The following is a 105,431-nucleotide window of genomic DNA, read 5'->3' as shown; positions in this document are numbered from 1 at the left end:
GGAGGGGCTGAGGGCCTGGACTCCTGGGTCTGAGGGAGGAGGGGCTGAGGGCCTGGACTCCTGGGTCTGAGGGAGGAGGAGGGGCTGAGGGCCTGGACTCCTGGGTCTGAGGGAGGAGGAGGGGCTGAGGGCCTGGGCTCCTGGGTCTGAGGGAGGAGGGGCTGAGGGTCTGGACCCCTGGGTCTGAGGGAGGAGGAACTGGAGGCCTGGACTCCTGGGTCTGAGGGAAGAGGGGCTGGGGATCTGGACTCCTGGGTCTGAGGGAGGAGGGGCTGAGGGCCTGGGCTCCTGGGTCTGAGGGAGGAGGGGCTGAGGGTCTGGACCCCTGGGTCTGAGGGAGGAGGAACTGGAGGCCTGGACTCCTGGGTCTGAGGGAGGAGGGCTGAGTTCTTGGGTCAGGGTATCTGCCTGACCACAGCTAGTTCCAGGAGTCATCGCACGATGTCGCTCTGCTCCCAGTGGGGGCAGAAGGGGCGGGCCTGGGGGCGGGGCCTTACGACCCCCAAAGTGGGGGCGGGTCTTGCTCCTGGGCAGGCCTCTGCTGGCATGGGCCCTAAGTGCCGGGCACTGACCACAGCCGGCACTGGAGGGTCAGGCAGGCCTTGAAGGAGGTGAGGTCTGAAGGGCTGAGCCCAGGTCTGGAGGCGGGCAGAGCACCCTGGCCTGAGGTGGGTGGCACCTGAGGGTGACTGTGCCAGGTGGCCTGCGTCCTTGGTCCCTCAGGGGTGCCCAGGCTGCACCTGGAGGCTGTGGCATGGTTGAGGGTGAGGGAAGCAGAATCTGGGGGTCCCCAATTGTGTGAGTTGTATAAGGTTCTGGGAGAGGGGTGGGCTGGGGCCTGGACCCCTGAGTCGGGCAGAGAAGAGGCTGGGGGTCCGGTCTGAGGTGGCGGCTGGGCTGGGAAAGTGGGACCCCAGGCGTGTCCAGAGCTTGGGGACTGATCCCAAGTGCTCGGCCCCAGGCAGGACCCAGGCGTCCCAGGCCCTCTGCGCAGCCCCATGCAGGACCCAGGCGTCCCCAGCCCTCTGCGCAGTGCCGCCCTCCCAGCCCTGGGCCCAGAGCACCTGTTCGTTCTCAGGAGACAGAGGCTACTCATCCACCCCCAGGGCCCAAGTCTGTTTGCTTTGGAAACAAGATGGGGGGAGTCTCAGTTATCTGGTTCATCTTTCAACCTCAGGGTGGCGGGGCAGGGATGTGGGGGCAGGGACATCTGTGAACTGGGGCTTGAACTCACCTCACAGCACAGACTGGTCTCCCCGCCTCTCACCAAGAGGGAGACTGAGTCACAATGAGAAGGGCAATGAGTCCCCAGACCCTCCTCCTCAGACCTGGGAGTCCAGGTCCCCAGCTCCACCTCTCTCAGACCCAGGAGTCCAGACCCCAGCCCCTCCTCCCTCAGACCCAGGACTCCAGATCCCCAGTCTCGTCCTCCCTCAGACCCAGGACTCCAGATCCCCAGTCTCCTCCTCCCTCAGACCCAGGACTCCAGATCCCCAGTCTCCTCCTCCCTTGGGTCTGGGACCTGAGCCTGGGTGCCCCTCTCTGTCCTTGCAGAGATGCCTGGCAAACAGTCCGAGGAAGGGCCGGCGGAGGTGGGGGCTTCAGAGGACGGCGAGGAGGAGGGCCTGGGCGGCCTGACCGTGGAGGAACTGCAGCAGGGCCAGGAGGCTGCTCTGGCTCTGGAGGACATGATGACGCTCAGTGCTCAGACCCTGGTCCGGGCCGAGGTGGACGAGCTCTACGAGGAGGTGCGTCCCCTGGGCCAGGGTCGCTACGGCCGAGTTCTTCTGGTCACCCATCGTCAGAAAGGTACTGGGCGGTGGGGCACGAGGTGGCAGCGTTCAGCGGGGGCGGGGCACAGGCCTGGGATAGCCCAGGCTGGGGGGCTGGTAGACCAGAATCCAGTCTTAGGTCCGCCCTCCGAAGCTTTGTGTCATTTTTGTTTCTTTGGTTGGTGGTTAGTTTTTTGAGACAGAGTCTCACTATCGGTTCAGGTGAGCCTCCTGCCTCAGCCTCCCAGCTAGCTAGGACGATAGGTGTGCACTACCACACCCAGCTAAAGTTTTGTGTGTGTGTATTTTTCTTTTTTAGTAGAGATAGGGTTTTGCTATATTGGCCAGGGTGGTCTCATACTCCTGGCCTCCAGTGGTCTGCCTGCCTCGGCCTCCCATATTGCAATTATGATTATAGGCATGAGCCACTGTGCCCTGCCAAAAGCTGTGTGTTTTGAGGAACTTTCTTGACCTCTCTGAGCCTCAGCTTCCTCCTTTGAGAAATGTGGGTAACGATTTCTTGGAAGAATGGTTGATCCTCTAAGTGTATGTGGATTGCTCTGGTTGCTGGGGACAATGCTGGTAAGACAGAGCTCCCGGCTCACGAGCCTCATGTGGCGGCTGTCGTGGTCACTGAGGGATGATGCACAGTGACGCTGTGTGCTAAGCACTTAACAAGGCCGGCACACAGTGGGTGTGCAGGACAGCTCCTTACTCACCAGACCTTTCTGCCAAGCACATACACAGCCTGTGTCCTTCCATGAAACAGAAAACACGGAGGAGAGCTGAGGTCAGTGGGTTCAGGGTGCACCTTCTGAGCCCAGCCCTGTGCTGGGGGGTCAGGTGGGCAAGGACCCATGACTGAATCACAGCCAGTTCCTGCCTTCAAGAATCTCCGAGCGCCAATGCAGAAAGAGCATGCATTCATCTGCTGGGGCTGCCGGAACAAAGGCGGGCGCTTCCGAAACAGAACTTTTTCCTTTTTCCTTTTTTTTTTTTTTTTTTGAGACAGCCTTGCTCTGTCACCCAGGCTGGAGTGCAGTGGCACCAACTCGGCTCACCGCAACCTCCACCTCTCGGGTTCAAGCAATTCTCCTGCCTCAGCCTCCTGAGTAGCTGGGATTACAGGCGCAGCTAATGTTCGTATATTTAGTAGAGATGAGGTTTCACCAGGTTGACCAGGCTGGTCTCAAACTCCTGACCTCAAGTGATCCCCCTGCCTCAACCTCTCAAAGTCCTGGGATTACAGGCATGAGTCACCGCGCCTGACTCTGTTGTCTAGGCTGGAGTGCAGTGGTGCAATCATAGCTCACTGTAGCTTTGACCTCCTGTGCTCCTCCCACCTCAGCCCCACAAGTAGCTGAGACTACAGGTGCATGCCATCATGTCCAGTTAATTTTTTTATTTTTTTTAAAGGTAGGGTCTCACTGTGTTGCCCAGGCTGGTCTCAAACCGGCCCCAAGTGGTCCTCCTGCCTTGGCCTCCCAAAGTGCTGGGATTACAGGCATGAGCCACTGTGCCTGGCCAACAGCAGAGCTCTATTTCCTCACAGCCCTGGAGGCTGGAAGCCTGAGATCAAGGTGTCAGCAGGGTCAATTCTCCTGAGGCCTCTGTGGCTTGCACTTGACTGTCTTCTCCCTGTGTCCTCACGTGGTCATCCCTCTGTGCGTGTCTGTGTCCTGATGTCCTCTTCTCATAAGGACACTAGTCACACTGGATGAGGCCCACTCACTCTAGTGACCTCATTTTACCTCTTTAAACACCCTATTCTCCAAACACAGGCACATTCAGCAGGATGGGGGGTCAGGACTCTAACATACGAGTTTCGGGGGAACATGACTCAGTCATAACACAGTCACACAGCAGTGCGCCACACGCAGAGATGCAGCCCTGGGTGCTCACAGAGCTGGAGGCATGAGCAGTCACAGAGCGGGGGCGTTGTCAATGAGGCCCCCTCCACAGGCATGTCCCGAACATGCACCTCGAGGCCTCCAGCATGCCTGTCCCGGGGCTTCGTGACGCTGGGGCCCTGAGCGTGTCACTGTCGTTGGGCTCAGGGCACGTGGGGAGCACAGATGGGTGGGGATCACTGACACCAGTGGCGTGGCCTTTGCAGCAGTGATTGGGAGTACTGTGAACACACAGAAGAGGACCCACTGCATTTGGCTGGGGAGTGTGTTTAATAAGGAGGGCTTTTTTTTTTTTTTTTTTGAGACAGAGTCACCCAGGCTGGAGCGAGTGCAGTGATGCAATCTTGACTCACTGCAGCCTCCATCTCCTGGGTTCAAGTGATTCTCTTGCCTCAGCCTTCTGAGTAGCTGGGACTACAGGTGCCTGCCACTACGCCCAGCTAGTTTTTTGTATTTTTTAGCAGAGATGGGTTTCACTGCGTTAGGATGGTCTCGATCTTCCGACTTCCTGATCCCCCTGCCTCAGCCTCCCAAAGTGCTGGGATTACAGGCGTGAGCCACCACACCTGGCGGATAAAGAGGGATTTCAGCCCAGTCACACATAGCCTCGTGATGGGCAGGGCTGCAGCCTGGCAGCTCATGGCTCAGAAATCAAAGAAATGGAAGTGGGCGTGGTGGCTTACACCCGTAACCTCAGCACTTTGAGGACTGCTCCAGCCTAGGAGTTTGAGACCAGCCTGGGCAACACAGCAAGACTGTCTGCACAAGTTTTTTTTAAATTAGCCAATTAGCAGGAATTTCTGATGTCAGAAAAAGCAGTTAGCTGGGTGTGCAACTGGCCCAGTGCGGTGGCGCGTGCCTGTAGTCCCAGCTACTCAGGAGGCTGAGGCAGCAGAATTGCTTGAGCCTGGGAGGCGGAGGTTGCAGTAAGCCATGATTGTGCCACCGCACTCCAGCCTGGGTGACAGAAAGAGACCCTTTCTCAGAAGAAAGAGAGAGAGAGAGGGAGAGAGAGAAAGAAAAAGAAAGTGGGCATGATGGCTCCAATGCCAGTGCTTTGGGAGATGGGTGGATCATCTGAGGCCAGGAGTTCAGGACCAGCCTGACCAACACGGTAAAAGCCCATCTCTTCTAAAAATACAAAAATGAGCCAGGTTTGGTGGCAGGTGCCTGTAATCCCAGCTGCTCCAGAGGCCGAGGCAGGAGAATCAATTGAACCTGGGAGGTAGAGGTAGCAGTGAGCTAAAATCTTGACACTGCACTTCAGGCTGGGTGACAAGAGTGAAACTGCATCTTAAAAAAAAAAAAAAAGAAAAGACATCAGTTGTCTTCAGAGAGTTTAGCTTCTAGGAAGTCATTTCCACAGGTGACAAAATCCACAGTCCCTTAATTGGCTTTCCTACCCAGTGTGGGTCACGTTTTCCCAAATGTCTCAGAAATACTGTTTTGCCTCAATCACCAGTTTGCTGTCGTGAGAAGGCAACCCAGGTCACTAGAGAAACCTCATTGTATTCTTCCATCTCCAAGGTTAAGGGCTGGTAAGAAAGCAGGGTAGAAATTCACCAAGTACTGTTATTATTTATTTTATTTTTTTAAGAGATGCCACCACATCCAGCTAATTATTTTTTATTTTTTCAAAAATTCTGTCCCCCAGGCTGGAGTGCAGTGGCATGATCTCAGCTCACTGCAACCTCCGCCTCCTGACCTCGAGCAATCCACTGGCCTCAGCCTCCCAAAGTGCTGGGATTACAGGCCTGAGCCACAGTGCCCGGCTTTTTAAAACTTTTTTTAGAGATGGGGTCTCACTCTGTTACCTGGGCTGGTCTCAAACTCCTGTCCTCGTGGGATCCTCCCACCTCAGTCTTTGAAAGCACTGGGATCTCAGGCCCAAGACACCAGCCGGGCCACAACATGCTGTAACTATTGGCACCACCAGTGATGCTTGGGTGGTCACGCTGTTAGGGCAGGCTCGGGAGGGAGGTGGGAATTGGAGAGGGTGGAGCTGGCCTACGGGAAAGAGTCCAAGCCGAGGGACCATCAAGGAGGACCACAGGGGAAGAGGGCAGCTGGCCCAGGTGGCCCTTGGCTCCCGCACACCTCCCACACTTTCCCTGCTGCCCCAGGCACACCCCTGGCACTGAAGCAGCTCCCCAAAGCCCGCACGTCCCTCCGTGGCTTCCTGTATGAGTTCTGTGTGGGCCTCTCGCTGGGCGTGCACTCGGCAATCGTGACAGCCTACGGCATTGGCATCGAGTCGGCAGAGTCCTACAGCTTCCTGACGGAGCCCGTCCTGCACGGGGACCTCATGGCCTTCATCCAGCCCAAGGTGCGTGGGCAGACCCCAAGCATGCCTCCCAGGAACGGCTGCAGGAAACACAGACCGGGGCCCCCCTGGCCTCTCCTACCCACCTGGCCTCCCCTAGCCCCCCACTCCCGCCTCCCCCACCCACCCCTAGGAGGCCCTCGTGGGCCCACAGGACTCGTGGAGTTGTCAGGCCTCTTTGTTGGCAGACACCACAGAATCCACACGACACACTACGGAGACTCACCAGGCATCAGGTCACACTGGACCCCAATCAAGTCACAGGCCCTATGGGGTCACCCCAGGCCCCGCTTAACCCACCAGCCCTACAAGTCTCATGGGGATCACACTAGGCCCCAATAAACTCACAGGACTCACAGGTCACCTTAGGCCCCACTAAACCCACAGGCTCCATGGGGTCACCCTAGGCCCCCTAAACCCACAGGCCTCACACATACTTGGCCTCACGGGGCCAACAGTTCACAACCTTCCTTACCGCCCACCTTAGTGTCCGGGCCTGCTTCCCAGGCGGAGGACGGGCCCTGTGGTCTGGGTTGCCTCCATTGGCCTCCAGGCACTGGGCCCGCCCCTCTCCCAGCAGATGGGAATCCTGCAGCCCAGTCAGATGCATCCCGTGTCCTGGGGCACTGGTCCCGCCCCTCTCCGCAGGTGGGCCTCAGTCTCAGGTGCCTCCTGTCCTGGGGCACCGGCCCCGCCCCTCTCCCCGCAGGTGGGCCTCAGTCTCAGGTGCCTCCTGTCCTGGGGCACCGGCCCCGCCCCTCTCCCCGCAGGTGGGCCTCAGTCTCAGGTGCCTCCTGTCCTGGGGCACCGGCCCCGCCCCTCTCCCCGCAGGTGGGCCTCAGTCTCAGGTGCCTCCTGTCCTGGGACACCGGCCCCGCCCCTCTCCCCGCAGGTGGGCCTCAGTCTCAGGTGCCTCCTGTCCTGGGGCACCGGCCCCGCCCCTCTCCCCGCAGGTGGGCCTCCCGCAGCCCGCAGTGCACCGCTGCGCCGCCCAGCTGGCCTCCGCCCTGGAGTACATCCACGCGCGCGGCCTGGTGTACCGGGACCTGAAGCCGGAGAACGTGCTGGTGTGCGACCCCGACTGCCGGCGCTTCAAGCTGACCGACTTCGGTCACACCAGGCCTCGCGGGACGCTGCTGCGCCTGACCGGGCCGCCCATCCCCTACACGGCCCCCGAGCTCTGCGCGCCCCCGCCCCTCCCCGAGGGCCTGCCCATTCAGCCGGCTCTGGACGCCTGGGCGCTGGGGGTCCTGGTCTTCTGCCTCCTCACCGGCTACTTCCCCTGGGACCAGCCCCTGGCCGAGGCCGACCCCTTCTACGAGGACTTCCTCATCTGGCAGGCCTCGGGCCAGCCGCAGGACCGTCCTCAGCCCTGGTTCGGCCTGGCCCCCGCGGCCGACGCGCTTCTATGGGGGCTGCTGGACCCTCACCCCCGAAGGAGGAGCGCCGTGAGCACCATCAGGGAGCACCTGGGGCGCCCCTGGAGGCAGCGGGAGGGCGAGGCTGAAGAAGTGGGAGAGGTGGAAGAGGAGGCCGGGCAGTGAGCGGGCCTGGGGCTGGCAGAGAGGGAAGCCGCCCCGCCCGCGGCCTCCAGGCTGTCACTTGGCGGCTCTTGGTTTCTCCTCTGTGTTTTCATCCCTGTGGCTTGGGATTCCCCTCCGCGTCCTCCTATCTCCTCTCTGCAGGCTGCTTCCCTGCCTTGGTCCACGGGGGCCTCAGACATCTGTGCGCTCCTCCGTCCCTGCCGCCACCTTCCCCGGGGGGGCCTCAGACCTCCGTGCGCCCCTCCGTCCCTGCCGCCACCTTCCCCGGGGGGGCCTCAGACCTCCGTGCGCCCCTCCGTCCCTGCCGCCACCTTCCCCGGGGGGGGGGGGGCCTCAGACCTCCGTGCGCCCCTCCGTCCCTGCCGCCACCTTCCCCGGGGGGGCCTCAGACCTCCGTGCGCCCCTCCGTCCCTGCCTCCACCTTCCCAGGGCCTCTGCACTTGGTGTTTGCTCGGGACTCATCCCCTCACGCCCTGCACTTTTATTTTTTTTGAGACAGGGTCTTGCTCTCCCAGGCTGGACTGCAGTGACTTGATCTCAGCTCACTGCAGCCTCGAAATCCACAGCTCCAGCAATCCTCCTGCCTCAGCCTCCTGAGTAGCCGGGATTACAGGCATGCGCCAACACGCTCGGCTAATTTTTTAAACTTTTTTATTTTATTTTATTTTATTTTTGAGACGGAGTTTCGCTCTTGTTACCCAGGCTGGAGTTCAATGGCGCGATCTCGGCTCACTGCAACCTCTGCCCCCTGGGTTCAGGCAATCCTTCTGCCTCAGCCTCTGGAGTAGCTGGGATTACAGGGCTGCACCACCATGCTCAGCTAATCAAAACATTTTTTTTAATAGAGATGGGGGTCTTGCTATGTTGCTCAGGCTAATCTCAAACTCCTGGCCTCAAGCAATTCTCCAGCCTCAGCATCCCACAGTGCTGGGATATCAGCTATGCACCAAATGCTTACTGTCTGCCCCCCCATCCCCCACGGTACTGTTCTCTAGGACGTGTGTCCTCTTCTCACTGCATGGCTTATTTTTTGTGGTTATTTTGTGAGCTCCTGCAGTCAGGGGTCTTTGCCCATCCCATTTGCTGACGGACCCATGTACTCAGCGATGGCCTGCAGCAGGTGTCAGGAAATGTCTATGAAATAAACGAGCCAGTGTGGTGTGGCAGGGCCTCCTCTCTGTCCCTGTCCTCCTGACGTCCTCTCCCTACTCTCCAGCCGGGTCTCCCTCCCACCTGGCACCACCCTCTGTGATGTGCTTGCCTTCTTTCGCCCCAGCGGCTCGGCAAATAAACTTCATCTGGCACTCCCATCCCAGTGCTGCTGCGAGTCTGTCCACTGGGGAATGAGAAGGGGGGTGCACATCAGAGGGCGTGCAGAGGTGAGAGCGTGGGGTGCAGACACAGAGAGCAGGGAGAGATGGAGAGAGACAGAGATACACATAGAGAAACATGCAGGAGAGAAAAAGGAGAGATGGAGATAGAGAAACAGACACAGGAAGAAACGGAGGATGAGAGAAAGAGACACAGAGAAGGAGAAACAGACGGAGGGGGAGAAAGACAGGGAGAGACAGAGGGGCAAGGATGACCTGCTGCTGCCTGAGCCTCCCGGCAGGGGGTCCTGAGGCAGAGCTGTGGGCAGGAGGGAGTGAGCCACTTGCTTCTAAGAATCCCTTCCTTTACCAAACCAGTTTGTGTGCTAACAATGGAATGAAAAATACCGTCCTCAAAGCTTCCATCAAGGAACTATACGCGTGTGTGCATCTGTTTGCAGGTGTGAATGTCATGTGTGAGCATGAGTGTGTGCATGAGTTTGTGCACATGTGTGTGTGAGCATGAGTGTGTGCACATGTGAGCATGAGTGTGTGCCAGTGAGTGCATGAGTGTGTGCATGTGTGTGAGTGCACACGCATGTAAAGGAGGGAGGATGGGGTGCAGAGGTGGAGAGAGACAAACGGGAGAGAAAACGGAGAGATGGAAATAGAGGAAGAGAGAAACCATGGGGGAGAGAGAAGGACAGGCAGAGATGTAGACAGTAGACAGAGGAAGGGAGAGAGAGACGGAAGGGTGAGGATGACGGAGCTGGTGCTGCCTGAGCCTCGCCACGTGTGGACGATAACACAGCTTTGTGCCTGTTGTGTGTCCACGAGCACGTGAGCTTGTGTGTGCTGACGTCCTTGTGTGTATGGGGTGAATGTGCCTCACTGTGTGTGGATGTCGGATCGGTGTGTGTGTGCACACGCCTGTCAATGTGTGGCCAGGCTGGGAAGGTCACGCGGGCACCACCTGAGCCTCCCTCCTTCGCACCTTCTTCCTCTCTCCCTGCCCCTGCCTGGCAGCTGCCCTGTTTGCAAACACTCCCTCTTCCTCTCCGTGCCCTCCTTGGCCTCAGGCCCAGAGCGAGGCTACAACTCAGGGCTGGATCGTGTGTCACACACTCCCTGGCCCCTGTACACCCCGCAGGGCCCCTGCTGAGGCCACCGAGGTGTTGCCCAGAGTGGGGCTGACAGCAGGTGTGCTCCTGTGGAGGGACCCCAAGGAGCCTTTGAATCCAGGTTTAAGCCGAAGCCTTGGAGCCTCTGACCTGGACGATCTGAGTGTGCTTCCTGGAGTAGGAATCGTTGGAGAGAAGAAGGGAGTGAACGGAGGTGGGTATATCAAGGCCTCTTGCCCCCCTTCATCTGTGAATCTCAAACAGCCAAGCTGTTAGGCCAAGAATGCGTCCCAAAAATCTGGAGGTGGCTGGGATGCCACGTGCTGGGTGGGAGGGAGTGGAGCCCGGGCAGGGGGCACAGTGGTGGGGGGGTGTTGATTGCTGGTGGCAGCTGAGGATTAACTGGAAGGTGATAATGACCCGGCCTGTCTTGGGCGGAACATATGGGAGGACAGAAAATTCCCAGGATGGGCCTGACCCTGACAGGCTGGCAGGGACGACACTAACTAAGTAATACTTAGTGCTAGTCAGAGTCTGGACCCCAATCAGGCAGCTCGAAGGCAACATCTGCTTCCCGACCTGTCTCCAAGGTGGTGAGGGGGTCCCTGGGCTCTGCCCATCTCATGTGCAGGGCAGCCAGGTTCCTGCTGCGCCCGCTGGGGGAGGGGCAAGGCCGGTAGTCGAACCCAGCTGGACTCCCGGCCTTGGTCCCTGCTGCTAGCCTGCATGGATGTCATGGTGTGGTCGGCGGGAGGAGGGGCTTGGGGGCATGGCGGTGTGGGTGAGTGTGTGGGTGTGGGTGGGGGTGTGTGTGCAGATGACTGAGTGTGTGAGCGTGAGAGTGAGCTGTCTGTGGGGGCGAACATAAATGTTTCAGATTGAGTTCGGGTGCAGATGTGTGAGGACGGGTGTGAGAGTGAGACCAGTGTGAGACCTGGACACTGCATTAGAGAGCAGGCGCATGTGCGACAGAATATAAAGGCACGGGCCAGGTGCGGTGGCTCGTGCTTTGAATCCCATGAGGAGGCTGAGGTGGGAAGAGCGCTTGAGGCGAGGAGTTTGAGACCAGCCTGGGAAACTAGTTTAGGGAAATTTGTACTATCTCCTTTTTCTTTTCTTTTCTTTTATCTTCTTTCTTCCTTCTCCTCCTCCTCCTCTTTCTTCTCTTTTTTTGAGACAGAATTTTGCTCTTGTCACCCAGGCTGGAGTGCAATGGTGCAATCTCAGCTCATCACAACCTCCGCCTCCTGGTTCAAGCAATTCTCCTGCCTCAACCTCCAAAGTAGCTGGGACTACAGGCACCTGCCACCACACTGGGCTAATTTTTGCATTTTTAGTAGAGACGGGGTTTCACCATGTTGGCCAGGCTAGTCTTGAACTCCCGAACTCAGGTGATCCACCTGCCTTGGCCTCCCAAAGTGCTATTATTACAGGCGTGAGCCACCACACCTGGCCTTAGTAATTTTTGCTTTCAAGTATTATTGTTTAAGAAATAAATTTTGTGGCTGGGCGCAGTGGCTCATGCCTGTAATCTCAACACCGGGAGGTGAGGCAGGCGGATCACTTGAGGACGGGAGTTTGAGACCAGCCTGACCAACATGGAGAAACTCCATCTCTACTAAAAATACAAGATTAGCCAGGTGTGGTGGCGCATGCCTATAATCCCAGCTACTCGGGAGGCTGAGGCAGGAGAATTGCTTGAACCCAGGAGGTGGAAGTTGCAGTGAGCCCAGATTGTGCCATTGCACTCCAGCCTGAGCAACAAGATTGAAACTCCATCTCAAAAAAAAAAAAAAAAAATACATTTTGTAAGGCTGTAGCTTCCATACATAGTGACTCCTTATTTGGAAACAGCTTCCATGTGAGGCTGATGCTGCAGGTCTGTGGGTCACATCTGAGGTGCAGGGAATGTGAGAACGTGGCTTTGGAGAACTGATCCAGCATCAGGCCAGACTCTTACTCCCAAACCACTTACCTGCTGCGTTCTTCCAGGCCTCCTATATCAACGCTCCTAGGAGGCCACATCCACTGCCCATGATAATAACGACAGGTAGGTCTTCCTTCATACCCTTGTCTGAGGAAGGAAGTCCTCTCTGCTCTAACTTTGCTCTCTGTGTGTGTATACGGTGAATGGCTGCTGAATTTCATCACATGTCTTTTTTTCTGTATCGATTGAGCTCGCAGGGCCTATGCAGCTACTGTTCTGGGCTGGTGGCAAGCTGGCAGGCAGAGGATCGAGCTCAGCTGTCCCGTGGGACGTGTCCGGAGCCAGGGCCAGCAGTGGGCGGGGGCTGACCACCCATTCTGGCCGTGGGCCCTGGGGCCAGATGTTTGGGCTTAGCTGCCTGGCCAAGAAGGGATAGAGTGACTGGGTAATTAAGCACTCCCTTCTACAGAGCTGGCAGAAGGCGGCAGGGAGCGGAAGGGCCTAGGGCCAGAGTGTCCGACAGCCCCCCTCCACCTCTGGCCTGCTGAGAGGAGCCCTAACCCCAGGCTGGGCCCCCTGCTACTTTTGGTGGGGGGATGGCCCAGAGCCAGGGCTCACCTGCCCCGACCTGGACAGAAAAGGAGCCATTTCCTTCCATATTGGGGTGCTGCCCCGTGACCCCCTGACTACCAAGGGCAGAAGCCCCCCCTCAGCCTCCCCAGGGAACCAGTCGGCAGTTATTTAGGTCTCAGGGCTTAATGAGATCTGGGGAACAGAATTCTCAGCATGCTCCTTCGCCCGCTGGCGGGAGCAGACCCCCAGACATTACCCGCCCCCACCAAAACAAGTAACTGGACCCTGCTGGCCTTTGCAGGACTGCGGGGGCGCCAGCCTCCATCACCTTCCATGACCTTTGAGCCGGCTCTGGAGTGGAGAGAGGAGGAGGAGGAAATGGTTTCCTGCTTGAGGCTGCAAGAGCCAGAATCAGAGTAGGGGGGTCTTCTAAGATGGCCCCCAGTTTACACACCAGCAAGCTGAGGCACAGAGATGGGAAGGAGCCCACCCAAGGTCGCTTGGAGTGGGGCTGTCATGGAAGCCCTAATCCAGAAACCTGGGCCGTGGTCAAAGCACAGAAATTCACATCACAGTATACTGGGTTTGAGTCCCTGGCTCTGCTGTGTGGCCTTAGGCAAGGGGCCTGCCCTCTCTGATCCTCAGAGTCCTTTCTGAAACGGAGATCAAAGCTCCTCCCTCAAAGGGCTATGGTGAGGACTGGATGTAGTTTAGGAAGGGCCCATGCGGTGTCGGCACAGAAAAGCACAGGCGGCGTGGTCGCACGCACGGTCGTTAATTGCGCACACCCTACGTGCCGCCCTGTCCTTATCTGCACTAACTCTTTGAATCCTCACAACCCCGTGTGGCAGGCACTACTGCTCTCCCCACTTTACAGGTGAAAAAAGCTGAGACTCAGAGGAGGGAGGGAAACTGCCAGACTTCCACAGCCGGGACTTGAACCCAGGTCAGTCTGACACAGCCGTGGAATATTTTATTTTTTCTTACTTTCCTTTTTTTTAAAATAAAGTTGGGGGGGGGGGTCTCACTATGTTTCTGGTCTGGAACTCCCAGGCTCAAGCCATCCTCCCATCTCGCCCTCCTAAAGTGCTGGGATTACAGACATGAGCCACTGTGCCCAGCTGGATTTTTTTTTTATTAAACAGAGCCTTGCTCTGTCACCCAGGCTAGAGTACAGTGGTGCAATCTCAGCTCACTGCAACCTCTGCCTCCTGGGTTCAAGCAATTCTGCCACCTCAGCCTCCCAAGTAGCTGAGATCACAAGCGCCTGCCACCACGACCGACTTATTTTTGTATTTTTAGTAAGATGGAGTTTCACCTCTCGGCCAGGCTGGTCTCGAACCCCTAACCTTGTGATCCACCTGCCTCGGCCTCCCAAAGTGCTGGGATTATAGGCATGAGCACCGCACCCGGACTGGAATATTTTCTTAAGAGCAAGGGCCCTGAGTGCCAAGCATGTCCCACCACCCGTTCCCTTAGTGACCTGGGGCACACGACCAAACCTCTCTGTGCCTCAGTGCCCAGACCTGCAGAATGGGGATAAACACAGTAATTGCTCTCACTTGACAGGTGCTTCTCAAGAGCCGTCATAAGCACTGTCTTGGTACTAACGTATTCAATCATTACAGCGACCCCATGAGGTAGGTGTACTATTACTATCCCTTGTTTATAGCTGGAGAAGCTCAGACCCAGAGGTTAAGTAACTGGCTCATGTTCAGTCCCAGCAAGGACTCAAACTCAGGAATCTGGGCTGCGAAGCTCAGCTCCTCATCTGCTGAGCTGTGGTAACAGTACCCTCCTCGCAGGCACCCGTTAAGACAAGATGACATCATCATCCATGCAAAGCCCTTAAAACAGAGCCTGACACACAGGAACTGCCCAGTAAACATGAGCCATGCTGATCATGACGCACTCTTTCATTCAAAAGGCATTTGTTACTGAGTGTGTACTCTGCATCAGCCTCTGTCCTAGAAACTGAGCTTACATCTACGAACAAGGCCCGGTTTCTGCTCACGTGAAGCTTCATCACTGTCACGACCATCATCACCATCATCAGTACCATGGTCATCTTTACCACCACAGTCACCAGCGTCATCGTCATTACCATCATTGCCTCATCGCCGTGACCCTCCTTCACGGTCATCACCATCGTGATCACCTTTAACACCGCCATTGCCATCATGATGACCACCACTACCACCATCACTGTCACCATCACCGTCAGTGTGACCATCACCACCATGGTCACCCTTAGCACCATCATCATCATTATCACCATCACTGCCACCAGCACCATCATTATGATCACTGCCTCTTCACCATGACCATCATCAGTATAACCACCATCACCACCACCACCACCATCAGTATAACCACCATCATCATCACCACCATCAGCAGCAGCATACCCACCATCACCACCACCACCATCAGCAGCAGCAGCAGCATACCCACCATCACCACCACCACCACCAGCAGCAGCAGCATACCCACCATCACCATCACCACCACCATCAGCAGCAGCATACCCACCATCACCACCACCACCACCAGCAGCAGCAGCATACCCACCATCACCATCACCACCACCATCAGTATAACCACCATCATCATCACCACCATCAGCAGCAGCAGCATACCCACCATCACCACCACCATCAGCAGCAGCATACCCACCATCACCACCACCACCACCAGCAGCAGCAGCATACCCACCATCACCACCACCACCACCACCAGCAGCAGCAGCATACCCACCATCACCATCACCACCATCAGCAGCAGCAGCAGCATACCCACCATCACCACCACCACCATCATCAAGATCATTGCCTCATCACCATGACCATCCCCTCATGATCATCACCATTATTTCCTCCTCTTCATCATCATCACTGTCACCACCACCACCACCGTCTTACCATTATCATCACCATGATGATCATCATCCTATCATCATCACCATCAGGATCATCACCATCATAATCATCACCATCGCCAACACCACCTTGCATGGCTCCTGGGCTATTCACATACCAAGATCCAGCTTGTGATTCTCTCTCTCTAGGATTCCCCAAAAACACCATTCACACCTTGTTTTTAATTAGATATTTTGGTTTTCTTTTTCTTTTTCTGTCAGGAGTGTCTTAAACCCCTCAAATCCTGGAGAGGGTCACACATCTCCCCTCAGAGGCCTTTCCTCTTCCTCTGGGGTAGTGGTGGTTGGTGCAGGCATGGTGGGGGGCCAGGTCACCAGTCTCTTTATGGCCTCACCCAGTTGCCCCAGACCCTGGGCAGCCTCTACCAGCTGGGTCAGCCCCCGCAGCAGGGCTTGGTGCTCCTGCCGGTCCTGTTCCACAACCTGGGTCAGCCTCTGCAGCTGACCACCCACGTCCCTCACGGCGGCCACCAGTTCCACCAGGGCAGGTGGCTCACAAGCCATGACCCTTACAGGTGGTGTTGGGGCCACACATGGACCATGGGGGCCCGGGCTCTGACCAGGGGTTGGCCCTAGGGTGAGGTGGTCTAAAGGAGGTTGATCCAAGGGGTGGGCTATGGGGGAGAAGTGGGTGTCAGGGGGCACAGTGAGGTCAGAGGCTGAGTGTGGGGCATGGGTAGGTGGAGAGGTTAGGCTGGGGCTCTGGCTTCTGGATGACTTGAAGTCCTCAGTAGACAGTGGGTCTATGCTTGTGGCTGTGGAGGACCTGGAGGAGCTGGACTCCAAGGTTGGAGAGGGCTCTACAGTGGGCATTTGGAATGTGGAGGGGTGAGGAGCAACTGCTGTGAAGGTCAACTCGGGATGCAGACTGGGCCTGACTGTTGGTGCTGGAGTGGGAGAGGAGAGTTCTGTCCCAACGGAGGTTGGAAGGGACTTAGTAGTGATGACAGGGGTTGAGGAGGGGTCAGGAGTGGTAGTGGGGTGAGGGGTTGTGGTGGGCTGCATGGTGGTGGTGGGGTGAGGGGTTGTGGTGGGCTGCATGGTGGTGGTGGGGTGAGGGGTTGTGGTGGGGTCAGGAGTCGTGGTGGGGTCAGGAGTCGTGGTGGAGTGAGTGGTGGTGGCGGGTTGAGGGGTTGTGGTGGGCTGCATGGTAGTGAAGGGTTGGGTTGTCGTGGGGTCAGGAATCATGGTGGAGTGAATGATGGTGGTGGGTTGAGGGGTTGTGGTGGGATGAGTGGTGGTGGGGAAGTGAGGGGTTATGGTAGGGTGAGAGGTCAAGGTAGGGTGAGGGGTCATGGTGGGGTCATGGGTCCCGGTGGGATCAGGGGTAATAGTGGAGTGAGGGCTTGGGGAGGGGTCTGGGGATCTGGAATATTCTGAGACTGTACTGGGGTATGGAGTTGTGTCCAAGTCTGAAGTTGTGTCCGATTCTGGGGTCCGCTCTGAGGTAGGGGAAAGGCTGGTCACCTCCAGTGGTGTAGAAGGGTCAGCGGTGAACTCTTTGAGCAAGGTGGGTGGGGGCGTGGGTGACAGCTCCGGGGTCAGCGGTGGAGCCACACTGGAGTCAGGGGTGGACAAAGCAAAGTCGGGGCTTGTCAAGCTAAGGTCGGGGTTGGTCCGGGAGGCCGGGTCTGAGGTGGGTGAAGTGTCCGCAGGGTCAGAGGTCGCCTCGGGCGTTAAGGCTGAGCGGGGAGTGAGCTCTACACTGGAGTCAGAGGTCAGCGCTGGGCCTGGGGGTCCCGGAGAGGCGGAGGGACCTGTGGACGGGGTGGGGGGCGCTGTCCTGATAGCAGTGGGCCGCGGCGGCCTGCGCTCCGGCCACGGTTTCCTTGGGGAACCTGGAGGAGGAGGAGAAGGGAAAACAGACAGGCGGTCTGAGGTCAGCCGGCTCCGCCCACCCCGCGCCTCTCCCCGCCCCTCGAGCAGCCGACCAATGGAAAGCCGCAGAGCCTCGAGACGTCAAGGGTCACCGGCAGATTTTACCCGGCCCTGCGGCCCCTCCTCCCGGCTTCCTCCGATGTCTCCAGGCGCCACCTGGCGTCCTCCTCTGCTGGAGGATGCTCGGATGCTCCGGACGAGGGAATGTGGAGGGGTACGCAGGTTGCAGGAGAGGGTGCAGGAGGGTGAGGTGAGGGAGGGATGCAGGGATGCTGGGACCCGGGAGGAAGCAGGAGTGCTCAGAAGTGTGCAGCGTACGGGAGGATTCGCAGACAGCGGGGTCTGGGGGATGTGGGGAGCCGGGGGAGGCAGGGAGACCCAACAGGGCTCCGAAGGGTAATTTTAGTAATCAAGATAAATATCTTTATGGAATTTTTTATTTTTTAAGTTAAAGTCTGGCCGTATCGCCCAGGCTGGAGTAGAGCGGTGGCAAGATCATACTTCACTGTGATCTTGAACTCCTGTGTTCAAGCGTTTTCATGCAATATTTTTAAACAATAAAAATTAATGCAAAAGATCCACAGCTAACCAAAGATAACATTTTAACCAAAGACGGGACCCAACAGGGCCGGGATTAGGGTGAGCCCAGTGAGGTGGATAGGATCCTGTCTTCAGCTCATCATGGGTGGTTTTTTCCATTAATTTTTATTTTTAAAAATACTGTATTATGATATTATGTATCTTGATTTTGCTGTTTTTGGCACCCCCTCAAGTTTTGGGCCTGAGTAGCAGGAGGAGCCTCATCCTCTTCTGGGACTGGCTTCTAAGTGAGTGCCAGTTGTATCCCCATTTTACAGATGGAGGAAATGAGAGCGAGAGGCCACATGACTTGCCCAAGGTCACACAGACACAGCTTGCAAGTTGCAGGGATAAGACTTGAACCCAAGTTGTTTGCACATAGAGTCTAGGCAGTTAAATACCACATCCTCGGTGAGGGAATGTGCTATGATCCACAGTGCCAATACAGTAGCCACTGGCCACATGTGGCTACTGTGCCCTTGAAATGCGGCCAGTGTGAATGAGGAACTGAATGTTTCATTTAGAAAGTGTTGATTCATTTAAATGTAAACAGTCCCCTGTGTTCACAGCTACCGTATTGAACCCCGCAGATCTGCATATTTCCACGGTTCCTGCAGGGTCTTTGAGGGCATTCCTTCCCCACACTGTCCTTTGTTTGCAGGACTGGAGAAGTGGTTAGATAAAGCGCTTGTGCTCAAAGCCGGCTGTCCCAGTCTAGACCGCAGCTGCCTGGCTTCCTAGCTGGGTGACTGGCAAATCACTTCACTGATCAGATCTCAGTTTCTTCCCCACCTGTAGATTATAGATGACCAACGTATCTCCCTTGCAGAGTTGTCAAAAGGACTCAGGGAGATCATGGTTGTGCAAAGCACTTAGCTTAATGACTAGCATGGAATAAGCACTCTCATAATTACTGATGTTGTCAGAGTCATTGATACCTGTGCCTCAATTTCACTCATTTGAGAAATGGGCAAAATTATAGGTCTACATCATGGAGCTCAGGTAAATTTCTTCCATCCTTCCTTCCTTTTGTTCTTTTTCCCTCCCTCCCTCCCTCCCTTCCTTCCTTCCTTCCTCTCTTTCTCTCTTTCTTTGAGACAGTCTCATGTAGATCTCTCTCTCTCTCCTTTTTTTTTTCTTTTTGAGACAGAGTCTCCGTCTGTTGCCAAGGCTGGAGTGCAGTGTTGTGATCTCGGCTCACTGCAACCTCTGCCTCCAGGTTCAAGCAATTCTCCTGCCTCAGTCTCCCGAGTAGCTGGGATTACAGGCGCCCAACATCACGCCCAGCTAATTTTATTATTATTAGTAGAGCAGCAGTAGGGACGGGGGTTTCACTATGTTGGCCAGGCTGGTCTCAGACTCCTGACCTGAAGTGATCTGCCTGCCTTCGCCTCCCAAAGTGCTGGGATTACAGGCCTGAGCCATCATGCCTGGCCAAGCTCATGTAGACATTATATATATATATTTATATATAGTCTCTCTCTATATATATATATATTGCTTAGAATAGTGCCTAACATGGTGTATTTTGTTTAATAAATGTTACATGTTTTTTGTTATTATCTCAAGACTCTCCACTTAGGTAGATATTATAGGTGCTCAGATACCTAGAATGGTAATGGTTGTTAATTTTTCAGACCCAAGGTGCAGATAACTGCATTCATCGTACCCCTCAGTGCCCTGTAACCAGCAGTCCCTGCAGTGTCCCTCTTGTCTGACTTTTATTTCGAGCCTCCTTATCCCCAGCCTCTATCCTCAGCACCCTCTCCTACAGGCCCCTCCGCTGCTGTGTTTGACACTCGGCCTTAAACACGTGTGTGTCCTTATAAAGCACAGCACGTTCCTTTCGTTTTTGTTTTATTTAGAGACAGGGTCTTGTTATGTCACCAGAGCTGGACTCAGACTCCTGGGCTCAAAGGATCCTCCCACCTTAGCTTCCTGAGTAGCTGGGATTACAGACACATGCCATCATGTCTGGCTTCCATATAGCGTGTCTTTTAACTGTGTCTATGTATTTTTGTGTTTATGCTTTTAACTTTTGCAGATGGCATTCAGCTGGAAATATTGTTCTCTTTCTGACTTTTTCCTTCAGTATTACGTTGTTAATACCTATCTATATTGCTGTGTATACGTCTACTCATGGTTTTAGCTGCCGCACAGAATTCCATTGTGTGGAATTCCTTTTTTTTTTTTTAGACAGGGTCTGGCTCTGTCACCCAGGCTGGAGTGCAGGGGGTGTGATTGCAATTCACTGCAACCTCCACCTCCTGGGCTAAAGCAATCCCCCACCTTTGCCTCTCCAACAGCTGGTGCTACAGGTGTGCGCCACCACACCCAGCTGATTTTTGTATTTTTTGGTAGAGACGGGGTTTCATCATGGTGCCCAGGCTGGTCTCAAACTCCTGGGCTCAAGTGATCTGCCCACCTTGGCTTCCCAAAATGCTGGGATTACAGCTCCCAAAGCGCACTCTGGGGGCCTGTCTGCCCAGTGGAAGAGGCTTCTGCTGGTGCTGTGGGGGCACCTTGGGCGATCATACCCACCTTTCTAATTCTCTTCCATGCTTGTTTGGATTTCTATTCTCTGGTTCCCAATGAGTGTGAGCGTTTCTAAACACACCCAGCCATTTGGGTTTCCTGTTCTGTGAATCGCCCGTTTGTATCTTTTCCTCTTTCTCATCGAGGGTTTCCTATAATTTTCCTATCTGTCACAGTGACTTATGCCACATAGGTTGGGGTTTCTCAACCTCAGGAATATTGTCATTTAGGGCTGGGTGGTTCGTTGTTATGGGAATGTGTCCTGTGCACTATGAAATATTTCACTCCATCCCTGGCCTCTACCAGTTAGGTGCCAATGGGCAGCCTCTCCACTTCTTGCCATGACAATCCCAAATATATTCAGATATTGCCAAATGCCCCTTGGGGGCAAAATTGGCCCTAGTTGATGACCACTGGTCTAGAGATAATAACCCCTTGGTTCTGTTTCTGTTTGACACAAGGTCTCACTCTGGCACCCAGGCTTGAATGCAATGGCACATCATAGCCTTGACCTCCCAGGCTCAAGGGATTTTCCTGCCTCAGCCTCCCAAGCAGCTGGGACAGCTAATGTTCAGATCTTGAGGGGGTTCACCATGTTGCCCAGGCTGGTCTCAAACTCCCAAGCGTAAGCAATCCTCCCCGCTTGGCCTCCCAAAGTGCTCTGATTACAGGCGTGAGCCACCATGCCCCGCCGATAACCCCTGGTTTTAGAATACATCTTTGCTGAGTCTTTCTGGAGTGAGAGTTGGGGCTCCACTGGGGAGTCTGGAATCTGTCTCTTTACCCCACGACACATACCGCCCCAGTCCCCTCACCCCAGCCACATGCCTCACCTGTGTCCCCATGAACCCTTGGAGTTGGAGGACTGCCTGGGCTCCTGGTGACGCCAGCTGCAATGGTGGGTCCTAGTTTGCCTAAAGTAGGGGTCCCTTCAGCCAGGCCCCTTCCTGAAGCTGTGTCCCACATCCAAGGAACCTTGTAACCATCGTTGCCACCTAGAGAGACATGGGGAAGAGGATTGAGTCTTCACCTTCCCTTTGAATGTGGCTCCCCTTCTCTCTCCTCCTGGGCCCAGCCCCAGTCCAGGCATCATCCCGCCTCAACTGCGCCATCACTTCAGCTCCTCCCTGACCTTGTGGAGACCTTCTTGGTTCAGCTCAGATGCTCTCCGCTACCAGTAACAGAAACTGTCACTAAACAAGCATGTAAAATAAGGGCATTTGGGCCAGGCGCCGTGGCTCAAGCCGGTAATCCTAGCACTTTGAGAGGCTGAGGCAGGCAGATCACTTGAGGTGAGGAGTTCAAGACCAGCCTGGCCAACATGCAGAAACCCCATCTCTACTAAAAATACAAAAAGTTAGCTGGGCATGGTGGCAGGTGCCTGTAATCCCAGCTACTCAGGAGAGTGGAACTGTATTTGGAGACAGGACCTTTACAAAGGTAAGTAAGGTAAAAAGAGGCCATTTGAGTAGGCCCTAATCCAGTCTGCCTGATTTATTTATTTGTTTAGAGACGGAGTCTCACTCTGCTGCCCAGGCTGGAGTGCAGTGGCGCGATCTCGGCTCACTGAAACCTCCACCGCCTGGCTTCAAGCGATTCTCCTGCCTCGGCCTCCCCAAGTGCTGGGATTACAGGTATGAGCCACCAATGCCTGTCCCTCCTATTTTAAATTGCAACCCGCAGCCTGCTCTGCCCCTCCCCTTGCTTTGTTCCTTAACGCCACCTCCCAGTAGTTAGTACACATTCTGTCACACAGGAGGCCTTTGACACATGAACGCTGGAGAGAGTGGGTCTCCAAACGCTATCATCCAGGAAGACTGAAGAAATGCTGCTTCATAAAAATCAAAACTCCGCAAGCCTCCCGTCCTATCTCCTCTGTCTCTCTAGACTTACACTGCCATCTCTCATCTGTTCGTTCATTCATTTAACAAATAATGTAAAAATTACCTACTGAGATTCAAGCGTTGTCCTAGACACTAGGGATTCCAGACAGATCCATAATAGACAAGATATTGGATCTGTCCGGAATCCCTAGTGTGTAGGACAAAGATGCACATGCCCCAGTCAGAAACTGTGAATATGTTACTTTACATGGCAAAAGGGACCTTGTGGATGTAATTAAGGGTCTAGACCTTGAAATGGGAAAATTATCCTGGATTAACCAAGTGGCCCCAATCTAAGTCCTTAAAATCAGAGAACTCGCTGGGCACCATGGCTCAAGCCTGTAATCCCAGCACTTTGGGCGACTGAGGTGGGTGGATCACCTGAGGTCAGGAGTTCAAGACCAGCCTGGCCAACATGGTGAAACCCCATCTCTACTAAAAATACAAAAATTAGCCAGGTGTGGTGGTGGGTGCCTGTAATACCAGCTACTCAGGAGGCTGAGGCATGTGAATCACTTGAACCTGGGTGGTGGAGGCTGCAGTGAGCCGAGATTGCACCACTGCACTCCAGCCTGGGTAACAGAGCGAGACTCGGTCTCAAAAATAAATAAATAAATAAATAAATAAATAAATAAAATCAGAGAACCTTTCAAGCCACAGTGAGAGAGAGAGAGAGAGATACAAAGGCAGAGGAAAGATCAGAGAGACGCAGTGTTGCTGGCTTTGATGATGGGGGTGGAGCCACAAGCCAAGGAATGCAGGTGGCCTCTAGAAGCTGGAAAGGGCAGGGGAATGGATATCCCCTAGAGCCTTCCAAAGGCTGACACCTTGATCTTAGCCCACTAATGGAGTCTGACTTCTGACCTACAAAAGTGCACGATGATAAGACTGCATTGTTTTAAACCACTAAATGTGTGGTGATGTGCTATGGCAGCGGTGGAAGCAGATACGGATCTTTCATAGAGCTGGAAGTCTAGCAGAGATTGACAACACCACTGAAAATTTCTGACAATGCAAATTTCCCTCAGCCTTTGCTCCTCTGAGAACTCCTTTTCTCCTTGTGTCTGCTGGTGAAATAATACCATCCCGTCTGTGAGGTTTCCTTGATTTCTCTGCTACAAATAATAGCTCCTTCCCTGGAATCCTGCAGCTGTTGTTCATTTTCAGCAAATAACTCTAACAAGCAATATTTTGCGGTTTTAAACGATTTCACACACATTTTCCTCATTGAGTTGGGGCCTGAGGTCACCCAACTAGTTCGAATCTGGGTTGGAACCACGGTTGACACCTGGCAGGAGAGTCGGACTCCAGACTCCTGCTTCTGTTTCAGCGTACACGGTTCCCAATCCGAGGAGCAAACGAGTGAAATCATTTAAAACAGATTGTAATCGTGGCTCCTAAGTTAAATTTCTCCGAGCCTAGCTTTTTCCCCTCTGGATCGTGGATGTAACCGCAGTTCCTATGGCCCACAGTTGGAGTCCTGCAGGGCCGGCAGAGTAGGCGAGCTCTCCTTGCGTCTTCCCAACAACCCTGGAGCCCCACTGTATTCTTCCAGAGAAGGAAACGGGTGGCCGGGCACGGTGGCTCATGCCTGTAATCCTAGGACTTTGGGAGGCCGAGGTGGGTGTACTAGGAGGTCAGGAGTTCAAGACCAGCCTGGTCAAGATGGTGAAACCCCATCTCTACTAAAAATACAAAAATTAGCCGGGCGTGGTGGCAGGACCCTGTATTCCCAGCTACTCAGGCTGAGGCAGGAGAGTCACTTGAACCCGGGAGGCAGAGGCGAGGCTCCGTCTCAATAAATGAATGAATGAAGAAAGAAATAAATGAAAGGAACGGGGACTGAAAAAGACCAAGTCGCTTTTCCAAGGTTACGTTGCTCCTGAAGCTAACGCATGCCTGCTGGGTCTCCCTCCCCTCCCCGCACGCACCTCCGAGTCTTCCCATTTTTTTTTTTCAATCCAATAGAACCTAAGTCTTCCCACTGATAAAGTTGCACACATGGCTGTCTTTTCATTTCCCCGGCATAATCTGTTATTCTGCGTGTATTTCCGCTCTTTGGCTGCCGCCCTGCCCTACGGGAGGGGTCCGGGGCTGGACTAGCGGTCTCCGCAGCCGCCGTGCCCGGCACCTGCCCGCCTCCACCACGAGGGGGCGCTATGGGCTAGGGAGGCGCTGCAACCCCGGCAGCCCTTGAACCAGGAGCATCACCTCGGGGAGCGCCCGTTTCCGCCTGTGGAAACGCAGTGATAGCTCTGATTGACAACGTGAGCCGACCACCACCACGTCACGGCCCCCCAGGGCCTGCTCCCCGCCTCCTTTTCCCCATATCAAGGCCCCCTTCTTGGGACCTGACGGCCCTGCGCCCAGCTATTGTTACCGCAGGCGATGAGCCGGAGGCCGATCAGGAATCGCAGCGCCACTGTGACGTCACGAGGTGCTAGGCAGATGAACGCCGGCCCCACCCCTCCAGTCCCGGGCCACCGCGCGTGCGCATGCGTGCCGAGCGCCAGGAGAAAAGGCGGGAAAGAGCGCGTGCGGCGAGACTCTCGGCGGGAGTGGGAGGGTTGGGCCTCTCAGGAGACTACAGGAGCGGGGCGACAGAGACAGAAAGCCGGGCAGGCCCAGACCGCAAGCAGGACGGGAGAGTGTAACGGAGGGAGGAGGCGCGGAAACAGCGACTGCGACGGGCACGGAGGGAGGACAGAAACGCTGCCCTGAGACCTGGAGAGAATGAGGGGGACAGAGAACGGAGCCCGCGGGAGACAGAAGCGGGGAGCCCTTCCTCAGACCGGGAGAGAATGAGGGGGACAGAGAACGGAGCCCGCGGGAGACAGAAGCGGGGAGCCCTTCCCTCAGACCGGCAGAGAATGAGGGGGACACAGAAGGGAGCCCGCGGGAGACAGAAGCGGGGAGCCCTTCCCTCAGACCCCCAGAGAATGAGGGGGACAGAGAAGGGAGCCCGCGGGAGACAGAAGCGGGGAGCCCTTCCCTCAGACCGGCAGAGAATGAGGGGGACACAGAAGGGAGCCCGCGGGAGACAGAAGCGGGGAGCCCTTCCCTCAGACCGGCAGAGAATGAGGGGGACACAGAAGGGAGCCCGCGGGAGACAGAAGCGGGGAGCCCTTCCCTCAGACCGGCAGAGAATGAGGGGGACACAGAAGGGAGCCCGCGGGAGACAGAAGCGGGGAGCCCTTCCCTCAGACCCCCAGAGAATGAGGGGGACAGAGAAGGGAGCCCGCGGGAGACAGAAGCGGGGAGCCCTTCCCTCAGACCGGCAGAGAATGAGGGGGACACAGAAGGGAGCCCGCGGGAGACAGAAGCGGGGAGCCCTTCCCTCAGACCCCCAGAGAATGAGGGGGACAGAGAAGGGAGCCCGCGGGAGACAGAAGCGGGGAGCCCTTCCCTCAGACCGGCAGAGAATGAGGGGGACACAGAAGGGAGCCCGCGGGAGACAGAAGCGGGGAGCCCTTCCCTCAGACCGGCAGAGAATGAGGGGGACACAGAAGGGAGCCCGCGGGAGACAGAAGCGGGGAGCCCTTCCCTCAGACCGGCAGAGAATGAGGGGGACACAGAAGGGAGCCCGCGGGAGACAGAAGCGGGGAGCCCTTCCCTCAGACCCCCAGAGAATGAGGGGGACAGAGAAGGGAGCCCGCGGGAGACAGAAGCGGGGAGCCCTTCCCTCAGACCCCCAGAGAATGAGGGGGACACAGAAGGGAGCCCGCGGGAGACAGAAGCGGGGAGCCCTTCCCTCAGACCCCCAGAGAATGAGGGGGACACAGAAGGGAGCCCGCGGGAGACAGAAGCGGGGAGCCCTTCCCTCAGACCGGCAGAGAATGAGGGGGACACAGAAGGGAGCCCGCGGGAGACAGAAGCGGGGAGCCCTTCCCTCAGACCCCCAGAGAATGAGGGGGACAGAGAAGGGAGCCCGCGGGAGACAGAAGCGGGGAGCCCTTCCCTCAGACCCCCAGAGAATGAGGGGGACACAGAAGGGAGCCCGCGGGAGACAGAAGCGGGGAGCCCTTCCCTCAGACCCCCAGAGAATGAGGGGGACAGAGAAGGGAGCCCGCGGGAGACAGAAGCGGGGAGCCCTTCCCTCAGACCCCCAGAGAATGAGGGGGACACAGAAGGGAGCCCGCGGGAGACAGAAGCGGGGAGCCCTTCCCTCAGACCGGGAGAGAATGAGGGGGACAGAGAAGGGAGCCCGCGGGAGACAGAAGCGGGGAGCCCTTCCCTCAGACCCCCAGAGAATGAGGGGGACACAGAAGGGAGCCCGCGGGAGACAGAAGCGGGGAGCCCTTCCCTCAGACCCCCAGAGAATGAGGGGGACACAGAAGGGAGCCCGCGGGAGACAGAAGCGGGGAGCCCTTCCCTCAGACCCCCAGAGAATGAGGGGGACACAGAAGGGAGCCCGCGGGAGACAGAAGCGGGGAGCCCTTCCCTCAGACCGGGAGAGAATGAGGGGGACAGAGAAGGGAGCCCGCGGGAGACAGAAGCGGGGAGCCCTTCCCTCAGACCCCCAGAGAATGAGGGGGACACAGAAGGGAGCCCGCGGGAGACAGAAGCGGGGAGCCCTTCCCTCAGACCGGGAGAGAATGAGGGGGACACAGAAGGGAGCCCGCGGGAGACAGAAGCGGGGAGCCCTTCCCTCAGACCGGGAGAGAATGAGGGGGACACAGAAGGGAGCCCGCGGGAGACAGAAGCGGGGAGCCCTTCCCTCAGACCGGGAGAGAATGAGGGGGACAGAGAAGGGAGCCCGCGGGAGACAGAAGCGGGGAGCCCTTCCCTCAGACCCCCAGAGAATGAGGGGGACACAGAAGGGAGCCCGCGGGAGACAGAAGCCGGGAGCCCTTCCCTCAGACCCCCAGAGAATGAGGGGGACACAGAAGGGAGCCCGCGGGAGACAGAAGCGGGGAGCCCTTCCCTCAGACCCCCAGAGAATGAGGGGGACACAGAAGGGAGCCCGCGGGAGACAGAAGCGGGGAGCCCTTCCCTCAGACCCCCAGAGAATGAGGGGGACACAGAAGGGAGCCCGCGGGAGACAGAAGCGGGGAGCCCTTCCCTCAGACCGGGAGAGAATGAGGGGGACACAGAAGGGAGCCCGCGGGAGACAGAAGCGGGGAGCCCTTCCCTCAGACCCCCAGAGAATGAGGGGGACACAGAAGGGAGCCCGCGGGAGACAGAAGCGGGGAGCCCTTCCCTCAGACCCCCAGAGAATGAGGGGGACACAGAAGGGAGCCCGCGGGAGACAGAAGCGGGGAGCCCTTCCCTCAGACCGGGAGAGAATGAGGGGGACACAGAAGGGAGCCCGCGGGAGACAGAAGCGGGGAGCCCTTCCCTCAGACCGGGAGAGAATGAGGGGGACAGAGAAGGGAGCCCGCGGGAGACAGAAGCGGGGAGCCCTTCCCTCAGACCCCCAGAGAATGAGGGGGACACAGAAGGGAGCCCGCGGGAGACAGAAGCCGGGAGCCCTTCCCTCAGACCCCCAGAGAATGAGGGGGACACAGAAGGGAGCCCGCGGGAGACAGAAGCGGGGAGCCCTTCCCTCAGACCCCCAGAGAATGAGGGGGACACAGAGGGAGCCCGCGGGAGACAGAAGCGGGGAGCCCTTCCCTCAGACCGGGAGAGAATGAGGGGGACAGAGAAGGGAGCCCGCGGGAGACAGAAGCGGGGAGCCCTTCCCTCAGACCGGGAGAGAATGAGGGGGACAGAGAAGGGAGCCCGCGGGAGACAGAAGCGGGGAGCCCTTCCCTCAGACCGGGAGAGAATGAGGGGGACACAGAAGGGAGGCCGCGGGAGACAGAAGCGGGGAGCCCTTCCCTCAGACCCCCAGAGAATGAGGGGGACACAGAAGGGAGCCCGCGGGAGACAGAAGCGGGGAGCCCTTCCCTCAGACCGGGAGAGAATGAGGGGGACACAGAAGGGAGCCCGCGGGAGACAGAAGCGGGGAGCCCTTCCCTCAGACCGGGAGAGAATGAGGGGGACACAGAAGGGAGCCCGCGGGAGACAGAAGCGGGGAGCCCTTCCCTCAGACCGGGAGAGAATGAGGGGGACAGAGAAGGGAGCCCGCGGGAGACAGAAGCGGGGAGCCCTTCCCTCAGACCGGGAGAGAATGAGGGGGACACAGAAGGGAGCCCGCGGGAGACAGAAGCGGGGAGCCCTTCCCTCAGACCGGGAGAGAATGAGGGGGACACAGAAGGGAGCCCGCGGGAGACAGAAGCGGGGAGCCCTTCCCTCAGACCCCCAGAGAATGAGGGGGACAGAGAAGGGAGCCCGCGGGAGACAGAAGCGGGGAGCCCTTCCCTCAGACCCCCAGAGAATGAGGGGGACAGAGAAGGGAGCCCGCGGGAGACAGAAGCGGGGAGCCCTTCCCTCAGACCGGGAGAGAATGAGGGGGACAGAGAAGGGAGCCCGCGGGAGACAGAAGCGGGGAGCCCTTCCCTCAGACCGGGAGAGAATGAGGGGGACACAGAAGGGAGCCCGCGGGAGACAGAAGCGGGGAGCCCTTCCCTCAGACCGGGAGAGAATGAGGGGGACACAGAAGGGAGGCCGCGGGAGACAGAAGCGGGGAGCCCTTCCCTCAGACCGGGAGAGAATGAGGGGGACACAGAAGGGAGCCCGCGGGAGACAGAAGCGGGGAGCCCTTCCCTCAGACCCCCAGAGAATGAGGGGGACACAGAAGGGAGCCCGCGGGAGACAGAAGCGGGGAGCCCTTCCCTCAGACCGGGAGAGAATGAGGGGGACACAGAAGGGAGCCCGCGGGAGACAGAAGCGGGGAGCCCTTCCCTCAGACCCCCAGAGAATGAGGGGGACAGAGAAGGGAGCCCGCGGGAGACAGAAGCGGGGAGCCCTTCCCTCAGACCGGGAGAGAATGAGGGGGACAGAGAAGGGAGCCCGCGGGAGACAGAAGCGGGGAGCCCTTCCCTCAGACCGGGAGAGAATGAGGGGGACACAGAAGGGAGCCCGCGGGAGACAGAAGCGGGGAGCCCTTCCCTCAGACCCCCAGAGAATGAGGGGGACACAGAAGGGAGCCCGCGGGAGACAGAAGCGGGGAGCCCTTCCCTCAGACCCCCAGAGAATGAGGGGGACACAGAAGGGAGCCCGCGGGAGACAGAAGCGGGGAGCCCTTCCCTCAGACCGGGAGAGAATGAGGGGGACACAGAAGGGAGCCCGCGGGAGACAGAAGCGGGGAGCCCTTCCCTCAGACCGGGAGAGAATGAGGGGGACACAGAAGGGAGCCCGCGGGAGACAGAAGCGGGGAGCCCTTCCCTCAGACCCCCAGAGAATGAGGGGGACAGAGAAGGGAGCCCGCGGGAGACAGAAGCGGGGAGCCCTTCCCTCAGACCCCCAGAGAATGAGGGGGACACAGAAGGGAGCCCGCGGGAGACAGAAGCGGGGAGCCCTTAGACCCCCAGAGAATGAGGGGGACACAGAAGGGAGCCCGCGGGAGACAGAAGCGGGGAGCCCTTCCCTCAGACCCCCAGAGAATGAGGGGGACACAGAAGGGAGCCCGCGGGAGACAGAAGCGGGGAGCCCTTAGACCCCCAGAGAATGAGGGGGACACAGAAGGGAGCCCGCGGGAGACAGAAGCGGGGAGCCCTTCCCTCAGACCCCCAGAGAATGAGGGGGACACAGAAGGGAGCCCGCGGGAGACAGAAGCGGGGAGCCCTTCCCTCAGACCCCCAGAGAATGAGGGGGACAGAGAAGGGAGCCCGCGGGAGACAGAAGCGGGGAGCCCTTCCCTCAGACCGGGAGAGAATGAGGGGGACAGAGAAGGGAGCCCGCGGGAGACAGAAGCGGGGAGCCCTTCCCTCAGACCGGGAGAGAATGAGGGGGACACAGAAGGGAGCCCGCGGGAGACAGAAGCGGGGAGCCCTTCCCTCAGACCCCCAGAGAATGAGGGGGACAGAGAAGGGAGCCCGCGGGAGACAGAAGCGGGGAGCCCTTCCCTCAGACCCCCAGAGAATGAGGGGGACACAGAAGGGAGCCCGCGGGAGACAGAAGCGGGGAGCCCTTAGACCCCCAGAGAATGAGGGGTACACAGAAGGGAGCCCGCGGGAGACAGAAGCGGGGAGCCCTTCCCTCAGACCCCCAGAGAATGAGGGGGACACAGAAGGGAGCCCGCGGGAGACAGAAGCGGGGAGCCCTTAGACCCCCAGAGAATGAGGGGGACACAGAAGGGAGCCCGCGGGAGACAGAAGCGGGGAGCCCTTCCCTCAGACCCCCAGAGAATGAGGGGGACACAGAAGGGAGCCCGCGGGAGACAGAAGCGGGGAGCCCTTCCCTCAGACCGGGAGAGAATGAGGGGGACAGAGAAGGGAGCCCGCGGGAGACAGAAGCGGGGAGCCCTTCCCTCAGACCTCCAGAGAATGAGGGGGACACAGAAGGGAGCCCGCGGGAGACAGAAGCGGGGAGCCCTTCCCTCAGACCGGGAGAGAATGAGGGGGACACAGAAGGGAGCCCGCGGGAGACAGAAGCGGGGAGCCCTTCCCTCAGACCGGGAGAGAATGAGGGGGACACAGAAGGGAGCCCGCGGGAGACAGAAGCGGGGAGCCCTTCCCTCAGACCGGGAGAGAATGAGGGGGACAGAGAAGGGAGCCCGCGGGAGACAGAAGCGGGGAGCCCTTCCCTCAGACCCCCAGAGAATGAGGGGGACACAGAAGGGAGCCCGCGGGAGACAGAAGCGGGGAGCCCTTAGACCCCCAGAGAATGAGGGGGACACAGAAGGGAGCCCGCGGGAGACAGAAGCGGGGAGCCCTTCCCTCAGACCCCCAGAGAATGAGGGGGACACAGAAGGGAGCCCGCGGGAGACAGAAGCGGGGAGCCCTTAGACCCCCAGAGAATGAGGGGGACACAGAAGGGAGCCCGCGGGAGACAGAAGCGGGGAGCCCTTCCCTCAGACCCCCAGAGAATGAGTGGGACACAGAAGGGAGCCCGCGGGAGACAGAAGCGGGGAGCCCTTCCCTCAGACCGGGAGAGAATGAGGGGGACAGAGAAGGGAGCCCGCGGGAGACAGAAGCGGGGAGCCCTTCCCTCAGACCGGGAGAGAATGAGGGGGACACAGAAGGGAGCCCGCGGGAGACAGAAGCGGGGAGCTTTTCCCTCAGACCGGGAGAGAATGAGGGGGACACAGAAGGGAGCCCGCGGGAGACAGAAGCGGGGAGCCCTTCCCTCAGACCGGGAGAGAATGAGGGGGACACAGAAGGGAGCCCGCGGGAGACAGAAGCGGGGAGCCCTTCCCTCAGTCCCCCAGAGAATGAGGGGGACACAGAAGGGAGCCCGCGGGAGACAGAAGCGGGGAGCCCTTCCCTCAGACCCCCAGAAAATGAGGGGGACAGAGAAGGGAGCCCGCGGGAGACAGAAGCGGGGAGCCCTTCCCTCAGACCCCCAGAGAGTGAGGGGGACAGAGAAGGGGGCCCGCGGGAGGCTGAGGGGGAAGCAGGGGAGAGGGAGACTCAGAAAACAATGGCAGGAGGCAAAGGAAAAGCTACCGCAGCCCTGGGCCTGAGGAGGGCACACAGGCAGTGAGAACTGGAGGCGATGAGAGCGTGAGGTGATCACAGAAGAACCCACTGGGGAAAATGGAGTGAGAAACAGGTGGTGAAGGTGAAAACTGGAAGTGATAGACAAGAGGAGGAAAGATACAGAAACAGGTTCTGCCCGGTGGCTCCTGCCTGCAATTCCAGCACTTTCCGAGGCCTCCTCGAGGATGGCTTGAGCCCGGGAGTTTGAGACCAGCCTGGGCAATATAGTGAGACCCCCATCTCAAGAAGAAAACACAAAACAATTAGCCAGGCGTGGTGGTGTGCATCTGTAATCCCAGCTATTCAGGAGGCTGAGGTGGGAGGATCACCTGAGCCTGAGGGTTAGAGGCTGCAGTGAGCTGAGATCACACTGCAGCACGTCAGCCTGGGTGACAGAGCAAGACCCGATCTCAAAGAAAGAGAGAAATTACCATGAGAAATGGAGTGAGAAACAGGTGGCAAAGGTGAGACCTGAAAGAAAAGAGAAAGACTGAGGAGGAAGCACAGATAAATTGATCAGGAAAAACTGGGTGAGAAACAAAGATGATGCAGGCGTGAGAATGACAATGAAAGAAGAGAACGGAAGGACAAGGGAGGAAAAATAAAGAGAAACTGACCACAAGAAATGGAGTGAGAAAAAGAGGTACTGAGGGTGAGAAATTTAAAAAGAAAGACCTAGGGAAAAAGACATGATGGGAATATGAAACTGACAACGGAAGAAAGAAAACGAGAAACACGGTGAGTGAGAGAGCAAGAGAAATGACCATGAAAAATAGCACGGCATAAAGATGAGCCTGAGAAATTGAAAATGGAAGGAAAAGAAAAGAGAGATTGGCACAGAGGAGAAAAGATAGAGAAACTGACCATGGAGAATGGAGTGAGGCCAGGCATGGTGGCTCATGCCTGTAAACCCAGCATAAGCCCAGCACTTTGGGAGAGCAGGACAGGAGGACTACCTGAGCTCAGGAGGTTGAGACCAGCCTGGGCAACACAGTGAGCCCATCTGTACAAAATATAAAAATGAGGGGGCATGGTGGTGCACATCTATAGTCCCAGCTTCTCAGGAAGCTGAGGCGGGAGGATCACTTGAGCTTGGGCAGTCGAGGCTGCAGTGAGCCGAGATCACACCACTGCACTGCATCCTGGGCAACACAGAAATGGAGATGATGAGGATAAATGGATAATGAAAGAAAAAGAGAGCAAACGTTTGTGAGAAACAGGAGCAGAGACGGATTCAGAGGGACCCTGAGAGAAGGGGGTACAAGGAAGACAGGCAAAGAAAGGGGCAGAAGGACGTGGTGGCAGCAACGTGGGGGCCAAATCGGGGCAAGGTCCCAGATGTGGAAGGAGCTGCAACAGTGAGACAGAGGCCACAGAGCAGAGGGGAGACAGCTGTGGCACTGGAAGCTGATTTTGCTGGCTGAAGGGAGGGGCTCAGGCCCAGGGATGGGCAGGAGACAGGGTAGGGAAAGAAGCTGCACTCAAGGAGTCCCCACCTCTGTCGGAGCCGCAGCAGACGCCGACCAGAGCGTGAGCTTCAAGAATGGGTAAGGTTTCCCTTGCTCTGGGGGAGCAGGGGTGGGGACGATGATGTGATGACAGAGTGGCCCTTGGTTGTGGGTTTGTTCGAGGGGCTCAGGCTCATGTATTGTGCGGTTTATGGGAGGACGATGGGCTCAGGATAGGCTGAGCCTGGCCTGATCTCTTAGATGTCTTCTGCTGTGAAGAAGTGTCACGGTTGAGCCCAAGGAGGTAATGCATTTAGGGTCTCAGGAGCCAAGGAAAACCTTTTCAGGGCTCCTGAGACCTCAGCCAGCTCATTTAGAAGGGTTTTTCTGGAAACCCTACGAGGAAGCGAATGGAGGTTTATGGAGGCCCCCCATGGCCACCCCGATCTTGTCCCTCACCTGTGTCTGGCAGGCGCCTTGTTGCTGGGAAGGGGGTCCCTGGGTGCCTGGTGGTGCCCCAGGGGAGAGTGTGTCCAGGTCCCCCCATTGTGGTGGTCCCCTTGGCCAGGTCCTCTGCTGAGGTGGGGTCCCAGGTCCAGGGGGGATAATCGTCATAGTCTGCGTAGCCTTTGGAGAAATTGGGGCAATGGTTGAGCCCATCCTCTGTTTCAGAGGTCCTTACTGCTGCCCCTCCCTCCCTTTTGGAATCTTCTGGAGCAACTCTGGAGTCTCCCCACCGCGACCCCGCATGCCCAGTTCTTTAGAATCTACCATGGCGCGGTCACCTGGCCCCACCCTGACCCATTCTCCTAACCACCCCCACAACCCCACCACCCTCACCATGCCCTGGTACCAGTACAGGTGAGTACAACGTCTTCCTCATGGTCACAGTTGTGCTTCCCCCATTCCCCCGAGGGGCAGTCACTCAATGATGCCTCACTTCCTTTACAGCCCATGTCATCCAACCAGATGGGCCCAGTTCCAGGGCCATAGTGGGTTTTGCCTACTCGGGGCCGGACCTTTCCACAGCCCAGTTCCCAGCAAGCCACAGTGGCATCTCGTAGGTCCCAGTTGTCATCACACACTGTTCCCCAGTGTCCGGCATGCCACACTTCCAGCCGGCCAGCACAGCGGTTGGGCCCATCGGCTAGACGAACCCGGAACAGGCCTGCATGGAAGACCCTCAGGTCAGGAGGGAGGGTCAGCCTCTCCCATTCTCTCCCCACACCCCTCATGGTCACTTACCTGATTCCCCAGTGATGCTAGCAGTGGGAGAGGGGGCCGGATCTTTGGATGACTCTGGAGACCCTTGTGGGATCTCAGCAGATGGCTCCAGGGAGGCCTGAGGGATTCTCTTGATGGTGGCCTCAGAGGTCATTTCTCGGGGGCTTTGAGTGGTCAGCATCACCATGGTCTTGCTGGTCTGTTCTCGGGGAGCCTGAGGGGTCAGCATGGCAGTGCTGTGAGAGGTCCGTCTGTGGGGGGCTTCTGTGGTCGGCCTTCTGGTAAACTCAAAGGTAGGTCTTCGGGAGGCCTCAGTGGTCAGGGCTGCAGTGGTCTGTGAGGTTAGGTCTGGGAGGCTTTGGGCCCTGGAATGTTTTGTGGTTGGCGTCACTGGGGGTTGAGTGGTTGGTCTCTTTGCATTTTTTGTCACCCACTTCTTAGTACTCTTAGGCATTTTCCCTGGGGCCTTTGTGGTTGTTTTCTCCAGAACACTGGCAGTCACACTTGCAGAGGGCTTGGTGCCCAGCTCTCCTGGGAGCCAGGCATTCTGATCTCTCCCCAGTCCAGGAATCCAGCTCCAACTGAAGGGGTCTGAGATGGAGTCCAGGCCTGGGGGCCCTGGAAGTGAGCGGGGAAGGAAGAAAAATGGAAACACCATGATGACAAGATCATCTACCCAGGCCCCTCCATCTCTGCAGTCACTCAGCAAGTTCCCATTCGTTCATTTACTTTGTGTAAATATTGTCACAAATACTTATTGAGCACCTCCTATGAGCCACACACTGTGTTAGACCCTGGGGAGGCTATCACCCCCTGCCTTCTTGGTACTTACAATCTGGACATGACTGACCCCCTCATCTCTTCACACCTGACCCCTCTTCTCCATCTCCTCAGCTTCTCCTCTAAGTCAGGGCCTCACTTCCTGTACCTTCTGATGTGTCTCCTACCTCACTGTCAATTCTCAACACCAGAGTAATTCCCAGATCCAACAGGCCACTCCTGAACTCAGAATTTCTGTGGCCAGGTGCAGTAGCTGATGCCTGTAATCCCAGCACTTTGGGAGGTCAAGGTGGGCAGATCACCTGAGGTTGGGAGTTCGAGACCAGCCTGACCAACATCGAGAAACGCCATCTCTACTAAAAATACAAAATTAGCCGGTGTGATAGTGTATGCCTGTAGTTCCAGCTACTCAGGAGGCTGAGGTAGGAGAATTGCTTGAACCCGGGAAGTGGAGGTTGCAGTGAGCCAAGATCTTGCCATTGCACTCCAGCCTGGGCAACAAGAGTGAAACGCCATCTCAAAAAATAAAAGAATCTTTCTGTGGTCCCCCCATAGCCATCAGGAAGAGAGGGACAGAGGGAAGAGCCTTAGCTTCCAGCAGAGGTGATGCCTCCATCCTTTGAGACACCACTGTCCATCTTCCATTTTTCTGATTAGCACATATATGCAGTTAAGGATTAACCTTGCCCAAAGAAAGGTTTACTCTTTCCCCGGCCCCTGGGAGATGACTTCTAAGCCTTTGGAACATCTTGCCTGATAAGATTGTTTCCCTGGGGGACTTGGGCAATGCCAGATCGCCTGTGCTAACAGCATGATGTATGGTCAGCCACATGTACATGGCTGAGCCCCCATAAACACTCTGGATGCCAAGGCTCGAGGGAACTTTCCTAGCTGGCAGTTCTTCATGTGTGTTGTCCCACTTCCTTGCTGGGATAATTCGGTGCTGTCTGCATAACTCCACTGGCACAGGACAGTCGGAAGCTTACACCTGGTATCTCCTGAGCTCTGCCCCAGGTGCCTCTTCCCTTGGCTGATTTTAATCTGTATCCTCTCACTGTGATAAATGATAACCCTGAGTGTAACAGATTCTTTGATTCTATGAGTTCTTCTAGCAAATTATTGAATCTGAGACTGGTGTTGGTGACCCCAAACTATAAGGAGTCATACAGGTTTGCAATGATTTGTTAGAGCATTTCTTTCTCTCCATGAGCTATGAGCTATTCAAAGAGCAAGACCATGTGCATTCCGTTCATGAACCCAGCATGAGGACCCAGTGCTGAGCTCAACATCTGGCATTTAATAATAGGCATTGCCTGAGTTTATGTTAACTGGCTCTCGCTTTGGCTTCTCTCCATCTCCCAGTGCCCTGCCTTCTTCCTTTCATCTTAGGAAGGCTAAATCTCCCTTCTTAGTGAGAGACTCCCTTCATTCCTGGAAGGAAGAGGAAGCAGTAGCTTCTCTGAGTGGGAATCCCACATCTGCCAGTTAGTTGCGGTGTGATCTTGAGCAAGTTACCTAACCTCTCTGTGCCTCAGCTTCAGTAAAATGGACATAACACACACCACCCTAGACTTATTATGTGATTTGAATGTGGCCATATGTGGAAAAACACCCAGCACAGGGCTGGGGCTTAGCAAGTGCCCAATGTTAGTGCTCATGTTAGTTACTGTTCCCCCTTCAGGAAGCCTCCTGGAGTCAAGAGATGGCTAGGGCCTCCTTACCAGTGCAGGTGACCCCAACATCCTCATTGTGAGCACAGTTGTGCTTTCCCCAGGGAGCAGCAGGGCAGTCGGACAGCGAAGCCTCGGTCCCCACACAGCCCACATCATCTAGCCAGATGGGGCCCGCACCCCAGCCAAAGTGGCCAGCAGCAGGGTCTGGCTGCCGAGGTCCACCGCAGCCCAGCTCCCGGCAGACCACAGCTGAGTCCCGCATGTCCCAGCTATCATCACACACGGTCCCCCAGCGCTGGTCATGCCACACCTCCAGTCGACCTGAGCACTTGCTGGGCCCAGCCACCAGGCGCAGCTGGGGGGACCCTGGGGTAGAAGAGATTCAAAGAATTACAGTCAGGGAAGCCGCCCAGCCTCCTGACTCTGCATCCACCTTTCCCTCCCTCTGTCTTCCTGTCCATGCATTCATCCATTCGTCCATCTAGGCCTTCCCTCCATTCATCCATCCTCCCTTCCAGGGAGCAAGTATTTAGTGAGGCCTTTCTTATGCCATTTTCTGCAATAGGCACAAGGGCTAAAGAGTCAGGCAGAGTTTGAGGGACCCTCAAAGAACTATACACGGAATTACCATATAATCTAGAAAGTCTACTGCTAGGGATATACCCAAAATAAACTGAGAACAGGTATTCAGACAGATACCGGTATGTGAATGTTCAGAGCAGCACCATTCACAGTGGTCAAATAGCAGTGGTTGTACAGCATTTTAAATGTATAAATGCCACTTGAGTTGTATACTTAAACTGGTTGACTTATGTTATATGAATTTCACCTCAATTAAAATAATAAGAGTCTTTTTCCATGCAACTGTTCACCACCCTTAATTTTCTCTCATTATTGGGTTAATAAGGGTTTTTCTTCTTTTCTAGATTTTATTTTCCTAACCACTAGACCACAGGGATAATCAGGTGTTTTGTTGTTGTTTACCAGTCAGGCACAGCCTCTGCTTTGAAAAGCTCTGTCTTTAGGGAAAGGACTATGCACACACTTCATTACAACTCAGTGAGCTAAAGGCAGAAACACAATGAAGGGAAGGTGAGAAAAATTCTGTCTGGGGAAGCCCGTGAAGCCTTCTCAGAGGAAGTCCTTCAAAAGACAGAGCAGCAGACCAGGCATGGTGGCTCACGCCTGTAATCTCAGCACTTCTGGAAGCCAAGGCGGGTGTATTGTTTGAGGTCAGGAATTGGAAACCAGCCTGGCCAACATGGAGAAACTCTTTCTCTACTAAAAATACAAAAATTAGCTGAGGGTGGTGGCACGTGTCTGTAATCCCAACTACTCAGGAGGCTGAGGCAGGAGAATCGCTTAAACCCAGGAGGCTGAGGTTGCAGTGAGCCGAGATCATACCACTACACTCAAGCCTGGCGACAGAATGTCAAAAAATAAAAAGGGAGCAGATGAGAATTCAGACAGAAGGAAAAAGGTGTGCTGGGCTAGACAGGAAGCAGTGACATGAGTTCAGGATTCCCTAAGCCTGTCTAGTTCCCACCGGCCCTCTCGGAGTTATCCACAGCAGGAATATCTCCGACCTGGATCCCTCAGGCCCTTGAGGGGCTGTCAAGGAGATGCTCAGAAGCCAGTATCAAGGGGCCTATTGCAATTGTTCAGTAACTATTTCTCCAGCAGCTACTGTAGACCTGGCCCCATGCAGCCCAGAGCCAACAGTCCTCTTAATCTTTGCCCAGCCCAAGGAGGATGACTCCCCCAAGGGGGAATATTTGAGCCTGGCCTAGATGATGCGTCTACAAACCCAGGCTGCCAGCAAACCTCTGGAACGTGAGTAAGAAGCCTGGGGTAGCTTCTCTCTCAGCTCTCACAAGGAACCAGCCCTGCCAACACCTTAATCTTGGATTTCCACTCTCCAGAATTGTGAGACAGTACATTTCTGCGGTTGACCAACGATGTTCCAGGTGTCAGGAGTCCTGTGAGACTAGCCTGGAAAATGAACTCCTCTTCAGAAAACAGTGCACATTCTGTGGGCGTAAACGCCTCACTCCGTTATATGCAGGCCGTGGTACAGCCACCTTCTCTGAGTCTGTGATACCAGAATCCCATCTATAATCATCTCTATGTTCTCGAGACAGGCAACTTTGACAGATCTAAAAGCAAGATGCCTTGAAATCTAAGACATGAGCAGAGACTGGACCCAGATACTGAGGAAATTTAAGAAATACCCAGAAGATACAGAGGAGACAAGTTACTGAGTTCCATCTAAAAGGAAAACTTTACTAATGCCTGTGTCATAATAGGAAAGATCTTTTTCATTTTGAACTAGCAAAACTCTGGTACACCAACAAACAAGTTAAAAAATGGGACGTGTGGCCAGGCATGGTGGCTCATGCCTCTAATCCCAACACTTTGGGAAGCTGAGGTGGGTGGATCACCTGAGGCCAGGAGTTAGAGACCAGCCTGGCCAACATGATGAAACCCTGTTTCTACTAAAAACACAAAAGATTAGCCGAGCGCAGTGGCAGATGCCTGTAATCCCAGCCACTTGGGAAACTGAGGCAGGAGACTTGCATGAACCCAGGTGACAGAGGTTGCAATGAGCTGAGATCACGCCACTGCACTCCAGCTTGGGCAACAAGAGTGAATCTCTGCCAAAAAAAAAAAAAAAAAAAAAAGGTGAGGGGGCGCATGTAAAATATTTTGAACCAGAAGTTTTAAAACATGAAGAATAAATAAACGTCTGCTGTCTAAGCCACGCAGTCTGTGGTACCTTGTTAGAGCTGCCCTAGCAAACTAACACAGGTTCTGTACCTAAGTAAATGGCCCAGCACCTGCCAGGCCCAGGACAAGGAACAGTGTGGTGTGTTTAGGAACAGCAGGTCATTGGATTTGGCTAAAACCTGGGGATGTGAAGATCATAAAGGACCCTGAATTCTCTGCCAAGAAAATGAGACTTTATCGTATCCATGGTGGGGAACCTCTGAAACACTCAGAGCACCAAAGCAAGGAAATGAAAGAGTCAACTCTGTCCTTCAGAATGCTTATTCCCAAATCAGCAAAGACTCCGAATGGACTGGGAGAAATTGAAAAGAAAGCCTCTTCTAGGGGAAGGCAGGTCAGTAGGGTGGAGGGGATAGAAGCTTTAATGAGGAGCAGCTAAGAGGGGCACAGAGAAAGATAGTCTGCCTCATCTTGGAGATGCTTCCTTAGAAGGCAGCTTTTGACATGCTCCTTCCCTTCTTGGGGGGTGGGAGGGTGGAAGAAGATTTCTCTCTCTTTTTTCTTTTTTTAAAGACAGAGTCTCACTCTGTCTCTAGGCTGGAGTGCAGTGGTACAATCACAACTCACTGCAGCCTCCACCTCCTGGCTCTAGTGATCCTCTTGCCTCAGCCTCCCAAAATGCTGAGATTACAGGCATGAACCACCATCCCCAGCCAGTGGAAGGTTTCTTGATCAGAAGGGCTGAGGCAGAAGGAAGGGAACAGACAGTAGCCCTTTTTTCAGTTGAAGGACACTTGAGCATGGAAAAGTGGTTAAGAATGCAGGCCCTGTGAAAGCAGTTTGGCAATTCCTCAACAAGTTACCATATGGCCCAGGTATACACCCAAAAGAACTGAAAGCAGAAACTCTAATGGATATTTGTACACCCAAGCTCATAACAGCATTATTAACTATAGCTGAAAGGTGGAAACAACCCAAGTGTCTGTCCATCAGCAGATGCATGGATAAACAAAATGCGGTATACACATACAGTGGGGTATTATTTAGCCTTAAAAAAGAAGAAAACTTTGACACATCCTACAACATGGATGAGCCTTGAAGACATTATCCCATGTAAAATAAGCTAGTCACAAAAGAGTATGATTCCCACTCATATGAGGTACCTAGAGGAGACACATTCATAAATTGAGAAAGAAGAATGGGGATTGTGGGATGCTGCAGAGAGGGAGGAATTCATGTTTAATAGGTATGAGGTTTCTGCTTGAGATGAAAACATAGGTACTGGAGATGGATAGTGGTGATAGTTGCATAGTAACGTGAATGTAATTAATGCCACTGAATTATGCTCTTAAGACTGATTAAGGCCAGGCATGGTGCCTCACACCTGTAATCCTAGCACTTTGGGAGGCCGAAGCAGGTGGATTACTTGAGGTCAGGAGTTCGAGACCAGTCTTGTCAACATGGCGAAATGCCATCTCTATTAAAAATATAAAAATTAGCTGGGTGTGGTGGTGAGCATTTGTAATCCCAGATGCTTGGGAGGCTGAGGCAGGAGAATCGCTTGAACCTGGAAGGCAGAGGTTGCAGTGAACTGAGATCGCACCCAGCCTGGGTGACGGAGCGAGACCCTCTTTAAAAAAAAAAAAAAAAAAAGACCGGTAAAAATGGTATTTTATGTATGTCATGTATGTTTTAACACAATCAAAAAAAAAAAAAAAAACCATTGTGAGCCTTGGAACAAGTTTTCTGCTTGAATCCTGGCTCTTCCATTTCTCAGCTGTGCTGCCTCATCAGTAACATGGAGACCTCAGTACCCACAGCACAGTGACTGTACACATCACCTGATTGACAGAGAACGGAACAGTATCAGTCTCCAGGAGCCAGTGCATGCTCTGTCAGTGTTAGTTGATATTATTATTCAAGAAAAGGGGTAAGGGCCTCTGGGAATAGTGATCATAGTGAAAACAAGTTGCTGCTTTTGTTCAGCTCTTTCCCATCTTGAGGAGACAGCTTTGTTCACGACTTTTTATTTTCTGTGTTTCTGATGCTTTGACATCTTGGGGCTTTCCTGATGCTGAGGGACTGCCTCTCCCAGGGTCAGCTAATTCCTAGAGCCAGTAAATGCCTTGAGCATACCTTCTGTGCACAAACTATGCTCTCCAGAGCGCACACACCAACTGCCCCTCCACTGGGCTCTCACACCTGGGCCACTACACACCTGTCCTCTGCCCCAGGGCCAAGCACCAGACAACTAAGGACAACCTTCTGACCATCACCTACTGAAATTATTCAAACTAGCCAATTCTAAGCCTGCTTCCCCTGTTTCACCTATTCCTTCCTGCAAAAAAACAATCAAGACTCCTGTACCTGGCTGGGCGTGGTGGCTTATGCCTGTAATCCCAGCACTCCAGGACGCTAAGACAGGAGGATCACTTGAAGCCAGGAGTTTGATACCAACCTGGACAATAGTGAGGCTCTGTCTCTACAAAAAAAAAAAAAAATTAGACAGGCACGGTGGCATGCAGCTGTAGTCTTAGTTACCCAGGAGGTGGAGGTGGGGGGATCACTTGAGCCCAGGAATTGGAGGCTGCAGTGAGCTATGATTGCACCACTGTACTCCAGCCTAAGCAAACAAGACCCTGCCTCTCAATAAATATACAAATATATAATAATAAAGTTTCCCATCCATGCTTCCCCTCACTCCCTCTACCTCCTGACTGGCCCTGGTGCTTCCCTATGTGGCCACGTTTGGCATGGGCCTCCTCTTGGGAACCATGAGTAACAATCTTTTTAGTGGCTGTCATCTCCTGATCTCTTGGCTTCACCATACCTGGGTAATAATAAGACCTATATTTTAAAACAATGGTCCTTTCAATACTCATGAAAGAGGCCAGGTGCAGTGGTTTATACCTCTAATCCCAGCACTTTGGGAGGCTGAAATGGGCAGATGCTTGGGCTCAGGAGTTCAAGACCAGCCTGGGCAACATGGAAAACCTTGTCTTTGCAAAAAGTACAAAAAATTAGTAGTCCCAGCTACTCGGGAAGCTGAGGGGGGAGGAAGGATCACTTGAGCCTGCAGGTTGAGGCTTGAGGCTTCAGTGAGCCGTGATCACACCACTGCACTCCAGGCTGAGTGAGGCAGGCAGAACCATTGATCACATTTGCTAAAGAACCAGAGACTCTGGAAAGCAAATGTTTGAGCAGGGCTGTTCCTTGAAGCTGGCCAGAGTACCCCATGACAGACCCCACAGCCACACCATGGAGCTCAGGAACAGAGCAGAGTCTCAGCCCACCATCTGTCTCTTATCCAGGACTGGCTCCAGAATTTGGGGGCCTCAGTAAATGATGAAAGGCAGGACCCCTGTTCAAAAATTATCACATGCTTCCAGATGTGACAGCAATGCATTAAACTCAGCTGTGTGTCCTGGGCGAGGCCCCTGTGCCCCTGTTCTCCACCTTTCTCTTTGCAAGAGCTCCCTCATGAAACAGTCTCAGACCTAGGGAAGGACACAGAAGGGAAGACTCTGTTTTCTTGGGGAGCATGGAGTGACTCACCGGCTTCTGGTCCAGGCTCCCAAGGGACAGTAGGGGAGGCTAGAGGAGGTGAAACGCCTGCTGTCCCTGCAGCCTGGCTTGTCATGGTGGACGGGGGCCTGGAGGCAGCCTCCCTGGGTATGGAGTCGTTCCTGGTCACAGTAGGGACCGTGGGAGGGACATAGCCCAGAGGCATGCCTGTGGAGAGGGGGGAAGGTGACTGCCACCCACACACCCCCTCCATCCCAGAGCTGGCACCCCCTCCTCCTGTGTCATCCTTCCTCAGTCCTCTCAGCTGCATGCAGAGATCTCTTCCTGCCCAACCTCCTCCCTAGACACAGCCCAAGCTTTCCACCTCCCTGGCCTGGGAAGCGGGTGTGTGAATGGGGAGCAAGAGAGAGCAGAGGGTATGGTAGCTTAGGAGTGACAGAGAAAGGGAGGAAACCTCATAGAGAGAAAAAGACTGGCTTCCGCTGGGGACGGAAGGCAGGGCCAGCCAGGGCTGCCACAGGGCTGAGGCTCACCCTTGGCTGTTTCTATTTTGGGCTGGACTGTTCTCAGCCATGGGGCCATCCTGTGCACTGCAGGGTGTTGGGCAACACCCCCGCCCCCAGCTGTGACCATCAAGAATGTTTCCAGATACTGTCCAATGTCCCCTTGGGGGCAAAGCCACCCCCAGCTGAGAACCACTGGCGCATGGTGAGGATTTAGAGGGTAATAAGATGGGGAGTGGAAAGTTCAGAGGGCAGGAAGGGCACATAGGGACCCCCCAACTTGCCCCTCCACTCCAAGCACCACCACGCCCACCTCCCGGTCCTCCACCACAGCCCCCTCACCATCACACACAGCCCCGGCGTCCTCTCGGTGGTGACAGTCATGCTGGCCCCAGGGCCGAGCTGGGCAGAATCGCAAGGCCGTCTCGTTTCCCCGACACCGGAGGTCATCCAGGATGATGGGTCCAGCCCCCTCCCCAAAGAAGGCACCCCCGGGGGCGGCCAGCGCCCCCCCACAGCCTAGCTCCCGGCAGGCCACAGCAGCGTCTCGCAGGTCCCAGGCGTCGTCACACACTGACCCCCAGCGCCCTCCGTGCCAGACCTCCAGGCGGCCAGCGCAACCGTGGGGGCCATCAGCCAAGCGCAGCCGAGGTGCCGGGCCTGAAGAGTGGGAAAGGGATCACAGAGCCAGAAAACGAGGATGGATGAGCCAGGACTAAGTCATGCTTGGGCCAGGCTGCAACCCCAAGATGACTCTGGGAAACAGATATTCCATCTTCACTATGCAAATGAGGAAAAGGCTCCAAGACAGGAAGTCTTTGGCCCAGAGTCCAACTCTGCTGCATCCCCCACATTCCTTGTCTCAGGGAAGGAGGTGGGGAGGGATGCTGGGAGCTCTGGCTCTGGTCCCCTGGATCCACCTCCCATGCCTGGCCCCCCAGGTCCTAGAGACCTGGATTTCCAAATCTCAGCATCACTGGCACTGGGCATCCTCCTTTATCATGGGGCTGTTCTGTGCAGCACCCTCTACCCACCACATGCCAGTAGCAATCCCTCCCCGAGCTGCGACAACCAAAAACATCTCCAGAAATTGGCTGATGTCCTTTGCGGAGGAAGGGGTTGAAAAAGCCCTCACTCCCTCCCCAGTTGAGAATCACTAGTCTAGATACTAACCTCTTGCTGGTCTTCAGGTGCATAGGATACATTTTATTTTTTTATTTTTGGGGAGAGGGGATCTCACTATGTCACCCAGGCTGGAGTGCAGTGATGCAATCTTGTCTCACTGCAACCTCAACCTCTTGGACCCAAGGGACGCTCCCCATCTCAGCCTCTCTCAAGTAGCTGGGACTACAGGCATGTGCCACCATGCCCAGCTATTTTTTTTTATTTTATATTTTTTAGAGAAAGGTCTCACTCACTCTGTTGCCCAGACTAGTCTTGAATTCCTGGCCTTGAGAAACCCTCCCAAAGCACTTGGGTTACAGGTGTGAGCCTGAAGCCATGCCTGGCTGTTAAGGTACATTTCTGTTGGGGTAAGGGTTGAATCACCACTGGAGGATTGTGGTGTCCCTCTCTCTGTCACTGTTCTAGAGATGAGAACAGAACTAAGGAGGAGCCTAACACACCTGTCTGCTTTTCCTCATCTGCAGACAGGGAAGGGGAGCGTCTCCCTCCTAGGGAGGCAATGAGAATTAAATGAGATGCTGGCGAAGCTCCCGGCTTCACCAGACGCCTCAGTGGTTCATTCGTTTCCTTTCTTGGCAACTTGACCTTCTCTCTAGGGCCTCAACTTCAATGAGCTCTGCTCTGAAGGCCCCATTTCTGCCCCACATCTCGTGCACTAGGCACACAAAGGTGCCATTCCCACCCCGCACAAGTTTTCTCTGCTCCTCACTCCCACTCTGACCTCTGTGTCCCAGTCTCCATCCCCACCACGTCCCTATGGCCGACTGTGCGGTCGCACAGGTGTGGGGGGCATGGGTTTCCACAGACCCAGAAGGGTCAGGAGTTGGGGCTGGGACTGACTAGGCACATGGATCTTGAGCCATTTTGTCACCTCTCTGAGCCTCAGTCCCAGATCTGTGAAGAGAGGGATGAGGATCCTCCCCGTCGAGGCTGTGTGAGGCTCAGAGCAGCCACAGGTGAAGTAGCACAGGGCCCAGCACACAGCAGGGACTCAGGTCAGCCTCTTTCTCTCCTCTCTTCCCCCTGGACATCCACCGAGGTCAGTGTTTCTTACCCCTCCTGGGCAGGCACCCAGCTTTGCCTGCAGCCCCTGTACTGTCCCCTCACCGGCACAGATGAAACGCCAGGTGGCTGCCCTCCGTCTGCCAGCCCCCTACAGTCAATGGACTGAGCAGTCCAGCAGGGCGGGCACTGGCCCTTTCTCCTGCGGTTTCCAGGCCCTGCCATGGTGGTGTGTAAATATTTGTGGAAGGAAAGAAAGGAAAGACAAAGGGAAAGAGAGGGAGGAAGGGAGGCAAGAAGGAGGGAGGGAGCCCCTGAGCTCTCACCCAACTCCTCCCCCACAGCCATCTGCTGGGTTCTATCCCAGGTCCAAGGTGGATGGGAGAAGGGAGGGACCCCCGGGAGACAGCTAGACCCCCATGCTGAGGGAGTGTGTATGAGGTGAGGTAGAGGCTCACCCATGGGTGCCTCCACCCTGCCTCAGTCTCCCTCCATGCCCCCCAAGTCACTGCCTACCAGCTCCCTTGAGGATGGGGGAGCAGAGGTTGGCCCACAGAGACAAGGGCTCTGGGAGAGGGTCCCCTGCCATGGGCAGCCAGTGGCAGAGGGCAGGAAGGGCTTCTTGCATTCCAGGACTTGGCTCAAGCCTGAGGCAGGTATTCTTAGCTCCATTACTCCTTCAGGGAAACTGAGGCTTACACAAATAGTCATTGGCCTGGGCCCTGGGACAGGGATGAGTGGTAGCCCAAGCCTCAAGCCTGCTCCGCCTGCTCCTGGCAAGGAGAACAGCAGGAGCTGAGGAAGGAGGGCTGGAGAGCATGGCGAGCAGAGAGCAAGCGAGCAGGAGCAGACCTGGAGCAGACCCTCTGCAGCTTCCTGGAGGGGAAAGAGGGAGCTGGGGCTGAGGCCCCAGCCCCAACATACCGGTGCAGACCAGCCCAGCATCCTCGCTGTGGTCACAGTTGCTTCGGCCCCAGGGGCTCCGGGGGCAGTCTCGGAGGGCCTGCTCTCCTCCTCCACACCCCACGTCATCCATCCATACTGGCCCTGTGCCAGGCCCAAATCTGGCACCACCAGGGGCAGCCAGCGCCCCCCCACAGCCCAGCTCCCGGCAGGCCACGGTGGCGTCTCGCAGGTCCCAGCCGTCATCACATACGGTGCCCCAGCGCCCACCATGCCAGACTTCCAGGCGGCCGGCACACCTGTGGGGGCCAGAGACCAGGCGCAGCCGCTCTGTGGGGTGAACAGGGAGGGGACAGGTGGCTGGTGAGAAATGATTCAAACACCCCTCCGTTGGTCTTCACCTGGGAAAACAGGCCTGAGATCTGCCCGCCAGCAGCCGTTAAGGGGAGAGTCCACAACCTCAGTGGGCCAGGACACCTCCCGACAGGGCAGGAAGAGGGGACACCAGGCCTGGCTTTTAAATCCCAGGAGGGACGAGGTAAACACTGGGATCCTTCCAGGACCTCAGCTAAGGAGAGGGCACCCGCAGGTCCTCAGTTCGTCTGGGCCCCAGGCCTCACCGCATCCAGGTTTGGGGTCGGGGGAGCCTTCAGGGAGCTCACCTTGGCGGGGGGCTCCAGTTGTCAGCAGAGGGGCCCGGGTGGACTTGGCCTGCTTGGGCCGGGGGCTTTTCTTCCGGGAGGCGTTCTGGGGGTTCCCAGCTGGGCGAGGGGCTGGGAGGGGAGACAGCCAGGAGTCAGGAACTTCGCTCCTTATGCTTCCTCCCACGTGGGGGCTGGGCCTCCCTCTCTGAGGGTCTGAAGTGACAGAGGACTCCCTGGGCTATGAAGGAGACAGGAGTGGGGGGACAGTCTGTCCCCTGGGAGTTCTTAGTGCAGCCGTCCCTGTCCCTTCAGAGGACATAGGAGGGTGCACTGGGCGGGGGCAGCACGGCAGTCCTCTGGGCTCACCGTGTGTCACCGGGGTCTCCTCTGTGCTGGGGCCCAGCTCCACAGACAGCCCTGGCCAGGGAGCCCCATCGAGGGGAGATGCTGAATCGTCCCTGGAGTTAGCCACGCGCTGACCTGTGGGTGGGAGACAGAAGTGGTGAGGAGAGTAGGGTCAGAGGTCAGTTGGTCCCTGGCAGAGGGAGTGAGACACCTGGCTCTGGAGGGGATGGGAGGCTGGGTGTCTCTGGACTGCTGCACACTCAGACTCGCTGAGGCTCAGGACTTGGGGTCCCTGGGTCATCTCCAAAGGAACTGCCCCTGAAGGAGCAGCCAGGGTGCCCTCACCTGCGCAGACGACGCCCGCGTCCTCCTCGTGGGAGCAGATGTGGGCCTTCCAGCCCCGGTGGTGGCAGAGGCCCAGCTGCCCCTCGTAGCCCCGGCAAGCCAGCTCGCTGAGCCACACGGGCCCTGCCCCCTCCCCAAAGAAGGCGCCCCCAGGGGCGGCCAATGCCCCTCCGCAGCCCAGCTGCCGGCAGGCCACGGCGGCGTCACGCAGGTCCCAGCCGTCGTCGCACACGGTGCCCCAGCGCCCTCCATGCCAGACCTCCAGGCGGCCAGCGCACCCATGGGGGCCGTCGGCCAGGCGTAGCCGATCTGAGGGGTGGAGGAATGGCTGTGGAGAGGAGGGGCATCCCTGGGGCCCTAGGGTCAGGGGGACTGTAGGGGCGGGGCGTGTCCTGCAGGTACTGTCGGTAGCTAGCAGCCCTACTCACTGACCCCTGGGCCAGAACCCCTGGATGCTCAGAGAGATTCACTCAGACACCTGGGGGATCCCAACGGGAGGCAGTGGTGAAGGTCATAGTGGAATTCAGGTGGGGGTGAAGCCAGGCCTAGATGGGCAGAAGGGGGAGGCCTGGCACTGGGAGGGGGGGCAGGTGGGAGGATTCTGGGGCACTTACCAACAGCCTGGATCCCCACCAGTGCCGCTGTAAGGGAGGGTGGAGAGTGGGGCAAAGTGAGGGGCAGGCCGGGGATGTTCCTTTCTCTAGCACAGGCCCCTCATCTTGAATACCCCAACACACACACACACACACACACACACACACTCTCTCTCTCTCTCTCTCTCTCTCTCTCTCTCTCTCTCTCTCTCTCTCTCTCTCTCTCTCTCTCTCTCTCTCTCTCTCTCTCTCTCTCTCTCCTGAACCAGGAACCCCATGGCTGGGAGGCAGGACTCTGGACAGAGGGCCTGGATGAGACTTGGGTCTCTCAGGCTGGTGGGTGGGGCTGCAGCTGCCTGGCCCCTGAATCAGGGCTAGGAACCATGGCTTTGGTGTTCCCACATGGTCTTAGCTAAAGGTCAGATGTCTGGGAGATCCCCTGCGGGGTCAGGGCTGGGGTAGGGCAGGGGGCAGATCCCTTGGGTTTCTGGGCTGGCAGAAGGCTGGACTGAGCAGGCAGGGAGCCTCAGAAGGGATGTCAGGGTACCCCAAGCACCAGGGACCAGTCCCGGAAGTTTGAGTCCTTAAACTGGATAAGCTAAGAGGTCAGAGCTGGGGGCCTAGGCCCTCTGAGTCCCCAAGGAGAAGGGATCACTCACCAAGGAGGCAGGCCAAGACCCTCATGTTTGCAGCCAGGACAGGGGATGGGGTGAAAGGGGAAGGAGAACGGGAGAGGAGAGGAGGAGGCAGCTGGGGAGAGGGGGAGGGAGGGAGCGCCTGCCGGAGGCGCCCAGGCCCGAGGAGGAGCAGGCAGGGCTGGACGCTTTGCCAGGAAGAAGAAAGAGGCTGCAGGGAGGCGGCAGGGGACAGGGCGGGCTAGAGGGGGCTGGCCGGCGGCTGAGGCATTGGGGGAGGGGGGTGGCGGGCGGGAGGGAGGGTGTCCAACTGCAGACACCCACACGGGAGAAGATGACGGCCAAGCAGGCTCCAGCCAGCGAAGCACTGCGCTGAGATGCTTAGGGGGTGGCCGGCTGCAGGAAGGCGAAGGGCAGGGATTGTGTGTCGGGGGCCAGTGTGAGCGGGAGAGGGCGCCCACCTGCTGCCTCCTCTCATCTGGTCAGGGAAATACGGTGAGACCACTGCTCGGGTTGGGGGCTGGGCAGACCTGGGACTCTTGGTGCTGCAGCAAGCTTTGCAGCCAGACACCAGGAGGGACTTCCCGGATGAGGAAGAGACTGAAAAACCCGACCCTCCAGTCCTGCCCCTCACTGGTGGATCTGAATGTGAAGCCCCCTGTCCCCAGCTGAGGGAGGAGAGGTTGAACTTCACTATCCCAGAGGGAGCTGGGGTAGGGAGATAAGCAGCCCAAGGTCAAGGCTTGTGAGGGGGAAGGGCTACACACACACACACACCCCACTCCCTTCACACCAGGCAGCTGTGAGGCGGAAAAAATTTGGTAATGGGGAGTGTGACTCAGAAGGGCTGGCAGGGCCCAGGGCTGCCCCTGAGCTCACAGTCTCCTGTTCTCCCAGTCCAGCACCGCCCCCCCAACAATTAATGTCAACTGGGGAAAGGAGGGGCCAGACCGAAGTGGGCGGGGATGTCCGGAGACAGTCTGGAAAAGGCATCAGAGATGAGACAGGCACACAGCGGTTTCAGGCTTTATTAGCAAATGGTGTAGAAAACCAGACGGGTCTGGAGGGAGAGCCAGAGCTGCCGTCTCAGCTCTACACCTTTCCAGAGAGGGGCCAGGCCTGGCAGCCCTGTGCACTTCCACCCCTAAGCAGTCCACCTGGTCCCCTCCAAGGACAGGCATCTAACCCACTCCGGGTCCAGGGAGGCGGAGTCACAAATCCTAACTCTGGGGCATATTCTGCTCGGCCTCCTCTCCCCCTCCCCAGATAGCTCTCCCAGGCCTGTGGCACAGACAGCACTGGCTTTGCAGACACATCGACCAAGGAGATTTCTCAGTGCAGACGGAGCTGAGGTAGGGGTTGGAGAGGCTGACCTCGAGACCAGGGAGGGAAAGGAGTCATTCCACTCTGAGAAGCTCAAACACTGCAGACTTCACACTGCCGGCTGGTGGGCGGAGGCCAGGCTCCTCCCCTCAGCAGGCCTCTGCTTCTGGGCCCTGGGTGGATGAGGACACACCGAGGGAGTGGATGTACAAGTACCTGCACACAGTAGGTGCTCATCAGGGGCTGGTGCCCCTCCCTCCTTCCCTGCCCTGGCTGGCGGTCTGTAGCTTCACAGGTCTTTGCTGAACTCCCTCACCAGTGTGTAGCCTAGGCAGCCCCAGCCGCCCTCAGCCTGGTAGCCACAGCCCTCCAGCATCCCCGCCACACCCCAGGTGGCCACAGCCACGGGGACCACGAGCCTAGCCCGGGTCTCCCCCATGCCCCCAGCCCAGGCCCTAGCCCGGGCCTCCGCAAAGGCCAGCAGCCTCCTGCCCACTCCCCGGCGGCGGTGCCAGCGAGAGACAGAGAGGCGGGTGACCCGGGCCCCGTCCCCTGCATTGGTGCCAGGGGCCAGGGCCAGGACCCCACATACATCGCCAGAGCCCCGCACTGCCACCCAGGGGCCCCCCAAGCCACCTGGGGGAGGCAGTGAGCCCCATCGGGCCCGCAGGCCCAGCTTCACAGCAGCCACAGCCAGGAACACCGGCAGGAGGAGGGCCAGGGCAAAGGAAGCCAGGACAAAGCGCAGGCCGCTGCTGGCTGCCGCCAGGAGGAGCAGGGCTGGTGGCCGTGTCAGGGCATGGAGGGCCACGCGGTTCTCAGTGTCCTTCACGCCGGCCTGTGGGCAGGAGGGGTGGCTCAGCCATCCGAAACACTAGGGCCTCCTGGACAGGAGAGGAGGGGTGGACCCTGCCCGGAGCGGGGTGGGGGCTCCCAAATGGGAGGGGAAGGCAGCATGGTGTGATGATCAGCAGTGTGGCACACTGGGTACGGAGTGAATGAATGAATGATGGATGGCAGAGTCAATTAGGACTGTGGGGGCACCCAATTCAGAGGTGGTGCCACAGTGAGGTGCCAGGGAAGTAAGGACAGGGAGCATTGCCCAGGCTGGAGTGGAGGCTGGAGGGGACTGCTGGGCTAGGCTGGGACGCTGGACTGTGCTTTCAAGAGCTGGGGTCGGAGGCACAGAAATGGCTCTTGCGCTGGTGTGCAGGGCTGACTGGAGGTGGGAGACCAGGGAGCGCGTCGGGGCTGGGGCCCCACTAGGGCCCAGGGGGTGAGCCCTCAGCTGCCACACCTGCTGTGGTTTTCAGCAGCACTTCCAGCTGGGAGCCGACTGAGGTTCAGGAGGAAAAGATCCCGCTCCGGGGTCCAGGCTGGCTCAGGTGGATGGAAGGGAGCGGCTGAACCCACTTGCAATGCCCGGCTGCAGCCACTCCCTGGGGCCCTGCCTCTCACCTTCAGCATCTCCAGCACCAGGGGCTTCTCATCTTCCCTCATCTCCCGCACTGACAGGTGGCTGGAGGCCATGGCAGCCCCCAGGCCCCCGCCCCCCAGAAGAGAGCTGGCTCGTGTACCTGGTGAGAACACAAGTAGGTCGGCGTCAGGGGGGCACCTCTGTCCCCAAAGCCCCCCGCGGGGTGGGGAGCAGCAGCAGCAGCCCTTCCCAGATGAGGACGCAGAACCCTCGGGGCCCAAAGCGAGGACCTCGGTAGGACAGGCGCCCCCCAACAATACTCAGCGACCTCGCTAGAGTCTCCCGGGATCTCCCCTCCCGCGAATTATTCAGCGATCTACCCCTAAACGCGCTGTGGACGCCAACACTGCAGCACGGGGCTCCTTCCTAGGCATACACAGGCCGGAGGACGGACCACGCTGGCTCCGCCCCGGCCCCCAGCGCTCCCTCCCCACAGTCGTCCCCGTCCCGCGCTACGAGAACAAGGACCCGCCAGCACCTGCGTGGGTCGCTTTGGTCCTTTGACCAGGCTCCCGGAGCGGATCGGGAAAGGGGTCGCCGGCGGAAGTGACGCCACCCGCGGGGGCGCGGCGCCTGCTCCCGGCCGTAGCAACCGTTGCTAAGCTCCCCGGAGCGCGGGCGTGGGGAGCCGAACGGTGACCCTGCGGAGGGCCGGGGAGGTGACTTCTCCTACCCTAGAGAAGGAGCAGCGGGAAAGGGGACCTGGGGAAACACGGGAGCGGGCGCCCGCAGGAGACGGGCGGCGGGCGGGCACCAGCGCGGGTGCCCGCCCCACGTGCCCTCGTTGCCGAGCAACCTGAGCGCAGGCGGCGATGCCAGCGGGTGGATTCTCCGCGGTGCCGGGGCCTTCGCGGGAGGAGCGGGCCGCGCTCAGCATCCTCCAGCCCAGCGGCGCCCGACCCCCCCATTCCACCCACGGGGCGCCCAGGCTCGCAGAGTCCTCCAGCCTAAGGATCCCCTTTTCCCAAATGAGGGGATGGCGGGGCTACTCACACTCAACAAGTGGCACTAGCTGGACTCTGACGTCACCACCTTCCCGCTGTGGTGACCCCTGCGTCCTTTTTGGTTTCAGAACAGGGAAACTGGGCCCCACATGGTGGCTGGCCGCAGGACGCAGAAGTTAAGACTACACGCTCCCAGGCGGGGGCTATGACCACGACTTTGCCCCGTTCCCTCCCCCCAGGAAAACAAAACACAGGCGGGGAGACTCGGGTCTTTATTAGCAAGCCCAGCCTGCAGCGCCCAGCCGCGCCCCGCCCCGCCCCGGCCCAGGCCTGCAGTGAGTCGGGGTCTCTGTGTAGGGCGGGAGAACCACTGGCTCTCCTCAAAACGTGTGCACTAGCTGGACTGCGGGCAGGGTCTGCACAATCTGGATGGAGGGCAGGCCCTGCGGGGTCATGACACCAGGCCCAGCTCCCGCGGGGACCACTTGTACCATCTGGGAGGCTGGAGCCGCGGGGAGGGCCGCGGGAGCCGAGGCGGGGCCGGACGGCGGTGGGGCCAAGAGCTGCAGCGTTGCGGCGCCTCCTGCGGTGCTGCTGCTGTCCAGTAGCTCAGTGGCCGGGGCGCTGCGGATGATGAGGAGTTTCTGCCCCGGTGGGCCGGTGGCTGGCGGCTCGGTCAGCCCAGGGGCAAGGGTTTCTACCTCCTGTACGCAGAGCCTGGTCTGCTCGCCATCCGCCCCGCTCAGCACCAGCACGCTCTGCAAGCCCTCGTCCGTCTGCAGGGTCTCAAAGAGGACATCCTGGACCACACCGGTGCTGGCCTCAGCATCCCCCGCCTCCCCGGGGCCCGGGCCCGTTAGCAACTCCTCAGCTGCCCCACTCTGAACCACCAGCAGGTTGGGCGCCTCAGCAGCCACAGCTCCTCCACTGGAATTGGGGAGCTGGCCGGCCACGGGCTGGAGCTGGACCGTGGTCACTTCCTGTGCCGGTTGGAGCTGGACCGTGGTCACTTCCTGTGCCGGCTGCAGCTGGACCGTGGTCACTTCCTGTGCCGGCTGGAGCTGGACCGTGGTCACTTCTGAGGCTGGCCGGAGGGGCTGGAGCTGCACCCCACTCATTTCCTGTGGCCCTGCCTCCCCACCCCCTACATTCTGCAGAACGATGAGGCTCTGCCCTCCCCCGCTGGCCCCAGTGCTGGCCGCTCCCTGCACCCCCAGACCCCCAGGGCCTGGCAGCCAGACAACTCCCGCCCCCTGACCTGCCTTCCCCACTGCCGGCGGCCCCTGCCTTGCACGGCCGCCCCCCGCCCCAGCACTGGAGGAGGGCAGCAGGACGAGCTTGGGCGGTGCGGGAGGGGGCGGAGGAGCAGGGGGCTGCACGCTGCTGGGGATCAGCTGGAGGCCCTGGGCAGTCTGCACCAGGAGAAACGTCTGAGAGTTGGGTGCCGCTGGGCCCAAGGTCGGGGCCTGGGCCGTGCCCCCCGCCACCTCGAGAGAGAGCGTGGCCTGGAGGTGAGGCAGGACGTGGACATCTTGGGTGGCTAGCGGGGCCGGGGCGGCGGCCAGCGGGGCAGGGGGCTGGGGACCGGCGGCGGGGGCTGTGGTGCTGGGAGCCGTGTTGGCCGGGGCGTGAGTCCTCAGGTGCCGCTGCAGATAGGCGGCCATAACGAATCCACGACCGCAGATGGGGCAGGTGAAGGGGCGCTCGGCCGAGTGCGTGCGCTGGTGCAGGAGCAGGTTGGAGGAGTGGGTGAAGGTCTTAGGGCAGAGCGGGCAGCGGAAGGGCCGCTCGCCGGTGTGCACACGCTGGTGCTGCCGCAAGTTGGAGGTCTGTGCGAAGCTCTTGCCGCAGACGCTGCAGGTGTGGGGCCTCTCCCCGGTGTGCACGTGGCGGTGGCGCCGCAGGCACGACGTGTTGCGGAAGGCCTTGCCGCATTCCCCGCAGGCGTAGGGCCGCTCGCCCGAGTGCAGCCGCAGGTGGTACTGGTAGTGGGACGACCATTTGAAGGTGAGGCCGCACTGGCCGCAGGTGAAGGCCCGCAGGCCGGTGTGCACACGCTGGTGGATGGCCAGCAGGGAGGAGCGCTTGAAGGCCTTGCCGCACTCGCCGCACTGGTAGGGCCGCTCGCCGGTGTGGTCCCGCAGGTGGTAGCGCAGCCCCGACGAGCCCTTGAAGGCCTTGCCGCACTCGGCACACTTGTAGGGCCGCTCTGCAGAAGCCGGGGCGGGTGCGGGTGGCAGCGGGGCTGAGGCGGCGGGCGCCAGCGGTTCCTGGGGGCAGGTGACCTCGGCAGCCTCAGCCTGCGGGGGCGGGCGCCCGGCCGCCGCCTCTTCCACGTGGCACTGCTGATGCGCCAGGAGGCTGGCCAGCTGCGGAAATGAGCCGTCGCAGCTGCCGCAGCGGAACGCCTGCCCGCCGGCAGCCCCATGGGTGTGCTGGTGGCGGGAGAGCCCCGCCACCGTCCGGAAGGACTTGCCGCAGGGCAGACAGGCAAAACCAGGGGCGGGGGCGGGGGCGGCAGGAGGGGGCTGCGACAGAGGGGACGGTAGCGGGTCGGCGTTGGGCGCCTCGGCGGGTGCGTCCTGGGGCTGGGGCACCGCCTCGGGCCCGGGACACGGCTGATGCTCCACGAGCAGCTCCTCGCTGCTGAATCCCTGCTCGCAGCCATCACAGCGGTACACCAGCTCCACCGTGGTCTCCGCCGCCGCCAAAAAGAGCTCGGGTACCACGGGTGGGGGCGGGGGCGGGGGCGGCGGGGCGGGAGGCGCGGTCGGGCTGTGCGGCTGGAGGTGCCGCTGCAGGTAGGCGTCGCACACGAAGACCTTGCTGCCGCTGGGCTCCTGGGGCTGGGGGGGCGGGGCCGCGGGGGCGGGGCCCGGGGCGGGAGTGGGGGCGGCGCTGGGGGCGGCGCCGTGGGTGCGCTGGTGCAGCAGCAGGTTGGAGGAGTGGGTGAAGGTCTTGGGGCACAGCGGGCAGCGGAAGGGCCGCTCGCCCGTGTGCACGCGCTGGTGCTGTCGCAGGTTGGTGCTCTGCGTGAAGCTCTTGCCGCAGACGCCGCAGGTGTAGGGCCGCTCGCCGGTGTGCACGTGGCGGTGGCGCCGCAGGCTGGACGAGTTCTTGAAGGCCTTGGGGCAGTCCGGGCACGGGTAGGGCCGCTCGCCTGTATGCTGTCTTAGGTGGTACTGGTAGTGGGACGACCACTTGAAGGCCAGGCCACACTGACCGCAGATGAAGGCCCGCAGGCCGGTGTGCACGCTGCGGTGGATCTGCAGCAGGGAGGAGCGCTTGAAGGCCTTGGGGCAGTCTGGGCACTGGTAGGGCCGCTCACCGGTGTGGCCTCGCTGGTGGTAGAGCAGGGCCGAGGAGCCCTTGAAGGCCTTGGGGCAGTCTGGGCACTTGTAGGGCCGCTCGCCTGTGTGCGTGCGCTGGTGGTGCAGGAGCCGGGAGGACCACCGGAATGACTTGCCGCACTCCCCGCACTCATACTGGGCCGCCGGGGCCGCAGAGCCTGGCTTCTCACCGGTCCCCTCCGCAGTAGAGGCCGGCGCCATGTCCGCGTGTGAACCGACCATCACACCTGGGGGAGGGATTCCGCGTCAGGGGCTTGCCCAGCACTGGATCATCTCAACACCAAACCCACACACTGGCTCTTTAAGGGACAGGGACTACCTCCCCAGGTCACCCACTTTGCAAGGGACTTTCCTTAGGATCAGGGTCCCCAATGGTCCAAGTTTGCTTGGGACTTGAGCAGGTGCCAGTGATACTGGACTGTCAGAGCTGAAATGGAAACGCCTCAGCAAACTGGGACAAGGTGATCACCCTCCTTAGGAAGCTGGCCAGGTCTAAGAAGGCTGGGCCCCACCTTCAAGAGAGCAAGCGCTGCCTTTAGGACTGCTCCCTCCCTCTAAACACAGGCAGGGTCCCTGAAGAAGACGCAGAGAGGTTCTCCTAGCTTCACTCCTTGCTGCTCTTTCTCTAGACCTCACCCCCCACCTGGCTCCAACACGCCTCCCACTGCCACACCCAAAGCCTCTTCATGCTAACTAAAGCCTCCTCGTGGCACCAGGCATGGGGGCTGACGCCTGAAATTCCAAAACTTTAAGAGGCCGAGGCAGGTGGATCACCTGAGGTCAGGAGTTTGAGACCAGCCTGTCCAACATGGTGAAACCCCATCTCTACTAAAACTACAAAAATTAGCTGAGCATGCTGGTAGGCGCCTGTAATCCCAGCTACTCTGGAGGCTGAGGCAGGAGAATCGCTTGAACACAGGAGGCGGAGGCTGCAGTGAGCTGAGCTCGAACCACTGCACTCCAGCCTGGGTGATAGAGCAAGACTGTCTCAAAAAAGCAAAAAAAAGTGTCCTCATGGTCTGAGCCTGGAATAACCTACTTCCCACCACCACAAAGCCCTCTAGGTCGCTCCTGCTCGGTGCTTCAATTCCCCAAATCCTTAGACTCCAGCCCATCTACCATCCACGCCACCCTGACTCCTTCAGCCAACCCACATCCTCACTCCCGCCTGACCCTGTACAGACGCTGCCAGCGGCCATGACAGGCACCCCTTGCCTGGCCTCAGTCTCCCTCTGCATTGATGCCCAGTGAGACTGCATGAGACTGCAGCCCCCTCACCATCACCCTCCCCAGCTCACACTACACCTCTCCGATCCGTGCACTCTCCAGGTGACTACTTGCCACGGAGCTTCCTCCTGAAACCTCCAGCCCCTCCTCTCCCCTCCTGTTCTTGGCAGGCAATCCTGTCCTTGATCATGCCTCTGTGAAAATAAAAGCAATCAGAAGCGAAGGTTCTCACATTCTGACCACGATACCAGTGGTTCTGAAATGGGACAAACTGTGCCTCCTACCCAGGGGACATCTGGCAACGCCTGGAGGCATTTGGGTTGTCTGTTACCGAGAGAGGCAAGTGCTCCTGGCATCTAGTGGGTGGAGGCCAGAGACGCTGGTCAACACCCTACAATTCATGGGACGACCCTACAGCCGAGAACGATCCCATCCACGAGGTCAGCAGTGTGAGGTTCAGAAAGCCTGTGCTATCCTTCCCCACACACCTGCCTTCCACCCACATCCTCCACTTTTCCTCCTCTCCTGGATGGTTCCCGTCAACAGAACCAACAATCTGCATCTCCCATCTTTAAAAACCACTTCCCATCCATCTGCGAACTCATTTCTCTATCCCTTCACAGCAGAGCAGCCTGTGTCAACTCACTCCTGCCCAGCTATACCCCTTCAGTCCCACACTGCTTCCCCAACTCCACCGCAGCTTCGGTGGCGTGTGGCCCACAATGGCTCACTTGTCACTGGGTCCGTGGCCTACCTCCCCCTGGCCTCTAGGATACCTCACTCCCTAGCTGTCTTCCCTCACCTGGCACCCCATCCCAGCCCCAGCCTGGTTCCTTCTCACCTCCCTGACCTCTCCACGTGGGAGCATCCAGGGATCCGGCCCTCCTTGGTCCTCTTCTGTCTGTCCTCTCTCCCTGGGAGCCCCTACCCACTCTCAGGACTCCACCGTCTATGAACAGTGACTCCAGGCCCCCAGCTCTATGAGACCTATCCTCTGAATGCCACGCCACCTGCTAGACTGTGCCATTTGACGCCTCACAGACCCTCAAACTTAACGTACCCCAAATCGAACAATGGTTTTTTTGCTCCTTGCCCCCAACTTCTACTCCACCCATAGCTTCTTCATCTCTGAACACGGAAACTCAGGCCAAATGCTCCTCACCTCCCCTCTATCATCCGTCAGCAGATTCTCCTTCCAGCCAGAACTATCCAGGGTCTGGCCACTTCCCCAGCCCTCCACCTTGACCTGCGGCACCACCGTCTCTCTCCCAGGTAACTGCAACAGCCTCCCCACGGATCTCCGCGTTTCCACCCGTGCCCTGCCCACCCATCTGTTCCCGACACACAAGCTGAAGCGAACCCATCAACAGGGAGGGTAGGGCGTTGCATTCCTGTGCTCAGACACTGCCACAGCTCCGGTCTTGAAGGCTGCCCACTTCCCACAGCCTTCAGCCTGTCCCCTCCCTGACTTGTCCTCCTGCCGTCCTCACTGGCCACCTGCCCCCGGTCACTCTGGTCACCCAGGCTGGCCAGGCAGGCCTGCTCCCACATCAGGGCACCTGCCTAGAACCGCCCCTCCCTTTCCACCTGCACTGCTCTCTCGTTCACCTCCAAGTCTTCGCTGAAATCCCCTCTGCGAGAGCTTCCCTGACACCCCTATTTACATCTCCAATCCTTTCCAACTCCCTGTGCCCTTTTCCTGCCATCTTTTTTCCCCCACAGCGTTGATCACCTTTTAATGGACCAGTGATGCTCGGCCTCAGCAGTGCTGAGGTTTGGGGCCAGGCCTTTCTTTGTTGAGGGCGGTCCTGTGCACTGTAGGGTGGTGAGCAGCATCCCCGGCATCAAGCCACTGGCCTATGAAGCCCTCAGCTACACTGTCCACAAAGATCACTCCTGCACCTCCACGTCTTTGCCGCGATGTCACCCCAGGGGAGCGCCGAGAACCGCTACTATATAAGCAGTGTGCTTTCTGTCTCGCTCTGTCTCCCCATGCTGGGATGTCAGCGCCGTGACAACGGGGGTTTCCATCTGTTCCACTGTGGTATCCCGTCCCAGCGCCTACAATACTGTCTGCAGAGCGTGCGCTCAGTAAACACGTTTTGAATGAATGAAGGCTGGGCATCCCGTTTGGACAAGCTATAAGAACTTCCTTGTCTTTCTTCTTTTTTTTTTTTGGAGACAGGATCTCACTCTGTCTCCAGGCTGGAGGCAGCGGTGTGATCTCAGCTCACTGCAACCTCCACCTCCCGGGTTCAAGCGATTCTCCTGCCTCAGCCTCCTGAGTGGCTGGGATTACAGGTGCGCGCCACCACGCCCGGCTAATTTTTGTATTTTTACTAGAGACGGAGTTTCACCATGTTGCCCGGGCTGGTCTTGAACTACGGGCCTCAAGTGATCCTCCCGCCTCGGCCCCCCAAAGTGCTGGGGTTACAGGCGTGAGCCACCACGCCCGGCCAAGAACTTCCTTTTTAAAAGATGAGTGTACCCTGTAACATGTAAGCAAGTCCTTTTAAGAACCTACTGATCCTAAGAAGCTGCACGTGCCTTTAAGAAGGCCGAGCGTCGGCTTAAACAAGACATCGGCGCTCCGTAAGAGCGGGGTCCCATTTAGCAAGAGGGCACCCGCTTTAAAAGGCCGCGCCACGCCCTTTCCGCGGGCTGGACTTCCCCTTTAAGGGGATGCGGCCGCCGCAGACCCATCTCAACCTTTGTCGAGCTAAAAACGAGGGATCGGTTTGAAGCAACCAGGTCTCAGCAGTTTTTTCTTCATTGTCTGGGTAACTGTCACTGGCCTTTAATGAGTAACCAATTTTTAGGAAGAAAAACTTTTTGAACTCAGAAAGCTTTTGCAAAAATGCAAAGCCTGACCCACCCTCTCAATGCAACCCCTTGCCCTTTAAGAGGGCGGAGCCAGCCCAGGGGGCAACAGTCGGCGGTGAAATAGCGACCTCCCCTTTAAGGCACCCCTTCCGGTTCCACGCTCCCACCCGCCCAACGTCTCCGCCCTCCGGTCCCTCCCCCCACCCCCACCCCTCCGGTCTCTCACCTGCGGCCCCAATCGGGGGAACGAGGGTGGGAGCCCCAGGACCTTCCCGCGGGGGCCGACGGGAAGGTAGGGCCCCGGCAGCGGCGGTGCAGCTGTGGGGGCCGGGGAGGGGGGGCGGGGGCGTACTCCCTCCCCACGGCCCCCGGCGCGAGGCACCCAACCTTTATCGGCGGCCTCTCGCGCACACAAACCCCGACGTCGCCTCGGCGCGTCATGACGCACGTGAGCCGAGTTCCCGCCCCCGGATCCTCCCATTGGCTGCTTGAGGCGTCGCAGCGCTCTCGCGCAGGCAGCGTGCGGCATCCTGGGACTTGTAGTTCTCCCAGTTGTGGTCCCTGACTCCAACTGTCAGGTCCTGGGGCCGAGGCCCCGGTGAGCCCAAGACCGGGTACCGCCAACTCGAGACGCGGGGTCGCACGTTCCCTTTTATTAGTCCCGATTCCCGCTCATCTACAGAAAAATCCTTCCATGCAGCATGGTTGTACAAAAACCCCCTCCCATGAAGCTGTCCCGCCCCCAGGATGTAATCGCTACTGCGGGAAACCGAGGAATGGAGCGCTTCCCGCCCCTCGGCAGAGCCGCGTGCTCAGGCCTTTCGGACGTGTGCTTTGTGCACGCTCGTGCAGACCCTGCAGAAACCTGGTTCCGTTCAGGGCGCCTGGAATCCAGAAACTCCTTATGGGGCCTAGGGTTTTAGTGGGAGATGGAGCTGCTCCAGAGTCCCTTTCCATGCTCAACCCCCCGACCAACCCAGCATTTCACCCACACTGGCTTTTCTGAGGGTCATTCACTTCACGCACTTTCTCAACCAGAGCACTAGTGCCATTTGGGATGGATTCATTGCCGTGGGGACTGTCCTGCGCACTGTAGGGTGGTGAGCAGCATCCCTGTCCCCCACCCACTAGATACGGATAGCATCCCCAAGCCTCGCTCTACACAGCCCTTAAGAGAGGTCAGAATATCTCCAGGTGGCAGGGCACGGCGGCTCACGCTCACGCCTGTAATCCCAACACTTTGGGAGGCCGAGGTGGGCGATCACTTGAGGTCAAGAGTTCAAGACCAGCCTGGCCAACATGGTGAAAGCCCGTCTCTACTAAAAATAGAAAAATTAGCTGGGTGTGGTGGCGCGTGCCTGTAATCCCAGCTACTCGGGAGGCGGAGGCAGGAGAATCACTCAAGTCCAGGAGGTGGAGTTTGCAGTGAGCCAAGATCACGCCACTGCACTCCAGCCTGGGCAACAGAGCAATACTCCGTGTCAAAAAAACAAACAGAGAATATCTGCAGACATTACCAAATGTTCACTAGTCGAGAGCCACTGCTCAGAGACAGTCCCCTTGGGCTGAAGGCCATTCTGCACGCTGTTTCTCAGGCCAGAAGGCCCTTCTGCCCTTGACCCTTCCCTGCCCAGCAAGATCCCACTGGAAAACATCCTGTGCTAGGTAGAGTCCCTCTTACATGCTTTGCGACATCTATGTCTCATGACAGCTGGGACCTTCGTGTCTTTGCTGCCCTATTCCAAACAAGCATGGGCCCTGATCGAGAAGCAGACGGGACTTGTTTGTTGAATGAGTGGATTTTTCCAGCCTCCCCTGCAGTTTCCCCAAGTCTACAAGCAGGCTGGAACTCAGGGCCAATATGTGCTGATATGGACCCACCCCTGTCTTACAGGGTCTTGGCAGTGATGTCTCTGTGCATTCATGCATGTAAAACCCTCGGCACCCAGCTCAGCTGAAACATTCCTTTCATGTCAGCATTAACCACACAAAGCGGGTGCCATGCCAGGTGGGGACACCAATGTGCAATGCGCTGCCCAGCTGGCTGCCAAGAGGGGCACAGAGCCCACTGCCATCCCCCTTGCCTCAGGCCAGTTGGGTCTCTGTGATAGTGAAATGGGCCCTCAGCTCAGCCCCCTCATTTACCTGCCCACCTAGAGGCATTACAAAAGGGATTGGACAGCCACCCTGGGCAACATAGCAAGACCTCATCTCTACAAAAAATTAGCTTGGTGCATGCCTGTAGTCCCAGCTACTCAGTCAGCTGAGGTGAGAGGATCACTTGAGCCTGGGAGGTTGAGGCTGCAGTGAACTGACATTGTACCACTGAACTCCAGTCTAGGCAATAGAGCAATACCCTCTCAAAAAAGAGAGAGGCATGGCTAAGACTGGCTCTTCCTCTCCTTAGCATTCCCCACTTTGCAGCTGGAAGGTGAACAAAGTATTTGAAGTCAATGGCCTTGGGCAACCTGCTGTCCCTAAAAAGGTGATGTGGATTCAACAGGTTTGTTTTTAGAACAGCCTAGCCCCGCCTTGGAGCCAGTAATGGGAGGAGACCCAGGCCAGCCCTGTGTCCAGCACTTTCCAGGCCAAGGAGGAGTCTCATGGACCCAGGTGAGGAGGTGGCGTTGTGCCCCCAGCCCTGGATCGTCTGTGTAGCCCTTCAAGGGATGTCACTGGGTCCCTCGTGTGGACAAGTAAACAGAATCAAAGAGCCAGAGACATGGATAAGATTACAGAGAATCCTCCTCTGCAGCTGTTCCAGGCCCAGCAGCTCTGACCCACAGTCCCAGCCAGGGCTCCAGCCCAGGTGCTGCCCTGGGAGCTGGATCATAGCAATGTGAAGGGGGGAAAGCCAATGAAAAACTCACAGGCCCTGGCCCAGCACGGTGGCTCACGCCTGTAATCCCAACACTTTGGGAGGCCGAGGAGGGGAGACCACCTGAGGTTGGGAGTTCTAGACCAACCTAATCAATGTGGAGAAACCCCATCTCTACTAAAAATACAAAATTAGCCAGGCATGGTGGCACATGCCTGTAATCCCAGCTACTCTCTGCTGAGGTAGAAGAATTGCTTGAACCCGGGAGGCAGAGGGTTGCAGTGAGCTGAGATGGCACCATTGCACTCTTGCCTAGGCAACAAGAGCAAAACTCCATCTCAAAAAAAAAAAAATTAAAAAACATCTCACCATCCCAGTGAGCTCACAAAACTTCCCAGGGCATGCAGTGGTAATGAAGAAGACAGAGGCTGTGCCATGCTGTGGAGAAAAGCCAAGCAGAGGAGGTAGCTCCGGGGCAGGAGGAGGACCTCCAGAGCCTCAAATGCAGAACCAAGCAGATGCCCCAGTGCACACCCCTGCAGGCCCAAGACGTTTCTGTTTCTGGCCAGCAACACCCCACGGCAGGTGTTTGGGGGGCACAGTTCCTCCCCATCCCAACTAGATCAGGCTCCTTGTCTAGCCTCAGACCCTCTGAGCCAGGCAGGTAAACCATTCAGCCTCTATAGGTACCCACCCCTTCCTGGGGACTGGGCTGTCACTCCTGCCTAGAGACCCTGCACGCGTTTGGGGGATTCTTCTCCATCCACCCGATCCCAGGAGGATCAGCCAAAGGCTTAAGAAACGGCCTGCCACTCCCCTTCCCTCTGTCTCCAGAGAGTGGGGTCAGGGACTGGATTCCCAGGGCCAGAGACGAAAAATAAAACATCCTTTTTCAAAAAAGTTGAGGAGAGCCAAGATGCATGTTAAGCCAAAGACGGAGGGGACGGACAAAGGGAGTCACTGATTGTTGGCCGTGTCCAGGGACAGGGGACCCAGGGGGCAGGCCCATGCCTCCCACAGGCTTAGGATTCTCCCTTTTGTTTTCATTTTGTTTTGTTTTGAAACGGAGTCTCACTCTGTTGCCCAGGCTGGAGTGCAATGGCAGGATCTTGGCTCACGGCAACTTCCATCTCCTGGGTTCAAGCAATTCTCCCTCCTCAGCCTCCTGAGTAGCTGAGATTACAGGCATTTGCCACCACGCCTGCTAATTTTTGAGTCTTTAGTAGAGATAGGGTTTCACCATGTTGGTCAGGCTGGTCTTGAACTCCTGACCTCAAGTGATCCACCCACCTCGGCCTCCTAAGGTATTCACATTACAGGTGCGAGCCACTGCACCTGGCCAGGATGCTTCCTTCTAATGTCTCTTATGATCCCTGTGGCAGCCCCAGCCAGCCCCGTGCTAATGGACCTCTCCAGCCAGAAGGCGTGCGATCCCCATCTCTCAGCATGGTAAGGCCAGGCCCTCTGAAGTCTATGGCCAAGCCACAGAGCCAGGAGGAAGGTGGGATTGCAGCCCTGCCCCTAGGCTGCAGCTGCAGCATCAATCTTCCCCTGCCCTCGGGCCTCCTGGTCCTCCAGCCTTCAGACTCACACCAGAATCTACTCCATCAGCTCCTGGTTCTCGGGCTCTCTAGTCAGAGAGACCTGGCTTTTCTGGTTCTCCAGTCTGCAGAGAGCAAACATGGGGCTTCTTGGCCTCCGTAATCACGTGAACCAATACCTTCTAATCAGTCTCTCTAGAGAGATATATCTATATTGTTGTAGCTATTGATATCTATTGCTATCCACATAGATCAAACTATGGAGAAATGGATCTATAGGTTGATTGGTGGATGGATAGATAGATAGACATAGCCTATGGATTCAGTTTCTCTGGAGAACCCTGACTAATACCCTGGGTGGATCTGATCTAGTCAGTAAAGCTCTTTAAAGCTGGGGCTAGAGAACAAAGATGTGAAACACACAGATTCTCCTGCTGGCCCTGAGCACAGGCTCCATGCTTCTTCAGAGGCAAGGAAATGAATTCTGCTCTGTAAACTCGGGAGCAGACCCCAGCCTCACATGAGAGCATAGCCCTGGCACACTTGAGGATTGCAGTGACCCCGACCACAGGACCCAGATAAACCACGGTGCTGGACTCCTGGCCCACGGAACTGTGAGATAATGAGTGTGTGTTGTTTAATCCCAATGCATTAGTGGCTATTTCTTACATAGCATAGATAACGAATGCACTCATTATATTATAAGAGTCTGCTAGTGTAAGGTCTTTTAGGCTCACTGCACCATGGACTATGCCATGGTAACCTGTGTGACCTGCACGTACACTCCGGATGAGTTCCTGGAACTAGAAAGTCTGAGGTAAGTGGAAGACCACAAAAAGAAGAACCATCAACCCCTTCGGCACCTAATCAACTTTGAGACATTCTTCCATTGTTCTTTATTCCTGCCTCAACTGATAAGGCAACTGGACTTTGTAACGGACCTTGGTCAACCTCCTGATTCTAGACCCTACAACCCCCTCCCAGCTTGCAAAAGCCACCCTGAGCTGTAACTTCTGTAACTTTCCACTGCCTACCCCAAACCTATGAAACCAATTCCTATCCCACCGCCCTCCTCCGCTGACTCTCTTTTCAAACTCAGCCTGCCCTACCCGGGTGAATGAACAGCCATGTTGCTCACACAAAGCCTGTTGGGGGGGGGGGTTTCTTCATTCAGAGCTTGGACCCCCATAACAAAGTTCCAAAGACTGAGTGGCCCCAACAGCAGAAACGTATTTTCTCCTGGTTCTGGATATGGATGTCCGCCGTCAAGGTGTCAGCAGGACGGCCATCCCCTGAGGCCTCTCTCCTGCTTGCCGACGGTTGTCCTCCTTGTGTGGCCTCCAGGATGCTCCCTCTGTGCATGTCTCTGTCCTCATCTCTTCTATAAGGACACCAGTCAGATCGAATGGGGCCCCCCGCAGTGACTTTAACTTAATTTCCTCTTTAAACACTTTCTCCTGATACCCTCCACTCCAGAGCTTGGGGGTTACAACTTTGGCATCTGAATCTGGGGGGACACATTCAGCCATGGCCCACCTTCTCTCAGAAGAGTTGTGAACCAAATGCCACAGGGTTAGCCCCTCTGCGTCTGGGTTGGGGATACCAGGGTGATACATTGTGACTCTGCCATCTGTATATTTTTATAAATTTTAAGGGGGCCAGGTGCAGTGGCTCATGCCTGTAATCTCAGCACTTTGGGAGGCCAAGGCAGGCAGATCACTCGAGGTCAGCAGTTCAAGACCAGCCTGGCCAACATAGTGAAACCCAGTTTATTTATTTTTTAATTTTTTTAGAAATAGAGACAGGGTTCACCATGTTGGCCAGGATGATCTCGATCTCTTGACCTCATGATCCACCCACCTCAGCCTCACAAAATGTTAGGATTATAGGCGTGAGCCACTTCGTCCAGCTTTTTTTTTTTTTTACGAAACAGGTCTAATTGTAGAAACCCAGTTTCTACTAAAAATATAAAAATTAGCCGGGCATGGTGGTGCATGCCTGTAATTCCAGCTACTTGGGAGGCTGAGGCAGGAGAATCTCTTGAACCCAGGAGGCAGAAGTTACAGTGAGCCGAGACCACGCCACTGCACTCCAGCCTTGGTGACAGGGCAAGACTGTCTCAAAAACATAAAAAAAAAAAAGGGGGGGGAAACAAGGTCCCACAATGACTGGACAAGAGGGAGCAGATGAGCAGCTGGGGACAGGGAGGGACAAACCCTGGGTTGTCCCTGGCTTCCTGGCCTGGCTGTGACACCCCAATCCAGATGGTAGGGGGGTTAAGGGGTGGGATCCCCACATTCCAGCTGTAGCAAGGCCTGCAAAGGAGGTTGGGGGCCGGATCTTGAGGCCCGGGCACTGCACCTGCCCCAAACCTTCTGTGACTCTCCATCATGCTTACCTTCAGAGCCCAACCCCTGCCTGGCTCTCAAGGCCCTGCGGGTCCGGCCCCTCTCCGCGTGTCTGACTTCACCTCCTCCAGCACTCAGTGATGCAAGATGCTCAATAAATGTTTGTTGAATGATTAAATCCACCCCCAACACACACAACATTTCAAGGGCTGGGATGGGGAGACTAGGCTGGCTTCCTTAGTACCTTCCAGCACCTGGAAGTGCAGCTCCTCAACAGACATCCATGAAGCCAGCTCTCAGCTGTGGTTGATTCTTCTCAGTGACAGGAGACGGGAGAGGGCCCCACCTTCTGGGACCGCATCCCTTGAGTCAGGCTGCCCAGCACAGGCTGTGGGGGCGCCCCCTGGTGGACAGTCCCGAGGCTGCAGCCTGCAGGCAGCCGCCCTGAGTGGGACAGAGCTGGCCAGCTGGTGCTGCTCTTGGCCCCTGGGCTGTGGAATGCCGATTTTGAAATAAGAGCTACCAGATGTGAGTGCACATGATACAGTGTGTATTGAGGTAGCAGAGGTCATATCCCAGCCACGTAGCGCGGCCCCTAACCAGCCCTCAGGGTCAGTCCTTCCCTCCCATCCTCCAGAAACCCAGGGGTCCACTCCCCTTGGCCTCTTACCAATGGACCCTGAACCGTTCCCTGTGTGCCTGAGACCTGGAGTAGAACAGGACAGGAAACCTTCAGGCCACCCCCAACACCATAGGCGTGAACCAGACTCACGGCCATCTTGAAGCAGAATAGCAGAGAAAGTCGGGGGAGGAGGGGACCCTTGGATGTGGTTAGCGTAAGCATAGCAGAAGCAAAGCGTGTCAGAGGCAGAAGCAGGGCGTGCGAAATAAGGAAGGAAGCAGTGAGTTGGAGCATGCGGGATAAGGAGAGTCAGAGGACGTGCAGGAGCAGTAAATGAGCGATTTGCTCAAAAGAGAAGTCAGATTAGGCCGGGGTGAGCATCTAACTTACAGGAGATAAAGTGAGCTTAAGCAAGTGTGAAAAACATAGAAAAGGCCGTGAAGTGTACGGCCAGGTGCGCTGGCTCACGCCCGTAATCCCAGCCTTTGGGAGGCCCAGATGTGCAGATCACCTGAGGCCAGGAGTTCCAGACCAGCCTGGCCAATATGGTGAACCCCGTCTCCACTAAAAGCACAAAAATTAGCCGGGCGTGGTGGCGTGTGCCTGTAATCCTAGCTACTAGGAGGTTGAGGCAGCAGAATCTCTTGAAACAGGAGACGGAGGTTGCAGTGAGTGGAGACTGTGTCACTGCACTCCAGCCTGGGTGGCAGAGCGAGACTGTCTCTAAAAATAGATAGATACATACACACGTATACATAGACAATATATAGATATAGATAGATAGATAGATAGATAGATATAGATAGATAGATAGATAGATAGATAGATAGATAGAGGACCGTAGAGAGAATTGTAGACAAACCAGGGATGGACAGAAAGCCAGGAGGAGCAAGGGCGGGGAGATGCAGAGACAGCAGTGGGGCCAGCGTGCGTCAGACAGTCGGCAGTCAGAGGGACCAAGGGGCCGAGTACGGAGCCCATCCAGGAGGCTGGAGACCCTTGGAGACACTCAAGAGAAACAGGGGAGGCCCATGATGTCCCTGACATAGAAACCTGCCACACCAGGGCCAGCAGCCCCCCATGCAGCGGTCCATCCAGCACAGTGGTCCAGTTGGGCGTGGGAGGGGTAGCAGTCAATGTGCCGTGGCTGGTGAGGGTGCTGGGTGTCTGGCTGTCCTATTGCAGCTGGTCTCACCGTGCTCTACTGACAGGTAACCGGACCTCTGGCAACCTCACGGCTGCACTCAGCCACAGCTCCCAATATGTCCCCACCTGCCTGCTGTCCCCCACCTTAGGCCCAGTAGGGGCTCAGCTGCTGACCTTGCCCATAGTACTGCTGGCCTGGCAAGCAAACTCACAATGTCAGGTTCAAATCCCTGCTTTGGGCTGGGTGCAGTGGCTCAGCCTGTAATCCCAGCATTTGGGGAAGCTGAGGTGAGACAATCACCTGAGGTCGAGAGTTCCAGACCAGCCTGACCAACATGGAGAACCCCCATCTCTAATACAAAATTAGCTGAACGTGGTGGCAGGTGCCTGTAATCCCAGCTACTCGGGAGGCTGAGGCAGGAGAATCGCTTGAACCTGGGAGGCGGAGGTTGCAGTGAGCCGAGACTGTGCCACTGCACTCCAGCCTGGGCAACAGAGCAAGACTCTGCCTCCAAAAAAAAAAAAATGAAGAAGAGGCGATTAAGACACAGGCTACGTTTAGGTTCCTGAGATGGGGAAACATCTGAGATTATCTGGAGGCCCCCATGTAATCTGTTTTGTTGGGGGCAGGGTCTTGCTGTGTCACCCAGGCTGGAGTGCAGTGAAGCCATTACGGCTCACGGCAGCCCCCACCCCTGGGGCTCAAGGGATCCTCCCATCTCAGTCTCCTGAGTAGCTGGGACTCCAGTCAAGCGCTACCACACCTGGCTATTTTTTCTACATTGCACACCAGCCTAGGCAACAGAGCAAGACCCTATCTCAACAAAATAAACAGGCCAGGCACAGTGGCTCATGCCTATAATCCCAGCACTTTGGGAAGCGGGTAGATAACTAGAGGTCAGGAGTTTGAGACCAGCCTGGCCAATATGGCAAAACCCTGTCTCTACCAAAATTACAAAACTTAGCGGGGCAGGGTGGTGCATGCCTGTACTCCCAGCTACTCAGGAGGCCAAGACAGGAGAACTGCTTGAACGCGGAAGCAGAGGGTGCAGTGAGCCAAGATCCTCCAGGACACTCCAGCCTGGGCGACAGAGCAAGACTCTGTCTCTAAATAAATAGACACAGTTGTACGCCTGCCTCCCAGGTCGGCAGGAGAATCAGCGTGTGGTTCTAGGTACTAAGCCTTTGTTACACCAGCTTTGGGAAACATCCTGGCTTCCCAGCGCAGACCCCCAAGGGTGGGGATCCAAGCAGAGACTAAGGCTGCCCCCCACATGCTCCCCCACCCAACCTGAGACCCAGAGTCTGAACTCCAGCCAACACCCTCCCAAAAACAAGGGGACCCAGCCTGTCCTCTGCCTCCCACAGACACCCCAGTCCCTCAATAAAACGCCTTGGGGGAGACTGTGTCCTGTTCTCCCGTCCTGCCTCCCCCCTCCCCTCTCCCCCCTCCCTCTGCTGCCCAGGATTCTATGAGCCCCATGATTTCAGGGGCGACTTCCTGGGACCCAACTCCTCCTGCTGGCTAGAGACCACGGCTGGCACCAGCCTTTCTGGGAGCCTCGGTTTCCCCTCCTAAGGCACCGGGCTGAGCAGAGGGAGGGAGGGAGGCACAGGTGTGTCTAGAGGTGGGCGGGCAGGTGCAGCCCGGCTTCCCTCCCTTCCAGCTTCCGCCCCACGGCTCCAATTAAGGGTCCTCCATGCTCAATCGCTGTATTTGACTCACTGGCCGCCTCGTCTCCGGAGCGAGGCCTTTGTCCCCTTAATTGGCCATCTGCAGGCACGATTCTCTGCCTCCCGCCGACGCACGCCGGTCCCATATCCCAGGTCCAACTATGCGCTAATTGGGCACTTAGAGGGTCCCCAGAAAGCCCCCTCCCCTCCCTGCCTTCCTATATCAGCCCCCACCTGCCGGTCCCTCAGACCTCAGATTGGGCTCCAGGGAGGTCCGGACCGGGTTAGGGCGCCGCAGGGAGGCCTTGGCTCATTTCCCAGCGCTGCCTCCTCCCCAGCCCCGGGTGCCCTGCCTCCAGAGTCCCCTGCCCTCCCTGCTCACAGATTTGGGGGTGCTTTGGTCAGCAGTATTGTGGGGAGTTACTCCAGACAACCCAGGCCATGCACCCCGGGGCCCCCGAAGGCCCTGGGGTCTCCGAGCCCGGCCCCCGGGAGCTGTGTGCGTTCGTAAGTGGGGCGGCTGCCCACGTGCTTCGGGTCCTACAGCCCCGGCGCACCCGGCCCCCCAAGAGGCAGCCCAACCACAGAAGGTTTCTCCACAACCAGATCTGCAGGTGAGGGGGCCAAGGGGTGTGGGGAGGGGAAGCGGGGGGAGGCGGGCACGGGAGGGGGGAGAGGGGCAGGAGCAGCCGGCACCCTTGGTTGGGGGAGACCAGGCACAGACAGAATAGAGGAGCAGCCCCCAGGGCTGATGCCAACAACAGTCAATGTGCATTTATTGAGTGCCTGCTGTGTGCCAGCAAAGCATTGAAAGTTCCTTGCCTTCGTGGAGGTTGTGCTTTCATGGGGGTGGAGGGCGGACAGGAATCACCAAAATAAATAGCTGGAATGATGTGAAATGACCACGTAGGTGGCCGGACGCGGTGGCTCACGCCTGGAATTCCAGCACTTGGGAGGGCCGACGCAGGAGGTCGCTGGAGTTCAGGCGTTAGAGACTACCCTGCTCACACCTGTCTCTGCAGGCAGTTCAGCCAGATCGAGGCCGCCACCCAGCGCTTGGCCCTATCCATCCTGTCCCAGGAGGGACCTCCCCAGAGACCCTCGCTCCGAAAGCCGCCCCCGCCGCCTCCGTCCCCCTTCCTGGGGGTGGCCTGTGCTGTGGCCCCCGCTGAGGTTCCCCACACCAGCCCCAGCCTGAGTCTGGCCGCCCTGGACACCTCTACCCTCGACCTCTTTGACAACATTTCGCTCACCCCAGAGTGTGCCTCAGTGCCATGGGACCCCTCCTCTAGCCCTGATGCTCCCTTGCCAACCCTGGGTCTGGCCTATCACGACCTGGGCCAGCCGGGCCAGAGGCAGCTCCCACATTTCTGTGGCCTCCTGACCCCTCCCCAGCATGCCCTGGGGGAAGAAGCAGAGCAGGTGGCTCCCAACTGGGGTTGGGTGGACTGGTGGGAGGTGCCTCATGCCTGGGATTCTCAGGGGATCCCCGAGGGCTGGGGGACCAGCTCCCCATGAGGTCAGTCACAACCCAGCCCAGAATCCAGGACAGGCCAGAGGCCCCTCCATGATAGCTCTCCAGCTCTCTCCGGGCCCCCAACCTGTCTACTCCCTTCCTGGCAGCCCCTGGGAAAATAAACCAAGCCCAGACCCCCACCTCAGACAACTGCCTCAGGGGGCTCCGCCTGGGCTCAGAGGCCCCACCTCCACCTCTTATGGGGGCCCTGTTCTTGCTCCCCACCTTCTCCCTTCCTTCTTCCCAGCCCCATCTTGGCATCCAGCCCTCGCATTCACCCGGCTCACCTCTGCCTAATGTCTGCTCTCCGCTCATTTATTCCCAAAGATGTATCAAGCGCCTACTGTGGGCCAGGCCCAGATCCAGGACTTGAGGATTCAGCAGTGAACGAGGCAAGTGGGAACCCTGCCTCGGGGAGCTCCCTTTCCTGTACGCATATGTGTGTTTTGGAGGGGAACTGACAATAAAAGAGTATATCCATGCGTTTTTCAAAAAGCAACATTCATTTCCAATTCAGACTGGAGTTATTCAAGAAAATAAAAACAAGGCTGGGTGCGGCGGCTCACACCTATAATCCCAGCACTTTGGGAGGCCAAGGCAGGCGGATCACTAGAGCCCAGGAGCTCAAGACCAGCCTGGGCAACAGAGTGAGACCTCCGTCTTTACAAAAAATTTAAAAAAAATTAGTCAGGTGTCGTGGCGCATATTCGTGGTTTATTCCAAGACAGAAGGGAAGTTCTCTCTTTCTCTCAACCACCATTTCCAAGGGCAGAATCTAAATTATTCTGAACACCACTGGAACGGGCAAGTGCTGCACAAAAGGGGAAACTGAGGTAGCACAGAGAACAAAGGATGAGGGGGGCATCTAATTCCTCACTTAATCGCTTCCTTAGCAGCCCCTTCCTGGAAAGTGCTTGGGTATCTTCGTAAGCCTCCGTTTCTTGACAGAAGGGCCAGGGTTCGAACCGCAGACCTGCCTCTACTCTGTGTAGGGCCCCTCTCTCTCTCCCGGCCTCTGCCATCTGCTCCGTGCAATGAGACCGGCCGAGACGCCCTCTCTCCGGCCGGGATCTGAGCCCTCGGAGACCACCGCGCGACTCCGCCCCGTCGGCCGCCACTCACGCCCTCTACGGCTCTCCATTGGCCGGACGCGCTGCTTCCCCGCCCCCTCCGCGCTGTAGCGAGCTAATCATTTTCTTGGGACTGATAGCGTTGCCGGCGCGGCCCCTCCCCCGGGGCGGGAGCAAAGCAGAGGCATATGCGGATTGGTTGAGAGGCGGGGGGGGCGGGGAGAGGCAGTGGCACATGCGGATTGGCCGGAGCGGGGGGTAGGAGGAGGAGGAGTAGGAGGAGGCGAGCATGATGAGTGTCGATTGGACGGCTCGGCCCTAAGTGGGCGGAACGCGGACGCTGCAGGGGGTGGGCCACGTGTCCAGCCCTAACGAAACGGTGACCCGCCCCAGGAAACCCGGGAGAGGCCTCAGAGTGGCTGTCCGAGCGCAGAGAGGTGAGGGTGCCCCCAGCCTCACGTGCGGAGGGGCCGTTCCAGGCCCGAACCCGGCACCTTCCGGGTAAGTCCTCTCGCTGCTGGCGCTTATTTGGAGACCGACCTTCACGCCTAGCAGATGGGGAAACTGAGGCTCTTCCCGGGCGTCCCCGGGCCAAGGTCACAGGACCAGAAAGAGGACTCCACCTGGCCCCGCCATAATTGGCTGGCCAGAGACTCAAACTGTCCCCCGGGTCGCTCTCGCCGCCTCTGTAACAGCCCTGCGGGGTGGGTAGGTTTAATCCCCATCTCTTCGACAGGGAAACTGAGGCTAAGACAGAGAGAAGCTTTCCCAGGGTCACAGAACCAGAAAGTCCGGGCTCCAAGGCTGGGTTTCCGAGACCTCGTGGGGAAGTAAACAGCCCTACCCCGCCCCCCTGTTACCGCCCACCTCCAGCCGTGCCTTGGGTACCCTCCACCCAGGCTGAATCTCTCCTCCTTCCCCAGGACACGCCCAACTCTCTCCAGCCCAGACCTCTCTCTCTCATAAACACCCACTCTCACCCCAATTTTTCACCTCCCCAAAACCAGTTTCCCTCTCCAGGATCCCCTATTAGTCTTCAGGTCATGCCCCTCGCCCAACCAGAAACTGGGGGCCTTCCTCCCCGACTTTCCCTGCAGCCCCACCTGTCCCTTCCTATCTCTCTCCCCTGTCCCACTGGACCCCAGCCCCAACCTCCTCCTCTCTGGCCTTTGTCTTCAGTCCAGCTGCGCCAGTGGGGCCATGAAGCCATCTTTGTATTTTGCAATTTGAAAACTTTTTATGGACTGATACCACATATACAGAAAATCATACGGTTTGCATATACACAGCTCAAATAAATGTTTACGAAGGGAGCACGCTGGTCTAAACAGTATCCAGGGCCGGGTGTAGTGGCTTACCCCTGTAATCCCAGCACTTTGGGAGGGTGAGGTGGGTGGACCACCTGAGATCAGGAGTTGGAGACCAGCCTTACCAACATCGAGAAATCCCATCTCTACTAAAAATACAAAATTAGCCGGGCATGGTGGTGGGTGCCTGTTCCCAACTACTCGGGAGGTTGAGGCAGGAGAATCGCTTGAACTTGGGAGGCGGAGGTTGCAAGTGAGCTGAGATCTCGCCATTGCATTCCAGCCTGGGCCACAAGAGTGAAACTTGGTCTCAAAAAAAAAAAAAAAGAAACAGTATTCAAAGAAAAAAGTCAAACACGCGCCGCATTCCAGGATCTCCCGCCATGGCCATTTCCATCACTGGTCCCTGGGCAACCACAGATCCGTTTTGCTGGGTTTGGGCTTCACATAAACCCTCGATTGTAGATAGCGTTGACTAGACAACCTGTTGCACATTGTGCAGAATTCAGAAGAGACAGAATAGGACCCAGTGAAAATCGAGGCTCCTGCACTCCGTTCCCCAGTGCCTGGTTCACCCACCTGTCTCCCGTTCCTTGTTTGCCAGAGATAGCAGATACAGATATATGCGACACAGACACATTTTCTCTCCCTTTTTTTTTCTGGCACAAAAAGGAGCATTCCATACACAGTGTTCTGCTTCTTTTTCACTTCTCTCAAACATGTTTTCATATGGTTACTTAAAGAGCTTCCTCGTAATTTTTCCTGGCTTGCAAGGAATACCAGAGTGTAGTTATGCCGTGACTTACATAACCGGTATCCGAATTGTGGACATGGATACTTCCTTCTGCACCTTTGCTCTGGGGAAGAGTCCTGTAATGACTAACCTTGTGTCGTTGCTAAATGCTTAGGAGCAACTTCTGCGTTCAGAGGCTTTGTGTATTCATCATTTTGAGAAATGTGTCTGCTCCGCTCTCCCTAGGAGTTGTTGCAACCCACACTCCTGCCAGGCCAGGGGGGAGCTCCTGGGTGCTACAGATGCCTGTCCTAGGCTTTTGGACATGCCGACCCCCAGATGGCCCCTCCATGGCTCCCCACTGCCCTCAGCAGAGAGGCTCCAGGGCCCTTGTGACCCACCTGTCAGATCTCCAGCTTCTGGTTCCCTCAGAACCATCCTTTGGGGTCTGGGTGTCCCAGGTCCTGCCTGCTGCTCAGGGGAGGAAGAATTAGCACATGAGTGGGCCTGAGAGGGTCACTCCAGGGGGAGGAAACGGCAAGGGCTGTTGTAGAGGCAGAGGCGGATGTGGCTGGGCTGTGTGGGGAGAAAGGGGGCATCTGCATCTTAGTCCTAAGGACAGAGAGAAGCCACAGGGAGTTTGAGACCGGGTAGTAATAGTCAGCTTTGTGTTTTCTAAAAAGATCTTTTTTTTCTTGAGACAGAGTCTCGATCTATCACCCAGGCTGGTGTGCAATGGCGTGATCTCAGCTCACTGCAACCTCCACCTCCCAGGTTCAAGCGATTCTCCTGCCTCAGCCTCCTGAGCAACTGGGATTACAGGCACCCACCACCATGACTGGCTAATTTTTTTGTATTTTTAGTAGAGACGGGGGTTTCACCATGTTGGCCAGGCTGGTCTCAAGCTCCTGACCTCGTGATCCACCCACCTTGGCCTCCCAATGCTGGGATTACCACCGCGGCTGACCTCGAAAAGATCATTTTTCTGTCTTCAATTCCTCTGGGAGAACATAGCAGCCCCTGCCAAGCTAGATCTGGCTCCCTGGAAATCTCAGCACTTATCACGGTTGTAATTATGTGATTAATTCACTGTGGCTTTGTTACAGAGGGAGTTTCCATTCCATTTTATTTAATGAGCTAAAATTTGCACAACATAAAATTCACCATTTTAGCCATTTGTTCGTTTTTAAATTTGAGATACAGTACACATAGAAAACATTTACTGTGGTAGATAGATTTTGTTCAAAGAATAATAGGCAAAGCGCGGTGGCTCGCGCTTGTAATCCCAGCACTTTGGGAGGCTGAGGTGGGAGGATCGCTTGAGCCCAGGAAGTTGAGGCCAGCCTGGGCAACATAGTAAGACCCTGTCTCTAAAAATTTAAAAATACAAAAATTAGCCAGGTGTGGTGGCATGCACCTGTAGCTCCTTGGGAGGCTGAGGTGGGATGATCACTGGAGCCCAGGAGTTGAAGGATGCAGGGAGCACTCCAACCTAGGTGACACCATGAGACCTTGTCTCAAAAAAAGAAAGAGAAAAATAATACAGCAGTTTGGGAGGCCAAGGCAGGAGCATTGCTTGAGGCCAGGAAGAGAGAGAAGGAAAGAGAATGAATACCAGTGTCCTCACTACCCAGCTTTGGAAAGCGCAGCTCCTTGTGAGCCCTGCCTCCCTCAGCTTCCCGGAACACCTCCTGTCTGGCTTCCAATGAGCCTATAGGGTCTCCCATTTCGCTGGCGAATTAATGAATAAATGAGTGAGTACCAACAAATCGTACACACAGACGGCGAGACAGCTACAGACAAAAGCCCAGCCCGAACGCGGGGACCCAGAAACACAAGCGTCCTAGGGACACAGGCCGAGGCATGCTGGCACAGGGCCCCTGCGGTGTAGGCGCGCTGACGGTGGAGATGCTCTGGCCAACTGGAAGTCAGGTGTGCCCTGCATGGCTGCAGGACCTAGGGCAGGTTAACGGGCCCTCCGGGTCGAGGTTTCCTCCCCTGCAAAAGAGTCACTGGCCAGGGGGCTCCAGCGGCCTGTCCTTTTTCTTTTTCTTTGTTTATTGTGGTAAAATGCACTTAACATAAAACATACCCTTTTAGTCATCTGGAAACGCACAGTGGAGTGGCATTCATAGGGTCATGATGTGCAGCTGTCACCACGGAGCGCCTGAGCCTTTTCACCATCCCAAACGGAAACGCTACGCCCCTCAGCAGTCACCCTGAACTCCTCCCTGCCACAGCCCCTGGCAGCCACCCATCTGCTTTCTCTTTTTTTTTTTTTTTGAGACAGAGTCTCACTCTGGAGTGCAGTGGTGCGATCTCGGCTCACTGCAACCTCTGCATCCTGGGTTTTTAGCTGTTCTCCTGCCCCAGCCGCCCGAGTAGCTGGGATTACGGGCGTGCAGCACCACGCCTGGCTAATTTTTGTATTTTTAATAGAGATGGGGTTTCGCCATATTGGCCAGGTTGGTCTTGAACTCCTGAACTCAGGTGATCTGTCTGCCTCGGCCTCCCAAAGTGCTGGGGTTACAGGCCTGAGCCATGGCACTCTGCCTCATCTACCTTCTGTCTGCAGATTTGCCTGTTCTGGGCATCTCAGGTAAATGGGATGGCACACACTGTGGCTTTTGTGTCGAGGTCTGTCCATGCTGTGGCCTGTGCCAGGACTTCCTTTCCACAGCTGAAGAATATGGCCTCAGTTTCCTCTTGGGGCAGGGTGAGGATCAGAATGGACCCTTCGTTCAGGACTCCCTGGGGTGTGGGCTGGCGAGATGCAGGAGGACGCCCAGCAGAATCTCCCGTTTTGGGGATGATGGTAATCGGGATCACGAAGCACTCGACGAGCACAGTCCCCACCTAAGAGAAGGCAGGAGCGGGAGCGGAACACCCAGAGCCACGTGTGGACGTGGCCCAGAAGGCTTCCCAAGAAGTCACCTCCCTGCCGAACAGGACAGAAATAACAAAGCCCATCCCAGACCGGGGGAACAGCAGACGCAGAGCCCTGGAGGTGGGAAGAAGGTTGGCATGGGCCCTGCAAGGCTCTGAGTGCAAGGACCCTGGATGCCAACTGAAAATGCTGGGAGGAGCCCTCAGGCCTGACCCAGCACCCTCTGCCCACCCCCAGAAAATGGCGGCTGCCAGGCCCAGCCTAGGCCGAGTCTTCCCAGGATCCTCTATCCTGTTCCTGTGTGACATGCAGGAGAAATTTCGCCACAAAATCGCCTACTTCCCACAGATCGTCTCAGTGGCTGCCCGCATGCTCAGGGTATGACCTCAGGGACCCCACCCTCAGACCCAGCATCCAGTCTCCACCCTCCACCCTCAGACCCAGGATCCAGGCTCTGCCCTCCACCCTCAGACCCAGGATCCACGCTCAGTCCTCCACCTTCAGAATCCAGGCCCAACTTCTCCTCCTTCAGACCCAGGAGTCCAGGCCCAGCTCTTCCTCCCTCAGACCCAGGTGTAGTCCCCTCCTCCCTCAGACCCAGGAGTCCAGGCCCAGCTCCTCCTCCCTCAGACCCAGGAGTCCAGGCCCAGCTCCTCCTCCCTCAGACCCAGGAGTCCAGGCCCAGCTCCTCCTCCTTCAGACCCAGGAGTCCAGGCCCAGCTCCTCCTCCCTCAGACCCAGGAGTCCAGGCCCAGCTCCTCCTCCTTCAGACCCAGGAGTCCAGGCCCAGCTCTTCCTCCCTCAGACCCAGGAGTCCAGGCCCAGCTCTTCCTCCCTCAGACCCAGGTGTAGTCCCCTCCTCCCTCAGACCCAGGAGTCCAGGCCCAGCTCCTCCTCCCTCAGACCCAGGAGTCCAGGCCCAGCTCTTCCTCCCTCAGACCCAGGAGTCCAGGCCCAGCTCCTCCTCCTTCAGACCCAGAAGTCCAGGCCCAGGCCCTCCTCCCTCAGACCCTGACCTTTCTTCCCCATCACTGGCACAGGTGGCCCGGCTGCTGGAGGTACCAGTCATGCTGACGGAGCAGTACCCACAAGGCCTGGGCCCCACAGTGCCCGAGCTGGGGGCTGAGGGCCTGCAGCCACTGAGCAAGACCTGCTTCAGCATGGTGCCCGCCCTGCGGCAGGAGCTGGACAGCCGGCCCCAGCTGGAATCCGTGCTGCTCTGCGGCATTGAGGCGCAGGCCTGCATCTTGGTGAGATGCTGACTGACCCCAGCAGTCCCTCATTTTCACCTGGGACCCCCATCCTAAATAGAACCTCCTTCCCTGACCAGAAACCTCGACTTCCCTGCAGGACCCCCCTGACATGGCCCTCTGTCCTTACCTGTGGGCCCATCCCATCCTGGATCCCCTCCTGACCAGCTCTGATCCGGGCCTCCCTCCTCCCCATTCTGGGCCCCTAATTCTGACCCAGCATCCCCACTTCCTTACCCAGGACCCCTGTTCTTATCCGGGGTTGGCCCCCGCCTCTCTCTACCTACAGAACACAACCCTGGACCTCCTGGACCGGGGGCTGCAGGTGCACGTGGTGGTGGATGCCTGCTCCTCACGCAGGTGAGAGGGTTCCTCCCTGGGCGGGTGCACATGGGGGCCACAGGTGGCATTCCCGCCAGGGTGCCAGTGTGTCTGGGTGTCTGGGCTGCAGCATCCACACCGACCCTCCCTCCCTCTCTTCCACTCGCAGCCAGGTGGACCGGCTGGTGGCGCTGGCCCGCATGCGACAAAGTGGTGCCTTCCTCTCCACCAGCGAAGGTCTCATTCTGCAGCTTGTGGGTGATGCCGCCAACCCCAAGTTCAAAGAGGTAATACCCCCCGCAGCCGCCTCCACCTCCCCTGCATCTGGCAGAGGCCTTGTCTTTGGGCTCTCGGGATACATCCGGCACCAGCAGGGGGTGCCAGGTTCTTGGAGGGGAGGCTGCTGGTCACTGACACTGCCATAAATCCATGAAAGGAGCCGGCAGATGGAACCGCAGGAACCACAGAGAAAGATAAAACGGGTAGGCGGTCCCGAGGGTCGGGGCACAGAGGAGGGGGCTTGTAGTGGATGGTCCGGGGGGTGTCCTGGAGCAAGTAACTTTATCGTGAACTGAAGGAGGGAGGGACCGGGCGGACACTCGGGAAGAACAGGTCAGCAGAGACCTGGTGGGTCGAAGCCCCTTGGCCCACCCACACCCATCCCCAACTCCCCATCTCCTCTGCCTCTGCCCCATCAGGCCCGGGTGGCCCTCCTCTGGTTTCTCAGACTCCACACCCGCCGCCAGAGTGGCTGCCCTGCTACCGGGCTCAGCCAGGCACTGGGTCCCCTGCATGAAGCCCTTAGCCCTCAGGAAGAGTGGCTGCCCTGCTACCCGGCTCAGCCAGGCACTGGGTCCCCTGCATGAAGCCCTTAGCCCTCAGGAAGAGTGGCTGCCTTGCTACCGGGCTCAGCCTGGCACTGGGTCCCCTGCGTAAAGCCCTTGGCCCTCAGGATGCTGAAGCAGCCCCAGACTTGACATTCCCAGGCCTTCCCAGGTCTGCTCTCTGCCTTCCTTCTACTTCAGTTCTGTGGGAATTCACTGAGCCCCCACTCTGTGCCAGCCACTGTGGAGAGCCCTGGAGTCCGCATCAGTCCCTGTTCAGGGACACGTTGTGGCCTGCAGCTGGGCCAGGGGTTGCCGAGGGATGATTGAGAGTGGCAGGGGCCCTGAATTCCGGCCTGCAGGGGAAGGGGGCATCAGGCATTCACAGTGTTCTCAGGGGAGGTGGGACTGCACTTTCCTTGTCCAAGGAGCTGTAGCAGGCTGCAGTGAGCACTGGGAGGGAGGAGCCGGGCAGGAAGGAGCCAGCACCCTAAGGTTTGGGATTTCAGCCATAGGCAGCCATCAGGGTTTTGTGCAGGGGAGCTGGCCGTATCCGATCGGCAGTTTGTAAAGTTCTCTCTGGCACCGTGTGGCCAGTGGATTAGGGAGTGTGGTGTAGCGGGCAAGTGGTGAGGAGGGCTTGACCAGGGGGGAGGTAGTGAGGATGCAGGCTTTTTCGTTGTTTTCTTCTTCATTATTATTATTATTGAGACTGAGTCTCGCTCCATCACCAGGCTGCAGTGCAGTGGCACAATCTCAGCTCACCGCAACCTCCGCCTCCCAGGTTTAGGCACTTCTCCTGCCTCAGCCTCCCAAGTAGCTGGGATTACAGGCACGTGCCACCATGCCCAGCTAATTTTTGTATTTTTTAGTAGAAACGGGGTTTCACCATTTTGGTCAGGCTGGTCTCGAACTACTGACCTTGTGATTCACCCGCATCGGCCTTGCAAAGTGCTGGGATTACAGACGTGGGCCATCTTTATTATTATGTTTAATTTCTGGAGATAAACTTGCTGAGACTTGCTGTTGGGTGAATGCGGTTGGTTGCTCATGTCTATCAAAGAGGCGGTTGGATAGGTGAGTCTGGGGTTCAGGGGCAAAGTCCAGGTTGGATTTGGGGGTTGAGGGCCCAGAAGAGGGATGGGAGAGATGAGGTTACTTAAGAAGGTGTAGCCCAGAAGCCCCAGCCCAGAGCTGTGCACCCTTAGTGGCCCGAGCCAGCAGAGCAGACCAAGATGGCAGGCAGTCAGGACCTCAACCAGACGTGTGCCATGAAAGGGAGGCCCCAGGAGGCGTCTTGGGAAGAGGGAGTGTTGTCCTGGGCAGCTGCTGCCCAGAAGGTCCGGGAAAAGAGGACGGAGAGGTGTCCCTCACGCTTGTCATCCACGGAGATCAGGACCCTTCACTCGTCCTGACCCATCGCCCCCGCCCCTACAGATCCAGAAGCTCATCAAGGAGCCCGCCCCAGACAGCGGACTGCTGGGCCTTTTCCAAGGCCAGAACCCCCTCCTCCACTGAACTCCATCTCTGCCTTGAGGGAAGACCACCCTCCTGCCTCCCGGACCTCAGAGGAGGCGCTTTCCCCCATCCCCGGATCCCTAGAGTGGTGCGGTCCACCAGGAGTGCCGCCCCCTTGGGATGGGGGGGGGCAGGGTGCTGGCTTCCTATTGGACAGCTGCTCCCGGAAATGCAAATGAGACTCCTGGGAGCTGGGCGGGAATTGGCTGAGCCGAGATGGAGGCGGGGCTCGGCCCCGGGCCACTTCACGGGGCGGGAAGGGGAGGGGAAGGAGAGTCTCAGGCTGTGGGACTCGGACTCGCAGAATAAACACTTATGTGGCTGTGGACCAAACCATTCTTGGGTTGGGGGGGATCCCGGGGGCGACTGGGGGCTGCAGGAGGGAGAAAGCGGGGTCCCCAGCAGGTGGGGAGGGGGAGGTGCCTCTTCTCGGCTCGAAGCCGGCGCGAGGCACAGGCGAGGGCTGGCGGCTGACACATCTGCACGGACGCGGCGCATCTGCTTGGAGGAGAACTGCGGCCGGGGTCGCCCCCCGTCGGCGCGCGCGCCCAGCCAGGCTGCCGGCAGACACGCGCTCCGCCGCCGCCCCCCCACGCCGCCGCCCCCGGCTCCCCAAGGGTCCCGCATCCGGAAACCGAGGTGAGCGAGACCGCACCCCAGTGCGGGGGGGAAACTGAGGCACGGGGACGGGGAGACGGGGAGGAAGGAAGAGACAAGCATGTGGATAGGAGGATGGATGGACGGATGGAAGGAAGGAAGGGCTGATGGCCCAGCCTTCTAGTCCCTGCTCCCCAGACGCAGGAGTTCTGGAACCCACATGGGGGCTCCCAGAATTCTGCAGATCTGGGAGTTGGAACTCTGCAGACCCCCCAGGGGGTGCCCCCCCTCCAGATTTGCAACCTTGCCTCTTCCCCAATCTTGGGGACCTGAGAGGCCAACCCTGAGTCCCCAGGGACACTGGCGTCAGAGCTGTCAGCCAGCCCGCCCCGCGTTGGGCAATCGGAGCCCCCACCGCCGACCCTGGGAGCCCAGACCCCTCCCAGGAGGTCCGATCCCGGGCTCCCAGCGTCGGAGTGCCCAGCACCCCTCTCCCCAGGGATGTAGGAGGGGCCCCTGGGACTGGGCGGCGGCGGCCCTGGCCCCCGCCTTCCGGATCCAGGTGTCCCCCCTCCTCACCCCCCAGCCCGAAGCCTCGCGTCTCGGAGGCCCCGCGCGCGTCGCCATGGCAACGGGAGTCTATTTTGCGCTGGGAACACACAGCTCCCGCCGCAGCGCCCCCCCACCCCACCACCCCAGGCCTCAATGGGAGTGGGGGACCCGGAAGGGGGCTCGGGGGTCCGGGTCGGGGGTGAGTGGAGACACCGACACTCAGAGATCCGACGACAGCAAGCCCGGGGCAGAGACAGAGCCATGGAGCCAGGGAGGAGAGACGAGCGGGATGTGGAGACCGAGGGGAGACGGAGACCGGGCGGGGGCAGGAGGGAAATGGAGGCGCACAGGGAACTGAGGCTCGGAGAGGGGGACAGCCCGAGGCAGAGGCGCCGGGACCGAGAGACGCGGAGAGGGACGCCGGGGTGCAGGAGACCCGCTGCGAGAGACTCGGACTGAGACCTCCGTAGAGACAGAGACGGGCGGGGGAGGCGGGGGTCCTGGAGGAGGCGTGGACCGGGCGCCCCGGGACGCGGAGATGCAGAGACCCAGACACAGGCGCGCGGGCCGGCGGCGCAGGGATCTGGGCGGGGGCGCCGGGACCGGCCGCCTCCTGGGCTGCGGGTCTGGAGAGGGTCCTCCTCTCTCACTCGGTCCCTGCCTTCCCCGCGGCCCGCGAGGCAAGGCGCCCCCGCGCAGCCCCCCAGGGTCTCCCCGCCCCGCCGCCTGGAACTGGGGTCCCTGCGCCCTCCAGCAGGAACTTGCCCCTTCTCTCTGGGCTTTCCCCATCCTCACGGGCCCGCCTCCTCTCGAACACATCCCTACCCCAAACCGACCTGTCAACCCCAAAGGATCCCCACCATTCCCACTTGGACCCCGCGCCCGTCCGGCCCAGCCCCCGCCTCTCTCCATCTCCACTCCGCCCTGCAGCCCCTGCCCACCCGCTGAGGACCCTGCTCCAGCCCAACTCCAAGATCCCAGAGGCGCCTACTCTCTCAGCTCTCTCTCTTCTCGGGGTCTCCGAACCCCACTTCTCTAGGACTCTGCGTCCCCTCTGAGCACTTGTCTCCCGCCCCTCCCCCACCCGTGTCTGTCCCTCTCTGGGTCTCTGTCCCCCTCTCTCTCTGAATCCCTGTCCTCCCCTCTCTCTGGGTCTCTGTCACCCCTCTCTCTGGGTCTGTCCCCCTCTCTCTCTGGGTCTATGTCCCCCTGTCTCTGGGTCTCTGTCCCCCTGTCTCTGGGTCTCTGTCCCCTCTCTCTTTGGGTCTCTGTCCCCCTCTCTGTCTGGGTCTCTGTCCCCCTCTCTCTCTGGGTCTCTGTCCCCCGTCTCTGGGTCTCTGTCCCCTCTCTCGATGGGTCTCTGTCCCCCTCTCTGTCTGAGTCCCTGTCCCCCCCCCGGGTCTCTATCCTCCCCTCTCTCTGGGTCTCTGTCCCCCTCTCTCTCTGGGTCTCTGTCCCTTCTCTCCATCGATGGGTCTCTGTCCCCCTCTCGGGGTCTCTCTCCCCCTCTCTCTCTGAGTCTCTGTTCCCCCTCTCTCTCTGGGTCTCTGTCCCCCTGTCTCTGGGTCTCTGTCCCCCTCTCCTGGGTACTCTGTTTCCCCTTCAGTATCTGTGTCCCTTTCTCTGAGCTTCTGAGCACTCTGGCCCCCAGCCCCCAGCTGGGAGGGTTGGGAGGGAGCACAGCAGGTGGAGTGTGTAGCACAGTGCTGGGCAAGGGGCTGGTGGGGGTGGGAGAGAAGCTCCCAGAACCCAGGAACCCCTCCCAGTCCAGCTCTCTGACCTGTGTCCCCATATGTGTGTCTGTCAGGTCCTGAGCTAGGGTGCACGGGGTCTCGGCCCCTCCCCCTCAGCTGTGGAGGAGGAGAGTGCCTTTGTGTGCGTGAGATCCGAGGTGGGGGCGGGTATGGGGTGGCGGTGTCACATGGCTGCTTCCAGACGCTCCACCGCTGTGAGGGTGTGTTTGCACACGTGTGTGCACCCCCGAGGCTGCCTGGCCATGAGCTGCAATGTGTGTGGTCTCGGGCCCTCGTGGAGCCGAGTTGGACAGGTCCCTGGCCCTGTCTCAGAGCTGTCAGCGGTCCAGTGTGGAGCTGAAATGTGCAGTCCACATGGAGTGGAGCGTATGTGTGTCCGTGCGCTGGGAGGACGCTGCAGGTGTGCCTCCAGGTCCTTGCGTGTCGTGTCTGGGACTGTCCAGGTGCCCCGGGCTCTATGTCAGTGTGTTCTGAAGGGGGTGTCTGCACAGCTTTGTGTGAGGTCAGAAAAGAATTCGTCCCGTGTCTGGATGGAGCCACTGTCCGCAGGTGCAAGTCCTCTCTCCACCTACCTGTAGGTGCTGCCCTGACGGGGAGGGATAGAGAAGCTGTGGGGTGTGTGTGTGTGTGTGTGTGTGTGGTGTGTGCATGTGTGGTATGTGTGTGGGGTGTAGGGTGTGCGTGGAAAGTGTGTGGGGTGTAGGGTGCATGTGTGTGGTGTGTGCATTGTATGTGCCTTTGGTGTGTGCATGTTGTGTGTGTGTGTGTGTAGTATGTATGGTGTGTGTGTTTTGTGTGTGGGGCGTGGGGGGTATGTGTGTGGCATGTGTGTGTTGTGTGTGCAGGGTGTGGTCTGTGCGTGTGGTGTGTGTGGTGTGTGCTGTGTGTGGGTATGTGTGTGATCTGTGTGTGTTGTGTATGTTATCTGTGTGCAGTGTGTGTTGTATGGTGTGTGGTGTGTTTTGTGTGTGGTGTGTGAGAGGGTGTGTCTATGGTGTGGGGTATGTGTGTGGGTATGTGTGTGATCTGTGTGTGTTGTGTGTGTGACCTGTGTGGTGTGGTGTGTATGTTGCATGTGGTGTGTGGGGGGTGTGTATTGTGTGTGGGGTGTGTATGGTGTGTGGTGTGTGGTGTGTGTGGGGTGTGTGTGTCTGGTGTGGGGGTATGTGTGTGTTGTGTGTGCAGGGTGTGGTCTGTGCGTGTGGTGTGTGTGTGTGTTGTGTGTTGTGTGTGTGATCTGTGTGTGGTGTGTTGTGTGTTTGTGTGGTCTGTGTGTGTTGTGTGTGTGATGTGTGTGTTGTGTGTGATGTGTGGTGTCTATGGGGTGTGTGTATGTGTGTGGGGTGTGGGGTGTGTGTTACAGTCTATGTGGTGTGGGGTTTGTGTGTTGTGTGTCTATGGTCTGTGTGTGTATGTGTGGTCTGTGTATGTGGTGTGGGGTGTGTGTTGTGTGTTGTGTGTCTATGGTGTGTTGTGTGTGTGATCTGTGTGTGGTGTGTTGTGTGTTTGTGTTGTCTGTGTGGTCTGTGTGTGTTGTGTGTGTGATGTGTGTGGTGTGTGTTGTGTGTGATGTGTGGTGTCTATGGGGTGTGTGTATGTGTGTGGGGTGTGGGGGGTGTGTTACAGTCTGTGTATGTGGTGTGGGGTGTGTGTTGTGTGTTGTGTGTCTATGGTGTGTGTGTGTATGTGTGGTCTGTGTATGTGGTGTGGGGTGTGTATGTTGTGTGTTGTGTGTCTATGATGTGTGTGTGTGTGTATGTGTGGTCTGTATATGTGGTGTGGGGTGTGTGTATGTGTGTGGGGTGTGGGGGGTGTGTTACAGTCTGTGTATGTGGTGTGTGGTGTGTGTCTATGGTGTGTGTGTGTGTGTGTATGTGTGGTCTGTATATGTGGTGTGGGGTGTGTGTATGTGTGTGGGGTGTGGGTGGTGTGTTACAGTCTGTGTATGTGGTGTGTGGTGTGTGTCTATGGTGTGTGTGTGTGTATGTGTGGTCTGTGTATGTGGTGTGGGGTGTGTGTGTGTTGTGTGGTGTGTGTCTATGGTGTGTGTATGTGTGGTCTGTATACGTGGAATGTGTGTGGGGGTGTGGGGGGTGTCTGTGGTGTATGTATGTGTATGGTCTGTGTATGTGGAGTGTATGTGGTGTGTGTGGCATGTATGTGTGGTCTGTGTGTGGTGTATCTGGGGGTATCACTGAGTTTGAGGGGAGGTGCGTGCTGCTTCCGCTCTCCCTCCCTGTCCCCTTGGAGTTGTCAATGGCCTGGAGCTGCGTCTCCCTGGTGTGTGCACCACGTGCTTGCAGTTGGAGGAGCCAGTGGGATCCTAGCAGAGGCAGAGAGAGTGTCCACGGAGCCGGCGGAGGCACAGAATGGGGAGTGAGCAGAACCGCCAGCCCATACAGCAGCCTCTGTGCAGATGAGACAAAGGCACCCCCCACCTAGTCCAATCCGCTCTCCCAGGTCTGTGGTTTGGCAGGCAGATGGCACCCTCGTGTGCATTTGAAAAGGGCACTCCTTACCCCAGACGGATGCAACCCCACTGGCACACGCCTTGGGGAGGAGAGCCCAGCAGGATTTCAGCCTCTCAGTCAGACCCCCTTGTGCAGTGCACAACCTGCTCAACCCTACATGGCAGCCCTTAGTAAATGAAAGAATCCACAGAGCTGCATGCATGTGCAACTTCTGGAAGGGATGTCTCTCTTTGTGAGGAACAAAGGCATCCATGCACTACAGGTCACAGTGCTCAAAGACCTGAGTTCAAAGCCCAGCCCCAACTATTTGGCACCTTGGGACTCAGGCAAATGATGGGACCTCTTGGAACGTCAGTGTCCTCATCTGAAATGAGTGTGTCAATACACATATATGTGGCCAGCAGAGAATTGGGAGCATGTCTGGGGCTGCTGTTACCACTAGGCTGCTGAAATGACATGTGAGGGTCACCCTGAAGACAGGCCAGACCAGGATGGGTGGGAAGCAAGGGGCTCCCAGATGAAGGGAGCAGCAGGTGCACAGGCAGGAAGGCGGGAGCCTCTTGAGCATGAACTTGGAAGGTATGAAGGGAAAGGAAAGGATGAGAAGAGGAACTCCTGGCAGAACTGGAATTTTATTCCGGCTGTGACAGGAACCAGAGTGTCGATACGGAAGTGTTCGATACCATCCAACCTGTTTCCTTTTTTTTTTTTTTGAGATGGAGTCTCACTTTGCTGCCAGGCTGGAGTGCAGTGTCGCGATCTCGGCTCACAGCAACTTCCGCCTCCCAGATTCAAGAGATTCTCCTGCCTCAGCCTCCCAAGTAGCTGGAATTACAGGCGCCCGCCACCATGACCGGCTAATTTGGTATTTTTAGTAGAGATGGGGTTTCACCATGTTGGCCAGGCTGGTTGCAAACTACTGACCTCAAGTGATCCACCTGCCTCAGCCTCCCAAAGTGCTGCAATTACAGTTGTGCGCCACTACAGCCCCTGTGTCCTTTATAACTATTTCAGTGGCATTAGCACATTCATGAGGTTGTGCAGCCATCACACTATCTAGTTCCAGGGCATCTTCCTCACCAGAGAGGCCTGGCACCAATTAGCGGTCACTCCCCATGCCCCTGTCCCCAGCTCTGCACAATTATTAATCGGCTTTCTGTGTCTATGGATTTGACTATGGTGACATTTCATCTTAGTGAAATCATATGCTACATGAGCTTTGTGGCTGGCCTTTTCCACTGACTGTAATGTCTTCAAGGTTTGTGCATGTTGCGGCTTGTATCTCAGCCCTTCTCCCTTTTCATGGTTGAGTAATATTCCACTGTGAGGGTAGGCCGCAGTCGGTTTGTCCACTCCTCCTCTGCTGTGTGCTCACATTGTCCCCAGTGTCTGGCTGTCATGCAAGGCACTGCTATGAACATCCCAGGGTAAGTTTTGTGTGGACACATGTTGTGAACTCCTCGGGGTACGCTCTGTGGAGTGGAAGTGCATGGTAATGCTGGTTAGCTTTTTAAGGAACTGCCAAACTCTCTTCCACAGTGTAGGCCAAGCCACTTCTAAGACTCCCATTAAACACCCAAGTGGAAGTGTCCAGGGGGCAGTGGGGTATTCTAGCACAGTCAGGGGAGGGTCCAAGCTGGAGGTGAAAAGGAAAGTTGAGGCCCCACAAGGGAAGGAGATGGAGCTAACTGGGGCTCCGGGAGGCTCACCTTCCAACCCCTGCCCATCCCCACTGCCAGCAGTATTGTTGACAGTGGTGTGGTCTCTAGGCACACAGGCGATGGGAAGAGGCATAGAACAGAAAATGGCACCAACTGATATTTATTGACTCAGTCCCATCTACCCCCATCCCTTTATGCTGCTCTCATTTTTCACGGCTTCATTCATCATTCCTTCATATTTCCTCTAGGTCCCATTCATTTGCGTCCATCTGCTGACCGTGTCCCCTTACTGGCCCGTAAACCCCATAGAGGCAGGGACCTTGTGGGCTCATTCACTGCTGCATCCTCATGCCAGGGAGGCTGCTCAGGAGACATTGAATGAAGATTTGCAGAACGAATGCACATCTGCACGGCGTGCGGGGTCCTGGGAAGCTCCGTGGCAGCCTCCCGGCTGCCTCTCAGGGCAGGGCTGTTAGCATCAGGGTCTTGCAGAGGGGAAACGTGAGACCCTGTGGGCAGTCACCCCAAACCTGCAGGTGGAGCTCAGATCTCTCCTTCTCCTGGAACTGAGGCCAGCCATCTTCCCCACCCCCATTATCCCTCCAGGTTGGGTGGGGGGGGGAAAGGGGGTGGTCTAGGACTTGGCTGGACTGTTGCCATAGAAACAGCTGGAAGACCAGCCCCACCTGGCCCCCCACTCCCACCTCTCTTCTCCATCACCTTTTCTCTCTTTTTTGAGACAAGGTCTCACTCTATCATCCAGGCTGGAGTGTGGTGGTGCAATCACAGCCCCCTGTAGCCTTGATCTCTGGGGCTCCAGTGATCCTCCCACCTCAGCCTCCTGAGTATGTGGGACTATTGGTGTGCACCATCACGCCTGGCTAGTGTGTGTGTGTGTGTGTGTGTGTGTGTGTAACGACAGGGTTTTGCTGTGTTCTCCAAGCTGGTCTCCTGCTTGAGCGATCTGCCCACCTTGGCCTCCCAAAGTGCTGGGATTTACAGGCGTGAACCACTGCACCTGGACGACCCTTTCTCATCCTGTATCTTCCCTCTGAAATAGCAGCAGCAGCGAACGCTTTCATATTTCACCTGCAATGTGCCCGGCACTGTTCTAAGCTCTGTCCGTATCTTCACTCAGTTCATCCTCCTGCCCACTCAGATAACCATCCTCATCCCCACTTTACAGCTGGGGGAACACAGGGCGCTTAGATAAGAGCCAGTCAATGTGAGGCAGCAGGCAGGAGGTCCAGCAGGGAGATAAACCGCCTTGCTGTGGTTCAACTGTGGACAGAGACACTTCAAACCCAACACCGTAAGCGTAGTGTGTGTATGTGTGTGAGAGAGAGAGGGAGAGAGAGAGAGAGGGAGAGAGAGAGGAGCAAGAACAGGAGAGAGAGACACAGACAAGAGATCCCTTGATTATCAAGACATAAATAAAGGAGAGAGACTGGCATTTGGGGGCACTGAGGACCTTACCGTGTAAGTCGGTGACTCTCCACCGGGGCAGCTGTGGCCTCCTCCCACCAGGGGCACATTTGGCAATGCCTGGAAGCATCTTACATTGTCACAGCTGGGGGGAATCCTGGCATCGAGAGGGCGCTGCTAAACATTCTGCAGTGAGACAGGCTCTCACCACAAAGCAGGATCAGTCCCCGAATGTCAGTTGAAAAGCCGTGCACTGCCTATTCCTACTTGCCGGGTCTATAAACTCAAATTCTCAACTTCTCTCTCTCTCCCTCTCCCCCCCCTTCTTTCCTCCCCCCTTCCCAGGCTCCCTGACTCCTCCTTTCCCACCCACCCCTCATCTGTCTCCCTTCCTTCCCTCCCCGGCCCCCACTCCCCTTCCCACCCTCTCCACCCTTCCCTCCCTCCCCTTCCCTCCCTGCGCTCCCTCGGCTGCCTCCCCTGCCCTCTCCTCGGGCCGCCCCCGTTTCTCTCCTCACCTCGCGCCTCGCCTCGCTTCCTGTCCTCTTGTCTGCACACCCTCTGGTGTCTGTCGACCCTCCCAATCTCTTCTCCCCATTCATCTCTCGCCCGATCCCGGTTCTCTCCGCCCCTGCTCGTTTCTCTCCCCCGGCCGTGCCCTAGCGCGTTTCCATTGCTCCCCAATCGCCGCCCACCGCGCGTGGGGCGGCCAACTTGGGCCCACGCAGCGCGGCTCCCTCCGCCCTTCCTGCCTCCCGGCGCCTGTTGCTCCGCACCCTCTGGGCCCCCAGCCCACCCTCTGGCGCCCCCCGCCCACCCACCCACCTCCACGTTTCTCACCGTCTGACCGTCTCTCTCCCGCCCAGCGCTCCAACCTCTGCTCTCGTTCTCCCCGCAGCCTGGCGACCCTGTGCGACCCCCTGCACGCCCCATGCCGGCCCTCCTGCTCCTCGTACTCCTGGCCTCTAGCGCCGGCCAGGCCGGGGCGCGCCCGTCCAACGCCACGAGCGCCGAGCCCCCGGGCCCGCTGCCCGCCCTGCTGGCGCACCTGCGGCGCCTGACCGGGGCGCTGACGGGCGGCGGGGGCGCGGCGAGCCCGGGCGCCAACGGCACCAGGACCGGCTCCGCGGGCGGGGCGGGCGCGGCGGCCCGGGCGCCCCCTCCCGCGGAGCTCTGCCACGGCTACTACGATGTCATGGGCCAGTACGACGCCACGTTCAACTGCAGCACCGGCTCCTACCGCTTCTGCTGCGGCACCTGCCACTACCGCTTCTGCTGCGAGCACCGCCACATGCGCCTGGCGCAGGCCTCCTGCTCCAACTACGACACGCCGCGCTGGGCCACCACGCCGCCGCCGCTAGCCGGGGGCGCTGGGGGCGCTGGGGGTGCGGGCGGGGGACCAGGCCCCGGCCAGGCCGGGTGGCTGGAAGGGGGCCGGGCGGGGGGGGCCGGAGGCCGCGGGGGCGAGGGCCCCGGGGGCAGCACAGCCTACGTCGTGTGCGGGGTCATCAGCTTCGCCCTGGCCGTGGGCGTCGGCGCCAAAGTGGCCTTCAGCAAGGCGTCCCGGGCCCCGCGGGCGCACCGGGAGATCAACGTGCCCAGGTGCGTGTGCTTTCCGCGGAGGGATGGGGAGTCTGGGGCGGGGCCCGGCGAGGAAGGTGGGGCCCTCCGGGGAGGCGGGGCTGCAGGGATGGGGCGCGGTCAGAGACCCAAGTGGCGGCCGTCGGCGGAGCTGGAGGTGGACAGGGGCTGAGAAAGTCGCGCCAGAGCCGATCTGGCTATTCCCGAGTGGTGCAGGGAGGGGGAGAAGCTCAGGCTCTCATTCATTCCACACATATTTCTTGAGCATCTTTTGTGGGCCAGGAGCTGGGGATACAGCAGTGAACAAAAGAAGGTCTCTGCCGTGGTAGAGAAGGCTGACTTCCCAAATCCAAGTTCAGGGCCTCCAGGCTGCGTGACTGTGGGCAGGTTGCTTAACCTCTCTGTGCCTCAGTTTCCTGTCCGCGCAATGAGACTAATCATCGTCCCCACCTATTCGAATTGTGATTAGCTGAGTTGATTCATGTAGAGTCCTGGCAAACCGTAAGTGCTCCTTAAATGTCAGTGGCCGAGTCCGTAAGAAGGCGAGTCCGTAAGTCAGTGGAAAGTGTTGGGGGAGAGGGCGCTGGTCACAGGAAGTGACCCGAAAAGGCCTCGGAGCAGAGACCCGAAGGAAGGGAGCCAGCCACGCAGAGATCTGTGGGCGACAGGTTTTGGGCAGGGGAAACCGCATGCAAAAGCCCTCGGTGGCCTGCAGGGCAGGGCAGCGCCCGGGCAGCAGGAGGCGAGGAGAAGCAGGCAGGCCTGGGGTGACTCTAAGTGTGCTGGGGCCACCGTAGGGTCTGAGCTCGGGCTGTGCGTGAGACGGGATTGTGCGGGGTGAGGGTGGACGCGGGGAGACCCGGAAGGAGGCTGTTGCCGTGATCCAGGTGAGAGATTGCGGAGCCGGTGAGTAGTGGTGGTCCGACTGGGTATACGTTTTGGAGGTTCCATCCGTAGAATTGCTGGAAGGTAGGAAGGGAGGAAAAAAAGGGGTCAAAGTAATTTAAGGTTTGAGGTCCGTGTCTCTGGGTAAATGGAGCACCCGTTGTTGCCATGGAGAAGGCTGCAAAAGGAACTGGAATGGGGTCCCAGATTCAGGGTGGGGAGAGCCCACAGGGAAGTGAGAGGGACCACGGAAGGGGTGGGGTCCACGCGAGTTAAGGCAGCACACCTCGAGCAGGAAGTGTGGCCCGAGAAAGCAGGACATTGGAGGGGGCGTGGCCAATGAGAAAGGGGCGTGGCCAGTGGCTGAAAGCAGGCTGAGTGACAGATGCCCCAAGGGCAGGAGCAGGGAGTTGAGAGAAGCCTGGGCCCTCCTTGCGCCCCCTGCCAGCCCCAGACCCCAGGCCGCTGACCACCTCTCTGCCACCTTTAGAGCTCTGGTGGACATTCTGAGGCATCAGGCGGGGCCTGGGACCCGTCCGGACCGGGCCCGAAGCAGCTCCCTGACCCCTGGGATCGGTGGCCCCGACAGCATGCCCCCCAGGACGCCCAAGAACCTCTACAACACCGTGAAGACCCCCAACCTCGGTGAGTGGACGTGGGATACGGCGCAGACTCCGTCTTTGGCCACGGCCCCTCGTGCTGTAGCCCCCCCCCCCCGCATGGCAGCTCCACCCCCATCGCCCGGGCCCCACCCCCGCTCTTCTACGTCCGCCTTGCACGGTAGGGTCCTGCCCTGCGCCATGCTGAAGGGGCACAGTCCGTAGAGAGCCAGACCCCCTCCCTCCCCTCCTGTGAACCCCCCTGGGTGGGCTCCATGGACACCTTGGTGATGTAGGTTTAGACATTCTCAAGCCCCTGCGCTCGGTGTCAGACCACCCAACAGCCAACTACACACAAGGACACAACCAGCAAATGTGTCAGGACCCAGACCGACTGGGTTGGAATTCTGCTTCTGCCACTGTGTGACCTGGAGCAAGCGACCTCACCTCTCTGGGCTTCAGTTTCTCCGCCCGTAAAGAGAGAAACGTAACAGTACTCCCTTCATGGGGTTACAGTGAAGGGCAAGTGAGCTGATGAAGCAGGTGCTTAGAAAAACGTGCAACACGGAAGAAAATGCTAAGTGTGAGCTATTGCTATTGTTTAATATAGTTATATACTTAAAATACGACATGTATCATATTTAATATATACCATTTAAGTGTGATATCGATCATTATATTATAGTTTGTGATGAGTGCATCAGTGGAGAAGGCCAGGGAGCTGTCAGGGGGACTGAGAAGATCTGGTCTGGTTTAGGGGCAGGAGGGCTTCTCTGAGGGAGAGGTGTTTGAGCAAAGGCCTGGAGAAGTGGAATTACTGGGGCTGGGAAGCTCTGGGTGGCAGAGCTTGTGAGGTGGCCAGACTTGAGGCCAGGGAGAGGGTGGCTGGTGACCTCAAAGAGGGCCCTTGAGTGCCAGGCTGGGCTGAGGAGCTCTGCCTCTGTCCTGATGGCGATGGAGAGCCACTGAGGAGCTGGAGCAGGGGAGCAACACAGTCAGTAGTGGGTGGAAGAACCCATCCTCTGGAACCCATCTGAAGGGGAGAGATGAGAGGAAAGAGGCCCCAGAGGAGGCTGGGATGATGGTCCAGGCAGCAAGAGGACGGGGACGGAGCTGGGGTTGGGGATGGAGAGGAGAAGAGACATTGGAGCTGGATCTGAGGCAGACAGGAAGAAGGGCTTCAAGGCAGTGAGAACAGCACGGTGGTGTGTGCAAAAGGCCTGTGGCAGGACCACACCGAGCTCACTGGAGACAGCAGCGCGGCTTGAGGGAAGGGCTGAGAGATGGGGCTGCAGGCATCCGACGGGTCCAGGTTTTGAAGCCTCAAACACCGTTCCTGGGTTCGACTTTGTCCCGTGACAATGATCCATGGGAAGGCTGTTGAGCAGTGGAGGGGCAGTTACTTCAGTGAGGCTGATCATGGAGATGGATGGGCGGGATGGCCAGAGGCTGCTTTAGTGATCGAGGAGGGAGAGGACACATCAGGGCAGAGATTCAGGTGTCAGGAGGAACCAAGTGGACATGAGTGGGAGGTGGAAAGAAGTAGCAAGGAGAACCCCCAGATTCTAGCCTGGGCACGGGGGGGAGGGAACGGAGGAATTTGGGACAGACCACTTACCCAGCCCTGAGCCTGTGCCCACACTTTCCACCTTCAAGTCCCCCAGCCTCAGTTTCCCCCATGTGGCCAATGGCATGGGTTGATCTGTGAAGCTCTAACAAGGACCTGCATGTGGGGCCGACCTTGAGGCCAGAGTCCTTCCCAGAGATCAGGGCCGCGGTGCCAGCTGGGAGTCAGCGATGGCAGTGACATCACCTCCCTTCTCGGTCCCCCCAGATAACCTGCACCACAACTACCTGCACCTCAACGTCAACAGCCCCAAGCACCACGACGCCACACTGGGTATGGAAGAGGGCCTGGCTGCGGGGAGGAGCAGGGCTCCTTCCCTTCCCCTTCTGTGTTGGGCCAGCCATGCCAGGCGCCCGGTATAGAGCAGGAGCAAGGCCCCTGTGAGCCCAGTCCTCATGGCGCTCATGGTCTGGCCAGGTCACCAAGTGAGCCTCAGTTTCCTTGTGTGGACGCTGAAAGTGGTCATCTCTCTCCCACATGGTTGAGGGGAAGGTGCACGGAGCCTGGGGCCAGGCACCCAGTGGGTGCTGACGAATGCCCGGTGCCCCCCTCTTGGGGTCCTCTTCCCCAGCATCAAGCCTGTCTCCTGGAGTGGAGGGGGTGGGGTGAAAAAAGGGAGCCGAAACTGCTGGAATTCTGATGGGCTACAATCTCAGATTTCTAACTCCCCAAAGAACTACTGGGTCTGAGGGAGGAGGGGCTGAGGGCTTGGACTCCTGGGTCTGAGAGGGGAGGGCTGAGCCTGGATCTTGGGTCTGAGGGTGGAGGGGCTGGGAGCCTGGACTTCTGGGTCTGAGGGAGGAGGGGCTGGGGTCTGGACTCCTGGGTCTGAGGGAGGAGGGGCTGGGGTCCTGGACTCCTGGGTCTGAGGGAGGAGGGGCTGGGGTCTGGACTCCTGGGTCTGAGGGAGGAGGGGCTGGGGTCTGGACTCCTGGGTCTGAAGGAGGAGGGGCTGGGGTCTGGACTCCTGGGTCTGAGGGAGGAGGGGCTGGGGCCTGGACTCCTGGGTCTGAGGGAGGAGGGGCTGGGGGTCTGGACTCCTGGGTCTGAGGGAGGAGGGGCTGGGGCCTGGACTCCTGGGTCTGAGGGAGGAGGGGCTGGGGGTCTGGACTCCTAGGTCTGAGGGAGGAGGGGCTGGGGGTCTGGACTCCTGGGTCTGAGGGAGGAGGGGCTGGGGGTCTGGACTCCTGGGTCTGAGGGAGGAGGGGCTGGGGTTCTGGACTCCTGGGTCTGAGGGAGGAGGGGCTGGGGGTCTGGACTCCTGGGTATGAGGGAGGAGGGGCTGGGGGGTCTGGACTCCTGGGTCTGAGGGAGGAGGGGCTGGGGGTCTGGACTCCTGGGTCTGAGGGAGGAGTCTGACTGACCCTGGTCCTGCCCCCTCTAACCAGACTGGCGAGCCTTGCCGCCGCCCAGCCCCTCCTTGCACTACTCCACGCTGTCCTGCTCTCGGTCCTTCCACAACCTCTCGCATCTGCCCCCGTCCTACGAGGCTGCCGTGAAGTCCGAGCTGAATCGCTACTCCTCCCTCAAGAGGCTGGGTGAGTCCTAGCAGGGGCAGGGGGGGCGCTGAAGGGATGCGGGCGGGGCCAGAGCCTGGGTTCAGCACCATGGACAGTAGCCCGAGCGCCTTCCCGCGGTTTAGACCCAGTTTGTTGCAGTTCCCTGAGGCACCTTTGTAACAGAATCATTTCTGGTTTGCTTTTTTAAAATGCAGCCTTCGGGTCTCCCCTCCCAGGACGTATTGTTGTATTCATCAGAACTTGGACTTGCGATTGGTAGAAATACAACTTAGGCTAAAGGGAAAATATTCATTGACTTGATCACGGAAAGTTTGCAGGTCACCAAATTGGGATGTGGCTGTTTCGGGGGCTGAAGAGCTCTCTCCGCTCTTTAGGCGGCCGGCGGGCCTCATTTTCAGACAGTCTCCCCTCGTGGAGGCAACGATCACCCTGCAGATGTTCAGGCTGCCGTTCTACCAGCTCAGGGGCCCTGGCAGGGAAGAGTCTCTCCCAACAATTCCAGCAAAAATCCCGGGCCTGGATGCCATTTGGGTCACATGGGCACTCCTGAACCAACTCTGATTGGACGTTTTCCAGCCTGTGGCCCACCTCTGGTAGTGGAGCAGACTTCAAACGTCTTTTTCTTCTTTATTATTATTACTTTTTCAAGACAGGGTCTCACTCTGTCACTCAGGCTGGGATGCAGTGGCACTATCATAGCTCACTGCAGCCTCTACCTCCCCAGGTTCAAGCGTGATCCTCCCACGTCAGTGTCCTGAGTAGCTGGGACTAAGAGCTTGTGCTGCCATGCCTGGCTAATTTTTGTATTTTTTGTAGAGACAGGGTTTCACTGTGTTGCCCAGGCTGGTCTCGAACTCCTGGGCTCAAGCAAGCCACCCACCTCATCCTCTCAAAGTGCTGAGATTATAGGCATGAGTCACCATACCCAGCCAGAAATGATTTCCCTCCTCCTTCTCCTCCTCCTCCTCTTCCTCTCTCCTCCTCTCTCCCTCCTCCCCCTCCTTCTCCTCCTCTTCCTCTCCTCCTCCTCTTCCTCTCCTCCTCCTCTTCCTCCTCCTCCCCCTCCTCCTCTTCCTCCTCCTCCCCCTCCTCCTCTTCCTCCTCCTCCCCCTCCTCTTCCTCTCTCCTCCTCTCTCCCTCCTCCCCTCCTTCTCCTCCTCTTCCTCTCCTCCTCTTCCCCCTCCTCCTCTTCCTCTTCCTCCTCCTCCCCCTCCTCTTCCTCTCTCCTCCTCTCCCCCTCCACCTTCTCCTCCTTCTTCTCTTCCTCCTCCTTCTCCTCCTCCTCCTCCTCCTCCTCCTCCTCCTCCTCCTTCTCCTTCTTCCTTTTTTGAGATAGAGTTTCACGCTGTTGCCCAAGCTGGAGTGCAAACACCATTTCGGCTCAGTGCAACCTCCGCCTCCTGGATTCAAGTGATTCTTTTGCCTCAGTCTCCGGAGCAGCTGGTATTGCAGGGACTCAATCCCGTGCCCAGCTAATTTTTGTATTTTTAGTAGAGATGGGGTTTCACCATGTTGGTCAGGCTGGTCTTGAAGTCCTGACCTCAGATGATCCACCCACCTTGGCCTCCCAAAATGCTGGGATTACAGGTGTGAGCCACCACACCCAGCCCAGCAATGATTTTCATATTGTGACCCATGAGACACACACACACATATATACATACACACATGTATTTTTAATTAAAGGAAAGCGTTGAAACTTTTTATTATGATCATTTGCAAACGTGCAAGTAGAGGAAGCTATAAAATCGGTGCCACGTTCCCATTCACTCGTTCTTAATAATTAGCCACACTCTGTTCATCTATCCTCCCTCCACCCCACCTTTTGGTGGATTTTTTTTTTTTTTTTAGAGACAAGGTCGGCTGGGCACGGTGGCTCACACCTGTAATCCCAGCACTTTGGGAGCCGAGGTGGGTGGGTCACTTGAGGTCAGGAGTTCAAGACCAGCCTGACACATAGTAAAACCCCATCTCTACTAAAAATACAAAATTAGCCAGGTACGATGGTGCATGCCTGCTAATCCCAGCTATTTAGGAAGCTGAGGCATAAGAATTGCTCGAACCCAGGAGGCGGAGGTTGCAGTGAGCCAAGATTGTGCCACTCCACTCCAGGCTAAGACAACAAGAGTGAAACTCAGTCTAAAAAAAAAAAGAAAGAAAGAAAGAAAAAGAGACAAGGTCTTACTCCATCACCCAGGCTGGAGTGCAGTGGTGGAGTCATGGCTCACTGCAGGCTCAACTTCCCGGACTCAAGCAATCCTCTCACAACAGCCTCCTGAGTAACTGGGACTACAGGCATGCACCACCATGCTTGGCTAATTTTTAAGTTTTTTGTAGAAATGGGGTCTCACTATATTGCCCAGATTGGTCTTGAACTCCTGGGCTCAAGCGACCCTCCTGTTCAATCTCCCAAAGTGCTGGGATTACAGGAGCCAGCCACCTTGCCCGGCCTTGGTGGATTCTTTTAAACTAAATCTCACTCATGATTTGATTGAAAAATCACACACACACACACACACACACACACACACACATCTGAAGTAAGAATTATGAACCAGCACTTACCCCGATTCCCTTAGTACATAAACATTTTCTGATAGTTTTCTCTTCTATTTTATTTCATTTCTCTAAACGCTGCTCACTACCTACAAAATCAACATCACAATGCAACAGGTCACAACTCCAAGTGTGAATAACCTTGCTACAGGATGAAAGGGAGGGGGTCAGTGGTTCCCTAAAAGCAATAGTTGGGTTCCACTCCAAAAAGAAGGTTCAGACAGACGCAGGGGAAAAAAATATGACCCAGCATTGTGGGCTGGGCCTGGGAATCTGCATTTTGGCCACACAGCTAGCCTGATGCCCAGGGTCCCTGTGGGGGCGACAGACCTGCATGGGAGCGGGATGTGGGGAGGCAGGAGAGGAGGGCTCTGGATGCGCGGGGACCCACCGCTGTGGCTCTTCCCCCTCTACCCGCAGCCGAGAAGGATCTGGACGAGGCCTACCTCAAGCGCCGGCCCCTGGAGTTGCCCCGCGGCACGCTGCCCTTGCACGCACTGCGGCGGCCGGGCACGGGGGGCGGCTACCGCATGGATGCCTGGGGCGGCCCCGAGGAGCTGGGCCTGGCGCCGGCGCCCAACCCACGGCGGGTCATGTCCCAGGAGCACCTGCTGGGAGACGCCGGCCGCTCGCGCTACGAGTTCACGCTGCCGCGCGCGCGCCTCGTGTCGCAGGAGCACCTGCTGCTGTCTTCGCCCGAGGCCCTGCGCCAGAGCCGCGAGCACCTGCTGTCGCCCCCGCGCAGCCCCGCGCTGCCCCCAGACCCCACCGCGCGGGCCAGCCTGGCCGCCTCTCACTCCAACCTGCTGCTGGGGCCTGGAGGACCCCCAACGCCGCTGCGTGGGCTGCCGCCACCGTCCAGCCTGCACGCCCACCACCACCACGCCCTGCACGGCTCTCCGCAGCCCGCCTGGATGTCCGACGCCGGCGGGGGCGGGGGCACGCTGGCCCGCAGGCCGCCCTTCCAGCGCCAGGGCACGCTGGAGCAGCTGCAGTTCATCCCGGGCCACCACCTGCCGCAGCACCTGCGCACCGCCAGCAAGAACGAGGTGACTGTCTGAGGCCAGGGCCGGGGCTGGGGGGCTTCCCGGGCCCCCGTCCCAGCCTGGATCCCCCGACACAGGCGCGCACACGCCGGGAGCCTGGGGCCTGGAAAGGCCCTTGGACAGGAGTCAAAGCCTCCTTCCCGGACGTCCTGGCAGACAAGATTCCTCCTCCTATTACGTCACTGCTTGAGCCAAGGCCTCGTTCCCATGATGTCATCCCAGAGGAAGAGGCCGGCCCATGAGGTCATCGCTGGAGGCCATGTCCATGTTCTACGATGTCCTCAGAGGCTTCCTTCTTGTGGTGTAGTAACAGAGAAGACGCCTTGTCCCATGACATTCGTTCCTGTGACGTCACTGCAGAGACAATCTCACCTGGATGACGCCATCTCTAACTCCAAGGCCTCTTTTGACATCATCGCCATGGGGAAGATATTTTCTCCCTGTGTCTTTGCAGCAGAGAAGGTGCCTCTGTCCTGTGACGTCATCATTACAGACAAAGCCATCTTCCTGGGACACACCGCAGGGGAAAATGCCTCACTAATTGTGTACTCACTAGACATAAGGCCTGCTTTTCACAACATCGTCACAGGGACCCTGCCTCCTTCCTGTGATGCCATCACCAGAGAAGGTGCCTTGCCCTATGACGTCATCAGAGGGACCGTGCCTCTTCCTGTGATGTCATCACCAGAGATGACAACTCACTCTGGGACCTCTCCAGGAGGAGATCACTTCTGCGATGCTACGTGCTCTGAGACAGGACGAGGAGATGCCACCGTGTTGTAGAAGGCAGGGCAGGCCCAGAGTCCAGGACCACCCCAGGGCCGATGTCAGAGAGCAGAGAGGGACCCTGTCCACGGACGTTGTCTGAGGGAAGCACTACTGTGGAGCCGCCCATGTGGAGGGCATCCTCCAGAGATGATGGTCTGTGTAGGCTGTTGGCAGTGATCTCCCTGCCCCCAGGGCTGTGATGGCATCACCAGAGCTCCCTCCTTAGAGGCACTGCCCACTCTGGAAGGCCGTCGGTATTGATGGAGCCACCAGAGTTACTGCCTTGTCCCACCATGACTTAGCTTGGTCGTTCCCTCCCCAGACCCCAGGGACATACCCAGCAGGATCTCTGCCAGACCCGCTGAGGGCAAATGGGGCTTGGATCCCATGCCTGTGCAGTGACTCCTGGGAGACAGAACCTGCGGGTGGCCTTCTGCTCCCAGGAGACCACTCTGGATCACCAGGATCCTGGAGTCCTGGCACTCATAGGTATCCCTTAGCCTGGCCTCACTCTTCTTTCTGCCATATCTATAGACAATCACTCTGGCAACAAAGTCCTAGCCTTCTCCTGGGGGAGGTGTTTGCGGTGCACCTATTCTTGTCCTCACTGACATTGTCAGCACCACACAACACCCGCTGCTCATGATGGCACTGCACCCAGGGTCAAGTGTTACCCATGTCTGAGGATGGAATCCTTCCCCAGGATTCCCTACAACCCACAACTACAGTATCATCCCCTTCCAGAATTTACCATGACTAATGGTATCGCCATCTCCCAAGACTCCCCATAGCCAATGGTGTCGCCATCCTCCATGATTCCCACAACCATGGTGTCATCAACTTTCAGGATCCACCACAGCTGGTGGTGCCATCGTCTCCTAGATCCCACCATGACCAATGATGACATTACCTTCCAGAATCCACTATGCCTGACAGAGACATTCTCTACTGAAATCCACTAGGACTGATGATGCTACCATTTCCCATAATCCCTCATGTTGTGATGTCATCACCTCCCATGATGGAACCATGGTATCATCTCCTCCCGGGATCCACTCACCCATGTTGTCAGCACATCCCAGAATTCATAACACCTAATAGTGTCACGATTATCTACAAAGACTCATGAAAGCCATGTGTCATCACCTGCCAGATCTGCTTTAACCTTGTATCTTCATGTCCCAGGAGTTACCGTAGCTATTGTTATCAATTCTCAGGATCCACTCCAATCATGATGTCATCACCTCCCAAGACCCACGATGCCCCATAGTGTCATCATCATTTGCAAGGATCCATGGGAGCCATGGTGTCATCATCTCCGGGAATCCACTTCAACCATGTGCCACCACCTCCCATGATTTCATTCAACCATGTGCCACCACCTCACAGGATCCATGAGAGTCAATGGTGTCATCTCCTAGGATCCCCATAACCCTGGTGTCTTCATCTCCTGTGATCCATGAGATCCAATGCTGTCACCGTCCACTAGGATCCCCATAACCCTGGTGTCCTCATCTCCTGTGATCCATGAGGTCCAATGCTGTCACCACCCACTAGGATTCCCATAACCCTGGTGTCTTCATCTTCTGTGATCCATGAGGTCCAATGCTATCACCATCCACTAGGATTCCCATAACCCTGGTGTCTTCATCTTCTGTGATCCATGAGGTCCAATGCTATCACCATCCACTAGGATTCCCATAACCCTGGTGTCCTCATCTCCTGTGATCCATGAGGTCCAATGCTGTCACCACCCACTAGGATTCCCCATAACCCTGGTGTCTTCATCTCCTGTGATCCATGAGATCCAATGCTGTCACCGTCCACTAGGATCCCCCATAACCCTGGTGTCTTCATCTTCTGTGATCCATGAGGTCCAATGCTGTCACCATCCACTAGGATCCCCCATAACCCTGGTGTCTTCATCTCCTGTGATCCATGAGGTCCAATGCTGTCACCGTCCACTAGGATCCCCATAACCCTGGTGTCCTCATCTTCTGTGATCCATGAGGTCCAATGCTGTCACCATCCACTAGGATTCCCATAACCCTGGTGTCTTCATCTCCTGTGATCCATGAGATCCAATGCTGTCACCATCCACTAGGATCCCCCATAACCCTGGTGTCATCCCAGAATCCACTGCAACCATGTGCCATCATCCCCCAAGCGCCATCATCTTAGGAGCCAAGTACCATGACAAGCTGTATTTCAGTTTTCCTCTGGAGCCACATGGTACTTACAGTTGTTCACTTAAGGGGAACCAGCACAAAGGCCCTATTCCCATTTCTACAAAGTGGACAGGGGTGGGGCCACATGCCTCCCTCTGGTGACTTCACCCCCACTCTGGCCCTCCTTATGTCTCTGCCTCACTCCTGACCAAGGATGATGCCTGAATCAACCCCACCACAGATGTGGCCTCAGCCAGCCTCACCTCGGCCCCCAGGCCCCTCCTGACAGCATCTCTGTTCCTCACCCAGCCAACTGATTGGTGACAGGGTCCACCCAGCAACCTCTCATCAGCAGAGGGGGAGCATTCCAACCCTCGGGTGACACCACTACCCCCTGCCAATCCCTGTCACCTGGGCCCCTACTAGGATCAGCACTTCCCTGGCTCCTGCCAAATTCTCCTCAGAGACCCCTGATCCCCACGGGACGGGCCAAAGCTGGCGACCGACCTGGGCCCTTCCATGCTGTTCTGCTGGCCTGATCCTGCAGCAGGACACTGCAGAGCAACAGTCCCTGCCAGCACATCTGCCAGGGCCAGGGTGCTCCTTCACCTCCCTCCCTAACGCCCTGACACCCCCAGAGCCTCCAGGGGCGGCAGGAAGTCCCCAGCACCCAATGCACAATCTGCCCTGGATTCTCTTTGTACATAGCCATGTTGCGGGGGCGGCCATTTCCCCATTCTTAAAGGGCTACAAGCCCCTCCCCCAGCCCCCAGGGCGAGGTGGGGGGGGCCTCTTCTTCCTCCCCTGGGCCGTCCCCCTCCCTCCTATGTCTCCCCTCAAACACTGGCACCTCACGCTCCTTCTGGTCAGGAGCTTGGGGCAGAAAGGTGGCCCTTGGCTCCCACCACACTGAGGAAATGGTGGGGGTTACCCAAATCTACCTAGGCCCCAGTGCCAGTTTTTCAGCCCCACCGCTTCTAGCTGCTCTGAGGGGCTCCTCCCATCCCTTCCGGGGCCTAAAGGAGCCAGCTGGAGCACCCGCCCCTCCCAGTCCCTCCCCTCTGCTCAACACCTCCACAGAACACTCAGCTTTCTCCAGCCCCCAGGATTTGGGGATTTGGGCCTTTCAGCTTTTGTATGCCCCCCTTCACTAGCTCGAGCCCAGCCTGGTTCCAGGAATCCTGCCCCCAGCCCTGTCCCCATTCAGTCAGCACAGGCTGCCTGACGCTGGGGCCTTGATTTGCTCTCGAATAAGCCATAGAGGGGAGAGGTCTCGAGGGGTGGGAGCAGCTGTGTACTGCCGATTCCCCTCCACACTTCCTTAGCTGGGGTCCCAACAGCTGAGTCTTCCCCATTCCCCAACAAATGCACACAAACCCATGCATACACGCATGCACACACGCACACACACACATACACACTCACACACACAGAGGCATCTCCCCTTCTGGTTGGCGGAGCTAGGGAGGGGCGGTTCCCCAGGAGAAGATAAACAGTTCCACACCCGAAGACCCTCCAACAGCTTCTTCCTCCCTCCTCATCCCTTCCTCTCTCCACTCCCCTCTCCAACACTGGCCCCTTCCCCTCCCCCTGGTGAGGACAGCCAGAGTTGCTGCGACTTGGTATTTTTTGGAATAAATAGACATTTTCCTGATCCAAGGTCTCAAGGTTCACTGTGTGGAAAGGATGGATTTCCACCCACATTTATGGGTCAGTGGGGAGGCCTCCCCACCTGGAATGTGAGGCTGGCTGTAGGAGGTGGGCCATTTGCCAAAGGATGGGCTTCTAAGCGTTTGTTCCCAGGCCAGGGCCCACCACCAAGCTGAGGAGTCGGGGTGGAGGTGGGGTGCACTGTGGGGTGCTTTTAAGTTCTGGGTTTTGTCCTCTGGGCACGTGAGCATTTGTTTGTGGATTCTAGAGTCACCTCCTTATATTCAAATTATTTGGCTGAGTAGCATTAAAGGGTGGGGCGGGGGCGGGGGTGTACTGGCTTCTCAGAACGTTAGGGCTCAAGGTTCTAGAGGCTGAAAGTCTGAGATCAAGGAGGTGGCAGGCCGGCCAAGCGCGGTGGTTCACGCCTGTAATACCAGCACTTTGGGAGACTGAGGCAGGTGGACCACCTGAGGTCAGGAGTTTGAGACTAGTCTGACCCA

General features: G+C 57.6%; 8 protein-coding genes across 29 annotated transcripts; 5 read left to right on the top strand and 3 right to left on the bottom strand.

The window, feature by feature from the left end:
* Positions 1-582: 582 nt before the first annotated feature.
* On the top strand, positions 583-8,859 carry SBK2 (SH3 domain binding kinase family member 2). Of its 2 annotated transcripts, none has more exons than XM_078360924.1 (4): positions 583-611; positions 1,555-1,809; positions 5,806-6,008; positions 6,959-8,859. In XM_078360924.1, the coding sequence occupies exons 2-4, from the start codon at positions 1,557-1,559 to the stop codon at positions 7,547-7,549; spliced, it is 1,047 nt and encodes a 348-aa protein (XP_078217050.1). In that variant the 5' UTR covers positions 583-611; positions 1,555-1,556; the 3' UTR covers positions 7,550-8,859. The 2 variants fall into 2 exon arrangements, with proteins under 2 accessions (XP_078217050.1, XP_078217049.1); XM_078360923.1 differs by having other exon boundaries at positions 583-668.
* A 6,717-nt stretch (positions 8,860-15,576) lies between these two features.
* SSC5D (scavenger receptor cysteine rich family member with 5 domains) lies at positions 15,577-49,553 on the bottom strand. 9 transcript variants are annotated; one of them, XM_035283476.3, is made up of 14 exons: positions 49,374-49,553; positions 48,736-48,762; positions 48,122-48,430; positions 47,798-47,911; positions 47,450-47,560; positions 46,809-47,117; positions 44,040-44,357; positions 43,225-43,401; positions 36,991-37,308; positions 34,511-35,107; positions 34,119-34,433; positions 33,725-33,892; positions 21,244-21,405; positions 15,577-17,256 (listed from the first exon to the last, which is right to left on the bottom strand). In XM_035283476.3, exons 1-14 carry the CDS (start codon positions 49,396-49,398, stop codon positions 15,653-15,655), a joined length of 4,554 nt encoding a protein of 1,517 aa, XP_035139367.1. In that variant the 5' UTR covers positions 49,399-49,553; the 3' UTR covers positions 15,577-15,652. The 9 variants fall into 9 exon arrangements, with proteins under 9 accessions (XP_035139367.1, XP_035139368.1, XP_035139370.1 ...); XM_078360908.1 differs by lacking the exons at positions 15,577-17,256; positions 21,244-21,405 and adding exons at positions 24,257-24,526; positions 33,314-33,315; XM_035283477.3 differs by lacking the exon at positions 33,725-33,892.
* An 810-nt stretch (positions 49,554-50,363) lies between these two features.
* Positions 50,364-52,904, bottom strand: NAT14 (N-acetyltransferase 14 (putative)). Of its 2 annotated transcripts, none has more exons than XM_078360925.1 (3): positions 52,628-52,904; positions 52,131-52,249; positions 50,364-51,510 (listed from the first exon to the last, which is right to left on the bottom strand). In XM_078360925.1, the coding sequence occupies exons 2-3, from the start codon at positions 52,200-52,202 to the stop codon at positions 50,962-50,964; spliced, it is 621 nt and encodes a 206-aa protein (XP_078217051.1). In that variant the 5' UTR covers positions 52,203-52,249; positions 52,628-52,904; the 3' UTR covers positions 50,364-50,961. The 2 variants fall into 2 exon arrangements, with proteins under 2 accessions (XP_078217051.1, XP_078217052.1); XM_078360926.1 differs by having other exon boundaries at positions 52,470-52,673.
* Positions 52,905-53,346: 442 nt separating this feature from the next.
* Positions 53,347-60,913, bottom strand: ZNF628 (zinc finger protein 628). 7 transcript variants are annotated; one of them, XM_078360914.1, is made up of 4 exons: positions 60,720-60,913; positions 57,749-57,864; positions 53,795-56,670; positions 53,347-53,717 (listed from the first exon to the last, which is right to left on the bottom strand). In XM_078360914.1, exons 3-4 carry the CDS (start codon positions 56,663-56,665, stop codon positions 53,703-53,705), a joined length of 2,886 nt encoding a protein of 961 aa, XP_078217040.1. In that variant the 5' UTR covers positions 56,666-56,670; positions 57,749-57,864; positions 60,720-60,913; the 3' UTR covers positions 53,347-53,702. The 7 variants fall into 7 exon arrangements, with proteins under 7 accessions (XP_078217040.1, XP_078217039.1, XP_035139364.3 ...); XM_078360913.1 differs by having other exon boundaries at positions 53,347-56,670; positions 57,742-57,864; XM_035283473.3 differs by having other exon boundaries at positions 53,347-56,670; positions 57,747-57,864.
* A 9,847-nt stretch (positions 60,914-70,760) lies between these two features.
* Positions 70,761-72,640, top strand: C22H19orf85 (chromosome 22 C19orf85 homolog). The gene is made up of 2 exons (XM_035287534.3): positions 70,761-71,256; positions 71,665-72,640. Exons 1-2 carry the CDS (start codon positions 71,084-71,086, stop codon positions 72,158-72,160), a joined length of 669 nt encoding a protein of 222 aa, XP_035143425.1. The 5' UTR covers positions 70,761-71,083; the 3' UTR covers positions 72,161-72,640.
* A 988-nt stretch (positions 72,641-73,628) lies between these two features.
* On the top strand, positions 73,629-82,390 carry ISOC2 (isochorismatase domain containing 2). 3 transcript variants are annotated; one of them, XM_002762507.6, is made up of 6 exons: positions 73,629-73,729; positions 78,393-78,533; positions 79,196-79,405; positions 79,695-79,765; positions 79,896-80,013; positions 81,988-82,390. In XM_002762507.6, the coding sequence occupies exons 2-6, from the start codon at positions 78,396-78,398 to the stop codon at positions 82,066-82,068; spliced, it is 618 nt and encodes a 205-aa protein (XP_002762553.1). In that variant the 5' UTR covers positions 73,629-73,729; positions 78,393-78,395; the 3' UTR covers positions 82,069-82,390. The 3 variants fall into 3 exon arrangements, with proteins under 3 accessions (XP_002762553.1, XP_078217053.1, XP_078217054.1); XM_078360927.1 differs by having other exon boundaries at positions 75,973-78,533; XM_078360928.1 differs by lacking the exon at positions 79,196-79,405.
* Positions 82,339-104,932, top strand: SHISA7 (shisa family member 7). 4 transcript variants are annotated; one of them, XM_035287533.3, is made up of 6 exons: positions 82,339-82,707; positions 91,427-92,130; positions 93,485-93,639; positions 95,428-95,493; positions 96,609-96,758; positions 99,717-104,932. In XM_035287533.3, exons 2-6 carry the CDS (start codon positions 91,460-91,462, stop codon positions 100,355-100,357), a joined length of 1,683 nt encoding a protein of 560 aa, XP_035143424.1. In that variant the 5' UTR covers positions 82,339-82,707; positions 91,427-91,459; the 3' UTR covers positions 100,358-104,932. The 4 variants fall into 4 exon arrangements, with proteins under 4 accessions (XP_035143424.1, XP_035143422.1, XP_035143423.2 ...); XM_035287531.3 differs by lacking the exon at positions 82,339-82,707 and adding an exon at positions 83,291-83,416; XM_078360917.1 differs by lacking the exon at positions 82,339-82,707 and adding an exon at positions 83,337-85,371.
* Positions 100,550-104,932, top strand: LOC103790092 (uncharacterized). Its single transcript, XM_054249530.2, has one exon. It carries the CDS (start codon positions 100,550-100,552, stop codon positions 101,123-101,125), a length of 576 nt encoding a protein of 191 aa, XP_054105505.1. The 3' UTR covers positions 101,126-104,932.
* Positions 104,933-105,431: the final 499 nt, after the last annotated feature.

This window comes from Callithrix jacchus, chromosome 22, assembly GCF_049354715.1.
Source record: "Callithrix jacchus isolate 240 chromosome 22, calJac240_pri, whole genome shotgun sequence".
In the NCBI taxonomy this organism is placed as follows: domain Eukaryota; kingdom Metazoa; phylum Chordata; class Mammalia; order Primates; family Cebidae; genus Callithrix; species Callithrix jacchus.
Note: the sequence above shows the minus strand (reverse complement) of the source record. Positions and strands in the feature narration are given on the sequence as shown.

Bases quoted from the DNA above. Each gene is read 5' to 3' on its own strand.
- ZNF628 (XM_078360913.1), bottom strand. From the start codon at position 56,665: ATGGTCGGTTCACACGCGGACATGGCGCCGGCCTCTACTGCGGAGGGG.
- C22H19orf85 (XM_035287534.3), top strand. From the start codon at position 71,084: ATGCACCCCGGGGCCCCCGAAGGCCCTGGGGTCTCCGAGCCCGGCCCC. The intron at 71,257-71,664 runs GTGAGGGGGCCA...CTGTCTCTGCAG, and splicing joins CTCCACAACCAGATCTGCAG to GCAGTTCAGCCAGATCGAGG.
- LOC103790092 (XM_054249530.2), top strand. From the start codon at position 100,550: ATGATGTCATCCCAGAGGAAGAGGCCGGCCCATGAGGTCATCGCTGGA.
- SHISA7 (XM_035287531.3), top strand. From the start codon at position 83,291: ATGGCAACGGGAGTCTATTTTGCGCTGGGAACACACAGCTCCCGCCGC. The intron at 93,640-95,427 runs GTGAGTGGACGT...CGGTCCCCCCAG, and splicing joins CGTGAAGACCCCCAACCTCG to ATAACCTGCACCACAACTAC. The intron at 95,494-96,608 runs GTATGGAAGAGG...CCCTCTAACCAG, and splicing joins GCACCACGACGCCACACTGG to ACTGGCGAGCCTTGCCGCCG.
- ISOC2 (XM_078360927.1), top strand. From the start codon at position 78,342: ATGCTGGGAGGAGCCCTCAGGCCTGACCCAGCACCCTCTGCCCACCCC. The intron at 79,406-79,694 runs GTGAGATGCTGA...CTCTACCTACAG, and splicing joins AGGCGCAGGCCTGCATCTTG to AACACAACCCTGGACCTCCT. The intron at 80,014-81,987 runs GTAATACCCCCC...CCGCCCCTACAG, and splicing joins CCAACCCCAAGTTCAAAGAG to ATCCAGAAGCTCATCAAGGA.
- SBK2 (XM_078360924.1), top strand. From the start codon at position 1,557: ATGCCTGGCAAACAGTCCGAGGAAGGGCCGGCGGAGGTGGGGGCTTCA. The intron at 1,810-5,805 runs GTACTGGGCGGT...CTGCTGCCCCAG, and splicing joins GGTCACCCATCGTCAGAAAG to GCACACCCCTGGCACTGAAG. The intron at 6,009-6,958 runs GTGCGTGGGCAG...CTCTCCCCGCAG, and splicing joins TGGCCTTCATCCAGCCCAAG to GTGGGCCTCCCGCAGCCCGC.
- SSC5D (XM_035283476.3), bottom strand. From the start codon at position 49,398: ATGAGGGTCTTGGCCTGCCTCCTTG. The intron at 33,893-34,118 runs GTACCAGGGCAT...ATTTCTCCAAAG, and splicing joins CGTTGTACTCACCTGTACTG to GCTACGCAGACTATGACGAT. The intron at 21,406-33,724 runs GTGAGGGACAAG...ATGTCTCTCTAG, and splicing joins AAGGCGCCTGCCAGACACAG to GTGGCAACGATGGTTACAAG.
- NAT14 (XM_078360925.1), bottom strand. From the start codon at position 52,202: ATGGCCTCCAGCCACCTGTCAGTGCGGGAGATGAGGGAAGATGAGAAG. The intron at 51,511-52,130 runs GTGAGAGGCAGG...TCCTGCCCACAG, and splicing joins TGGTGCTGGAGATGCTGAAG to GCCGGCGTGAAGGACACTGA.